The 144,179-nt window shown below is 43.7% G+C and overlaps 9 protein-coding genes and 1 pseudogene across 10 annotated transcripts; 5 read left to right on the plus strand and 5 right to left on the minus strand.

The window, feature by feature from the left end:
* Window positions 1–4,112: 4,112 nt before the first annotated feature.
* On the minus strand, window positions 4,113–10,823 carry LOC308158252 (5'-3' exonuclease PLD3-like; the record flags this gene model as incomplete). The annotated part of the gene is made up of 6 exons (XM_080531847.1): window positions 4,113–4,300; window positions 4,901–5,000; window positions 5,312–5,477; window positions 6,043–6,182; window positions 6,711–6,914; window positions 10,803–10,823. The coding sequence occupies 6 exons, from the start codon at window positions 10,821–10,823 to the stop codon at window positions 4,113–4,115; spliced, it is 819 nt and encodes a 272-aa protein (XP_080387973.1).
* A 3,372-nt stretch (window positions 10,824–14,195) lies between these two features.
* LOC308158253 (TIMELESS-interacting protein-like) lies at window positions 14,196–16,934 on the plus strand (the record flags this gene model as incomplete). Its single annotated transcript, XM_080531848.1, has 7 exons — window positions 14,196–14,274; window positions 14,919–15,012; window positions 15,264–15,339; window positions 15,571–15,693; window positions 15,795–15,858; window positions 16,055–16,285; window positions 16,681–16,934. The coding sequence occupies 7 exons, from the start codon at window positions 14,196–14,198 to the stop codon at window positions 16,932–16,934; spliced, it is 921 nt and encodes a 306-aa protein (XP_080387974.1).
* A 9,276-nt stretch (window positions 16,935–26,210) lies between these two features.
* On the minus strand, window positions 26,211–32,705 carry LOC308158254 (5'-3' exonuclease PLD3-like; annotated as a pseudogene). The gene is made up of 6 exons: window positions 32,685–32,705; window positions 28,810–29,013; window positions 28,142–28,281; window positions 27,410–27,576; window positions 26,999–27,098; window positions 26,211–26,398 (listed from the first exon to the last, which is right to left on the minus strand). The product of its transcript is annotated as a 5'-3' exonuclease PLD3-like (transcript).
* A 3,315-nt stretch (window positions 32,706–36,020) lies between these two features.
* LOC308158255 (TIMELESS-interacting protein-like) lies at window positions 36,021–38,770 on the plus strand (the record flags this gene model as incomplete). The annotated part of the gene is made up of 7 exons (XM_080531849.1): window positions 36,021–36,099; window positions 36,744–36,837; window positions 37,089–37,164; window positions 37,404–37,526; window positions 37,628–37,691; window positions 37,888–38,118; window positions 38,514–38,770. 7 exons carry the CDS (start codon window positions 36,021–36,023, stop codon window positions 38,768–38,770), a joined length of 924 nt encoding a protein of 307 aa, XP_080387975.1.
* Window positions 38,771–48,016: 9,246 nt separating this feature from the next.
* LOC308158256 (5'-3' exonuclease PLD3-like) lies at window positions 48,017–57,438 on the minus strand (the record flags this gene model as incomplete). The annotated part of the gene is made up of 6 exons (XM_080531850.1): window positions 48,017–48,204; window positions 48,805–48,904; window positions 49,216–49,381; window positions 49,935–50,074; window positions 50,608–50,811; window positions 57,307–57,438. The coding sequence occupies 6 exons, from the start codon at window positions 57,436–57,438 to the stop codon at window positions 48,017–48,019; spliced, it is 930 nt and encodes a 309-aa protein (XP_080387976.1).
* Window positions 57,439–58,681: 1,243 nt separating this feature from the next.
* cenpk (centromere protein K) lies at window positions 58,682–62,616 on the plus strand (the record flags this gene model as incomplete). Its single annotated transcript, XM_080531851.1, has 7 exons — window positions 58,682–58,687; window positions 58,820–58,927; window positions 59,079–59,129; window positions 60,053–60,135; window positions 60,923–61,021; window positions 61,629–61,764; window positions 62,464–62,616. The coding sequence occupies 7 exons, from the start codon at window positions 58,682–58,684 to the stop codon at window positions 62,614–62,616; spliced, it is 636 nt and encodes a 211-aa protein (XP_080387977.1).
* Window positions 62,617–67,028: 4,412 nt separating this feature from the next.
* Window positions 67,029–69,744, plus strand: LOC308158258 (TIMELESS-interacting protein-like; the record flags this gene model as incomplete). Its single annotated transcript, XM_080531852.1, has 7 exons — window positions 67,029–67,107; window positions 67,739–67,832; window positions 68,084–68,159; window positions 68,383–68,505; window positions 68,607–68,670; window positions 68,867–69,097; window positions 69,491–69,744. The coding sequence occupies 7 exons, from the start codon at window positions 67,029–67,031 to the stop codon at window positions 69,742–69,744; spliced, it is 921 nt and encodes a 306-aa protein (XP_080387978.1).
* A 9,162-nt stretch (window positions 69,745–78,906) lies between these two features.
* On the minus strand, window positions 78,907–88,793 carry LOC308158259 (5'-3' exonuclease PLD3-like; the record flags this gene model as incomplete). Its single annotated transcript, XM_080531853.1, has 6 exons — window positions 78,907–79,094; window positions 79,695–79,794; window positions 80,106–80,271; window positions 82,925–83,064; window positions 83,598–83,801; window positions 88,773–88,793. The coding sequence occupies 6 exons, from the start codon at window positions 88,791–88,793 to the stop codon at window positions 78,907–78,909; spliced, it is 819 nt and encodes a 272-aa protein (XP_080387979.1).
* A 3,416-nt stretch (window positions 88,794–92,209) lies between these two features.
* Window positions 92,210–94,910, plus strand: LOC308158260 (TIMELESS-interacting protein-like; the record flags this gene model as incomplete). The annotated part of the gene is made up of 7 exons (XM_080531854.1): window positions 92,210–92,288; window positions 92,923–93,016; window positions 93,268–93,343; window positions 93,547–93,669; window positions 93,771–93,834; window positions 94,031–94,261; window positions 94,657–94,910. 7 exons carry the CDS (start codon window positions 92,210–92,212, stop codon window positions 94,908–94,910), a joined length of 921 nt encoding a protein of 306 aa, XP_080387980.1.
* Window positions 94,911–104,158: 9,248 nt separating this feature from the next.
* LOC308158261 (5'-3' exonuclease PLD3-like) lies at window positions 104,159–107,357 on the minus strand (the record flags this gene model as incomplete). The annotated part of the gene is made up of 6 exons (XM_080531855.1): window positions 104,159–104,346; window positions 104,947–105,046; window positions 105,358–105,523; window positions 106,089–106,228; window positions 106,762–106,965; window positions 107,346–107,357. The coding sequence occupies 6 exons, from the start codon at window positions 107,355–107,357 to the stop codon at window positions 104,159–104,161; spliced, it is 810 nt and encodes a 269-aa protein (XP_080387981.1).
* Window positions 107,358–144,179: the final 36,822 nt, after the last annotated feature.

Genomic DNA, 144,179 nt, shown 5'->3' on the forward strand with positions numbered 1-144,179 from the left:
CAGACTCTTGGGGCGTGACTGAAGGACCAGTAGGCTGGCCAGACGGTACCTCATTCCCAGGGGCCACTGGGTAATAATAATGGTAATGATTGTTGATCACACCATAGTTATGGTTGATGTTCTGCAGTGCACCCCCACCAGTCTGGCTCCATTGGTAGCTCCCTGTAAAAAAAAAAAAAAAAAAAAGGAAACGGAGAAGAGGGTTGATACTCAGTCTTCAGATAAGGGGGTATCAATCATTATACATTATAATAACAGTTAGTTCCGACTAAGTAATTTGATTGGACAAGAGGCATTCCACGAGTGCCGATATACAGTATAACAGTACTGGGACTTTTAACTAATCACTCCGCCGCACAGGTGTTCTACTAAATGTTATAATTAGACTACATGTTTGTGTTCAGGTTACTAGGCAACAGTGCAGTTGACGTTCAGTTGCGGAGCCAAAATAAATGATTAAATAAACAAACAAATCATAATCTGTTGTCGCTTATTACTGTTAACTAATAAATTGCGCTCTAGAACTGTTAAAAATAAAACAAGTATAAAAGCAATATCACACTTGTGGTCGTGCTGTTATACTGAATATCAGCACTCCCTCTCGTGTGATAATGCTTAATTAAGACTCATCAGGAGTAGTGTGTGTAATGCTTACCTCCAACATCGTCTTGTCTCCTGTGGTTTTGAGCGTTACGTGCTCTGCTTTGCCCGTCAACAGGACACCGTCCACACCGTCCACACTGCAAAAAGTAAATCTAAGTAAGATGAAATATCTTAAATCAAGGCAATATATGCTTGTTTTCTGTCCGACTGCACTAGTTTTAAATTGTCCTGTTCTGTTGGCAGGTAATTTAGCTTATTTTAAGTAATATATCCCCCATTTTATAGTCAGTGTTTGAGGTTTGATTACTCACGGGAGTGCTATCCATGATAGGCCACTGGCCACCTCCTCTAAGGCAGCTGTGTCTTCTTGGTTTGTAAAGTAGGGGGCATTGAAATGATGCTCTCTCTTGTAGTAGATATGTAATGACACAGTAGTAGTATATTTTCTATCTCTCTAACTGATCTTCGTCTGCAACAGAGTGGTCTCAAAGAAGAACGACACTAATTCTAATGTGTCATTTTGCCATTTATGTGTCAGAACGACACTAATTCTAATGTGTCATAAAGCCAATTTCGCCAGTGGATTATGACGCGTCATTTTCTTTGACAACCAATTGTGACTGCTCCTGGTGTTTCTGGACACCTCTCGGAAATGAGAAAGACGTCAAATTCGTCTTTAAAGTTTTTTTTTTTTTTTTTTCAAATTTTCGTTTTTTTAGCTAACATTCAACTCGAAGATGTGAAGTACCCACTCGTTATTTTTCCGAACAGTTTTACGTTCATTAAATAAGTGTAATCTATAACACAATGACTTCGTTTCTTGTTGTTTGATGGGGATTCATTATCTTTGATGGGGATTTTCTGTGCTTAGTGATTTCCGGTGTAGCAACTTTCAAATACTCATGTCGTCTTCAATTTGTTTCCGATTTCAATGTATGATGCATCATTTGAAAGCTTACAATCTGTAGTTTAAGCACATGTAAAAAACTGAAAAATGATTTCGCCTACAGGTAGCCCTTTTCATTGGGCTGTGTCACAATTTCTGACATAACCACGCCCCCCGCTCGGTTCATGGGTCTACAAATCAATTTCATTTGAATAGATTCTCCCTAATTAAATACAGTTATTAACTAACATACACTCACCTGCGCATCAGCTGGTCATTGAGCATATTTGCCTCAGTTGGTCTGAGTCTATTCTCAAAATGCGGTCGAGGACAAGAGCCTTTAGCAGACCTAGTCTAATTGATATAGGAAAAGTGCTATACAAATAAGTTATTATTATTATTATTATTATTATTACAAGACTAAAAAATCCCTCACTCACATGCTTCATTTCCTCAGAACGTTAGTAACTATAAATGGTTTGAAGTCTGTGAATTAGCGTTATTTTTGGTGTAGGCTGCTTGTATAAGAGTGTGCCTATAATAGCGGAGGTATTGATTGATTGATTGAAAACTTTATTAGAAGATTTGCAGAAGTAGGTACATGAAAGTACATATTACAAGGTCAACTAACAGGATAAAAACCCAAGAAAGCCACTGGCTTATTTCAATTTGGGTCCTTGATTCTCAATTCATCGTCATCGGTAAACATTATGAAAATTGACGTTCACAGAAATAGTGATAGAAAATGAATTGAAACTCATAGATGCAGTCTCTCTCTGATCCAACGTGATGTTTTCGCCACAAAACGCTCTGCTAATAATTCAAAGATGACATGAGTACACAAGTAGTGTTCTTGTCGTTGTTTTGATTGACAGCACAGTGAATACGGTTTAGGAAATAAATAAATTCATCATTAGCAAGAGGTTGCATGGTTTTATTCATGGTTTTATTCATTCATGCAAATTGGAGGAAAGATAATTATCCACACTTCTGCATAAAACCACTAACAATAAAGTGGTTTATAACTTTATGAATTCAATTTAAGAACATTACCCAAAAAGGGTAGAGGGGAGTGATGGTGTAGGAATTTAATTCCAGTGCTTGCTGTCAAATATGCAATACATTCGTTTTTTTTTTTACTGTTGTTCAACAACTATCTCCACTGTACTTATATTTTAGACACACTCCACATGGTGGAAATTAAAGGGAATTTCTGGACTTTCTCAATTATTATTCAAGGATGTAAATTCAGCCATGATGTATTCCTATGGGAAACATCCACTTGTTTTAAAAGGGAAGATTTAACATGAATTAAAAGCCCATATTATCCAGCCTGCATTGGAAAGCAAGAAACACAAATGAAGCATTAAAGGCACAACCTGGGTTTTGTTTTGTTTTTCATTTAAATGTTTAGGCAGAATATTACTTATAAATGTCTAATGAGCGTAGTACAACTGTCTCACCTTAATAGCATCCAAAATCAAAAGTTAACTAACCCTTCCCCTGCCAAACAGTGGGGTGCAAAGATTTGGGCACTCCTGGTTTAAATGTCTGTTACAATTAATCTCCAAGTGATTGAAAGCAAACCTGAACACTAAATGCTACAAAGTTAAACATGACACCTTTCTGCCAATTTTAAAGCAAGGTTTCTTTTTTATTATAATAAAAAACGTTTTACTCCAAGGTGATTTACTCGGCTTCAATGAGTCAGGTGAATATAATTCTAGGGTTGAACTATATATTCTGAAGTAACTCCATGCCTTCTAACGTATCCGTATATATTATTGAAAATCTGTGGAGAAATCTCAAACATGCCGTGCATGCAAGAAGGCCGAAGAATATTTCTGAGCAAGAGGTGTTCTGCCAGGAAGAATTCCAAAAACAAGAATTGAAAGACTCTTACTAGGCTACAGGAAGTGTTTGCAAGCTGTTATAGTTGCCCGAGGAGGAGTTACAAACTACTAGCTGACAGGGTTCCCAAACCTTTGCACAAGGCCTTTTTCCTTGTTTTATTATTTTGAAACTGTAAAAAGTTTAAAGATAAAAATGTATCTTACTTTAAAATGTGATGAAATGTGTCATGTTTAACTTTGTACCATTTAGAGGTTAGGTTTGCTTCTTTTCACTTAGATATTAATTGTAAAAGGCATTTTGACTAGGGGTGCCCACCCCACTGTATAATACCCAAACTAGAAGCTGCCAGAAATGTGGCTGAAAAACCAATTAAGAATTGCACCTTTAAAAAGAAGAAACCAGCATGCCAAGAAACATCAATCAAAAAACTCTACAGATACTATACATTTCTCCCTGAGATTGACTGGGATTTAGAGTTCCCAAAGCTACTGTGAAAATGTACCCTTTAAACCATACATCTATTGTATTCTAGAAACTAGTTGATAGTTTTTGATCATTGATAAGTGATAGATGGCAAAAAAATAATTTTTAAATCAGCATTTATCAAAAAATAATAATGATTAACACGACGCTATAATCTTTAAAATCGTCCCAGAGACGAAATGTACATCGTAAGTACCCCCTGCTGGATTGGAGGTCAGAGTCACTGTTAGAGGCAGGAGAAGTGTGGTGGTGGTGGTACTTCATCTAACTCTGTACGTGTATGTGTCTAACAGAGGTCTTTGAGGTCAGTGTGCTGGTTAAGTTGGCTGCTGTAGGAGGACTCCCAGTCCCTTTCGAACACGGCCTGCAGCTGTGACTGGAACGTGCCACCAAGCGATTGGGACGCAGTTTGGTTCACCACCAGCCCCGACCCGGCAGTGGTCACAAAGTAGTCCCCAGACCAGTTAGAGGTACTTTGAGAACACAAGACCAGACCAGTTAGAGGTACCTTGAGAACACAAGACCAGAACAGTTAGAGGTACCTTGAGAACACAAGGAAACAAGATGCCTTAGAGCTGATAGATGGAATCTGTTACACTGGATTTCAATAAAGAATCTGCGTAAAATGAAAAATGAAATGAAAATTTCCTATTTGTGTAAAGTCGACACATAAAATACGCTCAACATTTATGCCTAGAGATACAATGGGTGATGCTTCAAATGATATCTGAGCAAACAGGTTTTTATTTCAGATAGGGTTGGGGACAATTGAATTTCAATGCAGTTGATTCAGGAAGTATTACTATTATTTTTTTTAATCAATGATTGCTAAAAGGGCATTCATTTTCAGTGAACTCTCAATAAATTGAAAAAAATGAGTGTGAAGTGTGAAGTGTGAACTCAAACTCAAATCACTTCACAAATTCAAATTGACCTTAACCCTGTTTTTGAGAGAGTGAATCAGTGGTCTAACAATGATTCACAATGCTTCCTAAGGATGACTTAAGGATGACTTTGATCTCACTAATGTTGATATATCTCACTACTGTTGAGTCTAGGAGAGAGGTGTATTACCTATGTAGGCAACCTTGTCTGTCACCATGTACTTGTTGTGGTTAACTCTGGCGAAGGGTATTTTCTTTTGCTTGGGATTGGCTGGCACAACGAAGATTTTCTGGAAAATAGAGAAGCAGAAATGGTACCATAAGCTCTTTTTAAATGTGACATCCTGTGCCCAATGACTTGCCCATATTGTGCCTAAACGTGTCATACTCTCAACCAAGCAACCAACACATACATCTCTGCTTACAACCTAAAGAAGACACTGTTCAACACCCAAACACCTCCATCCTTTCTGGACGTAGCTTATTAACAACATAAACAAAACAATGTCGATGAATCATCAACATGAGGATTATGTCTAAAAACTAACGTACAGTAAAGTGACAAAATAACAAAGCAACTCTTAAGTCTAGGCCTACTCACCACCTGGATGTCCAGCCTTCTCTTGGGTTCCTGGTCCGAGGCCAGGGAGCGCAGGAAGGGCAGCATGATAGGCTGTGTGCTGGCCCAGCAGCTGATCAGCAGACGCACGCGCACACGCTTCTCATATGCCACTCGCCTCAGCTGAGTGTCAATGTCGGCCCAGTACCTGCAGAGGGCGCCAGACCCACAGGGTTAGGGCCCAGAGATGGGGCTTTATTCATTCCATAACAGACAAACGCTCTAGGAGCCTTTTTACAAGACATGCTGGTAGGTAGAGCCATCTGACCAATGAGCTAGAGTAAGACTAATGAGCTAGAATAATACTCTCCATCAGCTTTGCCTCTCCACAACTTCAACTTTACCTCCAGGAACACTTATCATTGAACAATACTACTAGGCAATTGTTTGTCACACATTTTTATATTTATATCAATCTATTAATTTTGGCTTTATTAGACTAAACATTCCTGAGTCTGAGGCCTGCAAACTTACTTACTGCAAAAAGAAGCTGTTAATGAGTTCATGGGCATTGGGAGGAACGCCTCTCGGTGAGCAACGAGATCATTTTGGGGCATTATTTCCCTTTTTGGCTCAAGAGCGGAGGCTCTCTAGAATGTAACTTCCTAAGCAAAGTGGTAAGCAAAACTGACTTTAGATGGCTGCATAAGGGCTAATTCCCCAGTCTCCCTGAACTTAAAGTGGCAGTGAAGTTCCCTAGGAGGCTGACTGACCGTTTGGGGTGTGAGAACTCTGTGGTGAGGAAATAGTTCCTGACAACAATGTAGACAAACTGCTGTGCGTCCTCCATGACACTCCGGATGGACTGAAGGTCTTCGGTCCTCCCCGCGGCACAGAAGGATGGTGGGGAGCTCTGGGGAGGCAGGATATTGTTGTTAGCATGTGGGTAGTTATAAAGGGATAGTTCACGACACTACACGACACAGACATTATCAGCAGCAACATTTCTTTGCAAGAACTATCCCCACACATAGCGTTGGGGAGACATACTATAGTAAATACACTATAATAATATACATAATAATATCATAATATTAAATCACAGAATGGACCTATCGCTAAGCCACGCCCCCTTTGAAAACTCGGACAAACAAACAACGCTTCACTGGCATTGACTGACTGACCGACCGTGACTGAATGACATTCAATGACTTACAATGGCGGGAGTTGGCAAATTTCTGATTTCTGATTTACCACAGCAAGTAATAGACATGTTTTTTTGAAGATGACAAGAATATTTAGTCTCGAAGCTTTTCACCATCAGATATTAGCGAGTTGTTTGTCCGAGTTTTCTGCCTGACTTTTGCTGTGATATGATTGGACAATTTCTATTCTGGTGCGTCACGTGGCTTCGTGATAGATCCATTCCCTCAGGTCTTACAGATAGATAGACGCTGGAGGCCGTGCCGTTGAGTGGCAGCTGCATGGGCGTGTCCTTGTTGTAGGCGGTGGAGTAGCTGCTGGGCCAGGGGGAGGGGATACTGATGACGTCACTCTGGCCCAGATACCAGTAGGCCTCGAAGATCTTCCCCAGGTCTTCAGCCAAGCAGCTGCAGTTGTACACCACGGCTCCCAGCTCCTTCACCTGTGCAGGGACACAAGAGAAGACATACGTTTCCCAGTGTTTCAACCAACACTGATCTTTAGAGGTATTATTTTCAGAATCAATGGCTATATAAAGTCCTAAAAATGTATGTACCAATCCTAGATAGACCCAATACCATTAAGTCTGTCCTGCTTGGGGGTGTCGTCCTTGGAGGCTCGGCCAACCAGCAGGGTTAGTTTGCGGTGACAGTAATCAACCAGGTCCAGGACACCAGCTGCCTCACAGGAATCCTGTAACCACGGCACCACACACAAACTGTATTCTTATGATACACACGTGTGTTTGATACCATTCCTCATTCAGAGACATTAGCATGAAGCTCGTTAGCATGAAGCTCATTAACATGAAGCTCATTAGCATGAAGGTAATTAACATACAGCTCATTTACATACACACACAGACACATACACACACAGTTCATTAACATACAGCTCATTAACATACAGCTCATTAGCATGAAGCTAATTAGCATACAGCTCATTAGCATGAAGCTTATTAGCATACAGCTCATTAACATACAGTACTGCTGCTCTGTCTACTGCAGGTCACACACAGCTCATTAACATACAGCTCATTAGCATGAAGCTCATTAGCATGAAGCTCATTAGCATGAAGTGCAATAACATACAGCTCATTAGCATGAAGCTAATTAGCATGAATCCCATTAACATACAGCTCATTAACATACATCTCATTAGCATGACGCTAATTAGCATACAGCTCATTAGAATGAAGCTTATTAGCATACAGCTCATTAACATACAATACTGCTGCTCTGTCTACTGCAGGTCACACACAGCTCATTAACATACAGCTCATTAGCATGAAGCTCATTAGCATGAAGCTCAATAACATACAGCTCATTAACATACAGCTAATTAACATACAGCTCATTAGCATGAAGCTCATTAGCATGAAGCTAATTAGCATGAAGCTCAATAACATACAGCTCATTAACATACAGCTAATTAACATACAGCTCATTAGCATGAAGCTCATTAGCATGAAGCTCATTAGCATGAAGCTAATTAACATACAGCTCATTAACATACACACACACACAGACAGACACACGTATACACACACTCAGAGACATTAGCATGAAGCTCATTAGCATGAAGCTCATTAACATGAAGCTCATTAGCATGAAGCTCAATAACATACAGCTCATTAGCATGAAGCTAATTAGCATACAACTCATTAGCATGAAGCTCATTAACATACAGCTCATTAGCATGAAGCTTATTAGCATACAGCTCATTAACATACAGTACTGCTGCTCTGTCTACTGCAGGTCACACACAGCTCATTAACATACAGCTCATTAGCATGAAGTTCATTAGCATGAAGCTCATTAGCATGAAGCTCATTAGCATGAAGCTCAATAACATACAGCTCATTAGCATGAAGCTAATTAGCATACAGCTCATTAACATACAGTACTGCTGCTCTGTCTACTGCTGGTCACACACAGCTCATTAACATACAGCTCATTAACATACAGCTCATTAGCATGAAGCTCATTAGTATGAAGCTAATTAACATACAGCTCATTAACATACAGCTCATTAACACATACTTTTAAATAATTAATTAATAACATATACACACACAGACACACGTATACACACAGAGACATTAGCATGAAGCTCATTAGCATGAAGCTCATTAGCATGAAGCTCATTAGCATGAAGCTCATTAACATACAGCTCATTAACATACACACACAGACACACGTATACACACACTCAGAGACATTAGCATGAAGCTCATTAGCATGAAGCTCATTAACATACAGCTCATTAACATACACACACAGACAGACACACGTATACACACACTCAGAGACATTAGCATGAAGCTCATTAGCATGAAGCTCATTAACATGAAGCTCATTAGCATGAAGGTAATTAACATACAGCTCATTTACATACACACACAGACACACACACACAGCTCATTAACATACAGCTCATTAGCACGAAGCTCATTAACATACAGCTCATTAGCATGAAGCTTATTAGCATACAGCTCATTAACATACAGTACTGCTGCTCTGTCTACTGCAGGTCACACACAGCTCATTAACATTTAGCTCATTAGCATGAAGCTCATTAGCATGAAGCTCATTAGCATGAAGCTCAATAACATACAGCTCATTAGCATGAAGCTAATTAGCATACAGCTCATTAACATACAGTACTGCTGCTCTGTCTACTGCAGGTCACACACAGCTCATTAACATACAGCTCATTAGCATGAAGCTCATTAGCATGAAGCTCAATAACATACAGCTCATTAGCATGAAGCTAATTAGCATACAGCTCATTAGCATGAAGCTCATTAGCATGAAGCTTATTAGCATACAGCTCATTAACATACAGTACTGCTGCTCTGTCTACTGCAGGTCACACACAGCTCATTAGCATGAAGCTCATTAGCATGAAGCTCATTAGCATGACGCTCAATAACATACAGCTGATTAGCATGAAGCTAATTAGCATACAGCTCATTAACATACAGTACTGCTGCTCTGTCTACTGCAGGTCACACACAGCTCATTAACATACAGCTCATTAACATACAGCTCATTAGCATGAAGCTCATTAGTATGAAGCTAATTAACATACAGCTCATTAACATACAGCTCATTAACACATACTTTTAAATAATTCATTAATAACATATACACACACAGACACACGTATACACACAGAGACATTAGCATGAAGCTCATTAGCATGAAGCTCATTAGCATGAAGCTCATTAGCATGAAGCTCATTAACATACACACACACACAGACAGACACACGTATACACACACTCAGAGACATTAGCATGAAGCTCATTAGCATGAAGCTCATTAACATGAAGCTCATTAGCATGAAGGTAATTAACATACAGCTCATTTACATACACACACAGACACACACACAGTTCATTAACATACAGCTCATTAACATACAGCTCATTAGCATGAAGCTTATTAGTATACAGCTCATTAACATACAGTACTGCTGCTCTGTCTTCTGCAGGTCACACACAGCTCATTAGCATGAAGCTAATTAGCATGACGCTCATTAACATACAGCTCATTAACATACAGCTCATTAGCATGAAGCTAATTAGCATACAGCTCATTAACATACAGTACTGCTGCTCTGTCTACTGCAGGTCACACACAGCTCATTAACATACAGCTCATTAACATACAGCTCATTAGCATGAAGCTCATTAGTATGAAGCTAATTTACATACAGCTCATTAACATACAGCTCATTAACATATACTTTTAAATAATTAATTAATAACACATACACACACAGACACACGTATACACACAGAGTCATTAGCATGAAGCTCATTAGCATGAAGCTAATTAGCATGAAGCTCATTAACATACAGCTTATTAACATTCAGTACTGCTGCTGTACTACTGCAGGTCACACACACAACCCACTTTGACGTAAGCCACTCCCCCTAACTGTCTAAGCCACTCCCACTTTGACGTAAGCCACTCCCCCTAACTGTCTAAGCCACACCCACTTTGATACAAGCTCCACCCACTTTGATACAAGCCACTCCCCCTAAGTGTCTAAGCCCCTCCCACATTGACGTAAGCCACTCCCCCTAACTGTCTAAGCCCCTCCCACATTGACGTAAGCCACTCCCCCTAACTGTCTAAGCCCCTCCCACATTGACATAAGCCACTCCCCCTAACTGTCTAAGCCACATCCACTTTGATACAGGCCACTCCCACTTTGATACAAGCCACTCCCCCTAAGTGTCTAAGCCACGCCCACTTCGGTACAGGCCACTCCCACTTTGATACAAGCCACTCCCCCTAAGTGTCTAAGCCACACCCACTTCGATACAGGCCACTCCCATTTTGATACACGCCACACCCACTTTGATACAGGCCACACCCACATTGATACAAGCACCTCCCACTTTGATACAAGCCACTCCCCTAACTGTCTAAGCCCCTCCCACATTGACGTAAGCCACTCCCCCTAACTGTCTAAGCCACTCCCACTTTGATACAGGCCACTCCCACTTTGATACAGGCCACACCCACTTTGATACAGGCCACTCCCCCTAACGGTCTAAGCCACTCCCACTTTGATACAGGCCACACCCGCTTTGATACAGGCCACTCCCCCTAACTGTCTAAGCCACACCCACATTGATACAAGCACCTCCCACTTTGATACAAGCCACTCCCCCTAACTGTCTAAGCCCCTCCCACATTGACGTAAGCCACTCCCCCTAACTGTCTAAGCCCCTCCCACATTGACGTAAGCCACTCCCACTCACACAGGTATACACACAGACACACTCACACAGGTACTCACTCACTCACACACACACACACACACACACACACACTCACACAGATACTCACTCACTCACTCACACACACACACACACACACACACACACACAGCCCAGTAGACACACACACACTGAGCTGGGCAGTAACAGAGAAGCAGGCCTGGTTCAGAGAGACACAGTGACTCCTGTCCATATCCCCATCCACTAGTAAGCATTCCCCATAGACTCCCACATATCCCCCTAGACTGGTATGCATTCCACATAGAGGAGCCAGTAGACACAGACACACACACACTGAGCTGGGCAGTAACAGAGAAGCAGGCCTGCTAGCATACAGCATCCCACTGAAGCAGAAGGCCTTGTACACCAGCAGTCTTTATTCGTTGCATGCAGTAGCTCACAGGACAGCAGATGGCTGAATAACTGGTAATGTACACACACACACACACTCACACACACACACACACACACACACACACACACACACATCCAGTCACACACACACACAGACACGTCCAGCAGGTCTGATATTGGTCCGGCTGGACTCGCCTCGAAGAGTAGATGTCGAAAAATATGTATTGTGTGGGGAAAAGGCGAAGGAAAAAAAAGAATAAAAATAAGCCCCGCCCCCTTTTTAAAAGCCCCGCCCCCTTTCCCCCTTCCCCATAGACTCCCATTAATTTTGGCCTTACCTGTTCTCCGGTTCTCCTTGGGGTCCCACACTTAAGCCCTCCCCGAGATGCAAGCCCCTTCCTGGGCTCGCAGCGAGGGAGAGCCCCTCCGCGATCCTGGAAGTATTGATAACTGGTACCCTAAGGACATTTTTGGTTGAAATTGAAAATGTGTAAACAGACTGTTCCACCTGGGACTTGAACCCAGGTCTCCCCGCTTGCCAGCCGGGAGACTTAACACACTGACCCACCGTGCAGGTCATGAAAGGTCATTGCCAGATACAGAGGATAATGATATTCTTCTGTGCAGGTTGAATGAGCTGTCTGTGTCTGTGTCCTATCTGATCATGTGTAGAATCCACAGTCTCTCTGTGTGTGACTCTGTCTGCCTGTGTGTGACACAAAAAAACTAAAAACTAAAAAAACACTGGGTTACAGGGGATTTGAACCCAGGCCTCCCGGTCTAATAGACAGGAGACTTAACACACTGAGCCACTGTGACAGAGCTGGGAGACGAAAAAAAAATCACCTACTTGAAGAAATTCAGTCCCACATCTGTTCACAAGGCTCTGATCAGTGTAGAATCTCTGTCCTCTGTCTCTCTGTCCTATCTGATCATGTGTATCATCATGTAGTCATGTAGTCATGTCATCATATCTGATATAATCAATCACACTGTCATACAGGCAGCAGCAGCAGCAGACACAGTCTAGAAAAGGTCAATAGGTCATTGGATTTGAACCCTGGCCTTCAGCGTTAAAAAGACAGACTGAGACTTAAGACTGAGCTACTCGGGCAGTCCTGAGAAAAAAAGACTCATCTACTTCAAGACATTTCACATGATTTCATTTCACATCTCACCATCATAGTGAAGTAGCTACATCAGGTGCATCACCGTTACGCTCTCATCCCTGAGATAGATAGATAGATAGATAGATAGATAGATAGATAGATAGATAGATAGATAGATAGATAGATAGATAGATAGATACTTTATTTATCCCCGTGAGGAAATTCATTTTGCCGCGCCACTCCACTAAAAACCACACATAACAACACAACACAACATAAAGGACAGACAACAACACTGGGCCAGCCATGTACAGTATATAAAAAACAGTGAGATCTGATATAAAAGTGGATTAAAAGGATGGCTATAGTTATTTATATTAAAATACTAAAAAAGTGATGATGATGATTAAAATAAATAATAAATACAAATTCAGGAGCCTTGACCCCGACTGCTACTTTAGTTGCCATTGAACAGTCTTAGTGCAGCCGGGATAAATGATTTTTTATATCGCTCCGTCCGGGAGCGGATCGTAATGAACCGCCCTCTGCGGCGGCTGCTGGTTTGCCCAGCGAGGACATGATGGAGGGGGTGGTTGGGGTTGTCCCTGATGGACAGCAGCTTACTCCTAGTCCTTCTCTCCACCACCGTCCCCAGAGAGTCCAGGCTCCTTCCCACCACTGAACCCGCCTTTTTTATGAGCTTGTCCAGCCGTCCGGTATCCCTCTTGGTGATGTTTCCCCCCCAGCAGACTGCAGCGTAGAAGAGAATGCTGGCCATGACAGACTGGTAAAACATGGCCAGCATCTCTCCACACACTTCAAAAGACCTAAGTCTTCTTAAGAAGTACAGCCTGCTCTGGCCCTTCTTATAAAGTGCCTCTGTGTTGGTGGACCAGTCCAGTTTGTCGTCCAGATGCACCCCCAGGTACTTGTAGGTCTTCACCACCTCGATATCCTCGTCCCGGATGTTAATGGGCAACCGAGGTGGCTTAGACCTACGGAAGTCTATAACTAGCTCCTTGGTCTTGGTTTGGTTGAGGAGCAGACCATTCCTCTCGCTCCAGACGCTGAAGGCTCCTATCAGATCCCTGTACTCCCCCTCCCGTCCATCCCTCACGCACGCCACTATGGCTGTATCGTCAGAGTACTTCTGTACGTGGCAGGACTCAGAGTTGTATTTGAAGTCTGATGTGTACAGGGTGAACAGGAAGGGAGCCAGCACAGTTCCCTGCGGAGCCCCGGTGTTGTTCACTACTGTGTCCGAGACACAGTTCCCCAGCCTGACTGACTGTGGCCGTCCAGTGAGGTAGTCCATGATCCAGGATGTAGTGGAGGGATCAACCCCCATATCTGAAAGCTTCTCTCGGAGTAGAAGAGGCTGGATGGTGTTAAAGGCACTTGAAAAGTCAAAGAACATTATCCTCACCTGACTTCCCGGCTCATCCAGGTAGGAGTAAGCACGATGGAGGAGGTAGAGGACAGCGTCATCCACACCAACTTTTTCCTGGTACCCGAACTGCAGGGGATCACGTGCATGTTCAGTCTGTGGTCTCAGATGTCTCAGAAACAGCCGCTCCAGTGTCTTCATACTATGTGAAGTGAGGGCAACCGGTCTGTAGTCGTTGAGCTCGGCCGGGCGCCCAGTTTTGGGTACTGGCACGAGACATGATGTTTTCCACAGAACCGGCACCGTCCCTGACTGTAAACTCAGGTTGAAGAGCTTCTGGAGGGGCTCAGCCAGTTGGTCTGCACAGATGATGTTACAGGCCACTAGGGAGAGTGCTGCTGCTGCTGCTGCTGCTGCTGCAGCCTATGATCAGTCCACTCTGCTAGTAGGTGTGTCAAACAACATTAACATACATGGGTGTGGTGGAACAAGCACTTATTGACAACTACACCAAAAGGGTACCTTCTTTTAAAGAAAAGGATTTATTGCTTTAGTGAAAAGTACATTTACAAGTGGTTACAAATATTCAGACAACATTCATATAACATTGACTACACAACTAGCATAGGTAAAGGCTATTTACTATACTAAACCATTTCTAGTAACACAATATTATATGAATGAATGAATGAATGAATGAATGGTCTTTATTGTCATTGATATAGTACAGGTACCAAACAACGAAATTTGGGAGGGGGGGGGGGCTCCCCTGGTTGGTATGTTTTTGGTGATGTTCAGAAGACGACGAGGGAGAGATTTCCAAGTTAGCAGATGTACCTGCTTCTAAAAGGAGAGGAGTGAAGAGGCCCCAGCCCAAGCTGGACTCTCAGAGGTACACAATGTTTGCATGTGTAGAGGGAGACATTGCTCTTGGTCCAGCTGATCCATACAGGGTAACTTGTAACATGGCTTTAACTCGTAGACGATGTCTGCGTTTTGAAACTGTGTAGCATAGAAGGTGTAGCATACTGTTCCCCTTAGCTTACTTTGTTTAACTCTGAACTTTCTTTTCAAGAAATCAAACGGTATGCTATATGTTGCTGCAGAAATGTTTGATGATGGTCAGTGTTATTTTTCCTGCAGGCTGTGCTCTGAAAGAGGACTTCCGGCTCTACGCACCCTGTTTGACAATGTTCACTTCAAAGGCAAAGGACATGAGGTAATCTTAACTGTCGTCAGGTCCTGTAGGGATAGGCTGTTATTTATCATAAAGGAATCAAATTAATGATCCATGACGGCCAAATGTTTTGTTTTATTTATTTTGTTGTAAGCTAAAAAATGTGTGTGTGTGTGTGTGTGTGTGTGTGTGTGTGTGTGTGTGTGTGTGTGTGTGTGTGTGTGTGTGTGTGTGTGTGTGTGTTTGTGCGCATGTCCGTCCATCCGTGTCCAGACTGAGAATCTGAAAGTGTTGATGCAGACTATGGAGAATTGGGCTCACAGACTGTACCCCAAACTGCAGTTTGATGACTTCATAGGCAAACTAGAGACATTAGGCAGCAAAAAAGAAGTGCAGGTGAGAAAAACAAAGGAAAACCTCTCCCATATGATCCTCAATGGCTTTAGTGTGTTTAAAAAACATGTGTGAAACCTTAATTCTTGCTTTATTTTCATCAGACTTGTCTCAAGCGAATACGATTGGACATGCCGTTGACACATGACGATTTCATAGGCAAAGACGGTAAGATACAAATGTCACTATCCAGGCAGGGCATCTTTACAGTAATACACCAAACACTAGGTGGAAAACAATGTAAGTGTCTTTTTGAAGTAACCACGGGTATGATAATGTTATTACTACAGAAGAGCCTTGACTTGTCATGTTCCTAAACAAACGTAGTGATTCACAGGCTGAGTGACTTTCTCAATTCATCCAGGTGAGGAGGGGGAGGAAGCAGTACGGAGAGAAGACCCTATCCATGACGACCCAGACCCGTTCGGAGATGGAGGTTTCGCTGACGAACCCCCAAGACTGATCCACTCCACCCCAGCCCCCGCCCCCGCTCCCACGGCCCTCCCCGCCCTGACCGAGGAGCAGCAGAGACGTATGGAGCTGAACAAACAGTTGGCCCTGGAGAGAAGACTGGCGCGTATGCAACAGCACACAGGTCAGTCACCCAACCACACCCAGAAGGACATTTTGACAGGGTAGAAAATGTATTTGTAGTTCGAAACAGTAAAAAAAAAAAAAAAACACCAGTGGGTTATTTTCATGAAAGCTGTTGTACCTTTAAAATCATCTTGGGTTCATGTGGGCAGCGGGCTACAGGGGCGCCAAATATGGCTGACTCTGTGCCTAGAGCAATAATACCAAATTCCAACAATTGACTTACTAGTGTGCCCTTGAGTAAGGCACTTAGCCCTCAGTTACTCCAGGGGGAATGTCCCTGTAATTCGTAATTGTAAATCGCTTTGGATTAAAAGCGTCTGCTAAATGACAATAAATTGCATGGCAATAAATCAGTAAAAAAATAAAATAAACAAGATCTCCCTCCCTCCTCAGAGGCCTCCCTGACCGCGACTCTGAGTCAGTCAGCTGAGGAACCCTCCACCAGCTCCTCATCACACTTCTCCAGTCAGAGGAACCATCAAGAAGACAATGTTGATGATGATGATGATGATTTGGACCGCAGCCCAAAGAACAGACCCCTAGACAAAGGCTCTCTGCTGGAGCCAGACTCCCCAGTGTGTGAGAGGAGAGACACCAGCAACAACCCTATTCCTGAACTGAGCAACAGCCAGGAACACAGCGACTGACACACACACACACACACACACACACGCGCACACACACACACACACACACACACACACACACACACACACACACACACACACACACACACACACACACCATCAAGGTACCTTGAGAGGACTACCAAGCTACGGATGTCAAGGTACACACACCATCAAGGTACCTTGAGAGGACTACCAAGCTACGGATGTTTTTGCCTGTTCAAGTTCTTACAAGTCACCAACGTGGTCATATTATTGACAGTTTTTTCCTGTTCTACAAAAATGCCATGATGAAAGCCAAACACCATGTTGGATTGAAGAGTTGATATACTGTTTGTTTTGACAATTCACTTGAAGGGGCCTTAATGATGTTTCCTCAAACCATGTTTGTCCTTATGTGTAAGGATGCTGTTGCGCAAAGAGCTAACTTTGATTATGCTTTTTTTGTTCTTTTTTTTTTTCATCAAACATTTCTTGTTGTCAATAAAAGTATTTTAAAAATCCTTTTAAAAACATCTGGGTCTATTGCTCTGTCACCTAGCATTTTGGAGTTTAGCTTGCAACGTCGCGAGCGTGTTAGCGGCTAAATTACAGTAACTTCCTCTTATACGTTTTGGTAACGGCCCTGGTAACAATCTATGCCACTTGCAAAGAAGATAAGGGTTAGTTCAACCTTATGTTGCGGTGTTTGCTCAATTTGATGTTTGAAACTGGTCAGAGTAGATCCAGTTCACATTGGGACGGATCAATGCTTTGGTAGGTAGCCTAGAGGTTAGAGAGGCTGGCTAGAAGTTGGCTGACTAGTTTGATCCCTGCCTCAGGAGGGAGCTTGCATGTGGCCTTGAGCAAGGCACTTAACCCCTAATTGCTCTAGGGGTGCCAAATATGGGTGACTCTGTGCCTAGAGCAAAAATACCAAATTCCAACAATTGACTGACAAGTTGATTGCAGGGCAAATAAATCAGTAAAAAAAAATGCAAAGCTCTTCATAGCACATTTCAATGTAGTACACCTCCAACATACCTGTCTAAACTCAGAGAGCAAATGACACTATGGAAAGATAAAAGGTAAAACACACAAGTCCATCTGATTTAAGGAATGAATGAGAGAAGCGGTGGGAATGCTTTTTATTTTATTTGATATGCCGAGAAGTTTTGGGAATTTTTTTAGTTATTTTTTTTTAAATAATCGGTATCCTCAGAGCCCCAGGTACTCCTTTGGGGATAATAGCCTGTGAAAGAAAGAAAAAAGTCATTTACACTGTTACTTCAGTCAAGCTGCATGTTACTGTAAAGAACACATTTTAAGTTCAGGAAATAATCAATATATATATATGTTTTCTGCATTACACAGAAAGCAGTAAACCAAAGGTGAAAATGTCTAAAACGGGTCTTAAAATAGCTGGGAGGGTCTTACCTAAACAGGCAACTCTCCTGATATGGGACACAGCATTTCCCAGAAGACCATGGCCCTTCTCCTTGGTAGCTGTAGAGACATTAAAAAACACATTACTCTCTGTCTGTTAAAAGCAGTCATAACCATAATGTAACTCAACGCAGAAGAGAGAAAACAAATGGCTCAAATAAGTACTGACTCTCCAGTGTCTTGGGGATGGGCGCCATGGTTGCTGCGGGGTCCATCATTGTTGCGGGGTCCATTGGGTCCAGCAGCGCTCCAGGTCCCTGTCCTGGACCCGTGGAGGCCATTACACTGGGGTTCAGAAGTTCGGGGGACCTCCTCACTGGACATATTGTTACTAGGAAAAAACATGATAAAATGTTCGTCAACATCACCACGGCCATTACAGTCAGCACTCGAGTTGAGGGGGGATGAGGGGGGATGGCATCCCCTCTGAAATAAAAACAGTAAAAATCACCCCCCTTCTAAAACTGCCATCCCCCCTTTCCACCCCTTATGTCATTCTATCAATGAACGTGGTATTACTGCTATTTCAACATTTAGTTTTGCGCATATTGAGTAAAATACTGTGGGCGAGGGGGCACGCGCACACATGCAATGACATTTTTACCAAGTCACTGACGCTGTGGGGATGCTAAAATTGTCCCCATATGATAAAATCCACCATCCCCCCCCTGATTTTCTTTTACAACTTGAGTACTGATTACAGTCATTACAGACTGAAAAAAAAACATGATCAAATTATCGTCATCATCACCACAGTCATTATAATCATTACAGACTGACTGGGTGTAAGGAGTTAAGCCACAGCAGTAATTACCGTACCTGCACTCCTAGAGTGTATGTGTCCTGGAGTGGTAGATGGAGGATCCCACAGACAGCAAGAATTCATGACGGGAACCATCTTAAGGGCAGCTGTCGTTGGTGGAGCCATCATTGGTGGAGGTGATGGAAAGGGCATGCTCTGTGAAAAATAATTATATAAATAAAATCTGCTCAATGAAACTAACCTGAATGAGTTGGATAAAAAGCAATGCTTGTACAGTTAGAATATGACTGCTGTAAGATGATAGTTAAATGTGGACCTTAAGGTGTAGCTGGATCTAAATCCTGCCCCTTGTCCTCTGATGAAGCGCATGTTTTACCCCTGTGTGTAGTAATCTGGGGTCTCACCTCAAGGCAGGTTTTTGGTCGAACTCCCAGCTGTTGTGGAGGCTCAACACCCAGAGCGCCAATCTCCAGCAGATCCCACTTATATAGGGGGTTGGTGTCAGGGAGCTGTTGGGGATTAAATGCCTTCAAGAAGGCAAACTGTGTCGGGGTCACAGTGTTTTTGGCCACTGCCTTATCCAGAACCATCATGGGCATTGTCCAGGCGATCTCCACCTGAACCATCATGGGCGATGTCCTCCTCACCATGGAGAGGGCCTTTGGAAGGAGCTCCACCTTCCAGAGGCACGTTTTAGTGTCAAGCTGTTGTGGAGGCTCAACCTCCTGACTAAGAAGCTCCACCTCATCCCTCTGTGGAGGGGTAGATTGGGGCTCCCAACCTTCCCTCTGTGGAGGTGGTACAACCTCAGGGGCTGTCATGATGTCCTGGGGCTCTGCCTTGGCCTCATCAACAGACTGGAGGGTCTGGTGGAGGGTTATTTCCTCCACACCTGTAGCCACACCCACAGCACCCATCTCCAGATCCCACTTTGATGGGGGGTCAGCGTCAGGGAGGATGTCCCCCTGGTCCCTCTGTTGGGGATTAAATGTTGTATAGAAGGCAAACTGTGTCGTGGTGTCTGCCTTGGCCTGAGAGTTGACACCTGTCATGGGAGGTGTGTTAACCACTGACAGGGCCTTTGGGAGGAGCTCCACCTCTTTCCTCTGGGGAGGGGTAACAACCTCCGGTGCTGTGTCTTCATCCCTGTGGGTAAAGAGGAGGACACTGGGAATCTCCACCTCTGGTAGGAGCTCCACCTCATCCCTCATCATCGTCCGATGGAGGGTCCTTTTCTCAACTAGGACACTGGGAATCTCCTCCTCATCCCTCTGTGGAGGGGTACATGCCTCTTTGGCCTCATCAACAGACTGGAGGGTCTGGTGGAGGGTCATTTCCTCAATGAGGACGCTGGGCATCTTCACCTCAACCGTCATAGGAGGTGTCCTCACCATGGAGAGGGCCTCTGGAAGGAGCTCCACCTCATCCCTCTGTGGAGGGGTACATGCCTCTTTGGCCCTGGGGCCCTCTTCTCTCTGAGGAGGGGGTACAACCTCAGGGGCTGTCATGATGTCCTGGGGCTCTGCCTTGGCCTCATCAACAGACTGGAGGGTCTGGTGGAGGGTTATTTCCTCCACACCTGTAGCCACACCCATAGCCCATGTAGCCCATGTAGCACAAGATCTCCAGATCCCACTTTGATGGGGGGTCGGCGTCAGGGAGGATGTCCCCCTGGTCCCTCTGTTGGGGATTACATTTTGTATAGAAGGCAAACTGTGTCGTGCTGTCTGAGAGTTGACACCTGTCATGGGAGGTGTGTTTACCACTGACAGGGCCTTTGGGAGGAGCTCCACCTCTTTCCTCTGGGGAGGGGTAACAACCTCCGGTGCTGTGTCTTCATCCCTGTGGGTAAAGAGGAGGACACTGGGAATCTCCACCTCTGGTAGGAGCTCCACCTCATCCCTCATCATCGTCCGATGGAGGGTCATTTTCTTAACAAGGACACTGGGAATCTCCACCTCATCCCACTGTGGAGGGGTACATGCCTCTTTGGCCTCATCAACAGACTGGAGGGTCTGGTGGAGGGTCATTTCCTCAATGAGGACGCTGGGCATCTTCACCTCAACCGTCATGGGAGGTGTCCTCACCATGGAGAGGGCCTCTGGAAGGAGCTCCACCTCATCCCTCTGTGGAGGGGTACATGCCTCTTTGGCCCTGGGGCCCTCTTCTCTCTGAGGAGGGGGTACAACCTCAGGGGCTGTCATGATGTCCTGGGGCTCTGCCTTGGCCTCATCAACAGACTGGAGGGTCTGGTGGAGGGTCATTTCCTCCACGAGGACACTGGGGATCTTCACCTCACCTGTCAAGGGAGGCGTCCTCACCATGGAGAGGGGCTCTGAGGAGAGCTCCACCTCATCCCTCTCTAGAGAGATTATCTGTGGGTGGTTCTCATTTGAGACAGACTTTGGTCAAAGTCAAAAATAAGAACAATTAGTCCAAAACAATGAAACATACAGTTGATATCATAGTAAGTGACACACTCATATTATGATAAAAACCTGCACACAATATTTGCATGCTGTATTGATTGAGAATGTTTATTTTGGTCCCTTTACAATTCATAATACAGATATTAAAAATGTACACAGTCACAATGCGTAACACCAGGACCAAAAAGGTGTAGGCTGAAGCCATGGCTTATTGCGCCTACCCTTTTTACATGTATGGGTTTTTCCCCATGAGTACATAATCAAAACATTGAAACTTTTATAAACAAAAATTCACTTACGCATCTTAACAGAAAACTCAAAAGTACCAAACAAAAAACTATATTAATGCACCTAACCTTTTTACATTAGTGGTTTTCCCCTTATGAGTGCATAATCAAGACATAGAAACATTTATAAACACATTTTTACTTAAGCATGTTTTCAAAAATACCAAACAAAACTATATTTATACCTCTGTTTTGTACTTGTTAATCATCTTATTTTTTTGTAATTTCTTTAATCCTTTTAGTGTACTACACATTTTCATTATCTTTTCAAAAGTATTCCATAAGTTAACTCCTTTAACTGTTATACATCTTTGTTTTGCATTTGTTCTAATCTTTGTTTTCATAAACATACATATTCCTCTGAGTTCGTAATTACTCTGTCTAACTTGAAACAGTCTCTGGATACAGTCTGGAAGCATCTTATTTTTTACTTTATACATTACTTGTGCCATTTTGAAGTCCAAAATGTATCAATACATACAAATGTCACCATTATCAATATCACCACCACGATAATTACACTCAGAGTTATTGACATTGTTATTGACATGTCTGGCTATTAGGACATTACATTAAATTACATATCCTGTATGAGACTCATCTGACTACCTTTTGAAGGGTGAGCAGCAGACTGTCCATCGACTCTAAGGTGAGCAGCAGACTGTCTATCGACTCTAACCCTGATGTTCCACGTTCTGAGGCTTGTCCTCCAGACTCTTGGGGCGTGACTGAAGGACCAGTAGGCTGGCCAGACGGTACCTCATTCCCAGGGGCCACTGGGTAATAATAATGGTAATGATTGTTGATCACACCATAGTTATGGTTGATGTTCTGCAGTGCACCCCCACCAGTCTGGCTCCATTGGTAGCTCCCTGTAAAAAAAAAAAAAAAAAAAAGGAAACGGAGAAGAGGGTTGATACTCAGTCTTCAGATAAGGGGGTATCAATCATTATACATTATAATAACAGTTAGTTCCGACTAAGTAATTTGATTGGACAAGAGGCATTCCACGAGTGCCGATATACAGTATAACAGTACTGGGACTTTTAACTAATCACTCCGCCGCACAGGTGTTCTACTAAATGTTATAATTAGACTACATGTTTGTGTTCAGGTTACTAGGCAACAGTGCAGTTGACGTTCAGTTGCGGAGCCAAAATAAATGATTAAATAAACAAACAAATCATAATCTGTTGTCGCTTATTACTGTTAACTAATAAATTGCGCTCTAGAACTGTTAAAAATAAAACAAGTATAAAAGCAATATCACACTTGTGGTCGTGCTGTTATACTGAATATCAGCACTCCCTCTCGTGTGATAATGCTTAATTAAGACTCATCAGGAGTAGTGTGTGTAATGCTTACCTCCAACATCGTCTTGTCTCCTGTGGTTTTGAGCGTTACGTGCTCTGCTTTGCCCGTCAACAGGACACCGTCCACACCGTCCACACTGCAAAAAGTAAATCTAAGTAAGATGAAATATCTTAAATCAAGGCAATATATGCTTGTTTTCTGTCCGACTGCACTAGTTTTAAATTGTCCTGTTCTGTTGGCAGGTAATTTAGCTTATTTTAAGTAATATATCCCCCATTTTATAGTCAGTGTTTGAGGTTTGATTACTCACGCGAGTGCTATCCATGATAGGCCACTGGCCACCTCCTCTAAGGCAGCTGTGTCTTCTTGGTTTGTAAAGTAGGGGGCATTGAAATGATGCTCTCTCTTGTAGTAGATATGTAATGACACAGTAGTAGTATATTTTCTATCTCTCTAACTGATCTTCGTCTGCAACAGAGTGGTCTCAAAGAAGAACGACACTAATTCTAATGTGTCATTTTGCCATTTATGTGTCAGAACGACACTAATTCTAATGTGTCATAAAGCCAATTTCGCCAGTGGATTATGACGCGAACCAATTTCTGACATAACCACGCCCCCCGCTCGGTTCATGGGTCTACAAATCAATTTCATTTGAATAGATTCTCCCTAATTAAATACAGTTATTAACTAACATACACTCACCTGCGCATCAGCTGGTCATTGAGCATATTTGCCTCAGTTGGTCTGAGTCTATTCTCAAAATGCGGTCGAGGACAAGAGCCTTTAGCAGACCTAGTCTAATTGATATAGGAAAAGTGCTATACAAATAAGTTATTATTATTATTATTATTATTATTACAAGACTAAAAAATCCCTCACTCACATGAGTCACATGCTTCATTTCCTCAGAACGTTAGTAACTATAAATGGTTTGAAGTCTGTGAATTAGCGTTATTTTTGGTGTAGGCTGCTTGTATAAGAGTGTGCCTATAATAGCGGAGGTATTGATTGATTGATTGAAAACTTTATTAGAAGATTTGCAGAAGTAGGTACATGAAAGTACATATTACAAGGTCAACTAACAGGATAAAAACCCAAGAAAGCCACTGGCTTATTTCAATTTGGGTCCTTGATTCTCAATTCATCGTCATCGGTAAACATTATGAAAATTGATGTTCACAGAAATAGTGATAGAAAATGAATTGAAACTCATAGATGCAGTCTCTCTCTGATCCAACGTGATGTTTTCGCCACAAAACGCTCTGCTAATAATTCAAAGATGACATGAGTACGTACACAAGTAGTGTTCTTGTCGTTGTTTTGATTGACAGCACAGTGAATACGGTTTAGGAAATAAATAAATTCATCATTAGCAAGAGGTTGCATGGTTTTATTCATGGTTTTATTCATTCATGCAAATTGGAGGAAAGATAATTATCCACACTTCTGCATAAAACCACTAACAATAAAGTGGTTTATAACTTTATGAATTCAATTTAAGAACATTACCCAAAAAGGGTAGAGGGGAGTGATGGTGTAGGAATTTAATTCCAGTGCTTGCTGTCAAATATGCAATACATTCGTTTTTTTTACTGTTGTTCAACAACTATCTCCACTGTACTTATATTTTAGACACACTCCACATGGTGGAAATTAAAGGGAATTTCTGGACTTTCTCAATTATTATTCAAGGATGTAAATTCAGCCATGATGTATTCCTATGGGAAACATCCACTTGTTTTAAAAGGGAAGATTTAACATGAATTAAAAGCCCATATTATCCAGCCTGCATTGGAAAGCAAGAAACACAAATGAAGCATTAAAGGCACAACCTGGGTTTTGTTTTGTTTTTCATTTAAATGTTTAGGCAGAATATTACTTATAAATGTCTAATGAGCGTAGTACAACTGTCTCACCTTAATAGCATCCAAAATCAAAAGTTAACTAACCCTTCCCCTGCCAAACAGTGGGGTGCAAAGATTTGGGCACTCCTGGTTTAAATGTCTGTTACAATTAATCTCCAAGTGATTGAAAGCAAACCTGAACACTAAATGCTACAAAGTTAAACATGACACCTTTCTGCCAATTTTAAAGCAAGGTTTCTTTTTTATTATAATAAAAAACGTTTTACTCCAAGGTGATTTACTCGGCTTCAATGAGTCAGGTGAATATAATTCTAGGGTTGAACTATATATTCTGAAGTAACTCCATGCCTTCTAACGTATCCGTATATATTATTGAAAATCTGTGGAGAAATCTCAAACATGCCGTGCATGCAAGAAGGCCGAAGAATATTTCTGAGCAAGAGGTGTTCTGCCAGGAAGAATTCCAAAAACAAGAATTGAAAGACTCTTACTAGGCTACAGGAAGTGTTTGCAAGCTGTTATAGTTGCCCGAGGAGGAGTTACAAACTACTAGCTGACAGGGTTCCCAAACCTTTGCACAAGGCCTTTTTCCTTGTTTTATTATTTTGAAACTGTAAAAAGTTTAAAGATAAAAATGTATCTTACTTTAAAATGTGATGAAATGTGTCATGTTTAACTTTGTACCATTTAGAGGTTAGGTTTGCTTCTTTTCACTTAGATATTAATTGTAAAAGGCATTTTGACTAGGGGTGCCCACCCCACTGTATAATACCCAAACTAGAAGCTGCCAGAAATGTGGCTGAAAAACCAATTAAGAATTGCACCTTTAAAAAGAAGAAACCAGCATGCCAAGAAACATCAATCAAAAAACTCTACAGATACTATACATTTCTCCCTGAGATTGACTGGGATTTAGAGTTCCCAAAGCTACTGTGAAAATGTACCCTTTAAACCATACATCTATTGTATTCTAGAAACTAGTTGATAGTTTTTGATCATTGATAAGTGATAGATGGCAAAAAAATAATTTTTAAATCAGCATTTATCAAAAAATAATAATGATTAACACGACGCTATAATCTTTAAAATCGTCCCAGAGACGAAATGTACATCGTAAGTACCCCCTGCTGGATTGGAGGTCAGAGTCACTGTTAGAGGCAGGAGAAGTGTGGTGGTGGTGGTACTTCATCTAACTCTGTACGTGTATGTGTCTAACAGAGGTCTTTGAGGTCAGTGTGCTGGTTAAGTTGGCTGCTGTAGGAGGACTCCCAGTCCCTTTCGAACACGGCCTGCAGCTGTGACTGGAACGTGCCACCAAGCGATTGGGACGCAGTTTGGTTCACCACCAGCCCCGACCCGGCAGTGGTCACAAAGTAGTCCCCAGACCAGTTAGAGGTACTTTGAGAACACAAGACCAGACCAGTTAGAGGTACCTTGAGAACACAAGACCAGAACAGTTAGAGGTACCTTGAGAACACAAGGAAACAAGATGCCTTAGAGCTGATAGATGGAATCTGTTACACTGGATTTCAATAAAGAATCTGCGTAAAATGAAAAATGAAATGAAAATTTCCTATTTGTGTAAAGTCGACACATAAAATACGCTCAACATTTTTGCCTAGAGATACAATGGGTGATGCTTCAAATGATATCTGAGCAAACAGGTTTTTATTTCAGATAGGGTTGGGGACAATTGAATTTCAATGCAGTTGATTCAGGAAGTATTACTATTATTTTTTTTAATCAATGATTGCTAAAAGGGCATTCATTTTCAGTGAACTCTCAATAAATTGAAAAAAATGAATTGTTTTCAAATATTGGAAGTGTGAACTCAAATCACTTCACAAATTCAAATTGACCTTAACCCTGTTTTTGAGAGAGTGAATCAGTGGTCTAACAATGATTCACAATGCTTCCTAAGGATGACTTAAGGATGACTTTGATCTCACTAATGTTGATATATCTCACTACTGTTGAGTCTAGGAGAGAGGTGTATTACCTATGTAGGCAACCTTGTCTGTCACCATGTACTTGTTGTGGTTAACTCTGGCGAAGGGTATTTTCTTTTGCTTGGGATTGGCTGGCACAACAAAGATTTTCTGGAAAATAGAGAAGCAGAAATGGTACCATAAGCTCTTTTTAAATGTGACATCCTGTGCCCAATGACTTGCCCATATTGTGCCTAAACGTGTCATACTCTCAACCAAGCAACCAACACATACATCTCTGCTTACAACCTAAAGAAGACACTGTTCAACACCCAAACACCTCCATCCTTTCTGGACGTAGCTTATTAACAACATAAACAAAACAATGTCGATGAATCATCAACATGAGGATTATGTCTAAAAACTAACGTACAGTAAAGTGACAAAATAAGAAAGCAACTCTTAAGTCTAGGCCTACTCACCACCTGGATGTCCAGCCTTCTCTTGGGTTCCTGGTCCGAGGCCAGGGAGCGCAGGAAGGGCAGCATGATAGGCTGTGTGCTGGCCCAGCAGCTGATCAGCAGACGCACGCGCACACGCTTCTCATTATGCCACTCGCCTCAGCTGAGTGTCAATGTCGGCCCAGTACCTGCAGAGGGCGCCAGACCCACAGGGTTAGGGCCCAGAGATGGGGCTTTATTCATTCCATAACAGACAAACGCTCTAGGAGCCTTTTTACAAGACATGCTGGTAGGTAGAGCCATCTGACCAATGAGCTAGAGTAAGACTAATGAGCTAGAATAATACTCTCCATCAGCTTTGCCTCTCCACAACTTCAACTTTACCTCCAGGAACACTTATCATTGAACAATACTACTAGGCAATTGTTTGTCACACATTTTTATATTTATATCAATCTATTAATTTTGGCTTTATTAGACTAAACATTCCTGAGTCTGAGGCCTGCAAACTTACTTACTGCAAAAAGAAGCTGTTAATGAGTTCATGGGCATTGGGAGGAATGCCTCTCGGTGAGCAACGAGATCATTTTGGGGCATTATTTCCCTTTTTGGCTCAAGAGCGGAGGCTCTCTAGAATGTAACTTCCTAAGCAAAGTGGTAAGCAAAACTGACTTTAGATGGCTGCATAAGGGCTAATTCCCCAGTCTCCCTGAACTTAAAGTGGCAGTGAAGTTCCCTAGGAGGCTGACTGACCGTTTGGGGTGTGAGAACTCTGTGGTGAGGAAATAGTTCCTGACAACAATGTAGACAAACTGCTGTGCGTCCTCCATGACACTCCGGATGGACTGAAGGTCTTCGGTCCTCCCCGCGGCACAGAAGGATGGTGGGGAGCTCTGGGGAGGCAGGATATTGTTGTTAGCATGTGGGTAGTTATAAAGGGATAGTTCACGACACTACACGACACAGACATTATCAGCAGCAACATTTCTTTGCAAGAACTATCCCCACACATAGCGTTGGGGAGACATACTATAGTAAATACACTATAATAATATACATAATAATATCATAATATTAAATCACAGAATGGACCTATCGCTAAGCCACGCCCCCTTTGAAAACTCGGACAAACAAACAACGCTTCACTGGCATTGACTGACTGACCGACCGTGACTGAATGACATTCAATGACTTACAATGGCGGGAGTTGGCAAATTTCTGATTTCTGATTTACCACAGCAAGTAATAGACATGTTTTTTTGAAGATGACAAGAATATTTAGTCTCGAAGCTTTTCACCATCAGATATTAGCGAGTTGTTTGTCCGAGTTTTCTGCCTGACTTTTGCTGTGATATGATTGGACAATTTCTATTCTGGTGCGTCACGTGGCTTCGTGATAGATCCATTCCCTCAGGTCTTACAGATAGATAGACGCTGGAGGCCGTGCCGTTGAGTGGCAGCTGCATGGGCGTGTCCTTGTTGTAGGCGGTGGAGTAGCTGCTGGGCCAGGGGGAGGGGATACTGATGACGTCACTCTGGCCCAGATACCAGTAGGCCTCGAAGATCTTCCCCAGGTCTTCAGCCAAGCAGCTGCAGTTGTACACCACGGCTCCCAGCTCCTTCACCTGAGCAGGGACACAAGAGAAGACATACGTTTCCCAGTGTTTCAACCAACACTGATCTTTAGAGGTATTATTTTCAGAATCAATGGCTATATAAAGTCCTAAAAATGTATGTACCAATCCTAGATAGACCCAATACCATTAAGTCTGTCCTGCTTGGGGGTGTCGTCTTTGGAGGCTCGGCCAACCAGCAGGGTTAGTTTGCGGTGACAGTAATCAACCAGGTCCAGGACCGAGTCACCAGCTGCCTCACAGGAATCCTGTAACCACGGCACCACACACAAACTGTATTCTTATGATACACACGTGTGTTTGATACCATTCCTCATTCAGAGACATTAGCATGAAGCTCGTTAGCATGAAGCTCATTAACATGAAGCTCATTAGCATGAAGGTAATTAACATACAGCTCATTTACATACACACACACAGACACATACACACACAGTTCATTAACATACAGCTCATTAACATACAGCTCATTAGCATGAAGCTAATTAGCATACAGCTCATTAACATACAATACTGCTGCTCTGTCTACTGCAGGTCACACACAGCTCATTAACATACAGCTCATTAGCATGAAGCTCATTAGCATGAAGCTCAATAACATACAGCTCATTAACATACAGCTAATTAACATACAGCTCATTAGCATGAAGCTCATTAGCATGAAGCTAATTAGCATGAAGCTCAATAACATACAGCTCATTAACATACAGCTAATTAACATACAGCTCATTAGCATGAAGCTCATTAGCATGAAGCTCATTAGCATGAAGCTAATTAACATACAGCTCATTAACATACACACACACACAGACAGACACACGTATACACACACTCAGAGACATTAGCATGACGCTCATTAGCATGAAGCTCATTAACATGAAGCTCATTAGCATGAAGCTCAATAACATACAGCTCATTAGCATGAAGCTAATTAGCATACAACTCATTAGCATGAAGCTCATTAACATACAGCTCATTAGCATGAAGCTTATTAGCATACAGCTCATTAACATACAGTACTGCTGCTCTGTCTACTGCAGGTCACACACAGCTCATTAACATACAGCTCATTAGCATGAAGCTCATTAGCATGAAGCTCATTAGCATGAAGCTCATTAGCATGAAGCTCAATAACATACAGCTCATTAGCATGAAGCTAATTAGCATACAGCTCATTAACATACAGTACTGCTGCTCTGTCTACTGCTGGTCACACACAGCTCATTAACATACAGCTCATTAACATACAGCTCATTAGCATGAAGCTCGTTAGTATGAAGCTAATTAACATACAGCTCATTAACATACAGCTCATTAACACATACTTTTAAATAATTAATTAATAACATATACACACACAGACACACGTATACACACAGAGACATTAGCATGAAGCTCATTAGCATGAAGCTCATTAGCATGAAGCTCATTAGCATGAAGCTCATTAACATACAGCTCATTAACATACACACACAGACACACGTATACACACACTCAGAGACATTAGCATGAAGCTCATTAGCATGAAGCTCATTAGCATGAAGCTCATTAACATACAGCTCATTAACATACACACACACAGACAGACACACGTATACACACACACTCAGAGACATTAGCATGAAGCTCATTAGCATGAAGCTCATTAACATGAAGCTCATTAGCATGAAGGTAATTAACATACAGCTCATTTACATACACACACACACAGACACACACACACAGTTCATTAACATACAGCTCATTAACATACAGCTCATTAGCACGAAGCTCATTAACATACAGCTCATTAGCATGAAGCTTATTAGCATACAGCTCATTAACATACAGTACTGCTGCTCTGTCTACTGCAGGTCACACACAGCTCATTAACATTTAGCTCATTAGCATGAAGCTCATTAGCATGAAGCTCATTAGCATGAAGCTCAATAACATACAGCTCATTAGCATGAAGCTAATTAGCATACAGCTCATTAACATACAGTACTGCTGCTCTGTCTACTGCAGGTCACACACAGCTCATTAACATACAGCTCATTAGCATGAAGCTCATTAGCATGAAGCTCAATAACATACAGCTCATTAGCATGAAGCTAATTAGCATACAGCTCATTAGCATGAAGCTCATTAGCATGAAGCTTATTAGCATACAGCTCATTAACATACAGTACTGCTGCTCTGTCTACTGCAGGTCACACACAGCTCATTAGCATGAAGCTCATTAGCATGAAGCTCATTAGCATGACGCTCAATAACATACAGCTCATTAGCATGAAGCTAATTAGCATACAGCTCATTAACATACAGTACTGCTGCTCTGTCTACTGCAGGTCACACACAGCTCATTAACATACAGCTCATTAACATACAGCTCATTAGCATGAAGCTCATTAGTATGAAGCTAATTAACATACAGCTCATTAACATACAGCTCATTAACACATACTTTTAAATAATTCATTAATAACATATACACACACAGACACACGTATACACACAGAGACATTAGCATGAAGCTCATTAGCATGAAGCTCATTAGCATGAAGCTCATTAGCATGAAGCTCATTAACATACAGCTCATTAACATACACACACAGACAGACACACGTATACACACACTCAGAGACATTAGCATGAAGCTCATTAGCATGAAGCTCATTAACATGAAGCTCATTAGCATGAAGGTAATTAACATACAGCTCATTTACATACACACACAGACACACACACAGTTCATTAACATACAGCTCATTAACATACAGCTCATTAGCATGAAGCTTATTAGTATACAGCTCATTAACATACAGTACTGCTGCTCTGTCTTCTGCAGGTCACACACAGCTCATTAGCATGAAGCTAATTAGCATGACGCTCATTAACATACAGCTCATTAACATACAGCTCATTAGCATGAAGCTAATTAGCATACAGCTCATTAACATACAGTACTGCTGCTCTGTCTACTGCAGGTCACACACAGCTCATTAACATACAGCTCATTAACATACAGCTCATTAGCATGAAGCTCATTAGTATGAAGCTAATTTACATACAGCTCATTAACATACAGCTCATTAACATATACTTTTAAATAATTAATTAATAACATATACACACACAGACACACGTATACACACAGAGTCATTAGCATGAAGCTCATTAGCATGAAGCTAATTAGCATGAAGCTCATTAACATACAGCTTATTAACATACAGTACTGCTGCTGTACTACTGCAGGTCACACACACAACCCACTTTGACGTAAGCCACTCCCCCTAACTGTCTAAGCCACTCCCACTTTGACGTAAGCCACTCCCCCTAACTGTCTAAGCCACACCCACTTTGATACAAGCTCCACCCACTTTGATACAAGCCACTCCCCCTAAGTGTCTAAGCCCCTCCCACATTGACGTAAGCCACTCCCCCTAACTGTCTAAGCCCCTCCCACATTGACGTAAGCCACTCCCCCTAACTGTCTAAGCCCCTCCCACATTGACATAAGCCACTCCCCCTAACTGTCTAAGCCACATCCACTTTGATACAGGCCACTCCCACTTTGATACAAGCCACTCCCCCTAAGTGTCTAAGCCACGCCCACTTCGGTACAGGCCACTCCCACTTTGATACAAGCCACTCCCCCTAAGTGTCTAAGCCACACCCACTTCGATACAGGCCACTCCCATTTTGATACACGCCACACCCACTTTGATACAGGCCACACCCACATTGATACAAGCACCTCCCACTTTGATACAAGCCACTCCCCCTAACTGTCTAAGCCCCTCCCACATTGACGTAAGCCACTCCCCCTAACTGTCTAAGCCACTCCCACTTTGATACAGGCCACTCCCACTTTGATACAGGCCACACCCACTTTGATACAGGCCACTCCCCCTAACGGTCTAAGCCACTCCCACTTTGATACAGGCCACACCCGCTTTGATACAGGCCACTCCCCCTAACTGTCTAAGCCACACCCACATTGATACAAGCACCTCCCACTTTGATACAAGCCACTCCCCCTAACTGTCTAAGCCCCTCCCACATTGACGTAAGCCACTCCCCCTAACTGTCTAAGCCCCTCCCACATTGACGTAAGCCACTCCCACTCACACAGGTATACACACACACACACACACACTCACACAGGTACTCACTCACTCACACACACACACACACACACACACACACTCACACAGATACTCACTCACTCACTCACACACACACACACACACACACACACACACACACACACAGCCCAGTAGACACACACACACTGAGCTGGGCAGTAACAGAGAAGCAGGCCTGGTTCAGAGAGACACAGTGACTCCTGTCCATATCCCCATCCACTAGTAAGCATTCCCCATAGACTCCCACATATCCCCCTAGACTGGTATGCATTCCACATAGAGGAGCCAGTAGACACAGACACACACACACTGAGCTGGGCAGTAACAGAGAAGCAGGCCTGCTAGCATACAGCATCCCACTGAAGCAGAAGGCCTTGTACACCAGCAGTCTTTATTCGTTGCATGCAGTAGCTCACAGGACAGCAGATGGCTGAATAACTGGTAATGTACACACACACACACACTCACACACACACACACACACACACACACATCCAGTCACACACACACACAGACACGTCCAGCAGGTCTGATATTGGTCCGGCTGGACTCGCCTCGAAGAGTAGATGTCGAAAAATATGTATTGTGTGGGGAAAAGGCGAAGGAAAAAAAAGAATAAAAATAAGCCCCGCCCCCTTTTTTAAAGCCCCGCCCCCTTTCCCCCTTCCCCATAGACTCCCATTAATTTTGGCCTTACCTGTTCTCCGGTTCTCCTTGGGGTCCCACACTTAAGCCCTCCCCGAGATGCAAGCCCCTTCCTGGGCTCGCAGCGAGGGAGAGCCCCTCCGCGATCCTGGAAGTATTGATAACTGGTACCCTAAGGACATTTTTGGTTGAAATTGAAAATGTGTAAACAGACTGTTCCACCTGGGACTTGAACCCAGGTCTCCCCGCTTGCCAGCCGGGAGACTTAACACACTGACCCACCGTGCAGGTCATGAAAGGTCATTGCCAGATACAGAGGATAATGATATTCTTCTGTGCAGGTTGAATGAGCTGTCTGTGTCTGTGTCCTATCTGATCATGTGTAGAATCCACAGTCTCTCTGTGTGTGACTCTGTCTGCCTGTGTGTGACACAAAAAAATACTGGGTTACAGGGGATTTGAACCCAGGCCTCCCGGTCTAATAGACAGGAGACTTAACACACTGAGCCACTGTGACAGAGCTGGGAGACGAAAAAAAAATCACCTACTTGAAGAAATTCAGTCCCACATCTGTTCACAAGGCTCTGATCAGTGTAGAATCTCTGTCCTCTGTCTCTCTGTCCTATCTGATCATGTGTATCATCATGTAGTCATGTAGTCATGTCATCATATCTGATATAATCAATCACACTGTCATACAGGCAGCAGCAGCAGCAGACACAGTCTAGAAAAGGTCAATAGGTCATTGGATTTGAACCCTGGCCTTCAGCGTTAAAAAGACAGACTGAGACTTAAGACTGAGCTACTCGGGCAGTCCTGAGAAAAAAAGACTCATCTACTTCAAGACATTTCACATGATTTCATTTCACATCTCACCATCATAGTGAAGTAGCTACATCAGGTGCATCACCGTTACGCTCTCATCCCTGAGATAGATAGATAGATAGATAGATAGATAGATAGATAGATACTTTATTTATCCCCGTGAGGAAATTCATTTTGCCGCGCCACTCCACTAAAAACCACACATAACAACACAACACAACATAAAGGACAGACAACAACACTGGGCCAGCCATGTACAGTATATAAAAAACAGTGAGATCTGATATAAAAGTGGATTAAAAGGATGGCTATAGTTATTTATATTAAAATACTAAAAAAGTGATGATGATGATTAAAATAAATAATAAATACAAATTCAGGAGCCTTGACCCCGACTGCTACTTTAGTTGCCATTGAACAGTCTTAGTGCAGCCGGGATAAATGATTTTTTATATCGCTCCGTCCGGGAGCGGATCGTAATGAACCGCCCTCTGCGGCGGCTGCTGGTTTGCCCAGCGAGGACATGATGGAGGGGGTGGTTGGGGTTGTCCCTGATGGACAGCAGCTTACTCCTAGTCCTTCTCTCCACCACCGTCCCCAGAGAGTCCAGGCTCCTTCCCACCACTGAACCCGCCTTTTTTATGAGCTTGTCCAGCCGTCCGGTATCCCTCTTGGTGATGTTTCCCCCCCAGCAGACTGCAGCGTAGAAGAGAATGCTGGCCATGACAGACTGGTAAAACATGGCCAGCATCTCTCCACACACTTCAAAAGACCTAAGTCTTCTTAAGAAGTACAGCCTGCTCTGGCCCTTCTTATAAAGTGCCTCTGTGTTGGTGGACCAGTCCAGTTTGTCGTCCAGATGCACCCCCAGGTACTTGTAGGTCTTCACCACCTCGATATCCTCGTCCCGGATGTTAATGGGCAACCGAGGTGGCTTAGACCTACGGAAGTCTATAACTAGCTCCTTGGTCTTGGTTTGGTTGAGGAGCAGACCATTCCTCTCGCTCCAGACGCTGAAGGCTCCTATCAGATCCCTGTACTCCCCCTCCCGTCCATCCCTCACGCACGCCACTATGGCTGTATCGTCAGAGTACTTCTGTACGTGGCAGGACTCAGAGTTGTATTTGAAGTCTGATGTGTACAGGGTGAACAGGAAGGGAGCCAGCACAGTTCCCTGCGGAGCCCCGGTGTTGTTCACTACTGTGTCCGAGACAGCCTGACTGACTGTGGCCGTCCAGTGAGGTAGTCCATGATCCAGGATGTAGTGGAGGGATCAACCCCCATATCTGAAAGCTTCTCTCGGAGTAGAAGAGGCTGGATGGTGTTAAAGGCACTTGAAAAGTTAAAGAACATTATCCTCACCTGACTTCCCGGCTCATCCAGGTAGGAGTAAGCACGATGGAGGAGGTAGAGGACAGCGTCATCCACACCAACTTTTTCCTGGTACCCGAACTGCAGGGGATCACGTGCATGTTCAGTCTGTGGTCTCAGATGTCTCAGAAACAGCCGCTCCAGTGTCTTCATACTATGTGAAGTGAGGGCAACCGGTCTGTAGTCGTTGAGCTCGGCCGGGCGCCCAGTTTTGGGTACTGGCACGAGACATGATGTTTTCCACAGAACCGGCACCGTCCCTGACTGTAAACTCAGGTTGAAGAGCTTCTGGAGGGGCTCAGCCAGTTGGTCTGCACAGATGATGTTACAGGCCACTAGGGAGAGTGCTGCTGCTGCTGCTGCTGCTGCTGCAGCCTATGATCAGTCCACTCTGCTAGTAGGTGTGTCAAACAACATTAACATACATGGGTGTGGTGGAACAAGCACTTATTGACAACTACACCAAAAGGGTACCTTCTTTTAAAGAAAAGGATTTATTGCTTTAGTGAAAAGTACATTTACAAGTGGTTACAAATATTCAGACAACATTCATATAACATTGACTACACAACTAGCATAGGTAAAGGCTATTTACTATACTAAACCATTTCTAGTAACACAATATTATATGAATGAATGAATGAATGAATGAATGGTCTTTATTGTCATTGATATAGTACAGGTACCAAACAACGAAATTTGGGAGGGGGGGGGGGCTCCCCTGGTTGGTATGTTTTTGGTGATGTTCAGAAGACGACGAGGGAGAGATTTCCAAGTTAGCAGATGTACCTGCTTCTAAAAGGAGAGGAGTGAAGAGGCCCCAGCCCAAGCTGGACTCTCAGAGGTACACAATGTTTGCATGTGTAGAGGGAGACATTGCTCTTGGTCCAGCTGATCCATACAGGGTAACTTGTAACATGGCTTTAACTCGTAGACGATGTCTGCGTTTTGAAACTGTGTAGCATAGAAGGTGTAGCATACTGTTCCCCTTAGCTTACTTTGTTTAACTCTGAACTTTCTTTTGAAGAAATCAAACGGTATGCTATATGTTGCTGCAGAAATGTTTGATGATGGTCAGTGTTATTTTTCCTGCAGGCTGTGCTCTGAAAGAGGACTTCCGGCTCTACGCACCCTGTTTGACAATGTTCACTTCAAAGGCAAAGGACATGAGGTAATCTTAACTGTCGTCAGGTCCTGTAGGGATAGGCTGTTATTTATCATAAAGGAATCAAATTAATGATCCATGACGGCCAAATGTTTTGTTTTATTTATTTTGTTGTAAGCTAAAAAATGTGTGTGTGTGTGTGTGTGTGTGTGTGTGTGTGTGTGTGTGTGTGTGTGTGTGTGTGTGTGTGTGTGTGTGTGTGTGTGTGTGTGTGTTTGTGCGCATGTCCGTCCATCCGTGTCCAGACTGAGAATCTGAAAGTGTTGATGCAGACTATGGAGAATTGGGCTCACAGACTGTACCCCAAACTGCAGTTTGATGACTTCATAGGCAAACTAGAGACATTAGGCAGCAAAAAAGAAGTGCAGGTGAGAAAAACAAAGGAAAACCTCTCCCATATGATCCTCAATGGCTTTAGTGTGTTTAAAAAACATGTGTGAAACCTTAATTCTTGCTTTATTTTCATCAGACTTGTCTCAAGCGAATACGATTGGACATGCCGTTGACACATGACGATTTCATAGGCAAAGACGGTAAGATACAAATGTCACTATCCAGGCAGGGCATCTTTACAGTAATACACCAAACACTAGGTGGAAAACAATGGAAGTGTCTTTTTGAAGTAACCACGGGTATGATAATGTTATTACTACAGAAGAGCCTTGACTTGTCATGTTCCTAAACAAACGTAGTGATTCACAGGCTGAGTGACTTTCTCAATTCATCCAGGTGAGGAGGGGGAGGAAGCAGTACGGAGAGAAGACCCTATCCATGACGACCCAGACCCGTTCGGAGATGGAGGTTTCGCTGACGAACCCCCAAGACTGATCCACTCCACCCCAGCCCCCGCCCCCGCTCCCACGGCCCTCCCCGCCCTGACCGAGGAGCAGCAGAGACGTATGGAGCTGAACAAACAGTTGGCCCTGGAGAGAAGACTGGCGCGTATGCAACAGCACACAGGTCAGTCACCCAACCACACCCAGAAGGACATTTTGACAGGGTAGAAAATGTATTTGTAGTTCGAAACAGTAAAAAAAAAAAAAAAACACCAGTGGGTTATTTTCATGAAAGCTGTTGTACCTTTAAAATCATCTTGGGTTCATGTGGGCAGCGGGCTACAGGGGCGCCAAATATGGCTGACTCTGTGCCTAGAGCAATAATACCAAATTCCAACAATTGACTTACTAGTGTGCCCTTGAGTAAGGCACTTAGCCCTCAGTTACTCCAGGGGGAATGTCCCTGTAATTCGTAATTGTAAATCGCTTTGGATTAAAAGTGTCTGCTAAATGACAATAAATTGCATGGCAATAAATCAGTTAAAAAATAAAATAAACAAGATCTCCCTCCCTCCTCAGAGGCCTCCCTGACCGCGACTCTGAGTCAGTCAGCTGAGGAACCCTCCACCAGCTCCTCATCACACTTCTCCAGTCAGAGGAACCATCAAGAAGACAATGTTGATGATGATGATGATGATGATTTGGACCGCAGCCCAAAGAACAGACCCCTAGACAAAGGCTCTCTGCTGGAGCCAGACTCCCCAGTGTGTGAGAGGAGAGACACCAGCAACAACCCTATTCCTGAACTGAGCAACAGCCAGGAACACAGCGACTGACACACACACACACACACACACACACACACACACGCGCACACACACACACACACACACACACACACACACACACACACACACACACACACACACACCATCAAGGTACCTTGAGAGGACTACCAAGCTACGGATGTCAAGGTACACACACCATCAAGGTACCTTGAGAGGACTACCAAGCTACGGATGTTTTTGCCTGTTCAAGTTCTTACAAGTCACCAACGTGGTCATATTATTGACAGTTTTTTCCTGTTCTACAAAAATGCCATGATGAAAGCCAAACACCATGTTGGATTGAAGAGTTGATATACTGTTTGTTTTGACAATTCACTTGAAGGGGCCTTAATGATGTTTCCTCAAACCATGTTTGTCCTTATGTGTAAGGATGCTGTTGCGCAAAGAGCTAACTTTGATTATGCTTTTTTTGTTCTTTTTTTTTTTCATCAAACATTTCTTGTTGTCAATAAAAGTATTTTAAAAATCCTTTTAAAAACATCTGGGTCTATTGCTCTGTCACCTAGCATTTTGGAGTTTAGCTTGCAACGTCGCGAGCGTGTTAGCGGCTAAATTACAGTAACTTCCTCTTATACGTTTTGGTAACGGCCCTGGTAACAATCTATGCCACTTGCAAAGAAGATAAGGGTTAGTTCAACCTTATGTTGCGGTGTTTGCTCAATTTGATGTTTGAAACTGGTCAGAGTAGATCCAGTTCACATTGGGAAGGATCAATGCTTTGGTAGGTAGCCTAGAGGTTAGAGAGGCTGGCTAGAAGTTGGCTGACTAGTTTGATCCCTGCCTCAGGAGGGAGCTTGCATGTGGCCTTGAGCAAGGCACTTAACCCCTAATTGCTCTAGGGGTGCCAAATATGGGTGACTCTGTGCCTAGAGCAAAAATACCAAATTCCAACAATTGACTGACAAGTTGATTGCAGGGCAAATAAATCAGTAAAAAAAAATGCAAAGCTCTTCATAGCACATTTCAATGTAGTACACCTCCAACATACCTGTCTAAACTCAGAGAGCAAATGACACTATGGAAAGATAAAAGGTAAAACACACAAGTCCATCTGATTTAAGGAATGAATGAGAGAAGCGGTGGGAATGCTTTTTATTTTATTTGATATGCCGAGAAGTTTTGGGAATTTTTTTAGTTATTTTTTTTTAAATAATCGGTATCCTCAGAGCCCCAGGTACTCCTTTGGGGATAATAGCCTGTGAAAGAAAGAAAAAAGTCATTTACACTGTTACTTCAGTCAAGCTGCATGTTACTGTAAAGAACACATTTTAAGTTCAGGAAATAATCAATATATATATATATGTTTTCTGCATTACACAGAAAGCAGTAAACCAAAGGTGAAAATGTCTAAAACGGGTCTTAAAATAGCTGGGAGGGTCTTACCTAAACAGGCAACTCTCCTGATATGGGACACAGCATTTCCCAGAAGACCATGGCCCTTCTCCTTGGTAGCTGTAGAGACATTAAAAAACACATTACTCTCTGTCTGTTAAAAGCAGTCATAACCATAATGTAACTCAACGCAGAAGAGAGAAAACAAATGGCTCAAATAAGTACTGACTCTCCAGTGTCTTGGGGATGGGCGCCATGGTTGCTGCGGGGTCCATCATTGTTGCGGGGTCCATTGGGTCCAGCAGCGCTCCAGGTCCCTGTCCTGGACCCGTGGAGGCCATTACACTGGGGTTCAGAAGTTCGGGGGACCTCCTCACTGGACATATTGTTACTAGGAAAAAACATGATAAAATGTTCGTCAACATCACCACGGTCATTACAGTCAGCACTCGAGTTGAGGGGGGATGAGGGGGGATGGCATCCCCTCTGAAATAAAAACAGTAAAAATCACCCCCCTTCTAAAACTGCCATCCCCCCTTTCCACCCCTTATGTCATTCTATCAATGAACGTGGTATTACTGCTATTTCAACATTTAGTTTTGCGCATATTGAGTAAAATACTGTGGGCGAGGGGGCACGCGCACACATGCAATGACATTTTTACCAAGTCACTGACGCTGTGGGGATGCTAAAATTGTCCCCATATGATAAAATCCACCATCCCCCCCCTGATTTTCTTTTACAACTTGAGTACTGATTACAGTCATTACAGACTGAAAAAAAAACATGATCAAATTATCGTCATCATCACCACAGTCATTATAATCATTACAGACTGACTGGGTGTAAGGAGTTAAGCCACAGCAGTAATTACCGTACCTGCACTCCTAGAGTGTATGTGTCCTGGAGTGGTAGATGGAGGATCCCACAGACAGCAAGAATTCATGACGGGAACCATCTTAAGGGCAGCTGTCGTTGGTGGAGCCATCATTGGTGGAGGTGATGGAAAGGGCATGCTCTGTGAAAAATAATTATATAAATAAAATCTGCTCAATGAAACTAACCTGAATGAGTTGGATAAAAAGCAATGCTTGTACAGTTAGAATATGACTGCTGTAAGATGATAGTTAAATGTGGACCTTAAGGTGTAGCTGGATCTAAATCCTGCCCCTTGTCCTCTGATGAAGCGCATGTTTTACCCCTGTGTGTAGTAATCTGGGGTCTCACCTCAAGGCAGGTTTTTGGTCGAACTCCCAGCTGTTGTGGAGGCTCAACACCCAGAGCGCCAATCTCCAGCAGATCCCACTTATATAGGGGGTTGGTGTCAGGGAGCTGTTGGGGATTAAATGCCTTCAAGAAGGCAAACTGTGTCGGGGTCACAGTGTTTTTGGCCACTGCCTTATCCAGAACCATCATGGGCATTGTCCAGGCGATCTCCACCTGAACCATCATGGGCGATGTCCTCCTCACCATGGAGAGGGCCTTTGGAAGGAGCTCCACCTTCCAGAGGCACGTTTTAGTGTCAAGCTGTTGTGGAGGCTCAACCTCCTGACTAAGAAGCTCCACCTCATCCCTCTGTGGAGGGGTAGATTGGGGCTCCCAACCTTCCCTCTGTGGAGGTGGTACAACCTCAGGGGCTGTCATGATGTCCTGGGGCTCTGCCTTGGCCTCATCAACAGACTGGAGGGTCTGGTGGAGGGTTATTTCCTCCACACCTGTAGCCACACCCACAGCACCCATCTCCAGATCCCACTTTGATGGGGGGTCAGCGTCAGGGAGGATGTCCCCCTGGTCCCTCTGTTGGGGATTAAATGTTGTATAGAAGGCAAACTGTGTCGTGGTGTCTGCCTTGGCCTGAGAGTTGACACCTGTCATGGGAGGTGTGTTAACCACTGACAGGGCCTTTGGGAGGAGCTCCACCTCTTTCCTCTGGGGAGGGGTAACAACCTCCGGTGCTGTGTCTTCATCCCTGTGGGTAAAGAGGAGGACACTGGGAATCTCCACCTCTGGTAGGAGCTCCACCTCATCCCTCATCATCGTCCGATGGAGGGTCCTTTTCTCAACTAGGACACTGGGAATCTCCTCCTCATCCCTCTGTGGAGGGGTACATGCCTCTTTGGCCTCATCAACAGACTGGAGGGTCTGGTGGAGGGTCATTTCCTCAATGAGGACGCTGGGCATCTTCACCTCAACCGTCATAGGAGGTGTCCTCACCATGGAGAGGGCCTCTGGAAGGAGCTCCACCTCATCCCTCTGTGGAGGGGTACATGCCTCTTTGGCCCTGGGGCCCTCTTCTCTCTGAGGAGGGGGTACAACCTCAGGGGCTGTCATGATGTCCTGGGGCTCTGCCTTGGCCTCATCAACAGACTGGAGGGTCTGGTGGAGGGTTATTTCCTCCACACCTGTAGCCACACCCATAGCCCATGTAGCCCATGTAGCACAAGATCTCCAGATCCCACTTTGATGGGGGGTCGGCGTCAGGGAGGATGTCCCCCTGGTCCCTCTGTTGGGGATTACATTTTGTATAGAAGGCAAACTGTGTCGTGCTGTCTGAGAGTTGACACCTGTCATGGGAGGTGTGTTTACCACTGACAGGGCCTTTGGGAGGAGCTCCACCTCTTTCCTCTGGGGAGGGGTAACAACCTCCGGTGCTGTGTCTTCATCCCTGTGGGTAAAGAGGAGGACACTGGGAATCTCCACCTCTGGTAGGAGCTCCACCTCATCCCTCATCATCGTCCGATGGAGGGTCATTTTCTTAACAAGGACACTGGGAATCTCCACCTCATCCCACTGTGGAGGGGTACATGCCTCTTTGGCCTCATCAACAGACTGGAGGGTCTGGTGGAGGGTCATTTCCTCAATGAGGACGCTGGGCATCTTCACCTCAACCGTCATGGGAGGTGTCCTCACCATGGAGAGGGCCTCTGGAAGGAGCTCCACCTCATCCCTCTGTGGAGGGGTACATGCCTCTTTGGCCCTGGGGCCCTCTTCTCTCTGAGGAGGGGGTACAACCTCAGGGGCTGTCATGATGTCCTGGGGCTCTGCCTTGGCCTCATCAACAGACTGGAGGGTCTGGTGGAGGGTCATTTCCTCCACGAGGACACTGGGGATCTTCACCTCACCTGTCAAGGGAGGCGTCCTCACCATGGAGAGGGGCTCTGAGGAGAGCTCCACCTCATCCCTCTCTAGAGAGATTATCTGTGGGTGGTTCTCATTTGAGACAGACTTTGGTCAAAGTCAAAAATAAGAACAATTAGTCCAAAACAATGAAACATACAGTTGATATCATAGTAAGTGACACACTCATATTATGATAAAAACCTGCACACAATATTTGCATGCTGTATTGATTGAGAATGTTTATTTTGGTCCCTTTACAATTCATAATACAGATATTAAAAATGTACACAGTCACAATGCGTAACACCAGGACCAAAAAGGTGTAGGCTGAAGCCATGGCTTATTGCGCCTACCCTTTTTACATGTATGGGTTTTTCCCCATGAGTACATAATCAAAACATTGAAACTTTTATAAACAAAAATTCACTTACGCATCTTAACAGAAAACTCAAAAGTACCAAACAAAAAACTATATTAATGCACCTAACCTTTTTACATTAGTGGTTTTCCCCTTATGAGTGCATAATCAAGACATAGAAACATTTATAAACACATTTTTACTTAAGCATGTTTTCAAAAATACCAAACAAAACTATATTTATACCTCTGTTTTATACTTGTTAATCATCTTATTTTTTTGTAATTTCTTTAATCCTTTTAGTGTACTACACATTTTCATTTCCTTTTCAAAAGTATTCCATAAGTTAACTCCTTTAACTGTTATACATCTTTGTTTTGCATTTGTTCTAATCTTTGTTTTCATAAACATACATATTCCTCTGAGTTCGTAATTACTCTGTCTAACTTGAAACAGTCTCTGGATACAGTCTGGAAGCATCTTATTTTTTACTTTATACATTACTTGTGCCATTTTGAAGTCCAAAATGTATCAATACATACAAATGTCACCATTATCAATATCACCACCACGATAATTACACTCAGAGTTATTGACATTGTTATTGACATGTCTGGCTATTAGGACATTACATTAAATTACATATCCTGTATGAGACTCATCTGACTACCTTTTGAAGGGTGAGCAGCAGACTGTCCATCGACTCTAAGGTGAGCAGCAGACTGTCTATCGACTCTAACCCTGATGTTCCACGTTCTGAGGCTTGTCCTCCAGACTCTTGGGGCGTGACTGAAGGACCAGTAGGCTGGCCAGACGGTACCTCATTCCCAGGGGCCACTGGGTAATAATAATGGTAATGATTGTTGATCACACCATAGTTATGGTTGATGTTCTGCAGTGCACCCCCACCAGTCTGGCTCCATTGGTAGCTCCCTGTAAAAACAAAACAAAAAAAGGAAACGGAGAAGAGGGTTGATACTCAGTCTTCAGATAAGGGGGTATCAATCATTATACATTATAATAACAGTTAGTTCCGACTAAGTAATTTGATTGGACAAGAGGCATTCCACGAGTGCCGATATACAGTATAACAGTACTGGGACTTTTAACTAATCACTCCGCCGCACAGGTGTTCTACTAAATGTTATAATTAGACTACATGTTTGTGTTCAGGTTACTAGGCAACAGTGCAGTTGACGTTCAGTTGCGGAGCCAAAATAAATGATTAAATAAACAAACAAATCATAATCTGTTGTCGCTTATTACTGTTAACTAATAAATTGCGCTCTAGAACTGTTAAAAATAAAACAAGTATAAAAGCAATATCACACTTGTGGTCGTGCTGTTATACTGAATATCAGCACTCCCTCTCGTGTGATAATGCTTAATTAAGACTCATCAGGAGTAGTGTGTGTAATGCTTACCTCCAACATCGTCTTGTCTCCTGTGGTTTTGAGCGTTACGTGCTCTGCTTTGCCCGTCAACAGGACACCGTCCACACCGTCCACACTGCAAAAAGTAAATCTAAGTAAGATGAAATATCTTAAATCAAGGCAATATATGCTTGTTTTCTGTCCGACTGCACTAGTTTTAAATTGTCCTGTTCTGTTGGCAGGTAATTTAGCTTATTTTAAGTAATATATCCCCCATTTTATAGTCAGTGTTTGAGGTTTGATTACTCACGGGAGTGCTATCCATGATAGGCCACTGGCCACCTCCTCTAAGGCAGCTGTGTCTTCTTGGTTTGTAAAGTAGGGGGCATTGAAATGATGCTCTCTCTTGTAGTAGATATGTAATGACACAGTAGTAGTATATTTTCTATCTCTCTAACTGATCTTCGTCTGCAACAGAGTGGTCTCAAAGAAGAACGACACTAATTCTAATGTGTCATTTTGCCATTTATGTGTCAGAACGACACTAATTCTAATGTGTCATAAAGCCAATTTCGCCAGTGGATTATGACGCATAACCACGCCCCCCGCTCGGTTCATGGGTCTACAAATCAATTTCATTTGAATAGATTCTCCCTAATTAAATACATTTATTAACTAACATACACTCACCTGCGCATCAGCTGGTCATTGAGCATATTTGCCTCAGTTGGTCTGAGTCTATTCTCAAAATGCGGTCGAGGACAAGAGCCTTTAGCAGACCTAGTCTAATTGATATAGGAAAAGTGCTATACAAATAAGTTATTATTATTATTATTATTATTATTACAAGACTAAAAAATCCCTCACTCACATGCTTCATTTCCTCAGAACGTTAGTAACTATAAATGGTTTGAAGTCTGTGAATTAGCGTTATTTTTGGTGTAGGCTGCTTGTATAAGAGTGTGCCTATAATAGCGGAGGTATTGATTGATTGATTGAAAACTTTATTAGAAGATTTGCAGAAGTAGGTACATGAAAGTACATATTACAAGGTCAACTAACAGGATAAAAACCCAAGAAAGCCACTGGCTTATTTCAATTTGGGTCCTTGATTCTCAATTCATCGTCATCGGTAAACATTATGAAAATTGATGTTCACAGAAATAGTGATAGAAAATGAATTGAAACTCATAGATGCAGTCTCTCTCTGATCCAACGTGATGTTTTCGCCACAAAACGCTCTGCTAATAATTCAAAGATGACATGAGTACACAAGTAGTGTTCTTGTCGTTGTTTTGATTGACAGCACAGTGAATACGGTTTAGGAAATAAATAAATTCATCATTAGCAAGAGGTTGCATGGTTTTATTCATGGTTTTATTCATTCATGCAAATTGGAGGAAAGATAATTATCCACACTTCTGCATAAAACCACTAACAATAAAGTGGTTTATAACTTTATGAATTCAATTTAAGAACATTACCCAAAAAGGGTAGAGGGGAGTGATGGTGTAGGAATTTAATTCCAGTGCTTGCTGTCAAATATGCAATACATTCGTTTTTTTTACTGTTGTTCAACAACTATCTCCACTGTACTTATATTTTAGACACACTCCACATGGTGGAAATTAAAGGGAATTTCTGGACTTTCTCAATTATTATTCAAGGATGTAAATTCAGCCATGATGTATTCCTATGGGAAACATCCACTTGTTTTAAAAGGGAAGATTTAACATGAATTAAAAGCCCATATTATCCAGCCTGCATTGGAAAGCAAGAAACACAAATGAAGCATTAAAGGCACAACCTGGGTTTTGTTTTGTTTTTCATTTAAATGTTTAGGCAGAATATTACTTATAAATGTCTAATGAGCGTAGTACAACTGTCTCACCTTAATAGCATCCAAAATCAAAAGTTAACTAACCCTTCCCCTGCCAAACAGTGGGGTGCAAAGATTTGGGCACTCCTGGTTTAAATGTCTGTTACAATTAATCTCCAAGTGATTGAAAGCAAACCTGAACACTAAATGCTACAAAGTTAAACATGACACCTCTCTGCCAATTTTAAAGCAAGGTTTCTTTTTTATTATAATAAAAAACGTTTTACTCCAAGGTGATTTACTCGGCTTCAATGAGTCAGGTGAATATAATTCTAGGGTTGAACTATATATTCTGAAGTAACTCCATGCCTTCTAACGTATCCGTATATATTATTGAAAATCTGTGGAGAAATCTCAAACATGCCGTGCATGCAAGAAGGCCGAAGAATATTTCTGAGCAAGAGGTGTTCTGCCAGGAAGAATTCCCAAAACAAGAATTGAAAGACTCTTACTAGGCTACAGGAAGTGTTTGCAAGCTGTTATAGTTGCCCGAGGAGGAGTTACAAACTACTAGCTGACAGGGTTCCCAAACCTTTGCACAAGGCCTTTTTCCTTGTTTTATTATTTTGAAACTGTAAAAAGTTTAAAGATAAAAATGTATCTTACTTTAAAATGTGATGAAATGTGTCATGTTTAACTTTGTACCATTTAGAGGTTAGGTTTGCTTCTTTTCACTTAGATATTAATTGTAAAAGGCATTTTGACTAGGGGTGCCCACCCCACTGTATAATACCCAAACTAGAAGCTGCCAGAAATGTGGCTGAAAAACCAATTAAGAATTGCACCTTTAAAAAGAAGAAACCAGCATGCCAAGAAACATCAATCAAAAAACTCTACAGATACTATACATTTCTCCCTGAGATTGACTGGGATTTAGAGTTCCCAAAGCTACTGTGAAAATGTACCCTTTAAACCATACATCTATTGTATTCTAGAAACTAGTTGATAGTTTTTGATCATTGATAAGTGATAGATGGCAAAAAAATAATTTTTAAATCAGCATTTATCAAAAAATAATAATGATTAACACGACGCTATAATCTTTAAAATCGTCCCAGAGACGAAATGTACATCGTAAGTACCCCCTGCTGGATTGGAGGTCAGAGTCACTGTTAGAGGCAGGAGAAGTGTGGTGGTGGTGGTACTTCATCTAACTCTGTACGTGTATGTGTCTAACAGAGGTCTTTGAGGTCAGTGTGCTGGTTAAGTTGGCTGCTGTAGGAGGACTCCCAGTCCCTTTCGAACACGGCCTGCAGCTGTGACTGGAACGTGCCACCAAGCGATTGGGACGCAGTTTGGTTCACCACCAGCCCCGACCCGGCAGTGGTCACAAAGTAGTCCCCAGACCAGTTAGAGGTACTTTGAGAACACAAGACCAGACCAGTTAGAGGTACCTTGAGAACACAAGACCAGAACAGTTAGAGGTACCTTGAGAACACAAGGAAACAAGATGCCTTAGAGCTGATAGATGGAATCTGTTACACTGGATTTCAATAAAGAATCTGCGTAAAATGAAAAATGAAATGAAAATTTCCTATTTGTGTAAAGTCGACACATAAAATACGCTCAACATTTATGCCTAGAGATACAATGGGTGATGCTTCAAATGATATCTGAGCAAACAGGTTTTTATTTCAGATAGGGTTGGGGACAATTGAATTTCAATGCAGTTGATTCAGGAAGTATTACTATTATTTTTTTTAATCAATGATTGCTAAAAGGGCATTCATTTTCAGTGAACTCTCAATAAATTGGAAAAAATGAATTGTTTTCAAATATTGGAAGTGTGAACTCAAATCACTTCACAAATTCAAATTGACCTTAACCCTGTTTTTGAGAGAGTGAATCAGTGGTCTAACAATGATTCACAATGCTTCCTAAGGATGACTTAAGGATGACTTTGATCTCACTAATGTTGATATATCTCACTACTGTTGAGTCTAGGAGAGAGGTGTATTACCTATGTAGGCAACCTTGTCTGTCACCATGTACTTGTTGTGGTTAACTCTGGCGAAGGGTATTTTCTTTTGCTTGGGATTGGCTGGCACAACGAAGATTTTCTGGAAAATAGAGAAGCAGAAATGGTACCATAAGCTCTTTTTAAATGTGACATCCTGTGCCCAATGACTTGCCCATATTGTGCCTAAACGTGTCATACTCTCAACCAAGCAACCAACACATACATCTCTGCTTACAACCTAAAGAAGACACTGTTCAACACCCAAACACCTCCATCCTTTCTGGACGTAGCTTATTAACAACATAAACAAAACAATGTCGATGAATCATCAACATGAGGATTATGTCTAAAAACTAACGTACAGTAAAGTGACAAAATAAGAAAGCAACTCTTAAGTCTAGGCCTACTCACCACCTGGATGTCCAGCCTTCTCTTGGGTTCCTGGTCCGAGGCCAGGGAGCGCAGGAAGGGCAGCATGATAGGCTGTGTGCTGGCCCAGCAGCTGATCAGCAGACGCACGCGCACACGCTTCTCATATGCCACTCGCCTCAGCTGAGTGTCAATGTCGGCCCAGTACCTGCAGAGGGCGCCAGACCCACAGGGTTAGGGCCCAGAGATGGGGCTTTATTCATTCCATAACAGACAAACGCTCTAGGAGCCTTTTTACAAGACATGCTGGTAGGTAGAGCCATCTGACCAATGAGCTAGAGTAAGACTAATGAGCTAGAATAATACTCTCCATCAGCTTTGCCTCTCCACAACTTCAACTTTACCTCCAGGAACACTTATCATTGAACAATACTACTAGGCAATTGTTTGTCACACATTTTTATATTTATATCAATCTATTAATTTTGGCTTTATTAGACTAAACATTCCTGAGTCTGAGGCCTGCAAACTTACTTACTGCAAAAAGAAGCTGTTAATGAGTTCATGGGCATTGGGAGGAATGCCTCTCGGTGAGCAACGAGATCATTTTGGGGCATTATTTCCCTTTTTGGCTCAAGAGCGGAGGCTCTCTAGAATGTAACTTCCTAAGCAAAGTGGTAAGCAAAACTGACTTTAGATGCTAATTCCCCAGTCTCCCTGAACTTAAAGTGGCAGTGAAGTTCCCTAGGAGGCTGACTGACCGTTTGGGGTGTGAGAACTCTGTGGTGAGGAAATAGTTCCTGACAACAATGTAGACAAACTGCTGTGCGTCCTCCATGACACTCCGGATGGACTGAAGGTCTTCGGTCCTCCCCGCGGCACAGAAGGATGGTGGGGAGCTCTGGGGAGGCAGGATATTGTTGTTAGCATGTGGGTAGTTATAAAGGGATAGTTCACGACACTACACGACACAGACATTATCAGCAGCAACATTTCTTTGCAAGAACTATCCCCACACATAGCGTTGGGGAGACATACTATAGTAAATACACTATAATAATATACATAATAATATCATAATATTAAATCACAGAATGGACCTATCGCTAAGCCACGCCCCCTTTGAAAACTCGGACAAACAAACAACGCTTCACTGGCATTGACTGACTGACCGACCGTGACTGAATGACATTCAATGACTTACAATGGCGGGAGTTGGCAAATTTCTGATTTCTGATTTACCACAGCAAGTAATAGACATGTTTTTTTGAAGATGACAAGAATATTTAGTCTCGAAGCTTTTCACCATCAGATATTAGCGAGTTGTTTGTCCGAGTTTTCTGCTTGTTGTGACTTTTGCTGTGATATGATTGGACAATTTCTATTCTGGTGCGTCACGTGGCTTCGTGATAGATCCATTCCCTCAGGTCTTACAGATAGATAGACGCTGGAGGCCGTGCCGTTGAGTGGCAGCTGCATGGGCGTGTCCTTGTTGTAGGCGGTGGAGTAGCTGCTGGGCCAGGGGGAGGGGATACTGATGACGTCACTCTGGCCCAGATACCAGTAGGCCTCGAAGATCTTCCCCAGGTCTTCAGCCAAGCAGCTGCAGTTGTACACCACGGCTCCCAGCTCCTTCACCTGAGCAGGGACACAAGAGAAGACATACGTTTCCCAGTGTTTCAACCAACACTGATCTTTAGAGGTATTATTTTCAGAATCAATGGCTATATAAAGTCCTAAAAATGTATGTACCAATCCTAGATAGACCCAATACCATTAAGTCTGTCCTGCTTGGGGGTGTCGTCCTTGGAGGCTCGGCCAACCAGCAGGGTTAGTTTGCGGTGACAGTAATCAACCAGGTCCAGGACCGAGTCACCAGCTGCCTCACAGGAATCCTGTAACCACGGCACCACACACAAACTGTATTCTTATGATACACACGTGTGTTTGATACCATTCCTCATTCAGAGACATTAGCATGAAGCTCGTTAGCATGAAGCTCATTAACATGAAGCTCATTAGCATGAAGGTAATTAACATACAGCTCATTTACATACACACACACAGACACATACACACAGTTCATTAACATACAGCTCATTAACATACAGATCATTAGCATGAAGCTAATTAGCATACAGCTCATTAGCATGAAGCTTATTAGCATACAGCTCATTAACATACAGTACTGCTGCTCTGTCTACTGCAGGTCACACACAGCTCATTAACATACAGCTCATTAGCATGAAGCTCATTAGCATGAAGCTCATTAGCATGAAGTGCAATAACATACAGCTCATTAGCATGAAGCTAATTAGCATGAATCTCATTAACATACAGCTCATTAACATACATCTCATTAGCATGACGCTAATTAGCATACAGCTCATTAGAATGAAGCTTATTAGCATACAGCTCATTAACATACAATACTGCTGCTCTGTCTACTGCAGGTCACACACAGCTCATTAACATACAGCTCATTAGCATGAAGCTAATTAGCATGAAGCTCAATAACATACAGCTCATTAACATACAGCTAATTAACATACAGCTCATTAGCATGAAGCTCATTAGCATGAAGCTCATTAGCATGAAGCTAATTAACATACAGCTCATTAACATACACACACACAGACAGACACACGTATACACACACTCAGAGACATTAGCATGAAGCTCATTAGCATGAAGCTCATTAACATGAAGCTCATTAGCATGAAGCTCAATAACATACAGCTCATTAGCATGAAGCTAATTAGCATACAACTCATTAGCATGAAGCTCATTAACATACAGCTCATTAGCATGAAGCTTATTAGCATACAGCTCATTAACATACAGTACTGCTGCTCTGTCTACTGCAGGTCACACACAGCTCATTAACATACAGCTCATTAGCATGAAGCTCATTAGCATGAAGCTCATTAGCATGAAGCTCATTAGCATGAAGCTCAATAACATACAGCTCATTAGCATGAAGCTAATTAGCATACAGCTCATTAACATACAGTACTGCTGCTCTGTCTACTGCTGGTCACACACAGCTCATTAACATACAGCTCATTAACATACAGCTCATTAGCATGAAGCTCATTAGTATGAAGCTAATTAACATACAGCTCATTAACATACAGCTCATTAACACATACTTTTAAATAATTAATTAATAACATATACACACACAGACACACGTATACACACAGATACATTAGCATGAAGCTCATTAGCATGAAGCTCATTAGCATGAAGCTCATTAGCATGAAGCTCATTAACATACAGCTCATTAACATACACACACACAGACACACGTATACACACACTCAGAGACATTAGCATGAAGCTCATTAGCATGAAGCTCATTAGCATGAAGCTCATTAACATACAGCTCATTAACATACACACACACAGACAGACACACGTATACACACACTCAGAGACATTAGCATGAAGCTCATTAGCATGAAGCTCATTAACATGAAGCTCATTAGCATGAAGGTAATTAACATACAGCTCATTTACATACACACACAGACACACACAGTTAATTAACATACAGCTCATTAACATACAGCTCATTAGCACGAAGCTCATTAACATACAGCTCATTAGCATGAAGCTTATTAGCATACAGCTCATTAACATACAGTACTGCTGCTCTGTCTACTGCAGGTCACACACAGCTCATTAACATACAGCTCATTAGCATGAAGCTCATTAGCATGAAGCTCATTAGCATGAAGCTCAATAACATACAGCTCATTAGCATGAAGCTAATTAGCATACAGCTCATTAACATACAGTACTGCTGCTCTGTCTACTGCAGGTCACACACAGCTCATTAACATACAGCTCATTAGCATGAAGCTAATGAGCATGAAGCTCATTAGCATGAAGCTCAATAACATACAGCTCATTAGCATGAAGCTAATTAGCATACAGCTCATTAGCATGAAGCTCATTAGCATGAAGCTTATTAGCATACAGCTCATTAACATACAGTACTGCTGCTCTGTCTACTGCAGGTCACACACAGCTCATTAGCATGAAGCTCATTAGCATGAAGCTCATTAGCATGAAGCTCAATAACATACAGCTCATTAGCATGAAGCTAATTAGCATACAGCTCATTAACATACAGTACTGCTGCTCTGTCTACTGCAGGTCACACACAGCTCATTAACATACAGCTCATTAACATACAGCTCATTAGCATGAAGCTCATTAGTATGAAGCTAATTAAGATACAGCTCATTAACATACAGCTCATTAACACATACTTTTAAATAATTCATTAATAACATATACACACACAGACACACGTATACACACAGATACATTAGCATGAAGCTCATTAGCATGAAGCTCATTAGCATGAAGCTCATTAGCATGAAGCTCATTAACATACAGCTCATTAACATACACACACACACAGACAGACACACGTATACACACAATTAGAGACATTAGCATGAAGCTCATTAGCATGAAGCTCATTAGCATGAAGCTCATTAGCATGAAGCTCATTAACATACAGCTCATTAACATACACACACACACAGACAGACACACGTATACACACACTCAGAGACATTAGCATGAAGCTCATTAGCATGAAGCTCATTAACATGAAGCTCATTAGCATGAAGGTAATTAACATACAGCTCATTTACATACACACACAGACACACACACAGTTCATTAACATACAGCTCATTAACATACAGCTCATTAGCATGAAGCTTATTAGTATACAGCTCATTAACATACAGTACTGCTGCTCTGTCTTCTGCAGGTCACACACAGCTCATTAGCATGAAGCTCATTAGCATGAAGCTAATTAGCATGACGCTCATTAACATACAGCTCATTAACATACAGCTCATTAGCATGAAGCTAATTAGCATACAGCTCATTAACATACAGTACTGCTGCTCTGTCTACTGCAGGTCACACACAGCTCATTAACATACAGCTCATTAACATACAGCTCATTAACATATACTTTTAAATAATTAATTAATAACATATACACACAGACACACGTATACACACAGAGTCATTAGCATGAAGCTCATTAGCATGAAGCTAATTAGCATGAAGCTCATTAACATACAGCTTATTAACATACAGTACTGCTGCTGTACTACTGCAGGTCACACACACAACCCACTTTGACGTAAGCCACTCCCCCTAACTGTCTAAGCCACTCCCACTTTGACGTAAGCCACTCCCCCTAACTGTCTAAGCCACACCCACTTTGATACAAGCTCCACCCACTTTGATACAAGCCACTCCCCCTAAGTGTCTAAGCCCCTCCCACATTGACGTAAGCCACTCCCCCTAACTGTCTAAGCCCCTCCCACATTGACGTAAGCCACTCCCCCTAACTGTCTAAGCCCCTCCCACATTGACATAAGCCACTCCCCCTAACTGTCTAAGCCACATCCACTTTGATACAGGCCACTCCCACTTTGATACAAGCCACTCCCCATAAGTGTCTAAGCCACACCCACTTCGATACAGGCCACTCCCATTTTGATACACGCCACACCCACTTTGATACAGGCCACACCCAGATTGATACAAGCACCTCCCACTTTGATACAAGCCACTCCCCCTAACTGTCTAAGCCCCTCCCACATTGACGTAAGCCACTCCCCCTAACTGTCTAAGCCACTCCCACTTTGATACAGGCCACTCCCACTTTGATACAGGCCACACCCACTTTGATACAGGCCACTCCCCCTAACGGTCTAAGCCACTCCCACTTTGATACAGGCCACACCCGCTTTGATACAGGCCACTCCCCCTAACTGTCTAAGCCACACCCACATTGATACAAGCACCTCCCACTTTGATACAAGCCACTCCCCCTAACTGTCTAAGCCCCTCCCACATTGACGTAAGCCACTCCCCCTAACTGTCTAAGCCCCTCCCACATTGACGTAAGCCACTCCCACTCACACAGGTATACACACACACACACACTCACACAGGTACTCACTCACTCACACACACACACACACACACACACACTCACACAGATACTCACTCACTCACTCACACACACACACACACACACACACAGCCCAGTAGACACACACACACTGAGCTGGGCAGTAACAGAGAAGCAGGCCTGGTTCAGAGAGACACAGTGACTCCTGTCCATATCCCCATCCACTAGTAAGCATTCCCCATAGACTCCCACATATCCCCCTAGACTGGTATGCATTCCACATAGAGGAGCCAGTAGACACAGACACACACACACTGAGCTGGGCAGTAACAGAGAAGCAGGCCTGCTAGCATACAGCATCCCACTGAAGCAGAAGGCCTTGTACACCAGCAGTCTTTATTCGTTGCATGCAGTAGCTCACAGGACAGCAGATGGCTGAATAACTGGTAATGTACACACACACACACACTCACACACACACACACACACACACACACACACACATCCAGTCACACACACACACAGACACGTCCAGCAGGTCTGATATTGGTCCGGCTGGACTCGCCTCGAAGAGTAGATGTCGAAAAATATGTATTGTGTGGGGAAAAGGCGAAGGAAAAAAAAGAATAAAAATAAGCCCCGCCCCCTTTTTTAAAGCCCCGCCCCCTTTCCCCCTTCCCCATAGACTCCCATTAATTTTGACCTTACCTGTTCTCCGGTTCTCCTTGGGGTCCCACACTTAAGCCCTCCCCGAGATGCAAGCCCCTTCCTGGGCTCGCAGCGAGGGAGAGCCCCTCCGCGATCCTGGAAGTATTGATAACTGGTACCCTAAGGACATTTTTGGTTGAAATTGAAAATGTGTAAACAGACTGTTCCACCTGGGACTTGAACCCAGGTCTCCCCGCTTGCCAGCCGGAAGACTTAACACACTGACCCACCGTGCAGGTCATGAAAGGTCATTGCCAGATACAGAGGATAATGATATTCTTCTGTGCAGGTTGAATGAATCAGAATCAGAATCAGAATCAGAATCAGAAGACTTTTATTGCCATGACATGTAAACATGTTAGGAATTTGGTTTGGTACCATGGAGCACGGTTTACAGAAGGACAGGTGCAAGACAGGACAAGACAGTGCAAACCAACATCAAAGTGCAAGAGTCATAATTAATATCAATATAAAGTGCAGAGATTCAAGTGTTCAAGTGATTCAAGTGTTCATATCCAGACAGTGCAAAGCTCTCTGGGTGGGGTTGGAGGGAGGGTAGATAGATAGGGGTCAGGTCAAGGGGGGGGGGGGCCAGCGGCATTTAGGAGCCGGATGGCTGTGGGGAAAAAGCTGTTGGTATGTCGGACCTTCACAGTATTTATGGACCGCACCCTCCTGCCTGAGGGGAGCGGGGCGAAGAGACCGTGTCCTGGGTGTGCGGGGTCAGCCATGATCTTCCTGGCCCTCCCCAAAGCCCTACTTTTAAACAGGGCCTCAAGGGGGGGCAAAGGGCAGCCAATCACCCTCTCCGCCGAGCGTATCACCCGCTGCAGCTTGGCCTTGTCCTTGGCCGCTGCAGCGGGGAACCAGATGATGATGGCGGAGGTGACGATGGACTCAATGATGGCCGTGTAGAAGTTCACCAGCGTGGTCTTACGAAGGTGGAATTTCCTGAGCTGCCTCAGGAAAAACAGTCTCTTCTGGGCCTTTTTTGTGAGGGCGTTGATGTGGGGCCCCCACTTCAAGTCCCGAGAGACTGTCACCCCAAGGAAGCGGCATGACTCCACTGTGGTGACTGGAGTGCCTCCCAGTATGATTGGAGAGGGAGGGGGTGGGTTCCTCCTGAAGTCCACTATCAGCTCCACTGTCTTAAGAGCATTTAGCTCCAGGTTGTTCCGGGTGCACCAGGAGACCACCAAGTCAATCTCGCTCCTGTAAGCAGATTCATCCCCCTTGGAGATGAGCCCTACCAGGGTGGTATCGTCCGCGAACTTGAGGAGCTTGACCGACTGGTGGCTGGAGGTACAGCAGTTGGTGTAGAGGGAAAACAGGAGGGGAGACAGGACGCAGCCCTGCGGGGAACCGGTGCTGATGGTCCTCAGCTCAGAGATGGACTTCCCGAGCTTCACCCGCTGGGTCCTGTTGGACAGAAAGTTCGTGATCCACCTGCAGGTGTAGTCAGGCACCTGCAGTGCAGAGAGCCCACACTCCAGTATGGGTGGCAAGATGGTGTTGAATGCCGAACTGAAGTCAACGAACAGGATTCTGGCGTAGGTCCCGGCCGTGTCCAGATGTTTTAGGACATGGTGTAGGGCCATGTTGACTGCGTCCTCTACGGACCTGTTGGCTCTATACGCGAACTGCATGGGGTCTAGGAGAGGGTCTGTGATGGACTTTAGGTGGGCAAGGACGAGGCGTTCAAAGACCTTCATGACTACAGAGGTCAGGGCAACGGGTCTGTAGTCATTCAGGCCTGTGATCCTCGACTTTTTGGGGACAATGAGCTGTCTGTGTCTGTGTCCTATCTGATCATGTGTAGAATCCACAGTCTCTCTGTGTGTGACTCTGTCTGCCTGTGTGTGACACAAAAAAACTAAAAACTAAAAAAACACTGGGTTACAGGGGATTTGAACCCAGGCCTCCCGGTCTAATAGACAGGAGACTTAACACACTGAGCCACTGTGACAGAGCTGGGAGACGAAAAAAAAATCACCTACTTGAAGAAATTCAGTCCCACATCTGTTCACAAGGCTCTGATCAGTGTAGAATCTCTGTCCTCTGTCTCTCTGTCCTATCTGATCATGTGTATCATCATGTAGTCAGGGTTGACAGGTATGCCGTACACATCTATGATAATATGAAAAAATATGCGTGATTCTGCGCAGGCAGCACGATCTTCAACACATTCACTTGTACTTCCTCCCAGACGTGACGTCACGAACGCGCTGGCGGTATTTTGAAAGTTGGAGAGGTTGAATGAGAAGTTGACGAACTACCATATCAGATATGGTAAGTCTGGATACATATTGTCTGAGAATAGTAACTAATGTAAATCCATATCTGACAGCAACTTGTTGTCTTACATGTATCAAATGTTTTCTCTCTAGGCGAATAATAGCTAACTGGCTAGCCCCTCTAGCTAACCCATTCAGAGGCTGCGTTCCTAAATACGCTCTGGAAATATGATCAGCACTCATGGAATGCCTCTTGTCCAATCAAATTACTTGGTCCCTTTGTGACGTTGAACCCAGTGTGCGCTCCGCCGCTCTCAGAGCGAATTTACGAATGCAGCCAGAGGCTTGTTAGCTAGCTAGCTAGCTATATGGAACGTTATCACCACTTCGTTAATTTATTGTTTTGATGTTATAGAATTATTATTATTATTATTAGAAAAATAAATAACGTTTCGGGTGGCGAAATTCCTAGCCACTGAATTGATGCAGTGGTGAAATGTTTAGCTAATGGATAAAGTGAACGACACAAGGCACTTGACTTGTTGACAGCCAGCTACGAATGACGACATCTTTGTTTTTTTGCAGAGTTCCAACGAGTCGCGGGAAGATGTGCGTAACCAAACCTCACGAGTCATTGAACATGAGTCTATAAGTCTATTGAAATTGTAACTATTTGGCCCAATCTAAATCCAAGTGTTCTTGAATGTGACGTTCATGTTCACTGTTATTTTTTATTTCCCCCCAGACACAAACACAGGCTGACGAGCCAGAGCACCGGGAGGCTGACTGCTCAGAGGCTGCTCTGGCTGAGCTGATGGACGAATGTGAAGAGCAGTTCCACCAGCTACAGATGGTATGTTAATGAATGACAGTTTGTCAAGTCTCCTGGTCAATACGCTTTAATGAACAGTATACGCATAAGTTCATGTTCTGAGTTTCTACACAAAATGACAACCCTGGAATGCTGCGACATCATGAGTTTGCTGTATGCTTCTGTTTTTCAGCTTCATGGTGAGATTATTCTTGCAGAGCCAGACTCCAGTGAAAGTCCACAGGTAAGAGATGACCAGTAGATCAGTGGAGATGACGCCACTTCATAATAACAGCATGAAAACATTGTTTGCATGATGCCTGTTAGTTTTGACACAATCTCCCACGATTAGATTAGATTCAACTGTACAATAAGTACAATACTGAGAGTCAGTGATACTGAGAGTCAGTGTACCCCATGTTAGGGTGGGGGGGATTGTTTATCAGAGTGACAGCTCTGTGAAAGAAGCTGTGATCAAACAGACCGTGGCTGGGGTGCAAGGTATCCTTGATGGTACTTGCTGCCCTCTGCCCTATCCACCGGTCTGCCTGGAGGGAACAATATGACTAGATTTGTATTTATTCCACAGGCAGTGAATAGATTGACAACTATAGCAGCTGAGCTGAAGCAGTGGCAGGCAATGCAACCCAGATGTGAGTACCTTTATCTCTCAATGGCAGTACATTCCTGTATTACTCATTGACTGTATGGAGGCTGTGTCAATGCTTTCAAAAAAAGAGACAGTCCTTTTATTGCCAGGAAGTGCCACCAAAGGAAACTAATTGTTATGAATTATTTTTCTGCACAGCATGGTGGGAGGAGGTCTACATTGTCTGACAGTGATAGTCATATAGTCAAAGCAATACAATACAGCACAATCCAACATTATATACATTGAGTGTACGAGCACTATCATCACCCATAATTTATTTTCTATCCTTAGTGTTACTCAGAAATTCAGAGGTGTTACTTGTTACTGGAAAAGAGGAGGTATGTTGTTGTTGGCATATGGAAGTTTCCTTACATCACCATGTCTCAATTTACACTTCAAGAAGGTCTTTTGTCCTCGTATCACATGTTTGTATGAGCACTAGTAATGTAATGAATGTGTGTAATTACAAGTTATGTAAGTTATGTAATCCCCCCCCCCTGCCTTCTTCTCCACAGCTGCAGACGATTAATGCCCAACTTGAGATGGTCCTCTCGTATTCCCAAGCCAAGAGAGACAAGCTGAAAGAGACTCTAAAAAGGTGCCCCTCGAATATATGAGTCTCAAACTCTGCATTCCCGTCCCAATAGCCTTTTCACTCTCGTCATCTCTCCTCGCTTCTGTCCCAAAAAGCATCAGAGGAGAATATCGAAAAGGATGAACCTCAGATGTTCTTCTCCGATGCGTTTGGAGAAGGACGGGTTCTATGGATCAGTGTTTTTTTTTTTTTAAAAGAGGGTGGGTGGAGGAATAGAGGAGAGACTATTGGGACGGAATCCTCTTCTTCCCTTCCTGCACTGTAGTGTGTACTGTATGGGTTAATTCATACACTAGTGTGTACTGTATGGGTTAATTCATACACTGTAGTGTGTACTGTATGGGTTAATTCATACACTGTAGAATGTACTGTATGGGTTAATTCATACACTGTAGTGTGTACTGTATGGGTTAATTCATACACTGTAGAATGTACTGTATGGGTTAATTCATACACTAGTGTGTACTGTATGGGTTAATTCATACACTGTAGAATGTACTGTATGGGTTAATTCATACACTAGTGTGTACTGTATGGGTTAATTCATACACTGTAGAATGTACTGTATGGGTTAATTCATACACTAGTGTGTACTGTATGGGTTAATTCATACACTGTAGAATGTACTGTATGGGTTAATTCATACACTGTAGAATGTACTGTATGGGTTAATTCATACACTGTAGAATGTACTATATGGGTTAATTCATACACTGTAGAATGTACTGTATGGGTTAATTCCCGAAAGTATATCTGCTGGTTGATGGATGTGTTGGTGTTGTTCTCCCAGTGAACAGAGGTGGCTGGAGGAGAAGGGGGAGGTGCTGAGCCGTGCCACAGAGCTGGTCGCCTCACTACACCTTCAGAACCAACAGTTATCAGAAGAAAGGTGCGTGTGACAGGCCACAGCGCTTCTACACGGTGGCGACAAACTGATTCATGGAGAAACACTCAAACGGCGCAGTCAAGTCTACACTCATCATTTAGAAGACACACGTACAAACACACACACACACACACACACACACACACACGCACACACACTCTGTTCTGCTAATGAACATCAGGTCACTACTTACCTCATTTGCAGCTCACTGGACCACTGAAGTAAGGCTGGGCCCACATGGTGTGAGCAAACCTGTGATATTTATAGGCTCCTGACACACACACACACACACACACACACACACACACACACACACACACATACACACACACACAGTGTCCCTCTTCTGTCCATCAATAGCTCTACACACACAGTTTGGTGCAGAGATGTATAGGGGGATAGTATGGAACATGGATGTGAGATGATGACAGATCAGATTATACTCTATTGTCTGCTTGCACAGAAATTAGTTTTGCATCACATCCTCCAAGGTAAAAACAATTTGTATAAAAACAGGGACATGGCTGTTATTTGAGAGAGCTGTTTATTGGGGATTGTTTTGGAGGGTCTACACTACAGTAATCCCCCTGGTGATGATGTGGCTCTTCAGTGTTCTGCAGGAAACAAAAAAGAAAATCCAGAAGATGAAAGGCTACCAGGACAGACTCATGGAAGCACTGGGAGATGTACTGGAGCAGCACTTTCCTCTTCCCCAGCATGACACCAACGTCCAAAGGAAGAAGAAGGTAGGCCCATAGGAAATGTAAAGAAGAGGATGTAAGATGGCCGATCTTTTGTTCCACCCACTATGATGTCATGCACTTAGTATTATTATTATTATTATTATTATTATACTGTAGAAAGTCTTACTTACGATGAACTGTGATGTATAATTGATTCACTTACTTTAGACAAATGCACTTATTCTAAGTCACTCTGGAGGAGTTCAATCTAAATGACTAATTAATTTAAAATGGGTAGGCCTACCTCTGATGAAGTGCATGATACAGCGCCATGATACCGTGCCATTATTCAAGGCAGGGAGTCTCCATAAGCAGAGACACCACAAAGACAGTTGTGAATAAAGTATTGGCTTTTTTCTTTTTACTATTTAATTATTTTCATTTTCAGAACACCCCACAACAGCTGAATGAGAATCTGATTTCTCTCCACGAAATTCTTGAGGTGTGTCTCTCTGTCTTATTTCTATGTTATTCACCTCTTTGTACCAGTAGCAAGACAGCAATTACATTACCTCTATGCCATTTGAACAACCTGACCACAATAAGGGCTTGTTAACCTTTGTAGATCGTAGTGATATCCTCCAAAACTCGTCAATGTCTGTCTTTCACTCACCTTTAGTTAGGATTCCGTACTGAAGACCATTGAAGACGGTGTCTGAATAAAACAAGCCTAATCCTCTGTTCTGTTTAACATTGACACAGCTGCTGATGAACAAGTCTATAGAGACGCCTCATGACCCCTACCTGCTGATCGACGAGACCTTCTGGCCTCCGTACACTGAGATGCTGCTGCGCTATGGCATCGCATTGAGACACCCAGAGGACTGTTATAAGATCCGACTGGAGCATTATTGACAGCAACCTATGGACTATTTCTTTCTTATGGTGCGTTCCCGCTTGAAGAGTGTCAGAATCAACCAATAGGAAGCTCTAGTCTACACAAATAACTTCTCGAATTCTCGACTTGTCATGAACGCACTATTAGTCCAGTCTGGCCGAAGACCGTGTGTACTGTAATATCATGATCAAGTGTATGTATTTTGACATAACAGGATGTGATAATCACTGATTTTAATGTTTTTATAATTTAATAATTTTAGCCTACTTTTTGTTGTATATAGCTGTAGGCCTGTTAGTATGTTTCTAGCCCTTTCTGTTTTTTATATGACGTTTTAAAACAAGACACGGACAAGATGTAAATAATGTTTCATATCTATTGTTTCAAACATTAAACTGTTATTGTATTCATTTCAGTCATGCTTGTGTTATATACTGTGTTATTTATATGGACAACAAATGTCAGACAGTGCACTTATTACAATGGAAAACATCAATGGTTGGCCACTCGGGTTTAAACAATGTTGGATCAAGTTTCTGTAGTTCCTGACAGTGTGGGCCCAGAGTATTTTGGTCCATAATTAGTATCAAGAGCATATAAACATTCAAAAACATAAAACAAATACACAGAAATCTGGCTGTAATTGAACAGTGCTATGAAAAGTATGTGAACCCCTGAGATGCAAAGTTTAATGTTGAAAATCAAATCAAACTATTTATATAGTGCCTTTCATGCAAAACAGTATAATGAAAATACAACAATTACAGTAAAAATAAAGCAATTAAAATACAGCAATACATTTAAAAAATCAACTAAGAATGCTCAGCTAAAAAGGTATGTCTTAACTATTGGCATACATTTAGTAATGTGAGTTTTTGCTATTTTGGTTGGAGATTAGTTAAAATCTGTCAGATTTGCTCAAAACATTTGGGCTGCTTGAGATTTACGATAGTCGCGACTCATGGAATAGAAAGTGTCTCCCTCTCTCACAAACCTCTGGCACCACCATGTAATCAGCACACAGAACTACAGCCAGCCAGCCAGCCACACACACACACACACACACACACTTGTGTCAAGCCTAGTTACAGAACCTGGTACTGGTGTGTGAGCACATCTGCCTCTCCTGTGTGTGAGAGAGGGACAGAACCTGGTACTGGCGCCGCAACCGAGTCGGGGCTCGGATATGTGTTCGGCGGGCCCGAGCCGATTCAGGAAATATTAGAACGGCGTCTGTGGCTCGTACGGTTGCGACGCAGCGGTACTTTGACCTGAAGTGCCTAGGCCGAGAAGCCTGAATTTGAGTTATTTTTAAATGCTTTTCGGTCAGCGCGGCCGTTCCGAGGCGCAGAGACGCACCGTTTTCGACGAGGTCATTCGTAAGGGGCTTGGCACCCGTACTCTGTCGAGTTTTTTCTGCTAGGCGCGACCGAAGATGTTCGACATTTGTGAAAACCAGACCTCTAGCTCACTCAGGAGGGGAGTTATGAATTCTGGCCACAGGAGGCCATACAATGGGCTAGAGACTTGAAATCACTTTTGTCTGAAAGCTGGCATCCCACTGATGGTGTGTGTCTTTTTCTGTTCCCCTGGCTACATAGGAAGTGTCCCAAAGGTGAGCCTAAAGTTCAGGAGGTCGCCAATGTTAAACGGCTGAGTGGGGAGGGGTAGTGAGTGACTAAATTGAGTGCTGTTTGGTGATACATTGGGCTAGAGATCTGAAATCACTTTTGGCTGAAAGCTGGCATCCCACTGATGGTGTGTGTCTTTTTCTGTTCCCCTGGCTACATAGGAAGTGTCCCAAAAGTGAGCCTAAAGTTCAGGAGGTCGCCAATGTTAAACGGTGGGTCACAGTGATTGACTAAATTGAGCGCTGTTTGGTGATACATTGGGCTAGAGACTTGAAATCACTTTTGTCTGAAAGCTGGCATCCCACTGATGGTGTGTGTCTTTTTCTGTTCCCCTGGCTACATAGGAAGTGTCCCAAAAGTGTCCCTAAAGTTCAGTAGGTCGCCAATGTTAAACGGCTGAGTGGAGAGGCTAGTTCCGCCTTCCGCGTCACATGGGACACGACAACCAATCACATTCGAGAATTTTCGCATCAACCAATAGAATCGCGTATTCTAAAAGAATGCAACCTATCTATTTTAGTGATTGGTTGCTGATACAAGGGGCGTTGTAAATTTTGGAAGCGGCCATTTTGAGCACAAGAAACACATCTTTCAAACAAGGCCAGGCTTGATGTATTTCAGACAGCAGCCGTTTCGGTAACGCTGTGCGTAAACTACTAACTTTTGGCGAATTTATGAGGATTTTACGGACGCATGCACCACAATCAAGTAAAATAAACAACCAAATGTGTTTTTGTCGACGTTGTATTGTCACTAATATGAAAGAAAACATGTTTAGGAGGCAAAAGAGCAACTCATCTCAAAATCGGGGAAAAATGGGAAATTGCGTTTTGAGGGGGGTAGCCCCACTTAAATAAAGATTATATTTATTTTATTGTTTAAAAACAAGTATTTATGTTGGGTGAGGCAAAGAAAGACTCTTTATTTTGTTGTTTTAAGTTATTGTTTAAAGTTTAATTATGTAATTTAAGTTACTGTTAAAATAAAGTGAGTTTTGGCAAAACCAGTTTTCATTTTTATGTTGCGGGTGGGGGGGGGGGGGGGGGGTCGGGTGCCTAGGCAGCTGCCAATAGTAACTAAAAAAGTAACTAGTAATCTAACTTAGTTACTTTTAAAATCAAGTAATCAGTAAAGTAACTAGATTACTTTTTAAAGGAGTAATCAGTAATCAGTAATCAGAATACTTTTTCAAAGTAACTGTGGCAACACTGGTAGTCATGTAGTCATGTCATCATATCTGATATAATCAATCACACTGTCATACAGGCAGCAGCAGCAGCAGACACAGTCTAGAAAAGGTCAATAGGTCATTGGATTTGAACCCTGGCCTTCAGCGTTAAAAAGACAGACTGAGACTTAAGACTGAGCTACTCGGGCAGTCCTGAGAAAAAAAGACTCATCTACTTCAAGACATTTCACATGATTTCATTTCACATCTCACCATCATAGTGAAGTAGCTACATCAGGTGCATCACCGTTACGCTCTCATCCCTGAGATAGATAGATAGATAGATAGATAGATAGATAGATAGATACTTTATTTATCCCCGTGAGGAAATTCATTTTGCCGCGCCACTCCACTAAAAACCACACATAACAACACAACACAACATAAAGGACAGACAACAACACTGGGCCAGCCATGTACAGTATATAAAAAACAGTGAGATCTGATATAAAAGTGGATTAAAAGGATGGCTATAGTTATTTATATTAAAATACTAAAAAAGTGATGATGATGATTAAAATAAATAATAAATACAAATTCAGGAGCCTTGACCCCGACTGCTACTTTAGTTGCCATTGAACAGTCTTAGTGCAGCCGGGATAAATGATTTTTTATATCGCTCCGTCCGGGAGCGGATCGTAATGAACCGCCCTCTGCGGCGGCTGCTGGTTTGCCCAGCGAGGACATGATGGAGGGGGTGGTTGGGGTTGTCCCTGATGGACAGCAGCTTACTCCTAGTCCTTCTCTCCACCACCGTCCCCAGAGAGTCCAGGCTCCTTCCCACCACTGAACCCGCCTTTTTTATGAGCTTGTCCAGCCGTCCGGTATCCCTCTTGGTGATGTTTCCCCCCCAGCAGACTGCAGCGTAGAAGAGAATGCTGGCCATGACAGACTGGTAAAACATGGCCAGCATCTCTCCACACACTTCAAAAGACCTAAGTCTTCTTAAGAAGTACAGCCTGCTCTGGCCCTTCTTATAAAGTGCCTCTGTGTTGGTGGACCAGTCCAGTTTGTCGTCCAGATGCACCCCCAGGTACTTGTAGGTCTTCACCACCTCGATATCCTCGTCCCGGATGTTAATGGGCAACCGAGGTGGCTTAGACCTAAGGAAGTCTATAACTAGCTCCTTGGTCTTGGTTTGGTTGAGGAGCAGACCATTCCTCTCGCTCCAGACGCTGAAGGCTCCTATCAGATCCCTGTACTCCCCCTCCCGTCCATCCCTCACGCACGCCACTATGGCTGTATCGTCAGAGTACTTCTGTACGTGGCAGGACTCAGAGTTGTATTTGAAGTCTGATGTGTACAGGGTGAACAGGAAGGGAGCCAGCACAGTTCCCTGCGGAGCCCCGGTGTTGTTCACTACTGTGTCCGAGACACAGTTCCCCAGCCTGACTGACTGTGGCCGTCCAGTGAGGTAGTCCATGATCCAGGATGTAGTGGAGGGATCAACCCCCATATCTGAAAGCTTCTCTCGGAGTAGAAGAGGCTGGATGGTGTTAAAGGCACTTGAAAAGTCAAAGAACATTATCCTCACCTGACTTCCCGGCTCATCCAGGTAGGAGTAAGCACGATGGAGGAGGTAGAGGACAGCGTCATCCACACCAACTTTTTCCTGGTACCCGAACTGCAGGGGATCACGTGCATGTTCAGTCTGTGGTCTCAGATGTCTCAGAAACAGCCGCTCCAGTGTCTTCATACTATGTGAAGTGAGGGCAACCGGTCTGTAGTCGTTGAGCTCGGCCGGGCGCCCAGTTTTGGGTACTGGCACGAGACATGATGTTTTCCACAGAACCGGCACCGTCCCTGACTGTAAACTCAGGTTGAAGAGCTTCTGGAGGGGCTCAGCCAGTTGGTCTGCACAGATGATGTTACAGGCCACTAGGGAGAGTGCTGCTGCTGCTGCTGCTGCTGCTGCAGCCTATGATCAGTCCACTCTGCTAGTAGGTGTGTCAAACAACATTAACATACATGGGTGTGGTGGAACAAGCACTTATTGACAACTACACCAAAAGGGTACCTTCTTTTAAAGAAAAGGATTTATTGCTTTAGTGAAAAGTACATTTACAAGTGGTTACAAATATTCAGACAACATTCATATAACATTGACTACACAACTAGCATAGGTAAAGGCTATTTACTATACTAAACCATTTCTAGTAACACAATATTATATGAATGAATGAATGGTCTTTATTGTCATTGATATAGTACAGGTACCAAACAACGAAATTTGGGAGGGGGGGGGGCTCCCCTGGTTGGTATGTTTTTGGTGATGTTCAGAAGACGACGAGGGAGAGATTTCCAAGTTAGCAGATGTACCTGCTTCTAAAAGGAGAGGAGTGAAGAGGCCCCAGCCCAAGCTGGACTCTCAGAGGTACACAATGTTTGCATGTGTAGAGGGAGACATTGCTCTTGGTCCAGCTGATCCATACAGGGTAACTTGTAACATGGCTTTAACTCGTAGACGATGTCTGCGTTTTGAAACTGTGTAGCATAGAAGGTGTAGCATACTGTTCCCCTTAGCTTACTTTGTTTAACTCTGAACTTTCTTTTGAAGAAATCAAACGGTATGCTATATGTTGCTGCAGAAATGTTTGATGATGGTCAGTGTTATTTTTCCTGCAGGCTGTGCTCTGAAAGAGGACTTCCGGCTCTACGCACCCTGTTTGACAATGTTCACTTCAAAGGCAAAGGACATGAGGTAATCTTAACTGTCGTCAGGTCCTGTAGGGATAGGCTGTTATTTATCATAAAGGAATCAAATTAATGATCCATGACGGCCAAATGTTTTGTTTTATTTATTTTGTTGTAAGCTAAAAAATGTGTGTGTGTGTGTGTGTGTGTGTGTGTGTGTGTGTGTGTGTGTGTGTGTGTGTGTGTGTGTGTGTGTGTGTTTGTGCGCATGTCCGTCCATCCGTGTCCAGACTGAGAATCTGAAAGTGTTGATGCAGACTATGGAGAATTGGGCTCACAGACTGTACCCCAAACTGCAGTTTGATGACTTCATAGGCAAACTAGAGACATTAGGCAGCAAAAAAGAAGTGCAGGTGAGAAAAACAAAGGAAAACCTCTCCCATATGATCCTCAATGGCTTTAGTGTGTTTAAAAAACATGTGTGAAACCTTAATTCTTGCTTTATTTTCATCAGACTTGTCTCAAGCGAATACGATTGGACATGCCGTTGACACATGACGATTTCATAGGCAAAGACGGTAAGATACAAATGTCACTATCCAGGCAGGGCATCTTTACAGTAATACACCAAACACTAGGTGGAAAACAATGGAAGTGTCTTTTTGAAGTAACCACGGGTATGATAATGTTATTACTACAGAAGAGCCTTGACTTGTCATGTTCCTAAACAAACGTAGTGATTCACAGGCTGAGTGACTTTCTCAATTCATCCAGGTGAGGAGGGGGAGGAAGCAGTACGGAGAGAAGACCCTATCCATGACGACCCAGACCCGTTCGGAGATGGAGGTTTCGCTGACGAACCCCCAAGACTGATCCACTCCACCCCAGCCCCCGCCCCCGCTCCCACGGCCCTCCCCGCCCTGACCGAGGAGCAGCAGAGACGTATGGAGCTGAACAAACAGTTGGCCCTGGAGAGAAGACTGGCGCGTATGCAACAGCACACAGGTCAGTCACCCAACCACACCCAGAAGGACATTTTGACAGGGTAGAAAATGTATTTGTAGTTCGAAACAGTAAAAAAAAAAAAAAACCCAGTGGGTTATTTTCATGAAAGCTGTTGTACCTTTAAAATCATCTTGGGTTCATGTGGGCAGCGGGCTACAGGGGCGCCAAATATGGCTGACTCTGTGCCTAGAGCAATAATACCAAATTCCAACAATTGACTTACTAGTGTGCCCTTGAGTAAGGCACTTAGCCCTCAGTTACTCCAGGGGGAATGTCCCTGTAATTCGTAATTGTAAATCGCTTTGGATTAAAAGCGTCTGCTAAATGACAATAAATTGCATGGCAATAAATCAGTAAAAAAATAAAATAAACAAGATTTCCCTCCCTCCTCAGAGGCCTCCCTGACCGCGACTCTGAGTCAGTCAGCTGAGGAACCCTCCACCAGCTCCTCATCACACTTCTCCAGTCAGAGGAACCATCAAGAAGACAATGTTGATGATGATGATGATGATTTGGACCGCAGCCCAAAGAACAGACCCCTAGACAAAGGCTCTCTGCTGGAGCCAGACTCCCCAGTGTGTGAGAGGAGAGACACCAGCAACAACCCTATTCCTGAACTGAGCAACAGCCAGGAACACAGCGACTGACACACACACACACACACACACACACACACGCGCACACACACACACACACACACACACACACACACACACACACACACACACACACACACACACACACACCATCAAGGTACCTTGAGAGGACTACCAAGCTACGGATGTCAAGGTACACACACCATCAAGGTACCTTGAGAGGACTACCAAGCTACGGATGTTTTTGCCTGTTCAAGTTCTTACAAGTCACCAACGTGGTCATATTATTGACAGTTTTTTCCTGTTCTACAAAAATGCCATGATGAAAGCCAAACACCATGTTGGATTGAAGAGTTGATATACTGTTTGTTTTGACAATTCACTTGAAGGGGCCTTAATGATGTTTCCTCAAACCATGTTTGTCCTTATGTGTAAGGATGCTGTTGCGCAAAGAGCTAACTTTGATTATGCTTTTTTTGTTCTTTTTTTTTTTCATCAAACATTTCTTGTTGTCAATAAAAGTATTTTAAAAATCCTTTTAAAAACATCTGGGTCTATTGCTCTGTCACCTAGCATTTTGGAGTTTAGCTTGCAACGTCGCGAGCGTGTTAGCGGCTAAATTACAGTAACTTCCTCTTATACGTTTTGGTAACGGCCCTGGTAACAATCTATGCCACTTGCAAAGAAGATAAGGGTTAGTTCAACCTTATGTTGCGGTGTTTGCTCAATTTGATGTTTGAAACTGGTCAGAGTAGATCCAGTTCACATTGGGAAGGATCAATGCTTTGGTAGGTAGCCTAGAGGTTAGAGAGGCTGGCTAGAAGTTGGCTGACTAGTTTGATCCCTGCCTCAGGAGGGAGCTTGCATGTGGCCTTGAGCAAGGCACTTAACCCCTAATTGCTCTAGGGGTGCCAAATATGGGTGACTCTGTGCCTAGAGCAAAAATACCAAATTCCAACAATTGACTGACAAGTTGATTGCAGGGCAAATAAATCAGTAAAAAAAAATGCAAAGCTCTTCATAGCACATTTCAATGTAGTACACCTCCAACATACCTGTCTAAACTCAGAGAGCAAATGACACTATGGAAAGATAAAAGGTAAAACACACAAGTCCATCTGATTTAAGGAATGAATGAGAGAAGCGGTGGGAATGCTTTTTATTTTATTTGATATGCCGAGAAGTTTTGGGAATTTTTTTAGTTATTTTTTTTTAAATAATCGGTATCCTCAGAGCCCCAGGTACTCCTTTGGGGATAATAGCCTGTGAAAGAAAGAAAAAAGTCATTTACACTGTTACTTCAGTCAAGCTGATGTTACTGTAAAGAACACATTTTAAGTTCAGGAAATAATCAATATATATATATGTTTTCTGCATTACACAGAAAGCAGTAAACCAAAGGTGAAAATGTCTAAAACGGGTCTTAAAATAGCTGGGAGGGTCTTACCTAAACAGGCAACTCTCCTGATATGGGACACAGCATTTCCCAGAAGACCATGGCCCTTCTCCTTGGTAGCTGTAGAGACATTAAAAAACACATTACTCTCTGTCTGTTAAAAGCAGTCATAACCATAATGTAACTCAACGCAGAAGAGAGAAAACAAATGGCTCAAATAAGTACTGACTCTCCAGTGTCTTGGGGATGGGCGCCATGGTTGCTGCGGGGTCCATCATTGTTGCGGGGTCCATTGGGTCCAGCAGCGCTCCAGGTCCCTGTCCTGGACCCGTGGAGGCCATTACACTGGGGTTCAGAAGTTCGGGGGACCTCCTCACTGGACATATTGTTACTAGGAAAAAACATGATAAAATGTTCGTCAACATCACCACGGTCATTACAGTCAGCACTCGAGTTGAGGGGGGATGAGGGGGGATGGCATCCCCTCTGAAATAAAAACAGTAAAAATCACCCCCCTTCTAAAACTGCCATCCCCCCTTTCCACCCCTTATGTCATTCTATCAATGAACGTGGTATTACTGCTATTTCAACATTTAGTTTTGCGCATATTGAGTAAAATACTGTGGGCGAGGGGGCACGCGCACACATGCAATGACATTTTTACCAAGTCACTGACGCTGTGGGGATGCTAAAATTGTCCCCATATGATAAAATCCACCATCCCCCCCCTGATTTTCTTTTACAACTTGAGTACTGATTACAGTCATTACAGACTGAAAAAAAAACATGATCAAATTATCGTCATCATCACCACAGTCATTATAATCATTACAGACTGACTGGGTGTAAGGAGTTAAGCCACAGCAGTAATTACCGTACCTGCACTCCTAGAGTGTATGTGTCCTGGAGTGGTAGATGGAGGATCCCACAGACAGCAAGAATTCATGACGGGAACCATCTTAAGGGCAGCTGTCGTTGGTGGAGCCATCATTGGTGGAGGTGATGGAAAGGGCATGCTCTGTGAAAAATAATTATATAAATAAAATCTGCTCAATGAAACTAACCTGAATGAGTTGGATAAAAAGCAATGCTTGTACAGTTAGAATATGACTGCTGTAAGATGATAGTTAAATGTGGACCTTAAGGTGTAGCTGGATCTAAATCCTGCCCCTTGTCCTCTGATGAAGCGCATGTTTTACCCCTGTGTGTAGTAATCTGGGGTCTCACCTCAAGGCAGGTTTTTGGTCGAACTCCCAGCTGTTGTGGAGGCTCAACACCCAGAGCGCCAATCTCCAGCAGATCCCACTTATATAGGGGGTTGGTGTCAGGGAGCTGTTGGGGATTAAATGCCTTCAAGAAGGCAAACTGTGTCGGGGTCACAGTGTTTTTGGCCACTGCCTTATCCAGAACCATCATGGGCATTGTCCAGGCGATCTCCACCTGAACCATCATGGGCGATGTCCTCCTCACCATGGAGAGGGCCTTTGGAAGGAGCTCCACCTTCCAGAGGCACGTTTTAGTGTCAAGCTGTTGTGGAGGCTCAACCTCCTGACTAAGAAGCTCCACCTCATCCCTCTGTGGAGGGGTAGATTGGGGCTCCCAACCTTCCCTCTGTGGAGGTGGTACAACCTCAGGGGCTGTCATGATGTCCTGGGGCTCTGCCTTGGCCTCATCAACAGACTGGAGGGTCTGGTGGAGGGTTATTTCCTCCACACCTGTAGCCACACCCACAGCACCCATCTCCAGATCCCACTTTGATGGGGGGTCAGCGTCAGGGAGGATGTCCCCCTGGTCCCTCTGTTGGGGATTAAATGTTGTATAGAAGGCAAACTGTGTCGTGGTGTCTGCCTTGGCCTGAGAGTTGACACCTGTCATGGGAGGTGTGTTAACCACTGACAGGGCCTTTGGGAGGAGCTCCACCTCTTTCCTCTGGGGAGGGGTAACAACCTCCGGTGCTGTGTCTTCATCCCTGTGGGTAAAGAGGAGGACACTGGGAATCTCCACCTCTGGTAGGAGCTCCACCTCATCCCTCATCATCGTCCGATGGAGGGTCCTTTTCTCAACTAGGACACTGGGAATCTCCTCCTCATCCCTCTGTGGAGGGGTACATGCCTCTTTGGCCTCATCAACAGACTGGAGGGTCTGGTGGAGGGTCATTTCCTCAATGAGGACGCTGGGCATCTTCACCTCAACCGTCATAGGAGGTGTCCTCACCATGGAGAGGGCCTCTGGAAGGAGCTCCACCTCATCCCTCTGTGGAGGGGTACATGCCTCTTTGGCCCTGGGGCCCTCTTCTCTCTGAGGAGGGGGTACAACCTCAGGGGCTGTCATGATGTCCTGGGGCTCTGCCTTGGCCTCATCAACAGACTGGAGGGTCTGGTGGAGGGTTATTTCCTCCACACCTGTAGCCACACCCATAGCCCATGTAGCCCATGTAGCACAAGATCTCCAGATCCCACTTTGATGGGGGGTCGGCGTCAGGGAGGATGTCCCCCTGGTCCCTCTGTTGGGGATTACATTTTGTATAGAAGGCAAACTGTGTCGTGCTGTCTGAGAGTTGACACCTGTCATGGGAGGTGTGTTTACCACTGACAGGGCCTTTGGGAGGAGCTCCACCTCTTTCCTCTGGGGAGGGGTAACAACCTCCGGTGCTGTGTCTTCATCCCTGTGGGTAAAGAGGAGGACACTGGGAATCTCCACCTCTGGTAGGAGCTCCACCTCATCCCTCATCATCGTCCGATGGAGGGTCATTTTCTTAACAAGGACACTGGGAATCTCCACCTCATCCCACTGTGGAGGGGTACATGCCTCTTTGGCCTCATCAACAGACTGGAGGGTCTGGTGGAGGGTCATTTCCTCAATGAGGACGCTGGGCATCTTCACCTCAACCGTCATGGGAGGTGTCCTCACCATGGAGAGGGCCTCTGGAAGGAGCTCCACCTCATCCCTCTGTGGAGGGGTACATGCCTCTTTGGCCCTGGGGCCCTCTTCTCTCTGAGGAGGGGGTACAACCTCAGGGGCTGTCATGATGTCCTGGGGCTCTGCCTTGGCCTCATCAACAGACTGGAGGGTCTGGTGGAGGGTCATTTCCTCCACGAGGACACTGGGGATCTTCACCTCACCTGTCAAGGGAGGCGTCCTCACCATGGAGAGGGGCTCTGAGGAGAGCTCCACCTCATCCCTCTCTAGAGAGATTATCTGTGGGTGGTTCTCATTTGAGACAGACTTTGGTCAAAGTCAAAAATAAGAACAATTAGTCCAAAACAATGAAACATACAGTTGATATCATAGTAAGTGACACACTCATATTATGATAAAAACCTGCACACAATATTTGCATGCTGTATTGATTGAGAATGTTTATTTTGGTCCCTTTACAATTCATAATACAGATATTAAAAATGTACACAGTCACAATGCGTAACACCAGGACCAAAAAGGTGTAGGCTGAAGCCATGGCTTAGAGAAAACTCAAAAGTACCAAACAAAAAACTATATTAATGCACCTAACCTTTTTACATTAGTGGTTTTCCCCTTATGAGTGCATAATCAAGACATAGAAACATTTATAAACACATTTTTACTTAAGCATGTTTTCAAAAATACCAAACAAAACTATATTTATACCTCTGTTTTATACTTGTTAATCATCTTATTTTTTTGTAATTTCTTTAATCCTTTTAGTGTACTACACATTTTCATTTCCTTTTCAAAAGTATTCCATAAGTTAACTCCTTTAACTGTTATACATCTTTGTTTTGCATTTGTTCTAATCTTTGTTTTCATAAACATACATATTCCTCTGAGTTCGTAATTACTCTGTCTAACTTGAAACAGTCTCTGGATACAGTCTGGAAGCATCTTATTTTTTACTTTATACATTACTTGTGCCATTTTGAAGTCCAAAATGTATCAATACATACAAATGTCACCATTATCAATATCACCACCACGATAATTACACTCAGAGTTATTGACATTGTTATTGACATGTCTGGCTATTAGGACATTACATTAAATTACATATCCTGTATGAGACTCATCTGACTACCTTTTGAAGGGTGAGCAGCAGACTGTCCATCGACTCTAAGGTGAGCAGCAGACTGTCTATCGACTCTAACCCTGATGTTCCACGTTCTGAGGCTTGTCCTCCAGACTCTTGGGGCGTGACTGAAGGACCAGTAGGCTGGCCAGACGGTACCTCATTCCCAGGGGCCACTGGGTAATAATAATGGTAATGATTGTTGATCACACCATAGTTATGGTTGATGTTCTGCAGTGCACCCCCACCAGTCTGGCTCCATTGGTAGCTCCCTGTAAAAAAAAAAAAAAAAAAAGGAAACGGAGAAGAGGGTTGATACTCAGTCTTCAGATAAGGGGGTATCAATCATTATACATTATAATAACAGTTAGTTCCGACTAAGTAATTTGATTGGACAAGAGGCATTCCACGAGTGCCGATATACAGTATAACAGTACTGGGACTTTTAACTAATCACTCCGCCGCACAGGTGTTCTACTAAATGTTATAATTAGACTACATGTTTGTGTTCAGGTTACTAGGCAACAGTGCAGTTGACGTTCAGTTGCGGAGCCAAAATAAATGATTAAATAAACAAACAAATCATAATCTGTTGTCGCTTATTACTGTTAACTAATAAATTGCGCTCTAGAACTGTTAAAAATAAAACAAGTATAAAAGCAATATCACACTTGTGGTCGTGCTGTTATACTGAATATCAGCACTCCCTCTCGTGTGATAATGCTTAATTAAGACTCATCAGGAGTAGTGTGTGTAATGCTTACCTCCAACATCGTCTTGTCTCCTGTGGTTTTGAGCGTTACGTGCTCTGCTTTGCCCGTCAACAGGACACCGTCCACACCGTCCACACTGCAAAAAGTAAATCTAAGTAAGATGAAATATCTTAAATCAAGGCAATATATGCTTGTTTTCTGTCCGACTGCACTAGTTTTAAATTGTCCTGTTCTGTTGGCAGGTAATTTAGCTTATTTTAAGTAATATATCCCCCATTTTATAGTCAGTGTTTGAGGTTTGATTACTCACGGGAGTGCTATCCATGATAGGCCACTGGCCACCTCCTCTAAGGCAGCTGTGTCTTCTTGGTTTGTAAAGTAGGGGGCATTGAAATGATGCTCTCTCTTGTAGTAGATATGTAATGACACAGTAGTAGTATATTTTCTATCTCTCTAACTGATCTTCGTCTGCAACAGAGTGGTCTCAAAGAAGAACGACACTAATTCTAATGTGTCATTTTGCCATTTATGTGTCAGAACGACACTAATTCTAATGTGTCATAAAGCCAATTTCGCCAGTGGATTATGACGCAACCAATTTCTGACATAACCACGCCCCCCGCTCGGTTCATGGGTCTACAAATCAATTTCATTTGAATAGATTCTCCCTAATTAAATACAGTTATTAACTAACATACACTCACCTGCGCATCAGCTGGTCATTGAGCATATTTGCCTCAGTTGGTCTGAGTCTATTCTCAAAATGCGGTCGAGGACAAGAGCCTTTAGCAGACCTAGTCTAATTGATATAGGAAAAGTGCTATACAAATAAGTTATTATTATTATTATTATTATTACAAGACTAAAAAATCCCTCACTCACATGCTTCATTTCCTCAGAACGTTAGTAACTATAAATGGTTTGAAGTCTGTGAATTAGCGTTATTTTTGGTGTAGGCTGCTTGTATAAGAGTGTGCCTATAATAGCGGAGGTATTGATTGATTGATTGAAAACTTTATTAGAAGATTTGCAGAAGTAGGTACATGAAAGTACATATTACAAGGTCAACTAACAGGATAAAAACCCAAGAAAGCCACTGGCTTATTTCAATTTGGGTCCTTGATTCTCAATTCATCGTCATCGGTAAACATTATGAAAATTGATGTTCACAGAAATAGTGATAGAAAATGAATTGAAACTCATAGATGCAGTCTCTCTCTGATCCAACGTGATGTTTTCGCCACAAAACGCTCTGCTAATAATTCAAAGATGACATGAGTACACAAGTAGTGTTCTTGTCGTTGTTTTGATTGACAGCACAGTGAATACGGTTTAGGAAATAAATAAATTCATCATTAGCAAGAGGTTGCATGGTTTTATTCATGGTTTTATTCATTCATGCAAATTGGAGGAAAGATAATTATCCACACTTCTGCATAAAACCACTAACAATAAAGTGGTTTATAACTTTATGAATTCAATTTAAGAACATTACCCAAAAAGGGTAGAGGGGAGTGATGGTGTAGGAATTGAATTCCAGTGCTTGCTGTCAAATATGCAATACATTCGTTTTTTTTACTGTTGTTCAACAACTATCTCCACTGTACTTATATTTTAGACACACTCCACATGGTGGAAATTAAAGGGAATTTCTGGACTTTCTCAATTATTATTCAAGGATGTAAATTCAGCCATGATGTATTCCTATGGGAAACATCCACTTGTTTTAAAAGGGAAGATTTAACATGAATTAAAAGCCCATATTATCCAGCCTGCATTGGAAAGCAAGAAACACAAATGAAGCATTAAAGGCACAACCTGGGTTTTGTTTTGTTTTTCATTTAAATGTTTAGGCAGAATATTACTTATAAATGTCTAATGAGCGTAGTACAACTGTCTCACCTTAATAGCATCCAAAATCAAAAGTTAACTAACCCTTCCCCTGCCAAACAGTGGGGTGCAAAGATTTGGGCACTCCTGGTTTAAATGTCTGTTACAATTAATCTCCAAGTGATTGAAAGCAAACCTGAACACTAAATGCTACAAAGTTAAACATGACACCTTTCTGCCAATTTTAAAGCAAGGTTTCTTTTTTATTATAATAAAAAACGTTTTACTCCAAGGTGATTTACTCGGCTTCAATGAGTCAGGTGAATATAATTCTAGGGTTGAACTATATATTCTGAAGTAACTCCATGCCTTCTAACGTATCCGTATATATTATTGAAAATCTGTGGAGAAATCTCAAACATGCCGTGCATGCAAGAAGGCCGAAGAATATTTCTGAGCAAGAGGTGTTCTGCCAGGAAGAATTCCAAAAACAAGAATTGAAAGACTCTTACTAGGCTACAGGAAGTGTTTGCAAGCTGTTATAGTTGCCCGAGGAGGAGTTACAAACTACTAGCTGACAGGGTTCCCAAACCTTTGCACAAGGCCTTTTTCCTTGTTTTATTATTTTGAAACTGTAAAAAGTTTAAAGATAAAAATGTATCTTACTTTAAAATGTGATGAAATGTGTCATGTTTAACTTTGTACCATTTAGAGGTTAGGTTTGCTTCTTTTCACTTAGATATTAATTGTAAAAGGCATTTTGACTAGGGGTGCCCACCCCACTGTATAATACCCAAACTAGAAGCTGCCAGAAATGTGGCTGAAAAACCAATTAAGAATTGCACCTTTAAAAAGAAGAAACCAGCATGCCAAGAAACATCAATCAAAAAACTCTACAGATACTATACATTTCTCCCTGAGATTGACTGGGATTTAGAGTTCCCAAAGCTACTGTGAAAATGTACCCTTTAAACCATACATCTATTGTATTCTAGAAACTAGTTGATAGTTTTTGATCATTGATAAGTGATAGATGGCAAAAAAATAATTTTTAAATCAGCATTTATCAAAAAATAATAATGATTAACACGACGCTATAATCTTTAAAATCGTCCCAGAGACGAAATGTACATCGTAAGTACCCCCTGCTGGATTGGAGGTCAGAGTCACTGTTAGAGGCAGGAGAAGTGTGGTGGTGGTGGTACTTCATCTAACTCTGTACGTGTATGTGTCTAACAGAGGTCTTTGAGGTCAGTGTGCTGGTTAAGTTGGCTGCTGTAGGAGGACTCCCAGTCCCTTTCGAACACGGCCTGCAGCTGTGACTGGAACGTGCCACCAAGCGATTGGGACGCAGTTTGGTTCACCACCAGCCCCGACCCGGCAGTGGTCACAAAGTAGTCCCCAGACCAGTTAGAGGTACTTTGAGAACACAAGACCAGACCAGTTAGAGGTACCTTGAGAACACAAGACCAGAACAGTTAGAGGTACCTTGAGAACACAAGGAAACAAGATGCCTTAGAGCTGATAGATGGAATCTGTTACACTGGATTTCAATAAAGAATCTGCGTAAAATGAAAAATGAAATGAAAATGTCCTATTTGTGTAAAGTCGACACATAAAATACGCTCAACATTTATGCCTAGAGATACAATGGGTGATGCTTCAAATGATATCTGAGCAAACAGGTTTTTATTTCAGATAGGGTTGGGGACAATTGAATTTCAATGCAGTTGATTCAGGAAGTATTACTATTATTTTTTTTAATCAATGATTGCTAAAAGGGCATTCATTTTCAGTGAACTCTCAATAAATTGGAAAAAATGAATTGTTTTCAAATATTGGAAGTGTGAACTCAAATCACTTCACAAATTCAAATTGACCTTAACCCTGTTTTTGAGAGAGTGAATCAGTGGTCTAACAATGATTCACAATGCTTCCTAAGGATGACTTAAGGATGACTTTGATCTCACTAATGTTGATATATCTCACTACTGTTGAGTCTAGGAGAGAGGTGTATTACCTATGTAGGCAACCTTGTCTGTCACCATGTACTTGTTGTGGTTAACTCTGGCGAAGGGTATTTCCTTTTGCTTGGGATTGGCTGGCACAACGAAGATTTTCTGGAAAATAGAGAAGCAGAAATGGTACCATAAGCTCTTTTTAAATGTGACATCCTGTGCCCAATGACTTGCCCATATTGTGCCTAAACGTGTCATACTCTCAACCAAGCAACCAACACATACATCTCTGCTTACAACCTAAAGAAGACACTGTTCAACACCCAAACACCTCCATCCTTTCTGGACGTAGCTTATTAACAACATAAACAAAACAATGTCGATGAATCATCAACATGAGGATTATGTCTAAAAACTAACGTACAGTAAAGTGACAAAATAAGAAAGCAACTCTTAAGTCTAGGCCTACTCACCACCTGGATGTCCAGCCTTCTCTTGGGTTCCTGGTCCGAGGCCAGGGAGCGCAGGAAGGGCAGCATGATAGGCTGTGTGCTGGCCCAGCAGCTGATCAGCAGACGCACGCGCACACGCTTCTCATATGCCACTCGCCTCAGCTGAGTGTCAATGTCGGCCCAGTACCTGCAGAGGGCGCCAGACCCACAGGGTTAGGGCCCAGAGATGGGGCTTTATTCATTCCATAACAGACAAACGCTCTAGGAGCCTTTTTACAAGACATGCTGGTAGGTAGAGCCATCTGACCAATGAGCTAGAGTAAGACTAATGAGCTAGAATAATACTCTCCATCAGCTTTGCCTCTCCACAACTTCAACTTTACCTCCAGGAACACTTATCATTGAACAATACTACTAGGCAATTGTTTGTCACACATTTTTATATTTATATCAATCTATTAATTTTGGCTTTATTAGACTAAACATTCCTGAGTCTGAGGCCTGCAAACTTACTTACTGCAAAAAGAAGCTGTTAATGAGTTCATGGGCATTGGGAGGAATGCCCAACCATAGCCAACCATAGCCAACCATAGCCACTAAATTAGTTAACAATCTACCACCCCACTCAGGGCGTTATGGTGTAGAGCACATCCGTGAGTTCTACAATAAACTGGGTGTACGCAATGATGATTTTAAACTCTCCATGGTGTCAAACGATGAGGTGTTTAAAAAGCTAGGCGCTCTACACTCAGAAAAGGCCACGGGCCATGACAATATTCCAGCCAGATTTCTAAAAGACTCAGCTGCCTCCATTACCCCAATCATCACCCACATAATAAACCTCTCCATCAAACAGGGACACGTCCCCCTTGACTTTAAAATAGCAAGGGTAACCCCACTGTATAAAAAAGGAAGCAAATTAGACCCAGGCAACTACCGACCTGTTTCTATTCTTAATTCCATCTCGAAACTTATGGAAAAAATAGTTTATGAACAGGTCGATAGGTACCTTACCGAAAAAAAGCTGATGTATGAATTTCAATCAGGATTCAGAACATCCCATTCCACTGACACATGCCTTCTCTATTTGAACGACCACATCAACCATGAGGTGGACTCGGGCAAGTACTGCGGCATGGTCATGCTGGACCTCCAGAAGGCCTTCGACACAGTAGATCATCACATATTGTTAGATAAACTGAAAGCAATTGGGTTCGATAGAACATCGGTGAGCTGGATGCAATCCTACTTAGAGGGGAGGGAACAGGTGGTTAGTGTGAACGGAACACTGTCCCCCCCCCTCCCAGTGACCTGCGGCGTTCCACAAGGAAGCATTTTGGGACCTTTACTGTTCCTAATATATGTGAATGACATGTCATCAGCATGTAATTGCAATTTGTTCCTGTTCGCGGATGACTCGGCTCTGCTGGTCTCTGGCAGGGACATATTGCAGGTGGAAAAAGCGCTAAGCACTGAACTGAGTAGAATCTGCATCTGGCTAGCTGACAATAAACTATCAATACACCTAGGTAAAACTGAAACCATCCTATACGGATCCCCATCTAAACTCAGAAAGGCTGAAAATTTTAAAATAAAAGTGGGTAACATTAATATCACAAGAAAAGAGGATATTACATACCTGGGCTCCATCTTAGAGGCAAATCTTTCCGGAGATAAAATGGCAGCAAAAGTAATCAAAAAAGTGAACCATAAAACTAGATTCTTGTACAGGATATCCTCACTTGTCAGTAAAAACACACTGAGGACCCTATCAGGAGCTCTCATTCAATGTCACTTCGACTATGCCGTAACATCATGGTACTATAGAACCACAAAGGCCCATAAAACAAGACTCCAGACAGCCCAAAATAAACTGGTTAGGCTTCTGCTAGGCCTCAACCCTAGGACACATCTAACCGCTGCTCATTTTTTGAGCCTTGATTGGCTACGAGTAGTTGACAGAGTGCAGCAGCTTGCACTGGGCCTAGTCTTCAAGATACGCTACACCACAAAGACACCCAAGTACCTGTCAACATACTTCCAAAAAGTGAACAACGTCCACACTTACAACACCAGAGGAAGCTCCACGAACCACGTTCAACCGCGTTGCACCACAAACAAGGGTTTAAACTCGTTTGCAAACTATGCAGTAAAGATGTGGAACGCCCTTCCTATAATCTTAAAGGAGTGCAAAACACTGCCCACCTTCAAAGACACTCTCAAAAAACATTTACAGGAGGCTGCAATCCGTAACTGGACCCTCTAAAACAAAAATCAGATTAAAAGACCTGAACTACCCACTGTACATACTTTGTGTTTTGTCCCCCGCCCCCACCTGTGGTGTATGTCCCCACCTGTCCTACCCGCTGTACATACCTTATGTTTTGTTGTATTGTTCTTCCCATGATGGATGTACGTTTATCTTGTAGATAGTAATAGTTATTTGTCTGTATTATCATGTAGATAGTACTAGTTCTTTTCTTATGTCTGTCTTACATGTAACGATGAATTGAAAATCAAGGACCCCAATTGAAATAAGCCAGTGGCTTTCTTGGGTTTTTATCCTCTTAGTTTGACCTTGTATGTAATATGTACTTTCATGTACCTACTTCTGCAAACATTCTAAAAAAGTTTTCAATCAATCAAAAAGCCTCTCGGTGAGCAACGAGATCATTTTGGGGCATTATTTCCCTTTTTGGCTCAAGAGCGGAGGCTCTCTAGAATGTAACTTCCTAAGCAAAGTGGTAAGCAAAACTGACTTTAGATGGCTGCATAAGGGCTAATTCCCCAGTCTCCCTGAACTTAAAGTGGCAGTGAAGTTCCCTAGGAGGCTGACTGACCGTTTGGGGTGTGAGAACTCTGTGGTGAGGAAATAGTTCCTGACAACAATGTAGACAAACTGCTGTGCGTCCTCCATGACACTCCGGATGGACTGAAGGTCTTCGGTCCTCCCCGCGGCACAGAAGGATGGTGGGGAGCTCTGGGGAGGCAGGATATTGTTGTTAGCATGTGGGTAGTTATAAAGGGATAGTTCACGACACTACACGACACAGACATTATCAGCAGCAACATTTCTTTGCAAGAACTATCCCCACACATAGCGTTGGGGAGACATACTATAGTAAATACACTATAATAATATACATAATAATATCATAATATTAAATCACAGAATGGACCTATCGCTAAGCCACGCCCCCTTTGAAAACTCGGACAAACAAACAACGCTTCACTGGCATTGACTGACTGACCGACCGTGACTGAATGACATTCAATGACTTACAATGGCGGGAGTTGGCAAATTTCTGATTTCTGATTTACCACAGCAAGTAATAGACATGTTTTTTTGAAGATGACAAGAATATTTAGTCTCGAAGCTTTTCACCATCAGATATTAGCGAGTTGTTTGTCCGAGTTTTCTGCTTGTTGTGACTTTTGCTGTGATATGATTGGACAATTTCTATTCTGGTGCGTCACGTGGCTTCGTGATAGATCCATTCCCTCAGGTCTTACAGATAGATAGACGCTGGAGGCCGTGCCGTTGAGTGGCAGCTGCATGGGCGTGTCCTTGTTGTAGGCGGTGGAGTAGCTGCTGGGCCAGGGGGAGGGGATACTGATGACGTCACTCTGGCCCAGATACCAGTAGGCCTCGAAGATCTTCCCCAGGTCTTCAGCCAAGCAGCTGCAGTTGTACACCACGGCTCCCAGCTCCTTCACCTGAGCAGGGACACAAGAGAAGACATACGTTTCCCAGTGTTTCAACCAACACTGATCTTTAGAGGTATTATTTTCAGAATCAATGGCTATATAAAGTCCTAAAAATGTATGTACCAATCCTAGATAGACCCAATACCATTAAGTCTGTCCTGCTTGGGGGTGTCGTCCTTGGAGGCTCGGCCAACCAGCAGGGTTAGTTTGCGGTGACAGTAATCAACCAGGTCCAGGACCGAGTCACCAGCTGCCTCACAGGAATCCTGTAACCACGGCACCACACACAAACTGTATTCTTATGATACACACGTGTGTTTGATACCATTCCTCATTCAGAGACATTAGCATGAAGCTCGTTAGCATGAAGCTCATTAACATGAAGCTCATTAGCATGAAGGTAATTAACATACAGCTCATTTACATACACACACACAGACACATACACACAGTTCATTAACATACAGCTCATTAACATACAGCTCATTAGCATGAAGCTAATTAGCATACAGCTCATTAGCATGAAGCTTATTAGCATACAGCTCATTAACATACAGTACTGCTGCTCTGTCTACTGCAGGTCACACACAGCTCATTAACATACAGCTCATTAGCATGAAGCTCATTAGCATGAAGCTCATTAGCATGAAGTGCAATAACATACAGCTCATTAGCATGAAGCTAATTAGCATGAATCTCATTAACATACAGCTCATTAACATACATCTCATTAGCATGACGCTAATTAGCATACAGCTCATTAGAATGAAGCTTATTAGCATACAGCTCATTAACATACAATACTGCTGCTCTGTCTACTGCAGGTCACACACAGCTCATTAACATACAGCTCATTAGCATGAAGCTAATTAGCATGAAGCTCAATAACATACAGCTCATTAACATACAGCTAATTAACATACAGCTCATTAGCATGAAGCTCATTAGCATGAAGCTCATTAGCACGAAGCTAATTAACATACAGCTCATTAACATACACACACACAGACAGACACACGTATACACACACTCAGAGACATTAGCATGAAGCTCATTAGCATGAAGCTCATTAACATGAAGCTCATTAGCATGAAGCTCAATAACATACAGCTCATTAGCATGAAGCTAATTAGCATACAACTCATTAGCATGAAGCTCATTAACATACAGCTCATTAGCATGAAGCTTATTAGCATACAGCTCATTAACATACAGTACTGCTGCTCTGTCTACTGCAGGTCACACACAGCTCATTAACATACAGCTCATTAGCATGAAGCTCATTAGCATGAAGCTCATTAGCATGAAGCTCATTAGCATGAAGCTCAATAACATACAGCTCATTAGCATGAAGCTAATTAGCATACAGCTCATTAACATACAGTACTGCTGCTCTGTCTACTGCTGGTCACACACAGCTCATTAACATACAGCTCATTAACATACAGCTCATTAGCATGAAGCTCATTAGTATGAAGCTAATTAACATACAGCTCATTAACATACAGCTCATTAACACATACTTTTAAATAATTAATTAATAACATATACACACACAGACACACGTATACACACAGAGACATTAGCATGAAGCTCATTAGCATGAAGCTCATTAGCATGAAGCTCATTAGCATGAAGCTCATTAACATACAGCTCATTAACATACACACACAGACACACGTATACACACACTCAGAGACATTAGCATGAAGCTCATTAGCATGAAGCTCATTAGCATGAAGCTCATTAACATACAGCTCATTAACATACACACACACAGACAGACACACGTATACACACACTCAGAGACATTAGCATGAAGCTCATTAGCATGAAGCTCATTAACATGAAGCTCATTAGCATGAAGGTAATTAACATACAGCTCATTTACATACACACACACAGACACACACACAGTTCATTAACATACAGCTCATTAACATACAGCTCATTAGCACGAAGCTCATTAACATACAGCTCATTAGCATGAAGCTTATTAGCATACAGCTCATTAACATACAGTACTGCTGCTCTGTCTACTGCAGGTCACACACAGCTCATTAACATACAGCTCATTAGCATGAAGCTCATTAGCATGAAGCTCATTAGCATGAAGCTCAATAACATACAGCTCATTAGCATGAAGCTAATTAGCATACAGCTCATTAACATACAGTACTGCTGCTCTGTCTACTGCAGGTCACACACAGCTCATTAACATACAGCTCATTAGCATGAAGCTAATGAGCATGAAGCTCATTAGCATGAAGCTCAATAACATACAGCTCATTAGCATGAAGCTAATTAGCATACAGCTCATTAACATACAGTACTGCTGCTCTGTCTACTGCAGGTCACACACAGCTCATTAACATACAGCTCATTAGCATGAAGCTCATTAGCATGAAGCTCATTAGCATGAAGCTCATTAGCATGAAGCTCAATAACATACAGCTCATTAGCATGAAGCTAATTAGCATACAGCTCATTAACATACAGTACTGCTGCTCTGTCTACTGCTGGTCACACACAGCTCATTAACATACAGCTCATTAACATACAGCTCATTAGCATGAAGCTCATTAGTATGAAGCTAATTAACATACAGCTCATTAACATACAGCTCATTAACACATACTTTTAAATAATTAATTAATAACATATACACACACAGACACACGTATACACACAGAGACATTAGCATGAAGCTCATTAGCATGAAGCTCATTAGCATGAAGCTCATTAGCATGAAGCTCATTAACATACAGCTCATTAACATACACACACAGACACACGTATACACACACTCAGAGACATTAGCATGAAGCTCATTAGCATGAAGCTCATTAGCATGAAGCTCATTAACATACAGCTCATTAACATACACACACACAGACAGACACACGTATACACACACTCAGAGACATTAGCATGAAGCTCATTAGCATGAAGCTCATTAACATGAAGCTCATTAGCATGAAGGTAATTAACATACAGCTCATTTACATACACACACACAGACACACACACAGTTCATTAACATACAGCTCATTAACATACAGCTCATTAGCACGAAGCTCATTAACATACAGCTCATTAGCATGAAGCTTATTAGCATACAGCTCATTAACATACAGTACTGCTGCTCTGTCTACTGCAGGTCACACACAGCTCATTAACATACAGCTCATTAGCATGAAGCTCATTAGCATGAAGCTCATTAGCATGAAGCTCAATAACATACAGCTCATTAGCATGAAGCTAATTAGCATACAGCTCATTAACATACAGTACTGCTGCTCTGTCTACTGCAGGTCACACACAGCTCATTAACATACAGCTCATTAGCATGAAGCTAATGAGCATGAAGCTCATTAGCATGAAGCTCAATAACATACAGCTCATTAGCATGAAGCTAATTAGCATACAGCTCATTAGCATGAAGCTCATTAGCATGAAGCTTATTAGCATACAGCTCATTAACATACAGCTCATTAGCATGAAGCTAATTAGCATACAGCTCATTAACATACAGTACTGCTGCTCTGTCTACTGCAGGTCACACACAGCTCATTAACATACAGCTCATTAACATACAGCTCATTAGCATGAAGCTCATTAGTATGAAGCTAATTAACATACAGCTCATTAACATACAGCTCATTAACACATACTTTTAAATAATTCATTAATAACATATACACACACAGACACACGTATACACACAGAGACATTAGCATGAAGCTCATTAGCATGAAGCTCATTAGCATGAAGCTCATTAGCATGAAGCTCATTAACATACAGCTCATTAACATACGCACACACACACAGACAGACACACGTATACACACAATTAGAGACATTAGCATGAAGCTCATTAGCATGAAGCTCATTAGCATGAAGCTCATTAGCATGAAGCTCATTAACATACAGCTCATTAACATACACACACACACACAGACAGACACACGTATACACACACTCAGAGACATTAGCATGAAGCTCATTAGCATGAAGCTCATTAACATGAAGCTCATTAGCATGAAGGTAATTAACATACAGCTCATTTACATACACACACAGACACACACACAGTTCATTAACATACAGCTCATTAACATACAGCTCATTAGCATGAAGCTTATTAGTATACAGCTCATTAACATACAGTACTGCTGCTCTGTCTTCTGCAGGTCACACACAGCTCATTAGCATGAAGCTCATTAGCATGAAGCTAATTAGCATGACGCTCATTAACATACAGCTCATTAACATACAGCTCATTAGCATGAAGCTAATTAGCATACAGCTCATTAACATACAGTACTGCTGCTCTGTCTACTGCAGGTCACACACAGCTCATTAACATACAGCTCATTAACATACAGCTCATTAACATATACTTTTAAATAATTAATTAATAACATATACACACACAGACACACGTATACACACAGAGTCATTAGCATGAAGCTCATTAGCATGAAGCTAATTAGCATGAAGCTCATTAACATACAGCTTATTAACATACAGTACTGCTGCTGTACTACTGCAGGTCACACACACAACCCACTTTGACGTAAGCCACTCCCCCTAACTGTCTAAGCCACTCCCACTTTGACGTAAGCCACTCCCCCTAACTGTCTAAGCCACACCCACTTTGATACAAGCTCCACCCACTTTGATACAAGCCACTCCCCCTAAGTGTCTAAGCCCCTCCCACATTGACGTAAGCCACTCCCCCTAACTGTCTAAGCCCCTCCCACATTGACGTAAGCCACTCCCCCTAACTGTCTAAGCCCCTCCCACATTGACATAAGCCACTCCCCCTAACTGTCTAAGCCACATCCACTTTGATACAGGCCACTCCCACTTTGATACAAGCCACTCCCCCTAAGTGTCTAAGCCACGCCCACTTCGGTACAGGCCACTCCCACTTTGATACAAGCCACTCCCCCTAAGTGTCTAAGCCACACCCACTTCGATACAGGCCACTCCCATTTTGATACACGCCACACCCACTTTGATACAGGCCACACCCACATTGATACAAGCACCTCCCACTTTGATACAAGCCACTCCCCCTAACTGTCTAAGCCCCTCCCACATTGACGTAAGCCACTCCCCCTAACTGTCTAAGCCACTCCCACTTTGATACAGGCCACTCCCACTTTGATACAGGCCACACCCACTTTGATACAGGCCACTCCCCCTAACGGTCTAAGCCACTCCCACTTTGATACAGGCCACACCCGCTTTGATACAGGCCACTCCCCCTAACTGTCTAAGCCACACCCACATTGATACAAGCACCTCCCACTTTGATACAAGCCACTCCCCCTAACTGTCTAAGCCCCTCCCACATTGACGTAAGCCACTCCCCCTAACTGTCTAAGCCCCTCCCACATTGACGTAAGCCACTCCCACTCACACAGGTATACACACACACACACACTCACACAGGTACTCACTCACTCACACACACACACACACACACACACTCACACAGATACTCACTCACTCACTCACACACACACACACACACACACACACACACACACACACACACAGCCCAGTAGACACACACACACTGAGCTGGGCAGTAACAGAGAAGCAGGCCTGGTTCAGAGAGACACAGTGACTCCTGTCCATATCCCCATCCACTAGTAAGCATTCCCCATAGACTCCCACATATCCCCCTAGACTGGTATGCATTCCACATAGAGGAGCCAGTAGACACAGACACACACACACTGAGCTGGGCAGTAACAGAGAAGCAGGCCTGCTAGCATACAGCATCCCACTGAAGCAGAAGGCCTTGTACACCAGCAGTCTTTATTCGTTGCATGCAGTAGCTCACAGGACAGCAGATGGCTGAATAACTGGTAATGTACACACACACACACACTCACACACACACACACACACACACACACACACACACACACACACACACACACATCCAGTCACACACACACACAGACACGTCCAGCAGGTCTGATATTGGTCCGGCTGGACTCGCCTCGAAGAGTAGATGTCGAAAAATATGTATTGTGTGGGGAAAAGGCGAAGGAAAAAAAAGAATAAAAATAAGCCCCGCCCCCTTTTTAAAAGCCCCGCCCCCTTTCCCCCTTCCCCATAGACTCCCATTAATTTTGGCCTTACCTGTTCTCCGGTTCTCCTTGGGGTCCCACACTTAAGCCCTCCCCGAGATGCAAGCCCCTTCCTGGGCTCGCAGCGAGGGAGAGCCCCTCCGCGATCCTGGAAGTATTGATAACTGGTACCCTAAGGACATTTTTGGTTGAAATTGAAAATGTGTAAACAGACTGTTCCACCTGGGACTTGAACCCAGGTCTCCCCGCTTGCCAGCCGGGAGACTTAACACACTGACCCACCGTGCAGGTCATGAAAGGTCATTGCCAGATACAGAGGATAATGATATTCTTCTGTGCAGGTTGAATGAGCTGTCTGTGTCTGTGTCCTATCTGATCATGTGTAGAATCCACAGTCTCTCTGTGTGTGACTCTGTCTGCCTGTGTGTGACACAAAAAAACTAAAAACTAAAAAAACACTGGGTTACAGGGGATTTGAACCCAGGCCTCCCGGTCTAATAGACAGGAGACTTAACACACTGAGCCACTGTGACAGAGCTGGGAGACGAAAAAAAAATCACCTACTTGAAGAAATTCAGTCCCACATCTGTTCACAAGGCTCTGATCAGTGTAGAATCTCTGTCCTCTGTCTCTCTGTCCTATCTGATCATGTGTATCATCATGTAGTCATGTAGTCATGTCATCATATCTGATATAATCAATCACACTGTCATACAGGCAGCAGCAGCAGCAGACACAGTCTAGAAAAGGTCAATAGGTCATTGGATTTGAACCCTGGCCTTCAGCGTTAAAAAGACAGACTGAGACTTAAGACTGAGCTACTCGGGCAGTCCTGAGAAAAAAAGACTCATCTACTTCAAGATATTTCACATGATTTCATTTCACATCTCACCATCATAGTGAAGTAGCTACATCAGGTGCATCACCGTTACGCTCTCATCCCTGAGATAGATAGATAGATAGATAGATAGATAGATAGATAGATAGATAGATAGATAGATAGATAGATAGATAGATAGATAGATAGATAGATAGATACTTTATTTATCCCCGTGAGGAAATTCATTTTGCCGCGCCACTCCACTAAAAACCACACATAACAACACAACACAACATAAAGGACAGACAACAACACTGGGCCAGCCATGTACAGTATATAAAAAACAGTGAGATCTGATATAAAAGTGGATTAAAAGGATGGCTATAGTTATTTATATTAAAATACTAAAAAAGTGATGATGATGATGATTAAAATAAATAATAAATACAAATTCAGGAGCCTTGACCCCGACTGCTACTTTAGTTGCCATTGAACAGTCTTAGTGCAGCCGGGATAAATGATTTTTTATATCGCTCCGTCCGGGAGCGGATCGTAATGAACCGCCCTCTGCGGCGGCTGCTGGTTTGCCCAGCGAGGACATGATGGAGGGGGTGGTTGGGGTTGTCCCTGATGGACAGCAGCTTACTCCTAGTCCTTCTCTCCACCACCGTCCCCAGAGAGTCCAGGCTCCTTCCCACCACTGAACCCGCCTTTTTTATGAGCTTGTCCAGCCGTCCGGTATCCCTCTTGGTGATGTTTCCCCCCCAGCAGACTGCAGCGTAGAAGAGAATGCTGGCCATGACAGACTGGTAAAACATGGCCAGCATCTCTCCACACACTTCAAAAGACCTAAGTCTTCTTAAGAAGTACAGCCTGCTCTGGCCCTTCTTATAAAGTGCCTCTGTGTTGGTGGACCAGTCCAGTTTGTCGTCCAGATGCACCCCCAGGTACTTGTAGGTCTTCACCACCTCGATATCCTCGTCCCGGATGTTAATGGGCAACCGAGGTGGCTTAGACCTACGGAAGTCTATAACTAGCTCCTTGGTCTTGGTTTGGTTGAGGAGCAGACCATTCCTCTCGCTCCAGACGCTGAAGGCTCCTATCAGATCCCTGTACTCCCCCTCCCGTCCATCCCTCACGCACGCCACTATGGCTGTATCGTCAGAGTACTTCTGTACGTGGCAGGACTCAGAGTTGTATTTGAAGTCTGATGTGTACAGGGTGAACAGGAAGGGAGCCAGCACAGTTCCCTGCGGAGCCCCGGTGTTGTTCACTACTGTGTCCGAGACACAGTTCCCCAGCCTGACTGACTGTGGCCGTCCAGTGAGGTAGTCCATGATCCAGGATGTAGTGGAGGGATCAACCCCCATATCTGAAAGCTTCTCTCGGAGTAGAAGAGGCTGGATGGTGTTAAAGGCACTTGAAAAGTCAAAGAACATTATCCTCACCTGACTTCCCGGCTCATCCAGGTAGGAGTAAGCACGATGGAGGAGGTAGAGGACAGCGTCATCCACACCAACTTTTTCCTGGTACCCGAACTGCAGGGGATCACGTGCATGTTCAGTCTGTGGTCTCAGATGTCTCAGAAACAGCCGCTCCAGTGTCTTCATACTATGTGAAGTGAGGGCAACCGGTCTGTAGTCGTTGAGCTCGGCCGGGCGCCCAGTTTTGGGTACTGGCACGAGACATGATGTTTTCCACAGAACCGGCACCGTCCCTGACTGTAAACTCAGGTTGAAGAGCTTCTGGAGGGGCTCAGCCAGTTGGTCTGCACAGATGATGTTACAGGCCACTAGGGAGAGTGCTGCTGCTGCTGCTGCTGCAGCCTATGATCAGTCCACTCTGCTAGTAGGTGTGTCAAACAACATTAACATACATGGGTGTGGTGGAACAAGCACTTATTGACAACTACACCAAAAGGGTACCTTCTTTTAAAGAAAAGGATTTATTGCTTTAGTGAAAAGTACATTTACAAGTGGTTACAAATATTCAGACAACATTCATATAACATTGACTACACAACTAGCATAGGTAAAGGCTATTTACTATACTAAACCATTTCTAGTAACACAATATTATATGAATGAATGAATGAATGAATGGTCTTTATTGTCATTGATATAGTACAGGTACCAAACAACGAAATTTGGGAGGGGGGGGGGGCTCCCCTGGTTGGTATGTTTTTGGTGATGTTCAGAAGACGACGAGGGAGAGATTTCCAAGTTAGCAGATGTACCTGCTTCTAAAAGGAGAGGAGTGAAGAGGCCCCAGCCCAAGCTGGACTCTCAGAGGTACACAATGTTTGCATGTGTAGAGGGAGACATTGCTCTTGGTCCAGCTGATCCATACAGGGTAACTTGTAACATGGCTTTAACTCGTAGACGATGTCTGCGTTTTGAAACTGTGTAGCATAGAAGGTGTAGCATACTGTTCCCCTTAGCTTACTTTGTTTAACTCTGAACTTTCTTTTCAAGAAATCAAACGGTATGCTATATGTTGCTGCAGAAATGTTTGATGATGGTCAGTGTTATTTTTCCTGCAGGCTGTGCTCTGAAAGAGGACTTCCGGCTCTACGCACCCTGTTTGACAATGTTCACTTCAAAGGCAAAGGACATGAGGTAATCTTAACTGTCGTCAGGTCCTGTAGGGATAGGCTGTTATTTATCATAAAGGAATCAAATTAATGATCCATGACGGCCAAATGTTTTGTTTTATTTATTTTGTTGTAAGCTAAAAAATGTGTGTGTGTGTGTGTGTGTGTGTGTGTGTGTGTGTGTGTGTGTGTGTGTGTTTGTGCGCATGTCCGTCCATCCGTGTCCAGACTGAGAATCTGAAAGTGTTGATGCAGACTATGGAGAATTGGGCTCACAGACTGTACCCCAAACTGCAGTTTGATGACTTCATAGGCAAACTAGAGACATTAGGCAGCAAAAAAGAAGTGCAGGTGAGAAAAACAAAGGAAAACCTCTCCCATATGATCCTCAATGGCTTTAGTGTGTTTAAAAAACATGTGTGAAACCTTAATTCTTGCTTTATTTTCATCAGACTTGTCTCAAGCGAATACGATTGGACATGCCGTTGACACATGACGATTTCATAGGCAAAGACGGTAAGATACAAATGTCACTATCCAGGCAGGGCATCTTTACAGTAATACACCAAACACTAGGTGGAAAACAATGGAAGTGTCTTTTTGAAGTAACCACGGGTATGATAATGTTATTACTACAGAAGAGCCTTGACTTGTCATGTTCCTAAACAAACGTAGTGATTCACAGGCTGAGTGACTTTCTCAATTCATCCAGGTGAGGAGGGGGAGGAAGCAGTACGGAGAGAAGACCCTATCCATGACGACCCAGACCCGTTCGGAGATGGAGGTTTCGCTGACGAACCCCCAAGACTGATCCACTCCACCCCAGCCCCCGCCCCCGCTCCCACGGCCCTCCCCGCCCTGACCGAGGAGCAGCAGAGACGTATGGAGCTGAACAAACAGTTGGCCCTGGAGAGAAGACTGGCGCGTATGCAACAGCACACAGGTCAGTCACCCAACCACACCCAGAAGGACATTTTGACAGGGTAGAAAATGTATTTGTAGTTCGAAACAGTAAAAAAAAAAAAAAAACACCAGTGGGTTATTTTCATGAAAGCTGTTGTACCTTTAAAATCATCTTGGGTTCATGTGGGCAGCGGGCTACAGGGGCGCCAAATATGGCTGACTCTGTGCCTAGAGCAATAATACCAAATTCCAACAATTGACTTACTAGTGTGCCCTTGAGTAAGGCACTTAGCCCTCAGTTACTCCAGGGGGAATGTCCCTGTAATTCGTAATTGTAAATCGCTTTGGATTAAAAGCGTCTGCTAAATGACAATAAATTGCATGGCAATAAATCAGTTAAAAAATAAAATAAACAAGATCTCCCTCCCTCCTCAGAGGCCTCCCTGACCGCGACTCTGAGTCAGTCAGCTGAGGAACCCTCCACCAGCTCCTCATCACACTTCTCCAGTCAGAGGAACCATCAAGAAGACAATGTTGATGATGATGATGATGATTTGGACCGCAGCCCAAAGAACAGACCCCTAGACAAAGGCTCTCTGCTGGAGCCAGACTCCCCAGTGTGTGAGAGGAGAGACACCAGCAACAACCCTATTCCTGAACTGAGCAACAGCCAGGAACACAGCGACTGACACACACACACACACACACACACACACACACGCGCACACACACACACACACACACACACACACACACACACACACACACACACACACACACACACACCATCAAGGTACCTTGAGAGGACTACCAAGCTACGGATGTCAAGGTACACACACCATCAAGGTACCTTGAGAGGACTACCAAGCTACGGATGTTTTTGCCTGTTCAAGTTCTTACAAGTCACCAACGTGGTCATATTATTGACAGTTTTTTCCTGTTCTACAAAAATGCCATGATGAAAGCCAAACACCATGTTGGATTGAAGAGTTGATATACTGTTTGTTTTGACAATTCACTTGAAGGGGCCTTAATGATGTTTCCTCAAACCATGTTTGTCCTTATGTGTAAGGATGCTGTTGCGCAAAGAGCTAACTTTGATTATGCTTTTTTTGTTCTTTTTTTTTTTCATCAAACATTTCTTGTTGTCAATAAAAGTATTTTAAAAATCCTTTTAAAAACATCTGGGTCTATTGCTCTGTCACCTAGCATTTTGGAGTTTAGCTTGCAACGTCGCGAGCGTGTTAGCGGCTAAATTACAGTAACTTCCTCTTATACGTTTTGGTAACGGCCCTGGTAACAATCTATGCCACTTGCAAAGAAGATAAGGGTTAGTTCAACCTTATGTTGCGGTGTTTGCTCAATTTGATGTTTGAAACTGGTCAGAGTAGATCCAGTTCACATTGGGAAGGATCAATGCTTTGGTAGGTAGCCTAGAGGTTAGAGAGGCTGGCTAGAAGTTGGCTGACTAGTTTGATCCCTGCCTCAGGAGGGAGCTTGCATGTGGCCTTGAGCAAGGCACTTAACCCCTAATTGCTCTAGGGGTGCCAAATATGGGTGACTCTGTGCCTAGAGCAAAAATACCAAATTCCAACAATTGACTGACAAGTTGATTGCAGGGCAAATAAATCAGTAAAAAAAAATGCAAAGCTCTTCATAGCACATTTCAATGTAGTACACCTCCAACATACCTGTCTAAACTCAGAGAGCAAATGACACTATGGAAAGATAAAAGGTAAAACACACAAGTCCATCTGATTTAAGGAATGAATGAGAGAAGCGGTGGGAATGCTTTTTATTTTATTTGATATGCCGAGAAGTTTTGGGAATTTTTTTAGTTATTTTTTTTTAAATAATCGGTATCCTCAGAGCCCCAGGTACTCCTTTGGGGATAATAGCCTGTGAAAGAAAGAAAAAAGTCATTTACACTGTTACTTCAGTCAAGCTGCATGTTACTGTAAAGAACACATTTTAAGTTCAGGAAATAATCAATATATATATATGTTTTCTGCATTACACAGAAAGCAGTAAACCAAAGGTGAAAATGTCTAAAACGGGTCTTAAAATAGCTGGGAGGGTCTTACCTAAACAGGCAACTCTCCTGATATGGGACACAGCATTTCCCAGAAGACCATGGCCCTTCTCCTTGGTAGCTGTAGAGACATTAAAAAACACATTACTCTCTGTCTGTTAAAAGCAGTCATAACCATAATGTAACTCAACGCAGAAGAGAGAAAACAAATGGCTCAAATAAGTACTGACTCTCCAGTGTCTTGGGGATGGGCGCCATGGTTGCTGCGGGGTCCATCATTGTTGCGGGGTCCATTGGGTCCAGCAGCGCTCCAGGTCCCTGTCCTGGACCCGTGGAGGCCATTACACTGGGGTTCAGAAGTTCGGGGGACCTCCTCACTGGACATATTGTTACTAGGAAAAAACATGATAAAATGTTCGTCAACATCACCACGGTCATTACAGTCAGCACTCGAGTTGAGGGGGGATGAGGGGGGATGGCATCCCCTCTGAAATAAAAACAGTAAAAATCACCCCCCTTCTAAAACTGCCATCCCCCCTTTCCACCCCTTATGTCATTCTATCAATGAACGTGGTATTACTGCTATTTCAACATTTAGTTTTGCGCATATTGAGTAAAATACTGTGGGCGAGGGGGCACGCGCACACATGCAATGACATTTTTACCAAGTCACTGACGCTGTGGGGATGCTAAAATTGTCCCCATATGATAAAATCCACCATCCCCCCCCTGATTTTCTTTTACAACTTGAGTACTGATTACAGTCATTACAGACTGAAAAAAAAACATGATCAAATTATCGTCATCATCACCACAGTCATTATAATCATTACAGACTGACTGGGTGTAAGGAGTTAAGCCACAGCAGTAATTACCGTACCTGCACTCCTAGAGTGTATGTGTCCTGGAGTGGTAGATGGAGGATCCCACAGACAGCAAGAATTCATGACGGGAACCATCTTAAGGGCAGCTGTCGTTGGTGGAGCCATCATTGGTGGAGGTGATGGAAAGGGCATGCTCTGTGAAAAATAATTATATAAATAAAATCTGCTCAATGAAACTAACCTGAATGAGTTGGATAAAAAGCAATGCTTGTACAGTTAGAATATGACTGCTGTAAGATGATAGTTAAATGTGGACCTTAAGGTGTAGCTGGATCTAAATCCTGCCCCTTGTCCTCTGATGAAGCGCATGTTTTACCCCTGTGTGTAGTAATCTGGGGTCTCACCTCAAGGCAGGTTTTTGGTCGAACTCCCAGCTGTTGTGGAGGCTCAACACCCAGAGCGCCAATCTCCAGCAGATCCCACTTATATAGGGGGTTGGTGTCAGGGAGCTGTTGGGGATTAAATGCCTTCAAGAAGGCAAACTGTGTCGGGGTCACAGTGTTTTTGGCCACTGCCTTATCCAGAACCATCATGGGCATTGTCCAGGCGATCTCCACCTGAACCATCATGGGCGATGTCCTCCTCACCATGGAGAGGGCCTTTGGAAGGAGCTCCACCTTCCAGAGGCACGTTTTAGTGTCAAGCTGTTGTGGAGGCTCAACCTCCTGACTAAGAAGCTCCACCTCATCCCTCTGTGGAGGGGTAGATTGGGGCTCCCAACCTTCCCTCTGTGGAGGTGGTACAACCTCAGGGGCTGTCATGATGTCCTGGGGCTCTGCCTTGGCCTCATCAACAGACTGGAGGGTCTGGTGGAGGGTTATTTCCTCCACACCTGTAGCCACACCCACAGCACCCATCTCCAGATCCCACTTTGATGCGGGGTCAGCGTCAGGGAGGATGTCCCCCTGGTCCCTCTGTTGGGGATTAAATGTTGTATAGAAGGCAAACTGTGTCGTGGTGTCTGCCTTGGCCTGAGAGTTGACACCTGTCATGGGAGGTGTGTTAACCACTGACAGGGCCTTTGGGAGGAGCTCCACCTCTTTCCTCTGGGGAGGGGTAACAACCTCCGGTGCTGTGTCTTCATCCCTGTGGGTAAAGAGGAGGACACTGGGAATCTCCACCTCTGGTAGGAGCTCCACCTCATCCCTCATCATCGTCCGATGGAGGGTCCTTTTCTCAACTAGGACACTGGGAATCTCCTCCTCATCCCTCTGTGGAGGGGTACATGCCTCTTTGGCCTCATCAACAGACTGGAGGGTCTGGTGGAGGGTCATTTCCTCAATGAGGACGCTGGGCATCTTCACCTCAACCGTCATAGGAGGTGTCCTCACCATGGAGAGGGCCTCTGGAAGGAGCTCCACCTCATCCCTCTGTGGAGGGGTACATGCCTCTTTGGCCCTGGGGCCCTCTTCTCTCTGAGGAGGGGGTACAACCTCAGGGGCTGTCATGATGTCCTGGGGCTCTGCCTTGGCCTCATCAACAGACTGGAGGGTCTGGTGGAGGGTTATTTCCTCCACACCTGTAGCCACACCCATAGCCCATGTAGCCCATGTAGCACAAGATCTCCAGATCCCACTTTGATGGGGGGTCGGCGTCAGGGAGGATGTCCCCCTGGTCCCTCTGTTGGGGATTACATTTTGTATAGAAGGCAAACTGTGTCGTGCTGTCTGAGAGTTGACACCTGTCATGGGAGGTGTGTTTACCACTGACAGGGCCTTTGGGAGGAGCTCCACCTCTTTCCTCTGGGGAGGGGTAACAACCTCCGGTGCTGTGTCTTCATCCCTGTGGGTAAAGAGGAGGACACTGGGAATCTCCACCTCTGGTAGGAGCTCCACCTCATCCCTCATCATCGTCCGATGGAGGGTCATTTTCTTAACAAGGACACTGGGAATCTCCACCTCATCCCACTGTGGAGGGGTACATGCCTCTTTGGCCTCATCAACAGACTGGAGGGTCTGGTGGAGGGTCATTTCCTCAATGAGGACGCTGGGCATCTTCACCTCAACCGTCATGGGAGGTGTCCTCACCATGGAGAGGGCCTCTGGAAGGAGCTCCACCTCATCCCTCTGTGGAGGGGTACATGCCTCTTTGGCCCTGGGGCCCTCTTCTCTCTGAGGAGGGGGTACAACCTCAGGGGCTGTCATGATGTCCTGGGGCTCTGCCTTGGCCTCATCAACAGACTGGAGGGTCTGGTGGAGGGTCATTTCCTCCACGAGGACACTGGGGATCTTCACCTCACCTGTCAAGGGAGGCGTCCTCACCATGGAGAGGGGCTCTGAGGAGAGCTCCACCTCATCCCTCTCTAGAGAGATTATCTGTGGGTGGTTCTCATTTGAGACAGACTTTGGTCAAAGTCAAAAATAAGAACAATTAGTCCAAAACAATGAAACATACAGTTGATATCATAGTAAGTGACACACTCATATTATGATAAAAACCTGCACACAATATTTGCATGCTGTATTGATTGAGAATGTTTATTTTGGTCCCTTTACAATTCATAATACAGATATTAAAAATGTACACAGTCACAATGCGTAACACCAGGACCAAAAAGGTGTAGGCTGAAGCCATGGCTTATTGCGCCTACCCTTTTTACATGTATGGGTTTTTCCCCATGAGTACATAATCAAAACATTGAAACTTTTATAAACAAAAATTCACTTACGCATCTTAACAGAAAACTCAAAAGTACCAAACAAAAAACTATATTAATGCACCTAACCTTTTTACATTAGTGGTTTTCCCCTTATGAGTGCATAATCAAGACATAGAAACATTTATAAACACATTTTTACTTAAGCATGTTTTCAAAAATACCAAACAAAACTATATTTATACCTCTGTTTTATACTTGTTAATCATCTTATTTTTTTGTAATTTCTTTAATCCTTTTAGTGTACTACACATTTTCATTTCCTTTTCAAAAGTATTCCATAAGTTAACTCCTTTAACTGTTATACATCTTTGTTTTGCATTTGTTCTAATCTTTGTTTTCATAAACATACATATTCCTCTGAGTTCGTAATTACTCTGTCTAACTTGAAACAGTCTCTGGATACAGTCTGGAAGCATCTTATTTTTTACTTTATACATTACTTGTGCCATTTTGAAGTCCAAAATGTATCAATACATACAAATGTCACCATTATCAATATCACCACCACGATAATTACACTCAGAGTTATTGACATTGTTATTGACATGTCTGGCTATTAGGACATTACATTAAATTACATATCCTGTATGAGACTCATCTGACTACCTTTTGAAGGGTAAGCAGCAGACTGTCCATCGACTCTAAGGTGAGCAGCAGACTGTCTATCGACTCTAACCCTGATGTTCCACGTTCTGAGGCTTGTCCTCCAGACTCTTGGGGCGTGACTGAAGGACCAGTAGGCTGGCCAGACGGTACCTCATTCCCAGGGGCCACTGGGTAATAATAATGGTAATGATTGTTGATCACACCATAGTTATGGTTGATGTTCTGCAGTGCACCCCCACCAGTCTGGCTCCATTGGTAGCTCCCTGTAAAAAAAAAAAAAAAAAAAGGAAACGGAGAAGAGGGTTGATACTCAGTCTTCAGATAAGGGGGTATCAATCATTATACATTATAATAACAGTTAGTTCCGACTAAGTAATTTGATTGGACAAGAGGCATTCCACGAGTGCCGATATACAGTATAACAGTACTGGGACTTTTAACTAATCACTCCGCCGCACAGGTGTTCTACTAAATGTTATAATTAGACTACATGTTTGTGTTCAGGTTACTAGGCAACAGTGCAGTTGACGTTCAGTTGCGGAGCCAAAATAAATGATTAAATAAACAAACAAATCATAATCTGTTGTCGCTTATTACTGTTAACTAATAAATTGCGCTCTAGAACTGTTAAAAATAAAACAAGTATAAAAGCAATATCACACTTGTGGTCGTGCTGTTATACTGAATATCAGCACTCCCTCTCGTGTGATAATGCTTAATTAAGACTCATCAGGAGTAGTGTGTGTAATGCTTACCTCCAACATCGTCTTGTCTCCTGTGGTTTTGAGCGTTACGTGCTCTGCTTTGCCCGTCAACAGGACACCGTCCACACTGCAAAAAGTAAATCTAAGTAAGATGAAATATCTTAAATCAAGGCAATATATGCTTGTTTTCTGTCCGACTGCACTAGTTTTAAATTGTCCTGTTCTGTTGGCAGGTAATTTAGCTTATTTTAAGTAATATATCCCCCATTTTATAGTCAGTGTTTGAGGTTTGATTACTCACGGGAGTGCTATCCATGATAGGCCACTGGCCACCTCCTCTAAGGCAGCTGTGTCTTCTTGGTTTGTAAAGTAGGGGGCATTGAAATGATGCTCTCTCTTGTAGTAGATATGTAATGACACAGTAGTAGTATATTTTCTATCTCTCTAACTGATCTTCGTCTGCAACAGAGTGGTCTCAAAGAAGAACGACACTAATTCTAATGTGTCATTTTGCCATTTATGTGTCAGAACGACACTAATTCTAATGTGTCATAAAGCCAATTTCGCCAGTGGATTATGACGCATAACCACGCCCCCCGCTCGGTTCATGGGTCTACAAATCAATTTCATTTGAATAGATTCTCCCTAATTAAATACATTTATTAACTAACATACACTCACCTGCGCATCAGCTGGTCATTGAGCATATTTGCCTCAGTTGGTCTGAGTCTATTCTCAAAATGCGGTCGAGGACAAGAGCCTTTAGCAGACCTAGTCTAATTGATATAGGAAAAGTGCTATACAAATAAGTTATTATTATTATTATTATTATTATTATTATTATTACAAGACTAAAAAATCCCTCACTCACATGCTTCATTTCCTCAGAACGTTAGTAACTATAAATGGTTTGAAGTCTGCGAATTAGCGTTATTTTTGGTGTAGGCTGCTTGTATAAGAGTGTGCCTATAATAGCGGAGGTATTGATTGATTGATTGAAAACTTTATTAGAAGATTTGCAGAAGTAGGTACATGAAAGTACATATTACAAGGTCAACTAACAGGATAAAAACCCAAGAAAGCCACTGGCTTATTTCAATTTGGGTCCTTGATTCTCAATTCATCGTCATCGGTAAACATTATGAAAATTGATGTTCACAGAAATAGTGATAGAAAATGAATTGAAACTCATAGATGCAGTCTCTCTCTGATCCAACGTGATGTTTTCGCCACAAAACGCTCTGCTAATAATTCAAAGATGACATGAGTACACAAGTAGTGTTCTTGTCGTTGTTTTGATTGACAGCACAGTGAATACGGTTTAGGAAATAAATAAATTCATCATTAGCAAGAGGTTGCATGGTTTTATTCATGGTTTTATTCATTCATGCAAATTGGAGGAAAGATAATTATCCACACTTCTGCATAAAACCACTAACAATAAAGTGGTTTATAACTTTATGAATTCAATTTAAGAACATTACCCAAAAAGGGTAGAGGGGAGTGATGGTGTAGGAATTTAATTCCAGTGCTTGCTGTCAAATATGCAATACATTCGTTTTTTTTTACTGTTGTTCAACAACTATCTCCACTGTACTTATATTTTAGACACACTCCACATGGTGGAAATTAAAGGGAATTTCTGGACTTTCTCAATTATTATTCAAGGATGTAAATTCAGCCATGATGTATTCCTATGGGAAACATCCACTTGTTTTAAAAGGGAAGATTTAACATGAATTAAAAGCCCATATTATCCAGCCTGCATTGGAAAGCAAGAAACACAAATGAAGCATTAAAGGCACAACCTGGGTTTTGTTTTGTTTTTCATTTAAATGTTTAGGCAGAATATTACTTATAAATGTCTAATGAGCGTAGTACAACTGTCTCACCTTAATAGCATCCAAAATCAAAAGTTAACTAACCCTTCCCCTGCCAAACAGTGGGGTGCAAAGATTTGGGCACTCCTGGTTTAAATGTCTGTTACAATTAATCTCCAAGTGATTGAAAGCAAACCTGAACACTAAATGCTACAAAGTTAAACATGACACCTCTCTGCCAATTTTAAAGCAAGGTTTCTTTTTTATTATAATAAAAAACGTTTTACTCCAAGGTGATTTACTCGGCTTCAATGAGTCAGGTGAATATAATTCTAGGGTTGAACTATATATTCTGAAGTAACTCCATGCCTTCTAACGTATCCGTATATATTATTGAAAATCTGTGGAGAAATCTCAAACATGCCGTGCATGCAAGAAGGCCGAAGAATATTTCTGAGCAAGAGGTGTTCTGCCAGGAAGAATTCCCAAAACAAGAATTGAAAGACTCTTACTAGGCTACAGGAAGTGTTTGCAAGCTGTTATAGTTGCCCGAGGAGGAGTTACAAACTACTAGCTGACAGGGTTCCCAAACCTTTGCACAAGGCCTTTTTCCTTGTTTTATTATTTTGAAACTGTAAAAAGTTTAAAGATAAAAATGTATCTTACTTTAAAATGTGATGAAATGTGTCATGTTTAACTTTGTACCATTTCGAGGTTAGGTTTGCTTCTTTTCACTTAGATATTAATTGTAAAAGGCATTTTGACTAGGGGTGCCCACCCCACTGTATAATACCCAAACTAGAAGCTGCCAGAAATGTGGCTGAAAAACCAATTAAGAATTGCACCTTTAAAAAGAAGAAACCAGCATGCCAAGAAACATCAATCAAAAAACTCTACAGATACTATACATTTCTCCCTGAGATTGACTGGGATTTAGAGTTCCCAAAGCTACTGTGAAAATGTACCCTTTAAACCATACATCTATTGTATTCTAGAAACTAGTTGATAGTTTTTGATCATTGATAAGTGATAGATGGCAAAAAAATAATTTTTAAATCAGCATTTATCAAAAAATAATAATGATTAACACGACGCTATAATCTTTAAAATCGTCCCAGAGACGAAATGTACATCGTAAGTACCCCCTGCTGGATTGGAGGTCAGAGTCACTGTTAGAGGCAGGAGAAGTGTGGTGGTGGTGGTACTTCATCTAACTCTGTACGTGTATGTGTCTAACAGAGGTCTTTGAGGTCAGTGTGCTGGTTAAGTTGGCTGCTGTAGGAGGACTCCCAGTCCCTTTCGAACACGGCCTGCAGCTGTGACTGGAACGTGCCACCAAGCGATTGGGACGCAGTTTGGTTCACCACCAGCCCCGACCCGGCAGTGGTCACAAAGTAGTCCCCAGACCAGTTAGAGGTACTTTGAGAACACAAGACCAGACCAGTTAGAGGTACCTTGAGAACACAAGACCAGAACAGTTAGAGGTACCTTGAGAACACAAGGAAACAAGATGCCTTAGAGCTGATAGATGGAATCTGTTACACTGGATTTCAATAAAGAATCTGCGTAAAATGAAAAATGAAATGAAAATTTCCTATTTGTGTAAAGTCGACACATAAAATACGCTCAACATTTATGCCTAGAGATACAATGGGTGATGCTTCAAATGATATCTGAGCAAACAGGTTTTTATTTCAGATAGGGTTGGGGACAATTGAATTTCAATGCAGTTGATTCAGGAAGTATTACTATTATTTTTTTTAATCAATGATTGCTAAAAGGGCATTCATTTTCAGTGAACTCTCAATAAATTGGAAAAAATGAATTGTTTTCAAATATTGGAAGTGTGAACTCAAATCACTTCACAAATTCAAATTGACCTTAACCCTGTTTTTGAGAGAGTGAATCAGTGGTCTAACAATGATTCACAATGCTTCCTAAGGATGACTTAAGGATGACTTTGATCTCACTAATGTTGATATATCTCACTACTGTTGAGTCTAGGAGAGAGGTGTATTACCTATGTAGGCAACCTTGTCTGTCACCATGTACTTGTTGTGGTTAACTCTGGCGAAGGGTATTTTCTTTTGCTTGGGATTGGCTGGCACAACGAAGATTTTCTGGAAAATAGAGAAGCAGAAATGGTACCATAAGCTCTTTTTAAATGTGACATCCTGTGCCCAATGACTTGCCCATATTGTGCCTAAACGTGTCATACTCTCAACCAAGCAACCAACACATACATCTCTGCTTACAACCTAAAGAAGACACTGTTCAACACCCAAACACCTCCATCCTTTCTGGACGTAGCTTATTAACAACATAAACAAAACAATGTCGATGAATCATCAACATGAGGATTATGTCTAAAAACTAACGTACAGTAAAGTGACAAAATAAGAAAGCAACTCTTAAGTCTAGGCCTACTCACCACCTGGATGTCCAGCCTTCTCTTGGGTTCCTGGTCCGAGGCCAGGGAGCGCAGGAAGGGCAGCATGATAGGCTGTGTGCTGGCCCAGCAGCTGATCAGCAGACGCACGCGCACACGCTTCTCATATGCCACTCGCCTCAGCTGAGTGTCAATGTCGGCCCAGTACCTGCAGAGGGCGCCAGACCCACAGGGTTAGGGCCCAGAGATGGGGCTTTATTCATTCCATAACAGACAAACGCTCTAGGAGCCTTTTTACAAGACATGCTGGTAGGTAGAGCCATCTGACCAATGAGCTAGAGTAAGACTAATGAGCTAGAATAATACTCTCCATCAGCTTTGCCTCTCCACAACTTCAACTTTACCTCCAGGAACACTTATCATTGAACAATACTACTAGGCAATTGTTTGTCACACATTTTTATATTTATATCAATCTATTAATTTTGGCTTTATTAGACTAAACATTCCTGAGTCTGAGGCCTGCAAACTTACTTACTGCAAAAAGAAGCTGTTAATGAGTTCATGGGCATTGGGAGGAATGCCTCTCGGTGAGCAACGAGATCATTTTGGGGCATTATTTCCCTTTTTGGCTCAAGAGCGGAGGCTCTCTAGAATGTAACTTCCTAAGCAAAGTGGTAAGCAAAACTGACTTTAGATGGTTGCATAAGGGCTAATTCCCCAGTCTCCCTGAACTTAAAGTGGCAGTGAAGTTCCCTAGGAGGCTGACTGACCGTTTGGGGTGTGAGAACTCTGTGGTGAGGAAATAGTTCCTGACAACAATGTAGACAAACTGCTGTGCGTCCTCCATGACACTCCGGATGGACTGAAGGTCTTCGGTCCTCCCCGCGGCACAGAAGGATGGTGGGGAGCTCTGGGGAGGCAGGATATTGTTGTTAGCATGTGGGTAGTTATAAAGGGATAGTTCACGACACTACACGACACAGACATTATCAGCAGCAACATTTCTTTGCAAGAACTATCCCCACACATAGCGTTGGGGAGACATACTATAGTAAATACACTATAATAATATACATAATAATATCATAATATTAAATCACAGAATGGACCTATCGCTAAGCCACGCCCCCTTTGAAAACTCGGACAAACAAACAACGCTTCACTGGCATTGACTGACTGACCGACCGTGACTGAATGACATTCAATGACTTACAATGGCGGGAGTTGGCAAATTTCTGATTTCTGATTTACCACAGCAAGTAATAGACATGTTTTTTTGAAGATGACAAGAATATTTAGTCTCGAAGCTTTTCACCATCAGATATTAGCGAGTTGTTTGTCCGAGTTTTCTGCTTGTTGTGACTTTTGCTGTGATATGATTGGACAATTTCTATTCTGGTGCGTCACGTGGCTTCGTGATAGATCCATTCCCTCAGGTCTTACAGATAGATAGACGCTGGAGGCCGTGCCGTTGAGTGGCAGCTGCATGGGCGTGTCCTTGTTGTAGGCGGTGGAGTAGCTGCTGGGCCAGGGGGAGGGGATACTGATGACGTCACTCTGGCCCAGATACCAGTAGGCCTCGAAGATCTTCCCCAGGTCTTCAGCCAAGCAGCTGCAGTTGTACACCACGGCTCCCAGCTCCTTCACCTGAGCAGGGACACAAGAGAAGACATACGTTTCCCAGTGTTTCAACCAACACTGATCTTTAGAGGTATTATTTTCAGAATCAATGGCTATATAAAGTCCTAAAAATGTATGTACCAATCCTAGAGGAGGGGAGCCACCCCTCCTAAATTTCGTTGTTTGGTACCTGTACTGTAGCAATGACAATAAAGACCATTCATTCATTCATTCATTCATTCATTCATTCATTCATTCATAGATAGCCCTAACCCTAACCCTAACATAAAACAATTTCTTCCTCAAACGACCACAAGAATTATGTTTAGAATGGTGAGAGGAACAACTTCTTCTTCATTTCCATTTTCCCACACTTGAGCTGACAGATTTGTTTTCGAAAATAAAACCGACTGTGTCATAGTGTCATGTCAGAGTGGCTTTGGGACATTGGCTTTGGGACTTACTTTAGACACATAAGGGTTGTCAGGGTATATACAGGAATCTTGAGGTTAATTTAAATACCTTTCTAAGACTTTTTAAAGACCTTGTCAATATTTTTCCAGACCTCTCCGCCACTTCGAGCTGTAACCGTTTACATCAGTGACACCTTTAACTTAACAGCTTTAGTTTGCAATAGACTAGACCACTATCATACAACAGAATTTCCCGTTCATCTTAGTTTTTTAATAAAACTAATACATTCACGAACTTTTACTAAAAGTTTTTAGGACTCAAACTCTTTGGACAGAGTCTAATTCAGAAAAAGACAAAATTCAAGTAAGTATTAAAATCGTGATAATACTTTTTAATACTTATTAAGGGTCTTGATTTTCCCAAAATTGATTTATCAACTTTTAATACTTTTCAAGACACCACGGATACCCTGGTTGTAAGTTTTTTTTATTTTATTTTTTTCTCTCCAGATTTTATCCCCTTTTTCACCCAATTTGGTATCCAATTGAACCCAACCTAGCATCCAATTATCCCCTGCCTATTGCGTAGGATCCGCAGCACGACCCCGTGGCGGCAGCCCCAGAGGAGATCGCCAGGCAGACTAGCTGACTGGCTCCTCGAGCCCGACACCGTTATTCCGGCACCCCGGGGGCGGTGTTGCGCGACGGATCCTTGTCCGGAAATAGTCCTTTACCTCTTTGCGAGCGGCCGCTCAATATGCCGCTCCCTGTGTGCCCTGGCCATATCCGGGTCTGGCGAGACCGGGATTCGATCCCAGTCCCCGGTGGGCAGCTTGCACTAGTGGCTAGTGCTTAGACTGCTGCGCCACCGCGGGGCGTAAGTGTTTTTGATAAATCTAACATATCGGGTTGATCTCATGCAAGCACCACAGATGCTTGTGTGCACCACAAATACGTTGTCTACGGTATTGGTCTTTATGGTCAGACATATCTGATATGGGTATCAGGGTATCTGCATTGCCACTCCTGTAGGGATAGGCTGTTATTTATCATAAAGGAATCAAATTAATGATCCATGACGTCTAAATGTTTTGTTATATTTATTTTGTTGTAAGCTCAAAAATCTGTGTGTGTGTGTGTGTGTGTGTGTGTGTGTGTGTGTGTGTGTGTTTGTGCGCATGTCTGTCCATCCGTGTCCAGACTGAGAATCTGAAAGTGTTGATGCAGACTATGGAGAATTGGGCTCACAGACTGTACCCCAAACTGCAGTTTGATGACTTCATAGGCAAACTAGAGACATTAGGCGGCAAAAAAGAAGTGCAGGTGAGAAAAACAAAGGAAAACCTCCCCCATATGATCCTCAATGGCTTTAGTGTGTTTAAAAAACATGTGTGAAACCTTAATTCTTGCTTTATTTTCATCAGACTTGTCTCAAGCGAATACGATTGGACATGCCGTTGACATATGACGATTTCATAGGCAAAGACGGTAAGACACAAATGTCACTATCCAGGGCATATTTACAGTAATACACCAAACACTAGGTGGAAAACAATGGAAGTGTCTTTTTGAAGTAACCATGGCTATGATAATGTTATTACTATAGAAGAGCCTTGACATGTCATGTTCCTAAACAAAGGTAGTGATTCACAGGCTGAGTGACTTTCTCAATTCATCCAGGTGAGGAGGGGGAGGAAGCAGTACGGAGAGAAGACCCTATCCATGACGACCCAGACCCGTTCGGAGATGGAGGTTTCGCTGACGAACCCCCAAGACTGATCCACTCCACCCCAGCCCCCGCTCCCACGGCCCTCCCCTCCCTGACCGAGGAGCAGCAGAGACGTATGGAGCTGAACAAACAGTTGGCCCTGGAGAGAAGACTGGCGCGTATGCAACAGCACACAGGTCAGTCACCCAACCACACCCAGAAGGACATTTTGACAGGGTAGAAAATGTATTTGTAGTTCGAAACAGTAAAAAAAAAAAAAAAAAAAGAACACCAGTGGGTTATTTTCCTGAAAGCTGTTGTACCTCTAAAATCATCTTGGGTTCATGTGGGCAGCGGGCTACAGGGAACTCATCCAATATCTCAATTCCTCTGCCGACACTTGATTGACTTTGCCATACCCGATATAGAGATTGAATTGCAGACATTTAACCAAATGACCTCAGTTGGTTAATCTTAATTAATTATTTATGAATTAATTAATTAATTGGGGCGGCGGTAGCCTAGAGGTTAGAGAGGCCGGCTAGCACTCGGAAGGCCGCTGGTTCGATGCCCACCTCAGGAGGGAGCTTGCATGTGCCGTTGAGCATCAAGTGCTTCGAGAAACTAGTCCGGGCCCACATACTCACACGCCTCCCGCCCAACCTGGATCCATACCAGTTCGCCTACAGAGCCCACAGGTCCACAGAGGACGCCATCGCGACGACTCTCCACGCCACTCTATCCCACCTGGAGAGGGGAAACAGCTACGCGAGACTGCTCTTTGTGGACTTCAGCTCTGCCTTCAACACCATCCTTCCAGACAGGCTAGTGACCAAACTACTAGACCTGGGACTATCACACTCTATATGTGCATGGATCAAGGACTTCCTGTCCGACCGCCCCCAGAGGGTGCGGGTGGGCTCCCACACCTCCACAGCCCTCAGACTCAGCACTGGGTCCCCCCAGGGCTGCGTGCTAAGCCCCATCCTCTACAACCTCTACACCTACGACTTCACCCCCGTCCACCCCAGCAACTCCATCGTAAAGTTTGCAGACGACACCACCGTGGTGGGCTGCATCTCGGGGGGGGACGAGGCGGCGTACAGGGATAAGGTAGAGCAGCTGAGCAAGCTGTGCAAGGTTAACAACCTGCTGCTGAACCAGTCAAAGACCCAGGAAATCATCGTGGACTTCAGGAGGAAAAAATCTGAGGTCCAGCCCCTGCTCATCGACGGAGAGAGCGTGGAGAGAGTCTCAACCCTCCGATTCCTGGGGGTGCACATACAGGATGACCTGTCCTGGAAGAACAACACAGCAGCCACCATCAAAAAGGCACAACAGCGGCTCTACTTCCTGAGAGTCCTCAGGAAGGAACACAACAAGCAGGAGATACTGGTGGCCTTCTACCGTGGCGCATTGGAGAGCATCCTCACCTACTGCATCTGCAACTGGTTCTCCAGCTGCACAACCGCAGAGAGAAATGCACTACAGAGAGTCGTGAGAACAGCCCAGAAGATCACCGGCGCCCCCCTCCCCTCTCTGGAAGAGCTGTACAACACACGCTGCCTCAGGAAGGCCTCCAAGATCTCCAGAGACCCAACCCACCCTGGGTACGAACACTTTGCCCGGCTGCCCTCGAAAAGGCGGTACAGGACCATGTTCGCAAGGACAAACAGACTGAAGCTCAGCTTCTACCCCAGGGCCATCCAGGCCCTGAACACAGCAAAGACCTAGGTTCTGGGCCCTGGACAGTCTGGACGGATTGATGGCAGCTGCTGGATTGAAAAAATCAGGTGTAGTGCTGAGGCACAAATGTGTACATTTCAAGCCTGCAAACTGCGACACTTTAAATGAATGTGCAATAACACTATGTGCAATATGACAACCCTAGTCGTCTTATCTGTACAGTATAGCAAAGTGGATAGTGTACATAGCCTTTATTATTCATCCGGGAAGGGGAGAAACAGCGGACCAAGCCATCACCTCCAGACTCAGGCCCACTGAACGCAGCCCGGGATTGGGAAATGCGGGTAGACCTCAGCCAGAGGCTCACCTTCCCACCCGAAATTGCAGTGACCAACCTGCGCCCAGACCTAGTCCTCTGGTCCAAGTCCTGCCGGCGTGTCTTCATCGTAGAACTGACGGTCCCATGGGAGGAGGCCATCGATGAGGCATTCGAACAGAAGAGGCTGCGGTATGCCAACTTAGCAGTCGAAGCAGAGGGGCGGGGCTGGAACGTGAAGGTGTGGCCAGTGGAGGTGGGCTGCAGAGGCTTTGTAGCCAGCTCCACCACAAGGCTCCTGAGGGCAGTAGGGATCAGAGGACAGGCCCAACGGAAGGCAATCAGAGAACTGTCCACTGCAGCAGAACGGAGCAGTCACTGGCTGTGGCTGAAACGTAGGGACCCAACATGGGCTCCCAAATGACCACGTGGTGCCACCGTGCGACACACACCCAGGCCTGATCAGCCTGTGGTGGGCCAACCTCGGCAGAGGGTGTCTTGTGATAACTGGCCGAAACACCCAATGAGGTCGGGGACCACAACTGAAGATGTGTCGTACTGGTGGCACCACGTGATCATTGCCAAATTCCACTCCACCCAAGAGGACATCTCCAACTCCACTCAATTGTTGTGCTGAATATTTAGGGATTTTAACAACCAGTCCTATTAAGAATCCTATTTATGTAAACCAGCTCCTTTCCCTTCTTGTTTTTTTAGTTTTTTTAGTTTGTTTTTTTTCCTTTTTTTTTTTTTTTTTCTTCTTTCCTAGCACCAGAGGAGCCACCCCTCCCAAATTTCGTTGTTTGGTACCTGTACTATAGCAATGACACTAAAGACCATTCATTCATTCATTCATTCATTAACCCCTAATTGCTCCAGGGGCGCCGAATATGGCTGACTCTGTGCCTAGAGCAATAATACCAAATTCCAACAATTGACTGACAAGTTGATTGCATGGCAATAAATCAGTAAAAAAATAAAATAAACAAGATCTCCCTCCCTCCTCAGAGGCCTCCCAGACCGCGACTCTGAGTCAGTCAGCTGAGGAACCCTCCACCAGCTCCTCATCACACTTCTCCAGTCAGAGGAACCATCAAGAAGACAATGTTGATGATGATGATGATTTGGACCGCAGCCCAAAGAACAGACCCCTAGACAAAGGCTCTCTGCTGGAGCCAGACTCCCCAGTGTGTGAGAGGAGAGACACCAGCAACAACCCTATTCCTGAACTGAGCAACAGCCAGGAACACAGCGACTGACACACACACACACACACACACACACACACACACACACGCACACGCACACACACACACACACACACACACACACACACACACACACACCATCAAGGTACCTTGAGAGGACTACCAACCAAGCTAAGGATGTTTTTGCCTGTTCAAGTTCTTACAAGTCACCAACGTGGTCATATTATTGACAGTTTTTTCCTGTTCTACAAAAATGCCATGATGAAAGCCAAACACCATGTTGGATTGAAGAGTTGATATACTGTTTGTTTTGACAATTCACTTGAAGGGGCCTTAATGATGTTTTTTCATCAAACATTTCTTGTTGTCAATAAAAGTATTTTAAAAATCCTTTAAAAAAAATTCTGGGTCTATTGCTCTGTCACCTAGCATTTTGGAGTTTAGCTTGCAACGTCGCGAGCGTGTTAGCGGCTACATTACAGTAACTTCCTCTTATACGTTTTGGTAACGGCCCTGGTAACAATCTATGCCACTTGCAAAGAAGATAAGGGTTAGTTCAACCTTATGTTGCGGTGTTTGCTCAATTTGATGTTTGACACTGGTCAAAGTAGATCCAGTTCACATTGGGAAGGATCAATGCTTTGGTAGGTAGCCTAGAGGTTAGAGAGGCTGGCTAGCAGTTGGCTGGCTAGTTTGATCCCTGCCTCAGGAGGGAGCTTGCATGTGGCCTTGAGCAAGGCACTTAACAAGTCTCATGATACATTTACATTTTTGGGAATGTAACAGATGCCTTTATCCAAAGCGACTTTTCTTTTTTGCGATTGATGTGTGGTTTCATGTATGTGGGAATAAATGTTTTAAGTGACAAACCAAAAAAAACAAAAACAAAACAAACAAAATATGTTTACAAAATAAATACATCTTTCTTCTTATTCTAATAGATGCGTTTTCATTATTGTTACCGCTGCTTCATAGGTCTGAATAACACTGACAGGCTTTATATGTGTCCCTTGAACAGAGCTTGTATAGAAAAATTATAGCATGCATCATAGGAAGGTGCCTGGGCGCCGCGCAATGATAATTTCCGTCGTTTTCAGTGAAAATGATTTTGTCACCTTTTTGGGCCAGCACCCCTGCATTCCCAAAAAATGTGACAGAAATGAGCCATTGAATTGTTGCACTCTCTCCAGCAATTCCCAGTTCCCGGTGTACCATTCTGTAAGTATTTTCTTCTTGGGGTAATAAAAAACCTAATAATGTTCTTCCATGAAAATTCTCTCCATTGTCCAGAGCTAGAGGTGGTGGATTTTATTTTACATATGTTCAACCATTCTTCCTCAGTTAGGACTATGTTTGCTTCCTTCTCCCACTTATCCCTAACATATAAGGTGGAGTGATTCTTGGTGGACTGTATACTCTTCTGTATAATTCTTGACACCAGTTTCTTGTGGGTGTTGCCCTTATACGCATCAATAAAAATGTTGACGAGACTCATTTCAGAAACCTCATTATTCTTTATATTCTTATAGAAGTAATGCCTCAGTTGTAAATACCTGTAGAAATCGTGTTTCTCTAGGTTGTGATTATCAATAAGATATTGAAAGGCCTGTATTGGATGAAATTAGGTAGGGATGTCCCGATCCCATTTTTTCACTACCGATACCCGGGCTTCAGGTATCTGCCATACCGATATCAATCCGATATTTGTATTTATTGTTTTACTCCTGAATAATAACAAAAACTTCCCCAGTATAGTCCACAACATTTGGCTATTAAAGACTGCCAGCCTTTATTCAAGCAACAAAAACAGTACTCACTGTTACTCACTACTCAGTGACCAACTGGTTTCAAGTTAAAACAATTTAAACAGCAGCATTCAGCATTGTAGAAAAAAATTAGTTACTGTCTGATTTCTAGTTGTAGTGCCTTCAGTTCTCTTTCATAGTATTCGTTTCGTATCTAGTTTAGTTTAGTTTATTATATCGAGGACAATCCAAATACATGAACCATATAAAATACAGTAAAAAAGGCAGCGTTAGCCTAGCCGGCTAATTTTCAGCTGAAGTCCCCGGCCAGTTGCAACATGGCATCCTGAAAAGTAACGTCATTAGTTAAAATAAAACATTTAAATATTCTAAGAACACGTGGCTGAGACAAGGTACCCCAACATTTGACAAAAAAACCATATAACAATATGTGAGGTGCGACATAATTGATGCGTCCATATATAGTCTGGCAGCACTCATGGTCAGTGAGCTTCTGATGTACCTGAAGTTTGCCAGGCCAAACTTCACCCTACCAGACACTTTCTTGATGTGCTCTTTGAAAGTCAGGTTTGAATCAATGATGATCCCTAAATATTTGAACGACGGAACTATACTAATGTTTTGCCCTGAAATGGTTATGTTTGCCGTGGTCATATTGTGTTGTTTGGAGAAGAACATTCCTACAGTTTTTTTAACGTTGAGCTGGAGGCAACAATTCTCACTATGGGAACGCCCCCTGCGTGACCTCATCAGAAACTGAATTACACTGCGCCAGCCCATTGGCTGGCCAAGGCGACGCTTGTGTCACGAGGGACGAGACCCTCCGCCTATATAACACGTACACACGGCATTGTCGTCCTTTGGTCGCTTCTCGCTGGTGCTGACAACAACTGTGCGGGTGGCTAAACAGAGAGCTAAACAGTCCACAGATACGAGCGACCACAACACACACACACACTGTATGGAAAGTTTGAGCGGCAGTGACGGCCGCGCGCTGCACTTAGTATTTATTCTTGATTATTTTGAACGTCTCGCTCAACCCGTCAGTGACGGTGCAGTGTGTGTGTGTGTTAGCCCGTCAGTGACGGTGCCGTGTGTGTGTTAGCCCGTCAGTGACGGTGCAGTGTGTGTGTGTTAGCCCGTCAGTGACGGTGCTGAGCCGTGCTGTACGTTAACAAACACGTTTGTACAGCTGTTCCTTTGTGTCGACCTCCCTCTGTGCCTAGAGACTCTTACACTAACGTTACCACCAGGTGCTAGCTAGCTACGGTAGCTAACGTTACCACCAGGTGCTAGCTAACTAAGGTAGCTAATGTTACCACCAGGTGCTAGCCAGCTACGGTAGCTAATGTTAACACCCGGTGCTAGCTAGCTACGGTAGCTAATGTTACCACCAGGTGCTAGCTAGCTACGGTAGCTAACGTTACCACCAGGTGCTAGCTAGCTAAGGTAGCTAATGTTACCACCAGGTGCTAGCTAGCTAAGGTAGCTAACGTTACCACCGGGTGCTAGCTACGGTAGCTAACATTACCACCAGGTGCTAGCTAACTAAGGTAGCTAACGTTACCACCAGGTGCTAGCTAACTAAGGTAGCTAACGTTACCACCAGGTGCTAGCTAGCTAAGGTAGCTAACGTTACCACCAGGTGCTAGCTAGCTAAGTTAGCTAACGTTACCGATGCATCATCAGACAGAAATGAGCAACTGCGACTCCGCAATTGGCTACTATACAATGGTGCCAAAATCAACTATCCTAATATGAATCTGCGTATATCTATGTACAACCTTGTTGTAGCCTATTATTATCATTGCCGACACAGGTCGACATGAGAATTGTTGGCTACTTCATATCACAACTGAACATTCATTTATATAGCCTATAGCATTATTTGAAAATTGACAGCGCTGTACATAGTGTCATTCAATGCACAAGCACGTAATTTCAAACGATTTTGGTCGACAGTGAAATACATTATCAATATCTTATTATCAATTGTCAATACTCTCTCCCTTCTTCTCCTTATTTTCCTGTCTGTCTTCACTATATCTGGGACTGCCCCACTCAGAAATATCCGTTCGTTATATCGTTGTATCATTCATTCATTGTTCGTTATATCATTTTATTTGATGTACACATTTCACGGCAAGAGACAGTTTATTCACCCAACAATTGTTTGTGTTGTAGTAGTTATGCATGAGAAGTGTTGAGGACACACACCTATGCTGGAGGCTGACACGCCTTCTCCCCACTTTTTACATTCAACAACTGGCTTAAGAGAAGCCCTGAACTACTTGATTTCTGAGAAAGTGGTTAGAATTGGTTTGTTGTGTTGTAGTAGTTATGCATGAGAAGTGTTGAGGACACACACCTATGCTGGAGGCTGACACGCCTTCTCCCCACTTTTTACATTCAACAACTGGCTTAAGAGAAGCCCTGAACTACTTGATTTCTGAGAAAGTGGTTAGAATTAGTTTGTTGTGTTGTAGTAGTTATGCATGAGAAGTGTTGAGGACACACACCTATGCTGGAGGCTGACACGCCTTCTCCCCACTTTTTACATTCAACAACTGGCTTAAGAGAAGCCCTGAACTACTTGATTTCTGAGAAAGTGGTTAGAATTGGTTTGTTGTGTTGTGCACAACATGAACACAGTGAGGATTCAAACAAACAAAATAATTAATACACTCTGCAATTGGCTACTACTACAACGTGGTCTACAGTGATATACAAAAAAGACATTATATACAATATTATAAATATCCGTTTGTTATATAATATTCGTTGATGAACTACTTTGCTGCGGTACCTATGTAATACCACACAGCTTGATAGGTACATACTGTGCAGTGCAGTGGCGCCGGCAGGATTCGATTTCATAGTACGCACAGAAACGTTAAAAACTTCGCAGAAATAGCGCAGACTAGCCTACAATATACATAGGTTGGATGATTGTATCACCTATTCATAGTTTTCAGTCACGTGACTGGCACAGAGCCCTGGCGGCCAAAACATAGTGGAAACTCCGTAGAACTGCAGCACTGACCTGTCATTAACCACCTGTTTCAAGCAACAATTATTTAGATCACCTCTCAAAAGAAGAAAAACAAAGATATGTGAACAAACTACACATTTTGGGCACTTGCGATCCATATATAACACCCGCCGCAGTATTTCAATCAGTAAAAACAGCGAAGTCGCTGCCAGAGCTGCAGTTCGGTGATGTCTACATATATCTTGTGGAGAATCCTTCCCCTCACACTGCCGCCAGGATGAAAGCGTCCAAAAGTACAGACAGTTATCTGTTAGATCTGGATGGGTCAATAATGCTAATGTTAGCTAGCTAGCTAAAGGACCTACACAACCAACTCCAAGCTGGTAGCGTCCACAACAACAAACCATGTCAGAACGATTATGCAAAGATAATGACAAAAAATTGAATAACTAGGCTAGTCAAAGTCAACTTTATTGTCAATCCAATATATGTACAGACATGGATTATATGTACAGTCAATCCAATATATGTACAGACACAAGATTAGAAAATAACTATATATACAAAAAATACTAGATAAAAGATTTGAAATGTGCGGTACAATGTACAGGGGTGGAATACAATATGAACAGTGGCAATAGTGATAATTGGCTCAGTATAATCGAGTAAAGTGGCTAAGTAAATAATTAAAATCATCAGTGTTTACTTGAGCTTAATCTTCTCCTCTGAGTTTTTCTTTTTCTGACGGAATTCTGTAGAAGCCCAACCCAGGGTCGTCTCCTCGTCGGTTAGTGCACCCGATTGCACAGCAACTATCCAGCATTTTGTCAAACAACTAATTACTTGGTAAAAACCTGATAAAATAACTGGCAGGCAGCGGAAGAAAGATTTGTTTTCAGTCACAGTATCCTGGGTGGAAGTGATAGAATCAATCACACTGTCACACAGCTACTACCTTCTTTGAAAGAAAACCATTTATTGCTTTGAGTGAAAAGTACATAGTTACAAGTGCAGAAGGTTACAACTATATTCAGACAACAACATTCATAGAACATTGAACAATGAACACCTAGTCTCTTTGTAGGGATTTGTCTGAACTCAACTATCTATCTTGATACTACTGTAGTAACACAGTAGTAGCACAACTAGCAGACTGGGATTAGCACATTAATACCCCAATCCCTCTACCTCCTCCTCCTCTTAGATGGTTGAGGGGTGAATTCTTCTGTTTTATGTACGTAGGATTATTCATTTGAATCACAAAGGGGGCGGCCGATGAATCACTGTGATGTTCTTCTAACAGATATAATAATACATACCCCTATAATACATTATACTATTATTACTAGTGGTGGGGGCCCAGAAAGACTTTGACACGTAAGGCACAATTCTCTGATGGAAGTAAATAATAGATAGAGCACATTGGACTCAGGCTGTTATCAGTTACAGGTGGGCGTTCCCATTATGCCGTGACGACCTCGAAACACAGATGAAAACAGCCCAGGTGACAGCGCATGCGCACCTAACACATGGGGGAAACAAAGGGCCTATTTGGTGACACTGTGACAGCGCACCAATACATAGGCTAGCACCGAAACGAGAGTTTTGCACTCACTTTAGGCCTACAACACACACAGCAGCATACACGTTTCAACGACCAGATATGTGACAATATAGGCTAGCCCAGACAGAAGCCGCTGCACCACTTAACAATAAAAGCAAGACCAAACCAAACCGACTGGCAATAAAATCATAAAATGTTCCTACCTATTTGAAGTGAAGTCTGCGCCTCCCCGTTGCATCAAACTCCAGCAGAATGGCCTCTGCATCAATAGGAATGTCATGATGTATATTCATAAGGGCAAGTCCACTCAGTCTCTTGTCTGTGATGCTGTTCCGGAGATATGTCTTCAAGCGACGTAAACAGCTGAATGAACGCTCCGCACTGGCAGTGGACACGGGCATTGTTAGGAGAACCTTCATGACAGTATGCAGGTTGGGGTAGAAGTCTGCGGTTAGTCTCAGAATTTGGAGGATGTCACTGGTGACAGGTGTATCATGCGGCCTGTTGCGCTCCCTCCACAGATTAAGCTCCATATCTGCAGTGTCAACACTGGGCATCAGCGCACCATACTCCTCCTTGATCTCCCTCCATAAACTGTCCGTCAACAGTGGCAATTTGTCGGGTAGAAGGTACTGGGCTTTAAGACGTGGCAGTGCAAGGCATACTCTGTCTCTCACCTCTGTGGTCAGGTGGTCGATGAACGGAAAGAAAATGGTTCTTTTCCAGTACTCTTGTGGGTTTTCTGCAGGTGTGTTAGACCTGTGGGCTTGTCTTTTGGCGATGCGAGGCAGTGAAGGGACGACATCAACAATCGCAGCCAGAGAGCATGTTTTTTCCCATATATCGCTGTATGTGGAGTCATCTCTTTTGTGCTCAAGCACACTCACAAGATCCGTGGCCATTTGAGCGGCCATAGGTAGCTCGCATTTTGGATTCTGTAAGCCATTACTCAGCGGTGTCAGGCAGTGAAGAAGCTCCTGAGTAATGATTAGACAGACGATGAATTCAAAGGTCTCCATGGCCCGAGTGAGGGAGGATGCTGTGGAGCTGCATTTGGCGTCAGTGTCTGTTTTCAGCTCAGCCAGTGTGGTTAACACGTCCTCGTAGTTTTCGATTATAGTAGACAGACACATATCATGCTGAGACCAGCGGGTATCAGAGAACTTTTGGAGGCGTTTTTTGCTGCTACTGTTGCTCAGTAAGCACTGTAAGCGCTTTGGGGAGGCTGTGATGAAGGTTACTATCTCTCGACTTGTTTGCAGAGTATTGCGGACCACAGGGATTTTCGTTGAGTGCACAATCGCTAGGTTTAGCGCATGATTTCTACAGTGCATAGACGGCAGCAGGGTACTGTACTCTGATGCGCGCCTGAACGCCTCGCACCTTCCCACTGACATTCCCAGCGCCGTCATACCCCTGTCCAACCATACGAGCAGGATCCAGATCCAGTTCTCTTAATCGGTTTAACAGAAGTTGGGTCAAGGTCTCGCCTGTTGTGTCAGCAGTAGAAAAAAATCCCCAAAAATCCTCTCGCACAGAGTAGCTGCAATCAAAACAGTCCACGTATCTTACTACGAGAGCTACTTGTTCAACGTTGCTTATATCAGCAGTCTCATCAGCCAATAAGGTGAACCACTTGGCATCCCTGCATTTGTTGAGAATTTTGTCTTGAATCTGTTTCCCACATAGTTCAATCAACTCGTTCTGGATATGATGACTAAAGTACTTTGCGTTACTTGGTGCATTTTCGAAATATTCTTTCAGATTCTCATCTCCTTCAGCACGGTATTTCAGAAGCGCCTGGAAATTACTTCGCTCATCAGTGTGGCCTCGAATGGGTATATTTTGCTGTCCGCAAACAGCAATTAGATCGATGACTAGACTGCTGCTTTCTCTGAGATCTTCCAAGTTCTTCATGAAAACATTCCTGGTCCTGAACAGACAAGAGAACACAAATTCAATACTATTAAGTATTTGTGTTGTGGGAAAATACTGTAGCGGTCCTTAACTAGGGATTGAGACAACATTAGAATACTCACATAAACCAGGAATTTCAATTTGCGTTTAAGGTTTTTGTATTTCCTCTTGTAATCCACCTCCATATCGGCTTGACCGTTCATTTCTGACACGGGGATGATGAACACACGTTTATGGGAATTCTGACTTCACTTCGGTCCTCTTCTCGGCCGCAGTCTGATCGATGAATCTTTCAGTCCATGTTTATTGCGCTCTACTGCTTGTTGGTGTGAGCGATCTAATTTGGAATAGATAGACTGGCTCTTTCCCGAAGCAACATCAACAAATTCACCTGCTCGCAGTTGGGCACTAATGTGAGCTGGAGTTGACAAGTGTCTTGAAACTATTTTCTTTGCATTACTCCAGTCAGTAAGTGGCTTCGTTCTCAGAATCATGTCTCCTGATGAGAAAAGCATGCAAGCTACACAAAAAACGCCATCAACACTTTTACTGTAACGCAGAGTGGGGTAAATGCTCTCATCAAAAAACTCCTCCGGTATTTTCCGTTGCTTCCCACATATTACCCTACTTGGGGGTATCCAACCTCTGGGAGGCTTGAATCTCGTCTGTAACATTTTCAGTTTTACAGAGTCTGATGTCGTTTTCAGTTCATCAATGACACAGCCAATGTCATCTTCAGAGCCAGCACATACAACCTCATACCTCATGTGTGTCCTCGGGGCTCGGCCTAGCTACACAGCTAGCTACCGTAGGGGGCTCGTCACCATGTAGCTGACTGCTGCTGGTGCCTTCGCTGGTGTTCTCTTCGCATATTTTTATTTTCTTCCCTCTCCCAAATGCCTGAAGGCTCAACTGTCTTTTGGACATTTTCACATCAAATCAGACACTAGACAGCTAATTAGGAAGCTAGTTGAAAATAATTTTAGCGCCAGAAATGAGTGACAAGTCAAATCAAATGACAGTGACGTAAGCACCAATCATTGGCCTTTATGTTTACAAACAACAAACTAATGAGTGATTGGCTGAACGCAACGTGAAAGAGTTTATTAGGGGGTGTTCACACTTGACCTTTCTGACAGCTGACCAATCAGGACGAGGAGAATAGGTAGGCGTGTACCTTCCCTAGTAACCAACTTCCTAGCTACAGGTGCTCCAAGACGTCAGACCCATCAAGATGGACAAAAACAATGCTGCACTACCAGTTGAACAACTCGTGATTGCTACTGGTGTTTCATAACGTGGTTCCAGTGTTAGCAGCATTCGGCAGAAATCTTCATTTTCCGCAACACTGTTGCAAATATACCCAGTTCAACACAACACAAAATACATATAATTATTAAGCACGTTTATTACCGAAAAGAAAAAAAATCCTTTAAAAAAATGTGTACGCACAGTGCGTACAGGATTCCGGCTGCCGGCGCCACTGGTGCAGTGTATCATTCATAACTGTACATAGGCTACACATCATAATATCTTATCACTATTGCATGGAACTTGGGTGAAAAAAAAAAAACTCAGCTCCAACAAATCTGAAGGGATTGGGAGACATACTGTACAGTTTATCATTTTCATAACTGTCTGTACATATACATATGTTATGTATCCCTATTGCTATATATAGCCTATATATAAACACATTATGTTACATACTTATCAGTCTTATACTGTATCTAATTCAGCACTGAAGCCTGAAGGTTGAGCACAGTGTGTGTCCCCTTGCTACCTCTGCTGATATAAAAGAGAATTGCAGCCTTGGAGAAAAAGATGGCAGCCGAATCCCAAGGCAAATACACAGACACACACAGAAATACTGCAAAATCGCTTCATACTAACTCGATTTTGAAAATGTAAAGATGCTGGGTGGTAGAACGCACATATCTAGGAAAAGTCATGAAAGGAGGGTCCTGAAATTTGATCGAGTGCAAAGGTAGATTTTTTTTTGTACTCACTGGTGCTCTACGACACCTCACGGCTTTCCTAGTGTTAACCCCTAATTGCTCTAGGGGTGCCGAATATGGGTGACTCTGTGCCTAGAGCAAAACTACCAAATTCCAACAATTGACTGCAAATAAATCAGTAAAAAAAAATGCAAAGCTCTTCATAGCACATTTCAATGTAGTACACCTGCAACATACCTGTCTAAACTCAGAGAGCAAATGACACTATGGAAAGATAAAAGGTAAAACACACAAGTCCATCTGATTTAAGGAATGAATGAGAGAAGCGGTGGGAATGCTTTTATTTTATTTGATATGCCGAGAACTTTTGGGAATTATTTTAGTTATTTTTTTTTGAATAATGGGTAGCAGTGAAAAGGCTCCTTTGGGGATAATAGCCTGTGAAAGAAAGAAAAAAGTCATTTACACTAGGTGTGTTTCCATTAGAGTTTTTCGAAAAATAAATGCGATATTTCTAACATTTCGAAAAAGTACAATTACGATAATGCAGCCGTTTCCATTCAAATGTATTTCGCTTCTCATGAGTCACGCATCCTCGTCTCGCGAGGGTAATACGCTGCTATCTCCCGCGAAATTCAATTTTGCGGAAGAAGGAAGAGCAAAAGATGGATATTCCAAACATGTTGCGAGCTGGAACTGTTGTTTTGATGGCCACAGCTGCTGCTGTTGTGGTTGTCAACAACAGAAGACGAAGGCAGCGGGTGATCCATCACGAACGGCAGAGTCCGTATGTGTGGGAACGAGCACGTTTGAAGGATTTCTGGGAGAGAATTGTTTTAGAGGAATTCACAGAGGCATTGTGGATTCAGAATTTCAGGATGAACCGGGAAACGTTCAATGTGCTGTGTGATTCTATTGAAGACCTTGTGGCCCCAGACCCGTTATGCCCCCGGGAGGCAGTTCCTACTCGAAAGCGAGTGGCTATCGCCCTTTACAAGCTGGCAACCTGCGCCGAGTATAGAGTAGTTGGTGAAACGTTTGGTGTCAGCAAAACCACTGTACATAGATGTGTGTATGGGGTATGTCGAGCCATATGCAGCAGGTTGCTGAAGCAAAAAATCAGAATGCCAGATGTGGACGAGGCCCTGGAGATCGCACAGCGCAATTATGAGGCACACAAAATACCCCAGGTCTACGCTGCGATCGACGGGTCGCACATACCAATTCGTGGTCCGGTGACGCGAAGTTGCGAAAAAACCGTTTCCATTACACTTTTTCGAAATACTTCAATATCGAAACGTTTCAAATACCACCTCCTGAGAGCGTGAAAACTTTTTATCGATAATTGGGAGGTTTTTCGAAAATGTGCTGTTTCCATTACCAGTAATTCTTTTCGATATGTCGGTTTTGCGAAATTCTAGGGTGTATGGAAACGCAGCTACTGTTACTTCAGTCAAGCTGCATGTTACTGTAAAGAACACATTTTAAGTTCAGGAAATAATGAATATATATATGTTTTCTGCATTACACAGAAAGCAGTAAACCAAAGGTGAAAATGTCTAAAACGGGTCTTAAAATAGCTGGGAGGGTCTTACCTAAACTGGCAACTCTCCTGATATGGAACACAACATTTCCCAGAAGACCATGGACCTTCTCCTTGGTAGCTGTAGAGACATTAAAAAACACATTACTCTCTGTCTGTTAAAAGCAGTCATAACCATAATGTAACTCAACGCAGAAGAGAGAAAACAAATGGCTCAAATAAGTACTGACTCTCCAGTGTCTTGGGGATGGGCGCCATGGTTGTTGCGGGGTCCATCATTGTTGCGGGGTCCATTGGGTCCAGCAGCACTCCAGGTCCCGTGGAGGCCATTACACTGGGGTTCAGAAGTTCGGGGGACCTCCTCACTGGACATATTGTTACTAGGAAAAAACATGATAACATGTTCGTCAACATCACCACGGTCATTACAGTCAGCACTCGAGTTGAGGGGGGATGGCATCCCCTCTGAAATAAAAACAGTAAAAATCATCCCCCTTCTAAAACTGCCATCCCCCCTTTCCATCCCTTATGTCATTCCATCAATGAACGTGGTATTACTGCTATTTCAACATTTAGTTTTGCGCATATTAAGTAAAATACTGTGGGCGATTTTTTACCAAGTCACTGACACTGAAGTCACTGACGCTGTGGGGATGCTAAAATTGTCCCCATATGATAAAATCCACCATCCCCCCCCTGATTTTCTTTTACAACTTGAGTACTGATTACAGTCATTACAGACTGAAAAAAAAACATGATCAAATTATCGTCATCATCACCATCATCACCACAGTCATTATAATCATTACAGACTGACTGGGTGTAAGGAGTTAAGCCACAGCAGTAATTACCTGCACTCCTAGAGTGTATGTGTCCTGGAGTGGTAGATGGAGGATCCCACGGACAGCAAGGCTTCATGAGGGGAACCATCTTAAGGGCAGCTGTCGTTGGTGGAGCCATCATTGGTGGAGGTGATGGAAAGGGCATGCTCTGTGAAAAATAATTATATAAATAAAATCTGCTCAATGAAACTAACCTGAATGAGTTGGATAAAAAGCAATGCTTGTACAGTTAGAATATGACTGCTGTAAGATGCTAGTTAAATGTGGACCTTAAGGTGTAGCTGGATCTAAATCCTGCCCCTTGTCCTCTGATGAAGCGCATGTTTTACCCCTGTGTGTAGTAATCTGGGGTCTCACCTCAAGGCAGGTTTTCGGTCGAACTCCCAGCTGTTGTGGAGGCTCAACACCCAGAGCGCCAATCTCCAGCAGATCCCACTTTAATAGGGGGTTGGTTTCAGGGAGCTGGTGACACTGGTCCCCCTGTTGGGGATTAAATGCCTTCAAGAAGGCAAACTGTGTCGGGGTCAGTGTTTTTGGCCACTGCCTTATCCAGAAGGTCAACTTCCTCGAAGAGGTCACTAGGAGGCTCCACCTGAACCATCATGGGCGATGTCCTCACCATGGAGAGGGCCTCTGGAAGGAGCTCCACCTTCCAGAAGCACGTTTTAGTGTCAAGCTGTTGTGGAGGCTCAACCTCCTGACTAACAGCCTCCATCCAGGGTAGATAATTTTCCTCAACAAGGACACTGGGAATGTCCACCTCATCGCTCTGTGGAGGGGTACATGCCTCTTTGGCCTCATCAACAGACTGGAAGGTCCGATGGAGGGTCATTTCCTCCACGAGGACACTGGGCATCTTCACCTCAACTGTCATGGGAGGTGTCCTCACCATGGAGAAGGCCTCTGGAAGGAGCTCTAGCTCATCCCTCTGTGGAGGGGTAGATTGGGGCTCCCAACCTTCTCTCTGAGGAGGGGGTACAACCTCAGGGGCTGTCATGATGTCCTGGGGCTCTGCCTTGGCCTCATCAACAGACTGGAGGGTCTGGTGGAGGGTCATTTCCTCAATGAGGACACTGGGCATTTTCACCTCAACTGTCATGGGAGGTGTCCTCACCATGGAGAAGGCCTCTGGAAGGAGCTCCACCTCATCCCTCTGTGGAGGGGTAGCAACTTCCGGTCTTGTGTCTTCATCCCTGGGGGTAAAGAGGAAGACACTGGGAATCTCCACCTCTCGTAGGAGCTCCACCTCATCCCTAACCATCGTCCGATGGAGGGTCATTTTCTCAACGGGGACACTGGGCATCTTCACCTCAACCGTTATGGGAGGTATCCTCACCATGGAGAAGGCCTCTGGAAGAAGTTCCACCTCATCCCTCTGTGGAGGGGTAGATTGGGGCTCCCAACCTTCCCTCTGTGGAGGTGGTACAACCTCAGGGGCTGTCATGATGTCCTGGGGCTCTGCCTTGGCCTCATCAACAGACTGGAGGGTCTGGTGGAGGGTTATTTCCCCCACACCTGTAGCCACACCCACAGCACCCATCTCCAGATCCCACTTTGATGGGGGGTCAGCGTCAGGGAGGATGTCCCCCTGGTCCCTCTGTTGGGGATTAAATGTTGTATAGAAGGCAAACTGTGTTGTGGTGTCTGCCTTGGCCTGAGAGTTGACACCTGTCATGGGAGGTGTGTTTACCACTGACAGGGCCTTTGGGAGGAGCTCCACCTCTTTCCTCTGGGGAGGGGTAACAACCTCCGGTGCTGTGTCTTCATCCCTGTGGGTAAAGAGGAGGACACTGGGAATCTCCACCTCTGGTAGGAGCTCCACCTCATCCCTCATCATCGTCCGATGGAGGGTCATTTTCTCAACAAGGACACTGGGAATCTCCTCCTCATCCCTCTGTGGAGGGGTACATGCCTCTTTGGCCTCATCAACAGACTGGAGGGTCATTTCCTCAATGAGGACGCTGGGCATCTTCACCTCAACCGTCATAGCAGGTGTCCTCACCATGGAGAGGGCCTCTGGAAGGAGCTCCACCTCATCCCTCTGTGGAGGGGTACATGCCTCTTTGGCCCTGGGGCCCTCTTCTCTCTGAGGAGGTGGTTCAACCTCAGGGGCTGTCATGATGTCTTGGGGCTCTGCCTTGGGCTCATCAACAGACTGGGGGGTCTGGTGAAGGGTCATTTCCTCCATGAGGACACTGGGGATCTTCACCTCAACTGTCATGGGAGGTGTCCTCACCATGGAGAAGGCCTCTGGAAGGAGCTCTAGCTCATCCCTCTGTGGAGGGGAAGCAACTTCCGGTCTTGTGTCTTCGTCCCTGGGGGTAAAGAGGAAAACACTGGGAATCTCCACCTCTGGTAGGAGCTCCACCTCATCCCTCACCATCGTCCGATGGAGGGTCATTTTCTCAACAAGGACAATGGGAATCTTCACCTCAACCGTTATGGGAGGTGTCCTCACCATGGAGAAGGCCTCTGGAAGAAGCTCCACCTCATCCCTCTGTGGAGGGGTAGATTGGGGCTCATAACCATCCGTCTGTGGAGGGGTACATGCTTCTTTGGCCCTGGGGCCCTCTTCTCTCTGAGGAGGGGGTACAACTTCAGGGGCTGTCATGATGTCCTGGGGCTCTGCCTTGGCCTCATCAACAGACTGGAGGGTCTGGTGGAGGGTCATTTCCTCCACGAGGACACTGGGGATCTTCACCTCACCTGTCATGGGAGGCGTCCTCACCATGGAGAGGGGCTCTGAGGAGAGCTCCACCTCATCCCTCTCTAGAGAGATTATCTGTGGGTGGTTCTCATTTGAGACAGACTTTGGTCAAAGTCAAAAATAAGAACAATTAGTCCAAAACAATGAAACATACAGTTGATATCATAGTAAGCAACACACTCATATTATGATAAAAACCTGCACACAATATTTGCATGCTGTATTGATTGAGAATGTTTATTTTGGTCCCTTTACAATTCATAATACAGATATTAAAAATGTACACAGTCACAATGCGTAACACCAGGACCAAAAAGGTGTAGGCTGAAGCCATGGCTTATTGCGCCTACCCTTTTTACATGTATGTTTTTTTCCCCATGAGTACATAATCAAAACATTGAAACTTTTATAAACAAAAATTCACTTACGCATCTTAACAGAAAACTCAAAAGTACCAAACAAAAAACTATATTAATGCGCCTAACCTTTTTACATTAGTGGTTTTCCCCTTATGAATGCATAATCAAGACATAGAAACATTTATAAACAACATTTTACTTACGCATGTTTTCAAAAATACCAAACAAAATCCATAAGTTAACTCCTTTAACTGTTATACATCTTTGTTTTGCATTTGTTCTAATCTTTGTTTTCATAAACATATATATTCCTCTGAGTTCGTAATTACTCTGTCTAACTTGAAACAGTCTGGAAGCATCTTATTTTTTACTTTATACATTACTTGTGCCATTTTGAAGTCCAAAATGTATCAATACATACAAATGTCACCATTATCAATATCACCACCACGATAATTACACTCAGAGTTATTGACATTGTTATTGACATGTCAGGCTATTAGGACATTACATTAAATTACATATCCTGTATGAGACTCATCTGACTACCTTTTGAAGGGTGTTTAGCCAGGTGAGAATATTGAAGTACTGCAGCAGACTGTCCATCGACTCTAACCCTGATGTTCCATGTTCTGAGGCTTGTCCTCCAGACTCTTGGGGCGTGACTGAAGGACCAGTAGGCTGGCCAGACGGTACCTCATTCCCAGGGGCCACTGGGTAATAATAATGGTAATGATTGTTGATCACACCATAGTTATGGTTGATGTTCTGCAGTGCACCCCCACCAGTCTGGCTCCATTGGTTCCTCCCTGTAAAAAAAAAGAAAAAGGAAACGGAGAAGAGGGTTGATACTCAGTCTTCAGATAAGGGGGTATCAATCATTATACATTATAATAACAGTTAGTTCCGACTAAGTAATTTGATTGGACAAGAGGCATTCCACGAGTGCCGATAAACAGTATATGATTAATCAAAGCGAATAGATTATAGAACTTAAAAACAAGATGGTAGTAGTATGTTACGACCCCCTAGCTGGTCTAGGGATTAGGGGGGGTAACAATTAAATAAAACCGGGGGGACAAGAATGAGAGGAGAAACGGCAATGTAAAATAAACAAGATTTATTTTAGAATAAACAAAAACTGGTTTCCGTGAAACTCCTGAACTCAAAACGACTCTATCAAAACAAAGAGCGAATGAATATATAATATTAATGGTAATAAAGAATAAATGAAGAAACTTAATAGGCCTAGTGGCAATCTACTCTAACTGATCAAACTACAAATAACACTAAACACTGAACCTAAGACTAATCAACACAAACTACAAAACTAAGGTATACAAAATTACAGCTGCATTTAACAATAAAACTTCCTGGCTTCCGGTGCCGTCGATGACCTTGCTCTCCACAAAGTTGTAAATGTCCTGGAACTCCTGCTCACGGCAGGGCAGAGACTCCTTTTGAATTTCTTCCTGCTTATACTGACGCCCATGCACTGGCTGTACAGAATGTGTGCATTTATAAACACAGTAGAATGCTCAATGGACTTGTCATATGTTCCTTGGCATGGCGGCTGGGCCCTGCGCTCCTTCTATTGGCCTCTCGCGGTCTACCTCTCCGAGAGCTGCATGCAGGAGGTTGCTCAGTCCATACTGTGCCATCCTGTGCTCTCTCTTCCAACAGATCCATGGTCTCTTCACATGGGTTAGGGTTGGCGCATTCAATTTCAGGGTCTGATTCTGAACCTGAGTCAGATTCAATAACAGCGAATTCCTCGAGGTCCTCGAGGTCCTCGCACAGTTCGCCCTCTGATTCCTCCGGGATAATATCGTTTATCACGGCCAATATTGCATCTGCCCTCCGACTCATTGTAAATAGTAATGCACAGATACCGCGCAACTGCTCAGTGAGCCCAGCATACCTGTGGACTAATTTATAGCTCTCGAATGCACTCAAGCTCTCGAATGCACTCACCCCGCCCACGCCGTCTAAGTGCTATCGCTTATCACTTATCAGACCCCTGAAAGGCCCCTCATGATCATCATAGGACGTGATATCCCTCAATGACCCTCCTGGCCCTCCTGGGACTCAAATTAAAATATGCAAAGATATCGGCTTACTATCAAGCTTATCGGTCGCAAATGGGTTACAATGATCCTGGACAAATCGTCTGCTAAATGACTGGAAACCCTTATGCGACATTTGCACTTGATCAAATAGGCTATAGACTACAAAATGAATCACATAGCCTAGTACACATGCATTGATTTATAGGCGATGCAGCAAACTATATATATGTATTTACAACTATAAGATTCTATGCGTTAATCTCAGTCGGGGAGTTCATTTGTATTTCTGTCATGCTTTTCATTTCGTTTTGTTCTGTGTTTAGAACAACAAAATATGGTGTCTGGAAAGTCAAATATGCTTGACTATGGGTGAAATATGTGTCACCAGTAGGGGGGGGGGGGGCGAGAGAGGGAACAGACAGGACTAGTTCTAGACACCGAAAACACGGCTCTGTCTCCCTCTTCCGTTCCCCTCCAGGTTCGAGATCCCCCACGTTCACAGACAAGACACAAGACAAAGAATACCTTTAAAAACAATCTTTATTAAATGTTCTAAAATCTGAAATTCATGTAAGGGGGCACTGAGGAGAAGGCAGGGGTAATACAGGGCTTCAGCAACTACACTGGATTTTTTCTGGACGACCCAGAATCAGCCTTGGCGGCTGACGAAGGCTTGGAGGTTCCAGAAGCTGCCTTGGCGGCTGACGAAGTCTTGGAGGTTCCAGAAGCTGCCTTGGCGGCTGACGAAGTCTTGGAGGTCTGGATTTGAATAACAGAAATGTGGGTGAAATTGACCTCAGGCCTGAAATACACTGGAGGAACTGAGTTCAATTGCAGTAAATTCCAGTCCCTCCAATTATAAATAGGCACACTGAGCAGCACTACAAAACGTGAACTAAGAGATCAAAATATCACACACTCAAGCTGAATCATGAGATCACTACACAGCAAAAATACCCCTTCCACACAGTAGGGCAAACCGGAAAGCACACACACGATTGCACTCAGCAAATTTAGGTTGCACACGTGATGAAGGATACTGGGGGACAGCCACAGGACAGCATGGGGTTCCAACCCCGGGGCTAAGTTAACAGCCCCCCTATAGTCCCCCCCCGTGGCTAAGTTAACAGCCCCCCTATAGTCCCCCCCCGTTCCCCAACAGTCCCCAATAAATACTAAATATAAATAAATGGCAGTTACACACAATATACAGATGAACTAAAGGTTTGAGAGAAAATATTTAGTTCGTCCGTCCAGCCCCCCGCCAGGGAGCGTCCTCCCTCTCACTCAGGGGGGGGACGACCGGAAAATCCAACACAGTACTGGGGGAGCAAGGATACTCAACTGGCTTGTTTGATCAGTCTCAGTGGTTCTCCAAGTCCTCCGTTATAATCCAACAATATAATCCCGAACGAGAGGGTCTCGTGTGTCTGGCGTTTCGACAATAGCGTTCAGCGCAGGTCAGCGAGGTGATCCGGTCCTGTCACTGTCACGAAGACCTCTCCTCCGGCGTAGCTCTCCGTCTCTCACGGTGCACTCGGAGGAGAGAGACAAAACATAGGTCAGGAACAGAGACAAAAGGCGGCCCCAACTCACATGCAAAATCTCTATAGTAGGGTGAGGTGTCGACCGTCCCTTTTGTCCCCAACTAGCGAGCGTAGATCAGAAGTCAACAGCGATCAGTCTGCGTTCCGGCGGTGTTCCCTGAGCGTGTTCTCCCCTGGCGTTCACTTTCTGGTCTCTGGTTGCCAACAATAGTGCGTGGTTACTGCGTTCGACGTCACCCGTCCGTAGCTCGGCTTTATCTCCCTCAGCAGCCCGCGCTCTGGCTCACCCACCAATCAGCTCCCTCCGTCGGCCGCTGCAAATTGGAGAGAGACAGACTCCACGCATACTCAGACACGCTCCATTCACACAAACGCGCTCACTCACACACACCCCATTCTCATACACGCGTGTTAGTGCATGAGGCCTTTAGGGCCTCTAGTTCCATACACACACCGGGGCTAACATGCGCCATACTGTACGGTACTAGAATAGGCTACAAAAGAACGAACGTATTTGCCTTTGGCCAGTTAAAGTTATTATTCATCTGGCTAATATCTTAGTTGTCCTTACCTGCGACGCGATGCTTTATTTAATCACACTCCGGGAGTGTCGAGCTGCATACGTTGTCTTGCATAAGGAGAATGGAATCAACCTTTGATCATATAGAATGAAAATGCTGCTCTGACAAAAACACAAACACTGTCGGTTTTTGATGATGACGTCACCGATACACGCTAGTAGATTCAAATATTGACTGGACGATCTGTGTCATACACTGGCCGAACTCCTCCAGAATCATTCTCTCAGCTTGACACGAAGTGTAGCCTTTCTTCTCGGCCTCCTCTGCCTGGGCCAACAGGCAACCGCATGTGGCTTCCACTACGTCAGTCGTGATGCACGCCAGAGGACACCTAACAACAATAAGACAAGACCCACAGTCAGTCACCAGAGAGCTAGAGAGAGTAGAGTAGAGCTTTCAACAAGACACAGTCAGTGAGAGGAGAGGCCATTCTGAATCATCATTACAACAACAACAACAACACCAAGACAAGATTCACAGTCAGTCACGAGACAAAAAGAAAGGAAGAGACCATTCTGATTGCAATGGACGTCTTCTTCTTCTTCTTCTGTTCGAATTTCCGGCAGTGTAGACGCTTTCACGCATTACTGCCCTCTACAGTTCAGAGTGATACTCCGCTCTGCACTCTATATCCTCTTATAGAGGTCTGTCTTGTGGAGGAAGGACAGGACACTTCTCTTCACAGCATGCTGCTCCTTTTCCCGGCTGAACAGGGACTTGTACTCCACAGTGGGTATCCCAATATTGGCTAGTTCCTCACATAGCTGAGCTCTTTCTGTCCTGTATTTCTCACACTCAAATAGGACGTGGACAACAGTCTCTGCTCTTCCACATTCACACAGGCCATCCGGGTGTTTTCCCACTACTCTCAGGCAACTGGCTAGCCCGCAGTGCCCAAGTCTTAGCCGAGTCAGTTTGACTGAATCTCTTCTGTCACCTTCCGTGCACACGCTCCCCCTTTTGACAGATGCCTGCGCTGAGAAATACAGCCTCCCTCTCTCTTCATTATTCCACTCCTCTTGCCACTGTTTCTCAAGCCCCTCCTTTATGGAACAGTAGAACTCAGGTTTGCCCAGCAGGATTCCCACATCTATGTGCTGCCTCTTGAGTGACATTCTGGCCAACTTGTCAGCTATTTCGTTCCCCTCTACCCCTGCATGCCCTGGGACCCAAAGGAAGCCTATATCGACCCCCACTTTCTGTGACCTATACATGCTTATCATGGCCTCATTCACCAGGTCGGCTCTAGCTCTAGCTCTAGATGACCCACTCCTCAAGGCCATCAAGGCGGCAGCTGAGTCAGAGCAGATTATGACTTTGCTTGGTTTAACTTGTTCAATCCACCAGAGTGCCCAAATGATTGCCATTAGCTCTGTGGCAAAAACAGATGCGCCGTCTGTGACTCGCAAGCCTTGCTGGACTTGGGGCCCCACCAGGTAGATTCCACACCCTGCCCTTTGGCTATCTGGGTCCTTAGACCCGTCTGTGAAGACCTGCATGTGCGTCCCCCATGCCGCATTTAGGTATCCTTCTACCCGCGAGCTTGTGATGCCTCCCTCCTGCTTCCAGTCTAACAGAGTTAGATCTACAGTGGGCTCTTTTAGCTTTAATTCAAGGGGTTGAACAAAAATATTGTATGAAACGTTTAGGAATTGCAACCATTTTTATACACAGTCCCCTATTTTCAGGAGCTCAAAAGTAATTGGACAAATTAACATAATCATCATACAATTTTCATTTTTAATACTTTGTCAAGAATCTTTTGCAGGCAATGACTGCCTGAAGTCTGGAACCCATGGACATCATCATGCTGGGTTTCCTCCTTTGTGATGCTTTGCCAGGTCTTTACTGCAGCTGTCTTCAGTTGTTGTTTGTTCGTGGGTCTTTCTGCCTTTAGTTTTGTCTTCAGCAAGTGAAATGCATGCTCGATCGGGTTGAGATCAGGTGATTGACTCTGGCCATTGCAGAATATTCCACTTCTTTGCCTTAAAAAATCCTGGGTTGCTTTTTTGGGTCATTGTCCATCTGTATTGTGAAGCGCCATCCAATCAACTTTGCAGAATTTGTCTGAATCTGAGCAGACAGACTATCCCTAAACACTTCAGAATAAATCCGTCTGCTTCTGTCTTCTGTAACATCATCAATAAACACGAGTGACCCAGTGCCATTGGAAGCCATGCATGTCCATGTCATCACACTGCCTCCACGTTTTTTTTTACAGATTATATGGTATGCATCGGATCATGAGCCATTCCAAGCCTTCTCCGTACTTTTTTCTTCCCATCATTCTGGTACAGGTTGATCTTAGTTTAATCTGCCCAAAGAATGCTGTTCCAGAACAGGGCTAGCTTTTTTAGATGTTTTTTGGCAAAGTCTAATCTGGCCTTTCTATTCTTGAGGCTTATGAATGGCTTGCACCTTGTGGTGAACCGTCTGTATTTGTTTGTGTTTAAGTCTTCTCTTTATGGTACACCTGGATAATGATACGCCTACCTCTTGGAGACTGTTCTTCACCTGGCTGGATGTTGTGATGGGGATTTTCTCTGGTGCAGAGCTCACCAGTGCGTTCTTTTTTCCCCAGAATTTTTTTGCACCCTAAGGATGGCCTGTTTCACTTGCATTGAGAGCTCCGTTGACTGCATGTTGTGCGTATACAGCAACAGCTTCCAAATGCAAATGCCACACTTGGAATCAACTCAGACCTTTTACCTGCTTAATTGATAAAGAAATAATGAAGGAATAGCCCACACTGTCCCATGAAACAGTTTTTGTCCAATTACTTTTGGTCCCTTGAAAAAGAGGGAGCTCCATATTAAAGAGCTGTAATTCCTAAACCCTTCCTTCAATTTGGATGTGAATACCCTTACCCAAAAGCTGAGAGTCTGCACTTTAAGCCCAGTTTCAGTACATTACCGTAATTTGAAGATGTTTTGGTAAACAGCTAAAATAACCAACATTCTGTCTGTGTCCAAATATATATGGACCTAACTGTAACTTTCAGAATATCTGAAAGACGTTTTTGTTAGCATATCAGCCCAATAGAGCTCTCAGGTCTTCTGACGCTGGTTTTCTCTGTGTACCACATGTACAAAAGAAGAGATTTGGTGAGGCTGCATTCTCATTTTATGCACCCAAATTGTGGGATGCACTGCCAGTTTACATTAGCGATGCAACCTCAGCAAATAATTATGTTCAAGTCAAGACAAAAAAAAAATATTTTTAATATTGCCTTTAAATGACTAAATAATTAAATTATGATTATATAATGATTGGAGCACTTCGAGCTGCAACGTTTGCAGGAAAAGCGCTACAGAAATAAAAGTTATTATAATATTATTATTATTATTGAATAGCAAGGAGTCTTCTCCTGTAATATCTAATAATGTTGGAGAATAGGGTAAGTAATGCATTAATTGCTTCTGATAGTATTAGATCTTTGAAATCATGCAGACAGGATATTTGTTCTGTCTACTGACGCCGACAGAAAGGCTGGACTGAAGGACACGGATACCATTCAATTTGTTTTTCTTATTTTTAGTGAAAATTGAATAGATTGTAAAACCTGCGAATGCAGACAACAAAAACATACATGAATACACAGCTCTGACACATTCAAAGACTAAAACAAAGCATATACATGTTACACAAAGCACGCATCAAACACACTAACCGTGGCATCCCTCACGTCCTGGCATCACACAATGAATCCCTACGCACGATCTCCGACTATTTAAGCACCTAATCACAGCCCCCAATATCCCTACGCATACCTGATCTATATAATCAAACAATTCCCACGCAGTTATGAGGCATAACTCAAAATAATGTTACAAGTATCTAATAATTAATAATTAATAATTATTTAAATAACATTCAAAATAACATTTCACATTTGTCCCATTTTATAGGCTGAAATATGCACACTGAAACACACCCCATCCTAACTGGACAGTACACCTCCCACCTAGCTACTAGTCTAGGGAGGCTACCAATGTCCCTTGTTCCTCAATGGGGAGGAGAACAACCATCCTCCTGACATCCCGGTGGAGGACGACCCAGGGCAGCTTGCCAGAGCCTTTCTTTTCTCTTGTTTTGGCTCCTCCTGGAGAGGCAGGGCTAGCAGGAACTGTCCTGACCCGGACAACCCTCACAACACCTGCTGAATCTGCTGCCACCTGTACGACCTGACCAAGTCTGTACTGACATCTTAGCGCATTTTGGTCAGCTAGCCAAACCAGGTCGCCCACGGCAACGTTCCTCTCCCTGGTATGCCACTTAGGGCGAGTGAACAGGTTCGGCCCTGCCAGTTGAGACCACCTCCTCCAGAATTCACTCACTGCCCCCTGGACGGCTTGAAACCGCTGAAAAGGGTAGTCCCACTTGAAACCTCCTGAGTCCCCCTCCGGGCCGGTCCGCCCTAGCAGTAGGGAGTTGGGACTCAGGTACTCGATGACATCGTCTTCTTGGGCCTGGATTCTTGCTTCGATAGGCCTCTCATTCGCGAGATTGGCTGCCAGGTACAGGAGAGTTTGGAGCTCCACCAAGGTGAATGGCCCCTTCTTGTCGATGGCTCTCAAAGCTCTCTTCACTATCCTAACGGCAGCCTCTGCAGCCCCATTTCTGTGGGGGGAGTCCGCAGGATGAAACTTCCATGACCACTCTGTCCCATGGCTGGCTGCTTCTGGTCCGGACGGCATGAGGCTCCTGTGAAACTTGATTTCACCTAGCCTTACGTACTCTCCAAAGAGCTTTATGGCTTCCTCACGAAGACCAGGTGAGATTGGGTCGTCCCACGTTTCCTTGGCTGAGCTCCCGCCTCCTGCCTCTTGGAAGGCTCTTCTTACAAGGATGTTTCCTTTTTGTTTGGCCGGGGACACCAGGCCAATTGGTTGGTATAGAGCAGCCACTTGGCTCAGCAGCTCTCTTCTCGACAAGCCGTTGGGTGTATTCTTCCGGACTTCTTCTACCTTGAGGTCGAGGCCTGTCCTCACCTTTCCTTTTCTCTTGGAGAAGTTTACTGATGTCATCACGTAGAGCTGGTCGGAATCCACGAGATATCCAATGCCAAGGGCCTTATTATCCTCGTCTTTCAGCTGATTCGGTAGCACCAGGGTTTTGGATGTCGCTCCAGGCCCCTCTCCTCCACAGGTTATGGCGTCGTCCTTTCTCCTCCCACCTTGGCCAGACCGGACCCACGGCTTTAGAAAGAACCCTCCAGCGCTCAAGATCTTCTCCACTCCACTCGTGATGGTGTTGAGCATCTCCAGATCATCATGGGAAGTCAAGATGTCGTCGACGTAGCTGTCTTTCTCCAAGACACGACGCTCTTCCTCCCTTTCAATGAACTGAGGTAGCTCTGCTGTCTCCCTCATTTCCAGTTGAGCAATGCAACCAGTAGGACGGTCTCCAATGTTCACCCTCGTGATGGCGTACTCCCCGATGTCCTCTTCAGGATCGTCTTCCAACACTTCTTTGTTGGTTGCCATTGAGCTCCGGACTCTGGAGTTGCTTTCCTGCCTCAGTCCACTCTCCCTGGTCTCTTCGCAGCACCCGATACACTTGACGATTTCCTCATACTTGGCCGCTGCTGTTCTCATTGATCGGGCGAAGTGTGTCTTGGACTCGTAGGTCACCGTCTCCACATCTTCAAACAGATTGGGATGCGTCCCACTCACAATCTTTCCAAGTGGGCCTTCCCACAGGACCAGGTCTCCTACTACCTTCACGGGACAGGGAACCAGCCGCCCCTCTCTTTGGCTGATGAGGAGCTCAATACTCCTTTGCCGGACCAACTCCTGGGTCTTGACCTCAGGGAAGAATCTTTTCAGTTGCTGTGGTTCGATGGCATGGTGCACCTTCGCTATTTCATCTAAGCCATAGCAGACCAACTGGTGGGCTCTTTCACCTTCCGGGGTCCTGAACCTCACCTTCAGGAGGTACCTTTTGGTGTTGGCTGTCACAGTCATCCCTCCGACGCCCTGCACCACTAGCGTGATTTTCTCGCTCTTCAGGCCAAGCCTACTTGCAGCCGCGTGGGTAATGTAATTTGTATCTGATGCGAGGTCCATCAGAGCACCAATTTGTTGCCCGTCGTTAGCAATATCTAATATCTAATAAGGTTGGAGAATAGGGTAAGTAATGCATTAATTGCATTAATTGCTTCTGATAGTATTAGATCTTTGAAATCATGCAGACAGGATATTTGTTCTGTCTACTGACGCCGACAGAAAGGCTGGACTGAAGGACACGGATACCATTCAATTCGTTTTTCTTATTTTTAGTGAAAATGTAATAGATTGTAAAACCTGCGAATGCAGACAACAAAAACATACATGAATACACAGCTCTGACACATTCAAAGACTAAAACAAAGCATATACATGTTACACAAAGCACGCATCAAACACACTAACCGTGGCATCCCTCACGTCCTGGCATCACACAATGAATCCCTACGCACGGTCTCCCACTATTTAAGCACCTAATCACAGCCCCCAATATCCCTACGCATACCTGATCTATATAATCAAACAATTCCCACGCAGTTATGAGGCATAACTCAAAATAATGTTACAAGTATCTAATAATTAATAATTAACTCATTGACTGCCAAAGACGCCAATTGGCGTCTTATAGAATAGTAACGTTGACTGCCAAAGACGCCAAATGGCGTCTTTGGGTTGTTGTTGTTTTTTCTGCGGGGATCGCTTTATTGACATGTTCTACACCTAGTGTGTGAATTTCAGACTTGGGTGTAATGTATTTTTGTCCCAGATGGGGGCAGTAGTTCGATTTAGCTCAGCTATAAAAGCCTGGAGACGGAAGTGGCTTGTTGAGGGTTGAAGAGATGGCGAAACGTGTGAAAATAGCGAGAGCAGGAGAGAAGCATTATAAGCAGGGGTGCACATAACTGGTGCGCCAGTGCGCATGCGTCGCCAAAATGCATGCTGCGCGGCAGATCAGCTGCATGAAGGCGCTCTTGCGCACCAACAGCTTTTTTTTTGGGGGGGGGGGGGGGAAAGTTGATTTCAGTGTTTACAGAACAGAGCAGTGCTTAAAGAGATGTCCGTTTATATCAGTGTGTTTAAAAAACAGACATTCAGTTAGTGCTTAAAGAGATGTCAGTTTATTTCAGTGTGTTTAAAGAACAGACATTCAGTTAGTGCTTAAAGAGATGTCAGTTGATTTCATTGTGTTTAAAGGAGTCGGACAGACTTTCATTCTTAAAGAGCAGTCATTTGATTTTGCATTTGTTTCTTTTGTTTTGCACACAATAATTTGGTCGTTCATCTTTATTTATGAATAAATGTCGTTTTGCTAATAATATATCCATGTATCCCTTTTTTATCCATCCTGTGGGACGGGTCGTGACTTGCGAGCTCGGGGAGCACCAAGCAGCATCCCTAGGTGCTCCTCTGAGCACTGGCCCCAAAAAGTTATGTGCACCCCTGATTATAAGCAGTTGACACTGGCACAGAGCTTGTCTGGCAGTGGATCTGCAAGGAGTGTGGTGCCGATCAGGTCAAGCAGATCTGCGAGCAGATCTGGTATAGGAGACGTGCGGACATTGGAGCGAAGTAGTTCTTCAAACAGTTCAGAGTCGTCAGACGAGTGGTTGCCTTCCAGATCGGATAGCAGCAGGGGCTCCTCTCCAGATCAGTGCGGATCCCCGATCCAAGATACACGTGTGGAAAGCAAAAAAGGTAAAACTGTTGAATGATGAATGAATTTGTTTTTCTTTTTGTATTCTTTACAGACCGTGTGTGTGTGTGTGTGTGTGCCTGTATGCCTGTATGTGTGAGTGTGTGTGTGTGTGTGTGTGTGTGTGTGTGCCTGTATGTGTGTGAGTGTGTGTGTGTGTGTGTGTGTGTGTGTGTGCAGATATGAGGGAGATGAAGAGGGGATGTTTATGGGTAATGTGATGTAAGGCTCATATTAGTTATGAGGTAGTTATGGGTAACCTTGGGTCTACATGTATGTGCTACACAAATAAATTTGCCTTGCCTCAGGTCAGAGAGGCTCTTTCACACGCGCGTGTGTGTGCGTGCGCGTGTGTGTGTGCGTGCGATGTCTACCTGTGTTGATGTCTACCTCTGTGTTGATGTTTACCTGTGTCTTTGAAGTATACCTCTGTGTGTTGATGTGTGTGTTGGTGACCTGTGTCTTTGAAGTCTCCCTCTGTGTGTTGATGACCTGTGTGTGACCTCTCTGTGTTGATGTCTACCTGTGTGTGTTGTGCTGAAACTTTAACCATCACTAGAGCAGTATTACACTATTACTATTACACTATTACACTACATCATTACAAAGCAATAAAACATGCCTTTTGTATATATATATTTTGTATAAAATTGTATATATTTCAATATTTTACAGTTCCTGAATCGAGCAGAGGACGTGCCTCAACCAGTGGGTTTACTGCAAGGAGACGGCTGTCTTCAGAGGAAGCTGCTGGTTGGGGTGACGGTGACTGGCAACCCACAAAGGTTCCATTCACGGCAACCCCTGGACCCCAGAATGCTGCTGCAGAGCTGAAATCTGACCGTCCGGTTGAGTTCCTGGAGCTGCTTATTCCTGATGAGCTGGTGCAGCACATTGCAGATCAAACCAACCTGTATGCCAAGCAGTTTTTACAGGCACATCCCGACACTCCAGAGGGAGGTCATGGAAACCGGTGACAGTCCCAGAACTGAAACGATTCTTTGGACTCACTTTCATCACCGGTTACATAAAAAAGCCAAAAATAGAAATGTATTGGAGTGTGGATCCACAGGACGCCACTCCATACTTCAATAAAACCATGTCCAGGAACAGGTATCAGCTCATCTGGAAGTTCCTCCACTACAACAATAATGCATCACAGGACGCCACAGATAAAATGTATAAAGTGCGTCCTATTTTAGATCATGTTGTAGCCAAATTCAAAGAGCTGTATCAGCCCTTTGAAAGTATCTGCATTGATGAAGGAATGATGCAGTGGCGTGGCCGCCTATCATTCAAAGTGTATAACCCTCAGAAGCCGGTGAAGTATGGAATTAAATCCTACATACTGTGTGACTCTTATACTGGGTATTGTTTTAACATGAAGCCTTATGTTGGCCAGCATAACACACTCCCAGACACAGTGTTCTCCCTCCTTGACCGTCTCACAGGACACGGATACACACTTTACATGGACAACTTCTACAACTCTGTTCAACTTTGTGAGCAGTTGATCAAAGCCAACACCAACGTCTGCGGAACACTGCGAAAAAATAGGGGGGAACCGCAGATCATAAGGGAGCCGACAAAGAAGGACTTGGGTGTGGAGGGGAGGGGAGGGGAGGGTGGTTATGGCATGTTATGGCTGGTTATGGCATGGCATGGCAGGACAAGCGTCTGGTGAGGATGGTGACAACCTGCCACCATGACAGCATGCAGAGGGTGGAGGTGTGGCAGAAGGGGAAGAAGGAGAAGGTGGGTCAGCTCAAACCGCAGTGTGTTGTGGCATACAATGCCTGCATGAATGGGGTGGACAAACTTGACCAGAACATTGCATATTACCCATTCATACAGAAAACACTCAACTGGTCAAAGAAGTTTGTGGCATACTTATTTCAGCTGTGTGTGTTCAATGCATATGTGCTGTACAAGCCAGGAACCCGGGGAAGTGCAAAACACACTTGGAGTTCATGAGGAGGGTGGCGAGGTCGTGGACTGAAAAAACCTATGTGGAGGAGGAGGAGGAGGAGGAGAGAGGAGGAGGAGGGGGAGGAGAGAGGAGGAGGGGGAGAGAGGAGGGGGGGGGAGGAGGAGGAGGAAGAGGAGGTCCGACAAACCAGGGCCGCAAGACAGAGACCCAGACAGCAGGCTGGATGGCCGGATGGCCGGATGGCCAGGCATGAGTTGGAAAAATTAAGGCCCACCAGCAATAACACAAAGCCAGCAAGAAAATGTAGGGTCTGCGTTCGAAGGGGTAAAAGGAGAGAGACCAGAATGTGGTGCAGGTCCTGCCATGTACCCCTGCACTCAGGAGAGTGCTTCAAAGCCTACCACACAGAAAAAAAATATTATTGAGTGATGATGATTCTAAATGTTCTAAATCTGTGAATAAATGTAGTTATTTTGTCATCAAAAGCCTTTTTTCCTGTGTTGTTTTTATTGTTTCATAGAAGTAAACTACTTTTCAGATGTTTGAGGTGTCACTAAAACTAAAATATGTGGACGTCAGTCACCGTTTTGCTTGAATTTGCTTCTCTGCAGAAAAAGCTCGTTTTCTCTGTTTATTGGTCAAAATCAGGTGTTTTTGCTGAAACCACCCTATGTTCTACGGCCGATTTCTAAACACTCAAAGAGGCTAGAAACAAACTTTCTTTTTCTGATGAAAGAAGAGAGTCTAAAGTTTTGGTAGATATGTTCAATGTTTATGTAGTCCGAAAAGTCAATATTTGGTGGGTCTTCAAAGTTCAGCGAAAATGCCCCAAAAGTCTGGCAGTGTGGAGCTCTCCGCTCTGAACATGGCTGGCAGTCAAAGTTAAGAGAATAAAATACATTTATTTTTGTTATTTCTTCCAAATTGTTATCCAGAACATTTTCTTCTTATAAGGTTTATATACTTCATTTTGTTTCTGAGGAAATTACAATTACAGCTAATAAAGTGTGACTAGTAGTTCCACAGTGGAGGCACCGCACTATTATTTAATTGGTTATTTGCTATAAGATATAACTACATACACGTATCAGTGTCATTCACACCTGTACTGACATCTATTGGTAAAAGGGAAAATGTAGCCAGCTCAACATCAACCCCCCTAACCCTAACACTCAGGATCCCGTTAATGTGAATGTGAAGTAGAAGCTCTTTATAATCCTCAGCAGGGGTACATGGACACAGGGAGAACAAGGTGAGGCAGGTAACACAGGTAACAGAGCTAAGGCTGGACACTAGCAGACGCACAAACCATTAAAGGCTATGATCTGGCGTCGCCTGGCAGCATGGTACAGGGTTTAAGTAGGAACGGGTTGAAGGCCTGATTGAAGGCCTGATTGCCCACAGGTGGTGTCACTGTTTGCTGGCCGTGGCCCAGGGGGCGGAGTTGTGATGCCCTGCTACATTGAGTGGTCATCCCAAACTTCTTCAATTTAAGGATTATGGAGGCCACTGTGCTCTTAGGAACCTTAAGTGCAACAGACATTTTTTTGTAGCCTTGGCCAGATCTGTGCCTTGCCACAATTCTGTCTCTCAGCTCTTCAGTCAGTTCCTTCGAACCTCATGATTCTCATTTGCTCTGACTTTACACTGTGAGCTGTAAGGTCTTCTATTGACAGGTGTGTGCTTTTCCCAATCAATATAATTAAAAAGTCAAGCAAGACTGATATCATAAAAGGCTTAAAAGAAAGAAAAAGCTCCAAAGTTTATGTTAAGAGTTGTGTGATATGTCCTCAGTTGATATATAATGTGTAATGTGTAATGTTAAGATTGTGCCACAAGAGGCGCTAAGGCGCAGGGTATAGGACGCATGCCTGCGTCATCACGTTCATGTGTGTTCATCACCTGTGGGAACTATGTTAGTTCAAGACTGGAACTGTCACCGTGAGACTGATGTGTGTACAGCCCGCCAATAAATATGCCAGGCTTGGCTAAAGGTGATCTTCATCGTGTTTCCTCCGAATGCAACGTTAGCTGCACAAGTATAGGATAACTTAACAGGTTATGGGCCCAGGAGTCGTTCGGAAGAAAATATTGTCAGTTTTCCACCGTGTAGTCACAACGGACAGTGTGCTGACGGGCTGCTAGCTAGCAAGAAGAGCAAACTAGCATCATGGATCAACGAGGAACAAGCAGGTTCCCTCGACTGGCATTCGACGGAGATGAGACAAAATATGAACTTTGGGAGACCAAAATGCTGGGACAATTTCATTTATTGGGGCTAAAGAACACGGTCCTGGGGGAACCGAGGACTGAAGCCGAAATGGCGGCAGACGAAAAGAAAAATGCTGACGCATACGCCGAGATGATTCTACTGTTGGATGACAAAAGCCTATCATTAATTATGAGGGATGCGGCCAACAACGGAAGAAAGGCT

Source organism: Nansenia antarctica, assembly GCF_963989245.1.
Source record: "Nansenia antarctica genome assembly, chromosome: 5".
NCBI lineage: Eukaryota > Metazoa > Chordata > Actinopteri > Argentiniformes > Microstomatidae > Nansenia > Nansenia antarctica.